We start from the raw sequence: 142,851 nt of genomic DNA, 5'->3' as shown, positions 1-142,851 counted from the left end.
GACCCCACCCAATCCTGTTTGTAGGATCCTACTTTGCTACTAGGTTGGCCCTGCCTTTATATTGGCAAGCACCAGAGTGTCATAAGCCTTGCACAGGGAGGGCAGTGTGGATGAGCTGCCTAGTCCTTGTGACGAGCACTCTGGTTCTTTTGTAGACTTTTGTGGTGGACTCTCCTCCATTGGAGGTTTTTAAGCAGAGGTTGGGTGGCCATGTCTCAGGGATGCTTCAGTTGAGATTCCTGCATTGCAGGGGCTTAAGACCTGATGACCCATGGGGTCCCTTCCAACTCTACAATTCTAGGAGTCTATGACCATGCAGGTGTCTAGCATGGCACTTCTACAGCTGGTGGTGGTGAAAGTGGCAGCTCTCCTTGGTCCCAGCTTGTGCCATGAGTTTTCCACTACTCTGGCACAGAGGTGAAGGGAGGATGCTAGAGGATTCATTCTAGCACAGTGTGGTGGCTTTCTCTAGGGCAGAACTAACTTACTTTGGGATATATGCTGCAAAAAAGAAAGAAAGAAAGAAAGAAAGAAATATAATTGGCACGCTTGATATTCCATAGTGCAACCTAAAGCTTGCTTCTGGCTCGTAACACCCACACCCTGCCTATAGATTTGATCCAGAAGTGAACGTGAGAAGCTTTCTGCACAGCTTCCCAAAACCAAACTTTGGAGAACACTGAGACGCCTCAAAACAGAACTGCTGAAGCGAAGGAGAGGCGGGGAAGGAGATCCCCTGCTACTCCTCAATGGGGGCTGATTTCTTGGCAGCATCTTTAACGAAGATGGACTGGGGGTCCCTGCAGCCATTGGGAGGCTGCTGCTGGTGTAGGATGGGGAAGAGGGGCTGGTCTCATTGGTTTCCAGAGTCAGGTAACATGGGTGCGTGTTTGGAGGCAGGAGCACAGGGGACATGGGCAGGATTAGGCAATGGCCCACAACATCTAAGCGCTTTAAGATGTTAGAATAGATCCCCTTCGTTCACAGCAAGAGTGAGGAATGTTTGCTCCTACAGATATTGTTGGACTACAACTCCCATCAGCTGCAGTCAGCATGGCCAAGAGCTAGGGATGATGGGAGTTGGGCTCTAGCAACTTCAAGAGGACTGCACAAGTTCCCCAAACCTGCAGCACACAGAACATTCTCGAAGGGTGAACTTGTGGGTTCTGCACCTGTGTCTCCCTTAACAATATGCACTCAGAATTAACAGAGTTTTGATTCTGCATAATTCCTTTTGCTTCCCCAAATGATTCAATAATTATTGGATTCAACAGGGTGCGGCACAAATGGGTGATGAGACATTCTCAAGCTTTCTCGTCAACAGGAGAACTGGAAACTTGGATATCTTAAAAAAGAGAGAGTTTGCTGAACAAGTATAGGATACCAGCAATTAACCTCAAAGGAAACAACATGGGAGCTAGACAGAAATTGCTTATCTTATGCTCAACTAGTACAGGGGTCTGCAACCTTTAAGACAAAAAGAGCCACTTGGACCCGTTTCCGAAGGGGGGAAAGACTGGGAGCCACAAAACCATTGCAACATTTAAAGCATGCGCGCCGCTGCCCTCCGATCTGACAGCGGGCGGGAAGGTGACGTCGGGACGGTGCGTGACTAACGCACGCACCGCCCCCATGCGACGTCACAGCCAGTACAGCGCCCGCCACAGTGGGGAGTGTCGGGGCGCACAATGCGCCTCCTCCTCTCGCTAGTATCCGCCCCGGAGCCGCGGCAAAGGTGTAAAAGAGCCACATGCGGCTCCGGAGCCGCGGGTTGCAGACCCCTGAACTAGTAGAAAGCCAGGTCTCGTGGGTTAGTTAGTAGAAGGCAAATCTGACACGAAAAACAAACATGTTTTTGGGGGACCCACAGTGCTTAGCCTCCTTTCTGAAGACTTTGATACTGGCAAGCTCATCCAAAAAGGCCTGCCCGGTCTTCCGCAAGTTCTCTGAGCTCCTTTTGCTCAAAAACCACCCATAATACAAGGGAAGGAAATCCTTTTCCAAACTGGGCTTCAGCTTCTTGAGCTCGTCCGCCGAGAGTTTCCACTGGTTCTTATCCTTCAGCTGCAAGCAATCCATTTTCCACGTCGTCTTGGGCTCCACGATGATGACCTGGTAGCGGAAGGTGTCGGCGATGTCAAAGATCTGATCCAGGCGCTCCCTCTCATGGTGGGTGTCGTCTACCACCAGCACGCTGATGTCGCGCTTGCAGTAGTCGCTTAGGTCCTCGTCGACCTTGCTGTAGTCGTCGGGAATGGCGCTCCGGACAGCAGGCTGGATTTTGTAGTTGTCAGCGGAGATGACCTTGCAAGCATCCTTGTACTTGTCGTGGATGGCCTGCGCCAAAGTGGACTTCCCGCTGCCGGGCAGGCCCCGCAGAATGAACAACGTCTTCGACTCCCGGATGGTGGCGATAGTGTCGTTGTCGTCCAGGAAAGGGAACTGCAAGCTCTCGGGGCGCTCCTTGGGCTGGGAAGACATTTTCCTAAATATCTTGGGCAGGAACGTGTGGCTCTTCCGGCCGAAGCCTTTGTTCTGGAAGGGAAGGGAAAGAAAAGGAATAGTTGTGCGCAGTTCAGCCGGAACATTCCAGAGAGAGATACCATCTTTGGGCCCTCAATAATAGGGCCACTGTTTTCATTCTGAACCAGAGAGGGGATTTTTGTTTTTGTTGCTGCTGCTGCTGCTGGGCTATTCAGATGGGCACAAATGGCCCAGTGATGGCTTTTAAATGATGCTATTATGTCAGCTAAGAACATGGTGCATTCCAGAAGCAGCAGCCCTGTTAATCTGCTGTAGGGAAAAGGGCGGGGAGGGGGAAAACCACACACCCTATGGCACCTTTCAAAGACTAATGTTTCTTGAGGCCTACAGAACCTCATGCCACAAATACCTCTAATTTATGTACTAATCTTCCTCTGGAGAGCACCTTGCATAGGAAATGCCACAGCTCTTTTTTGAAAAATCCAAGTTCTGATCAGCCCCATATCGTCTTGTGACCTAAGTGGCCTTTACCAGGGGGTGGGATGTGTGTCTGCCAAAATCTTCCCTAGTAACAAACCATGAAAATGGTGCGTTGCATGTTCAGTGTTTCCCTGCCTCCTGCCAGTAAGAGCCAATCAAGCAAGATGGAGAAATGAGCTGGTTTTGGACTACAATTCCCATCATCCCCGACCACTGGTCCTGCTAGCTAGGGATGATGGGAGTTGTAGTCCAACGACAGCTGGAGACCCAAGTTTGGGAAACCCTGAACTAGGCAATTGGTTCCCACAACAGGAAGTGATGGCTCAACAAGTTTGTGGAGGATATCAGTGGCAATCACCCACATTGGCTATGTTCTCCCCTCCAGTGTCAGAAGAGGTATGGTTCTGGATACCAGCTGATCGGGATCACAGGTAGGGAAAGCCCTGCTTCTGGGCTTCCCATGGGCATCTGGGTGGCCTGATCCAGTTTACGAGGTAACCCGCTTTCTCCCTCCCTCGATCAATACACGCATGCAAGTAAACACTTGCGCACAAGCAGTTCAGGCTCTGCCACCCAGAAGCATCAACTGTAGCAGAAACTGTTTCAAAGTTTCCTTATTCAAAAGCTTAAAACAAATGAAAAACGGCATGAAACTGAAGATGCAAAATACTCGCTGCCCCCACAGCTGCTGAGGAAGTGAAGATGTTCCCTGTGAGCCTATGACAGCAGCAGAGGAAGCGAGAGAAGAGCTGGCTCTCTCAAGTGTGACCATTAACACACAACCTCTCTCTTATTCTTCCCCAAAGAGATACTTTGGTGTGAAGGCAAGGACTTATGACTGGTAAGGTAAAGGGACCCCTGACCATTAGGTCCAGTCACGGACGACTCTGGGGTTGCAGCGCTCATCTCGCTTTATTGGCCGAGGGAGCCGGCGTACAGCTTCCGGGTCATGTGGCCAGCATGACTAAGCCACTTCTGGCGAACCAGAGCAGCGCATGGAAATGCCGTTTACCTTCCCGCCGGAGCGGTACCTATTTATCTACTTGCACTTTGACGTGCTTTCGAACTGCTAGGTTGGCAGGAGCAGGGACCGAGCAACGGGAGCTCACCCTGTCGCGGGGATTCAAACCGCCGACCTTCTGATTGTCAAGTCCTAGGCTCTGTGGTTTAGACCACAGCGCCACCCGCGTCCCTATCTTATGACTGGTGCTGTGTGACAAATGTATTGAGGTGGTGCAAAGGCTGGAAGAAGGGAGAGGAATCCCTGAGAAGATAGACCACAGTACCAGCAGAGTTGGGCAGATTCTGTGCAAACATTGGCCATTTTTTTAAAAACCGCAGTCTTCCATTTCTCACTGTGAAGCCTGATGAAATGGCCAAACTCAAAACGGGGCTGAATGGTAGTGAAAGTCCTACCCTACACACAGCCCTCTTTACCCTTTTCTGCAATAAGCAGAATAAGAACATTTCTCAGTGTCTGCAGTGTGTAACCTGCCAAGCTCAGTTTTTCTCGGCGCAGAATTTTGATACTTATCTCAGAACAAAACCCTCAGGGGTAAGCTAAATGAGCAGAGCAGGCAAAAATCCGAAGAGAGAGAGGGCAGAGGAGCAAAAGGTGTGGGCCTGACCAGAGAGAAAGATCATGGCTCAAAGAGGATTTGCAGAAGCAGCCGGCTTTAGCAAAAAACAACAACAGGTTTCCCCAGGTGTGCAGAGTCCTTGGCAGAGCCAGTCCCTACCATTAGACAGAGGGAGGCAGCTGCCTCAGGCAACACATTGTTGCTTAATTAGTTATTACTGTCTCGGAATTCCTAGGGAGAGGCACTTGTGGGATTTTTCTGGCTCAGGTACTAAAATAACTTGGCTAATAGGCTATGACTTGGCGGGGTGCAGAGATGGTTGATGTTCAGCCTCGGGCAGCAAAAATGCCACGGAGCCAGTTCTGCTATGGGCGACGGAAGCAGAAAACAAAGGTGGTGAGCCTCAAGTTGGGTGCAGAATTTGAGAGAAGATGCAGGATAAAGAGAGATGGAAAGGGGTTGAGTGAGTCTTAAGCTGTTAGAAGTTGGGTGCTGCTGTTCAAGTAGGGGTAGCCAACCTGGCACTCCCAGATGTCAGATATCCAGTCCCCACTGGTCCCAGCCAAGATGGCTGATGGCCAGGGATGATGGGAGTGATGCTGCAACAGCAACACCTGGAAGGCACTCCTGCTCTTCCGAATTTCAGAGACATTACACACAGTTGTTTCGCAACCACCAAAGCAAGCTTTTAGGAGCCTTTATCAGGGGGTTGAGACTGCAATTTAAGGATCATGGAGCCTTAGTAGACCACCAGCTTAACATGAGTAAACAGTGTGCTGCCGCAACAGCAGAAAAGCTAATGCTATTCTAGGCTGCATCAGTAGAAATATAGAGCCTCAATCAAGGGAATTAATAGTACCGCTCTATTCTGCCTCGGTCAGACCACACCTGGAATACTGTGACCAGTTCTGGGTGCCACAATTAAAGAAGGATATTGGCAAGCTGGAACGTGTGCAGAGGAGGGAGACCAAGATGTTCAAGCATCTGGAAAACAAGCCTAATGAGGAATGGTTGAGGGAGTTGGGTGTGTTTAGCCTGGAAAAGAGGAGACAGAGGAAATAGGATCGCCATCTTCAAGTGTCTAAAGGGATGTCACATGGAAGATGGAGCAAGCTTGTCTCCTCCTGCTCTGGAGGGCAGGACTCGAGCAAATGGATTCAAGTTATGAGAAAGGAGATTTCTACTAAACACCATGAAGAACTTTCTGACAGTAAGAGCTGTTTAACAGTGGAATGGAAGGTGGTGGACTCTCCTTCCTTGGAGGTTTTTAAGCAGAGGTTGTATGGCCATCTGTCATGGATGCATTAGTTGAGATTCCTGCAATGCAGGGGGTTGGACTAGATGACCCTTAGAGGTCCCTTCCAGCTCAGCAATTCTAGAACTACATGTCTCCCAGATCACTGAAGATAAACAAGGCATCTGTGACGCCTTAATGACTATCAAAGTAGTTATTACAGCCAAAGGGATAAACCATTCACTACTTTTGTTGACTCAGAAGGAGGCAAGACCGAGTGGCGCAAGTCGACTAAGACTTGTATTACTATGTGGAAAAAAAGAAAGAAAAGCCATCTCTGTTCCTGTGTCCAGTTTCAAGACACATTGAAGATGCTGCCTGTGTTTGGTCAAGACAAGGGCGTTTGAGTAGCTATTGCACTATTTTGACAAAAACAGCTGCCTGGGGAACGGCGGTTAACAATGGCTTAAAAAAACACACACAGAAGACAAAACAAAACAATAATTGTGGGTGGGAGGGCATACACTGTGAGCACCAATTGTTTTGCAAGTGAAACTGAAATAATAAATGCTTGTGTTAAAAATGAGGGGGAGGAGGCAAGGACAATGGTACCACACAAGCCAGTCTAAAGAGGAGAACTTGGATGGTTTTCCAGTGCGGAACAATTTGTCCCATTCTGCACAAAACAGGCCCCCTCCTCACTTTCCTTCCCTGTACCGCACCACACCAACAAGCAATAAGGGAGGGACCAAATAGCAAGGAGGGCACAGCTGCTTAGCTAGCTCCCCCCGCCCCCACAACCTTTACATTACAGACTGCAGATAATTGTCATAATTTGTTGGGAACCCAAGTTCCCAGTCCTGCAATGCAAAAAGAAGATTGCAATGCAATGCAATTGTCCTGCACTGTGTCACACAAGCCAAAGCCACTGCCTTCTAAGTCCCTGCATTACAAATCAGTATCGTTTTAACGGTATAAATTTTTAAAGCACCTTCTCTACGATCAAACCCAATGCTGTGTACATATAATAATATACAACGCCCTGGATCCATATCTAGCGATCCTTGTTGGAAAGCCCACTGAAGTCCGTGCAACTAAAATAAATGGGACACACGACTAATTTAAGTGTAGCTGATTTGAGTGAATAAAACTTACCAAAGAGACGTCCAAATTAATTAAAGCCTGTTCCTACAAACCCTCTAAGAAACAGCTGGATCATAAGTAACTACTAGAGATACTTCCTACATAACACATTTTCCACATTCCACTGAAGGGTCTACTGTAGAGACTGTTCAAGGTATTCGCAGTATTCAAGGTGAACAGAGATTAAAAAGCTGCAGCGAAATAAGGGAATGGGAGGCTGTTTATACACATATATACACACACACACACACACTTGGTATATTGTACAAAAATATTAATGTTTTATACTGGTTTTCTTTTTTATTGTGTAATGAATTTCTGTTTATATTTTTAAACGCAAGTCAATTGGAAACATTTTATGCAAGCGACTATGTAGTAATGCACTACTATGTAGTAACAACAACAAAAGGCACCAGGAGCTGAAATGGTCTAAGACACTTCTGTGTGAGAAACAGTGCACTGAGAAGAAGGCTTTGAGCTCTTCATTCTATGCCAAATGAAAACTACAAACATCAAATGGAAAGTTGGATGCTAGTTTCTTCTTGCAAGTTGTCACAAGATTGCTTTCCACTTTTGCCAATCGCTGAGTGATGTGTTTTTCATTGTTGGTTACTGGTTGACTGCTGTTGACGCTTTATCCACCAGCAAGCCTTTTTTAAATGTGATCGAACCTACCTCCCCTCTAATCCAGCACCCTTTTCTCAAGGATGAAAAGCTCCCCCAAAAGCAGAACACGAACACAACAGCTCTCTCCCTACTTCCGCATCCTGGCAACAGTCTCCAAGACTGGATGGAGGTAGTCCACAGTATTTCAAAGCTCAATAAAAATGTGCGGCGACTCCAAGATGAATCAGTGAGCACCAGTTCAGACCCCGTCAATGTACGGTATATGTGAAGTCAGGATTTATTGCCCCATTTATTGCCCTCTTTACACTTGCTCTGTGTTAAACCACAGAGGCTAGAGCTTGCTGATCAGAAGGTCGGCGGTTTGAATCCCCGCAGCGGAGTAAGCTCCCGTTGCTCGGTCCCAGCTCCTGCCAACCTAGCAGTTCGAAAGCACATCAAAGTGCAAGTAGATAAATAGGTGCCGCTCCGGCAGGAAGGTAAACGGCGTTTCCGTGCGCTGCTCTGGTTTCCCAGAAGCGGCTTAGTCATGCTGGCCAATAAAGCGAGATGAGCGCCGCAACCCCAGAGTCGGCCACGACTGGACCTAATGGTCAGGGGTCCCTTTACCTTTACCTTACACTTGCTTACGTTGAGTCACATCTGCCATTTTAACACTCATCCACCCAGTTTGGAGATACTCTTTTTAGGCTCATCAGAATCTTCTTTCTATTCTTACCACCCGGAACGATTTGGTGCCATCCGCAAGCTCGGCTATGTAATGTTTCACCCATCGGTCCAAATTGTTTATGAACAAGGTAAGAAGCACAGGTACCGATACCAGTGATTGGGGGACCCCACATCTTAGAGCCCTCCCTTGAGAGGACCATCCATGTACCCCTACTCTCTGCTTCCTAAACTTTAACCAGTTACTGATCTACAAAAGGATTTCTCCTCTTCTTCCATGACTGCTACACTGACTCTGGAGTCTTTGGTGAAGGCAGAGGTGTACATAGGGTCCCTTGCAGCGCTCCCAGAGAGGAAAAATCGCTTTACCACATGCCTTTATGCCACAGTGTGAGAAGGACAGGAAGCTTTTTCTGTGTTTGATCTCACCATAACAGCATACATCATACATTCCATAGTCTGATAGGTGATTTTTGTGCCCCCCAGGACTGGGCCCTTGGCCTCTAGGCGAAGAACTTTACTGAAAGCTTTCTGAACGTCAAAACGCACATTGTCTGCTAGATCACACCTATCCATATCCTTACTGGCATTCTCAAATTCATCTAAAAGATTAGATAGAAAGCCATGCTGGTTCTGCTTTAGTAAGGCTTGTTCTTCTATACACTTGGCAATTCTATCCTTAATCACGCTTTCTGCTAGCTCGCCTGTAATTTCCCAGGTGCCATTTTTAAGAAAATAGTCTTGCATTAGTTACTTTGCAGCCTTCAGCTATAGAGGCTGATTTTCAGGAGAGGTTGCACGTTTTTCTTAAAAGATCAGCAACGTCATATTTGTTTCTTGAAACCTCTTGGGTGGGTACTATCAGGACCCAGAGATCTGATGGTTCTTAATGTGTCAACAAGGCCTTCTCTGGGCACATTTCTCCACATTCGCCCTATATTTGTATATAGTCACATGTGGTCACCTGTGGCACCTAAGACCCAATCCCTAAGCCACAGGGCCAGCCTGGGGCATTTTGCCGCTTGAAGCACAATGCCCTATCGCCCCCTGCTACCGCTGCCATCTCACCACAGATCCATGCCCTTGCCCCTCCTGTACTCACACCACCACAGGCATGGCAAGCATGGCACACACCTCACCTTGGGTTCAGATCTGCCGCCTGTGGCGAGTCTCACCCTGCCAAGCAGGAGGTGAAGCCATTTATTTACAGCATGGGAAGGCAAACTAAGGCCCAGGGGCTGGATCCGGCCGAATCGCCTTCTAAATCTGGCCTGCAGACTGTCCGGGAATCAGTGTGTTTTACATGAGTAGAATGTGTCCTTTTATTTAAAATGCATCTCTGGGTTATTTGTGGGGCCTGCCTGGTGTTTTTACATGAGTAAAATGTGTGCTTTTATTTAAAATGCATCTCTAGGCTATTTGTGGGGCACAGGAATTCATTCTTTTTTTGCTTTTCAAAATATAATCCAGCCCCCCCACAAGGTCTGAGGGACAGTGGACCGGCCCCCTGCTGAAAAAGTTTGCTGACTCCTGAATTTTACAGGATTGGAGTAATCTGTGCCACCATTTTTATTCTTTAAAACAATGTAATGGCTGCCTCTAAGTTGGCAGTTCCACACAGGATCCTGTGTGTGCGTGTCTGGTGTGAGTTGCTACTCTGGCCTCGCCTCTGCAACAAGTGTGATTGGATCGGTCATTCCCAATGGAGTGATACAGTGGAACTGTCTGCCTTGAGCAGAAGCTGCCTGATGTGTCTCTGTATGAGTCACTGTTCTGGATTTGCCTCCTTCCAATCAGCCTCTACAGAGAGACAGACAATTCTGCCCCATCTCTGCATTGCAGACAATAGGAGCATTCAGTGCCTTAATACGGAGATGCACCAGAAGGACCCATCCTCACATGACTCATGCTCTGGGCTTCCTCCAATCAAGAGTTCTGTTCTCAGAACAGAACACGGAAACAACGCTGATCAGCTTCCCTGTGGGCAGGTAATTTAAAATCGTGTCACATTAAGAAGTAAATACTTAATTTAGGTTGTAGGGTTGTAAAACTGAAATTGCCCCGCATTTAAATTCAGTAAAAGTGCACCTGTCATCAGATTGGTCGATGTGCTTGGTTCAGGATAACCAATAGTCCAATCAAGAAGGAATGTGATAAAAAGTAGGCACTCTTTTTCTTTCACCAACATGGAAAACTAAATTGGAAGCTGGAGAGCTACAACCCATAACAGGCTGTTTCTTCTTCTTCTGGGACCAGTTTGGAATGAAGAATGTTTATCTGTCTTGCATTTGCTTAAAATACTATTGGCACGTTCAGTGACCACAAATATGCAAGCAGAATGAAGTGGGATCCAGTGAAGAGAGAAAAGTTTTGCAATAATATTCTAAACAAACAGATCTGAACATTTTTTTTTTTTTAATGAAAGCAGTAAGTGGCAGGTTTTCAGAGCAAACCCAGAGTTTCTAAGAACACTGATAGCCCCCATGACTTCTCAGGGTACTTGCAACCAAATTTGAAAAAACTCATGGAACAATAAACTGTTCTGAGCATGTGCCGAGAGAGAGAGACACAGAGAGAGAGATTTTCTATTCCAGCTGCCCTGTTGCCCAGCTGTTTGTGTGCTTTAGATAAAAACAGGAAAACAAAGCTTTGTCATAAGCCTAAATATAGATCAAATGCTCCCCCCCCCAATTTATTTAGCTGTAAATTGCTGTTTTATTGCTTTGAAACAATATAAAAATGCATTGGTTTTTCAACAAATAAGGAAGGGTAGAGGTTTTTTAAAACTAGGCTATGTCAGTGAAAGAGTTTGGTTCCAGCTGTACACCAAAAAAAAAAACACCTGAAAATAATTTTGGTTAACGAGTTGCTCGTTGGCGAGGGAAAGCACCCTAGTTTTGTTTCCAAGCAGGCTGCTTTTCTAAAAATATCTCAAATTTCTCCCTGTTCCCCCAGGGTTTTACAGGTGGAACGGAAGTATCACAGAACTCTCTTGCCTCCTGTGTGCCCAATATAAGCCAAGCAAGTGCATAGCGCTCTCCAAGGCTGCAAAAAAGTTAGCATTCCTCATGCAAAATGGCATTTGCTGTCGAATGGACAGCAACCCCATTTGTTAATGGGGTGTAGAAAGCTGGTGTAAGGGGTTGCACCAAAAACTTGGAGCAGGTGCTTGTAAATAGTGAAAGACAGCCTAGGCAGCCAAGAAGGGCATGTACCTTCCTCATAAACATTAGGTGCTGATGCAAAAAAAGAGAGAGAGGAAAAGTTTAAAATCTCATACTTTGCAGGGGATCTCAAACTTTGGTGTGAATAAGTACGCTCTCCTCACCCCTCCTCCCATTTTAGAGCATTTCAACCACTACTCACAGGGTATTTCCAACTTTACTTTATTTATTGAAAAAATAGTAAACTTCCCCCTAACAACCCTCCCAATAGCATCAGCTGTAGCTGTAGTGTAAAATTACACCTCACCTGTGAAGCAATATAATACAACTCCAACTAAATCAAGGAGGAACAACCCATGTAAACTGATGTTTTCTCTTGCAAACTGATGTTTTCTTTTCCTTAAGATGGGTTGGCATTCTCCGCCATGCTCGATGAAGAGTTTTGTGAAACCGAAGAGAGTTTAAGTGAACATATGTCCGTCGCCAGGAGAAACCAATCTCCATGTAGCTCGCATCTGAGGCTGACAAAGTCTCTTACAAAATCCGTTGTATATTCCGTATCCAGCTCTGTCATTCATAATGGTTGCAAACCTGACAAGGGCGCCCACCCTGGCCATAAATCTGTCTGAAAAGGGATGCCTAATCGTCCTCGCAAAATGCACCCTGCACAGGTGAATTTTAAAGCCACGCGACAAATGCAGAGCTCTCTTCCTATGCTCAGAGACCTGTCCCCCAGAAGTTAACTTCCACAAGGGTCTGTCATCCACTGCCCAGGCCCATCTCCCGCTACCTTCCTTTTCCCCTAAAATGAGGCTCATGCTGTAGCTTATGCCAGAACACAAAACAAAAGCACTTGGCAAATGCTCCCTGCCCCTGTAGAGTGTCGCCACAGATCAGCCACCGCCAGGAAAATTGTGGCATATTGAAAAACGTATTTCTGACAATACGCCTCCCGGACTCACCCCATCCCATACAGAAGTGGTCTGGGTGACCTGCATGCAGAAGGGTGACTGCCCCCCCATCAGATGCCTAGGAGATAAAGAACTACACATCTTTTAGAAGACATCCCAAGGCAGCCCCATTTCAGGATGTTTTCAATGTCTGACGTCTTATTGTGCTTTCAAATGTGCTGGAAGCCGCCCAGAGCGGCTGGGTCAACCCGTTCAGATGGGTGGGGTATAAATAAAACAACTACCTGACTTTTAGAAGACATCTGAAGGCAGCCCTCTTTAGGGAAGTTTTTAACGTACGATGTTTTATCGTGTTTTTGATATTCCGTTGGGAGCCGCCCATGCGGAAACCCAGCCAGATGGGGGGTACAAATAATAAAATTATTGTAATAATAAAACTATTGTTGTTATCATTTAAAGTCTAAAACTGGTCCTCACTTCACACGCATCTTACCATTTCCCCCCCTCACAGCTCTGGGGAACAACCTTGAGAATATTCCCCCCCAAAATAAAAATTTCTACAAGCCACCCACCCCCCAAGCCCAAGACTATGAAAGAGGAAGGCTATCCCTGTGGGGTATAAATAAATAATTATTATTGTTGTTGTTATTGTTATTATTATTACCTGTCTATATCCGCTTAGGACTGGTCCCTTATATCCCTGACAAGCACAAGGGCAGGCAGAAACCCAACAGGTAAGGAGGAGAAGCGCTTGACCTACTGAGCACCTGGCAGACTCAAAGCTTTTGTCAGGGGACAAAAAGTCTCATTTTTTCCTCCAGCTGCTCACTTACCTGCTGCTGCTGCTGCTGCAGACCCGGAGACGCGCGCGCGCCTCTCGCCCCTTTGCTCCGCCCGCTTCCCCACACTTTCGTTTCCCGCCTAGGAGCCCCTTCATCGCCGCCCCCCCTCCCGCCCCAGGACGACGAGCCCACTCACCATGGCAGCGCCACCGAGCGGAGGGTCCCGGACGCAGCGGAATCGACGCCTCGGGAAGGTGCAAGACCGCTTAATGGACTTCGCCTGCGTTTAGAGGGACGGAGCCCCCGCGCAGCTGCTTTTCATACACCCGGGGGGGCGGGGGGGCGAGGCGGGAGTGAGGGGAGGAGGGGCAAGCCACGCCCCCTCCCCCGAGTCCCTGCCTGGCACGACAGGCGCGGTTTCGCGGCGCAAGAGCGCGGAAGCGGAGCGCGGGTCGCGCTGCCCCCCAGAGGCCGCTTGGCTTCAGGTTCCTGCGGAAACCCCGCTTAAAAAATATACTTTCGGGAACCGAAAGGAAGAAGTAGAGGTTAGCTAAACAAGCTATAGCTTAGGGCCCCTCTCTCTTGGGCCCCCCCAAAACATTTAAAGGAAAAAGGAAGCTGGATCCACATCTCCAAAACATAAGATTAAAAGCAAATAAAATAAAACCTACATACAGCAACAGTGTTTTGTTTTGTGTAGGCTCCTGTGGTGTAAGTCATGGGCCTAGCCTGCTCCCTAAAATACAATATATACAATGGATGTTTGAGTTGCAAACGTGATCCGTGCAGGATCCACATTCACAACCTGCAGCATCCGCAGCACCGCATCTGCGCAAGCACGAGGTGCAATTAAGCGTGTCTGCGCATGCGCAAAGCGTGATTTAGCGCTTCTGTGCATGTGCGACCGCCGAAACCCGGAAGTAACCCGTTCCGGTACTTCCGGGTTTCGGCGGTCCGCAACCCAAAAAAACCCAACCTGAAGCATCTGTAACCCGAGGTATGACTGTATAGGGTGCCTACATTCTGCATGGACTGGTTGCATGGCAACATGTGCAATGGCTTGAGATACCTATTAGGTCCAGAAATTACCATGTAGCATCTATTCAACACAAAAAACAGCGACAATTTGTTGTTGACAAAGGACAGCTGGACATATACCCATTACCTTCAGTAGTTTAGGGCCTCATCAAACCTAAATCCGGCCCTGGGAGGGAGGGATATGTTTTCTTCGGCGCAGCAGGGGTCCTGAGAAGGAAAGAAAAGCAATCGCCCCAGGCAACTCTGGAGGAGGAGAGCCAGCCAGGATTGCAGCCAAAAGTGAAGAAATAGGAAGGGAGGCATCCTACGAAAATGTTGCGCCCTAAAGGGGGTGCTTCATCGCGCTGCCCCAAGAAAATAAAGCAGCCTAGTAAGGACCGAGCATGCTTTAGTAGACCGATAATTTCACTTTTTTTTAGTAGATCAGTAATGTAAGCGTGATGGTGGTGGTTGGGAAAGAAACATGGGGGTCTGAAAGGGATGCTCTGCTTTTTAATGAAGATACACTATAACAATTTTGTTGCAAACTTCACTGGTGATACCAATTGCCCTTTTCTCATATACGTTTTATGATCTTGCAACTCTTGAAACGGCCTGAGCGGCACTTTGATTCTTTAAAACGACAACCACCAGACTTTGGCTAATAATAATTTATTTATATCCCGCCCATCTGGCTGGGTTTCCCCAGCCACTCTGGGCGGCTCCCAACTGAATATTAAAAACACGAGAAAACAGCAAACATTAAAAACTTCCCTAAACTTCTTCTAAAAGTCAGACGGTTGTTTATTTCCTGGACATCTGAAGGGAGGGTGTTTCACAGGGCGGGCACCACCACCGAGAAGGCCCTCTGCTTGGTCCCCCGTAAACTCGCTTCTCGCAGTGAGGGAACCCCAGAAAGCCCCCGGAGCTGGACCTCAGTGTCTGGGCTAGACGATGGGGGTGGAGGCGCTCCTTCAGGTATACTGGGCCGAGGCCGTTTAGGGCTTAAAAGGCAGCACCTTTAATATACTAAGTATATTTTAATATATAAAGAAATTACCCGTTTCCTATCCCTGGATAGTTGGATACCGACAGGAGGGAAATGTTAGCGCGCCTTCACTTGCCACAGGCACCTGGAAGAAATTCACAGTTTTGCTGTGTGTGTGTGTGTGTGTGTGTGTGTGTGTGTGTGTGTGTGTTCTCCCCCTGTACATGTTACGGTATGGATTGCATAGTTTAATTTGCAAAAAGGTGGGTAGATGGTCTGAAGAGATGTCTCTCTAAGCAGATGGTTACTAGACCAGCTCCCCCCTCCCTCCGCACACATCTAGTGCCATCCAGATGTTTTGGACTACAATTCCCCTCAGCCCTAGCTAGCAATAGCTTTGGACATATTGATCTAATTAATGTGCTGCCTGTTTTCTACCAGTGTATATAGACAATGGCCCATTGTCTACACCATTGCAGAGCCTACACCGTTATCACTTGGGCAGGGTGCAAGCATTCTGGAGTTCTGAAAACTTTTTGTATTTGGGGAGCAAGATGAGGAAAAGCCACACAAATCTATGACCTGCATTCCCACCACCTCCATTTGCTACATTTGAATGCCCGCAAGAATTGCAACTGCCCTACTCACGCCAAAGAAGTAGCATGCCAAAAAGAAATACTTGTGGACCCAGGTGCCCACTATTGCCATGATTTACAGTAATAGCTCTTTTTGCAAACTTCAATGCATGTGTACATATGTATACTTCTCAATGATTCGCTAGGCCACGTGGAAGAAAGAGTGTGACTTCTGCACTTATGCTGGACAGAAAGGCATGTTTTGAAGTTTAGATTTCTAAATAGCTCTGGTGAACTGCATCGCTCCAGACCATGCAGAAATGGCTCCTTTGTTCAATGTAACATTTTAAAAAACCCCACTACCTACTGTATTTCCCTCAGTTGAATGCCTAAATGCATAACTCCCTGCATGCATTTATGGGTGAATCTCAGGCCCTAAACAGGTGAACTTCTTCCCAGCATCTTAAAAAAAGGTTTCTTGTTCCTTTGCTTACATTAGCACTATGGCATTAACTGATTGAAGGATTTCCCTAATCGGTTATCTAGCTTGCAATTAAGATTAATCTCAGTTGTTTAAGATGGTCAGTGAAAACAAAATATATCACTACAGGTAGCATTTGAAGGCTTTTTAATGGTTAGAACAGTTCCTTCTTCCTGAAGTTACTTAAATAGTAGCTTTTGGGGGTGTCTTACATAAAATGGCAACTTTCCCTACATTCTTAGAGCCCCCTTGAAACTACCTGAAAGCAAAATGGTTATTTTTGAATGCCCTGGAAGGCAACGGAAGTGACTTGGGGAGAAGACATCTGGAGCAAAACAGATGACACCATGGAAAAGACACTTCCAGAGTTATAAACCAAGAGTTCCCAAGGGCAAGCTTTCACAGGCCTCATCCTGGAATGTCCTCACCCGACTTTCCTGTGTCGTCCTCTTCTGTTTTCTGACTTCCTCCCCTGCTTTCTCCTTGTGACTTTTCTCCCTCCTCCTCTTGCTTCTTCTCCCCATCTTCAGGTGCAATTGTCTCTCCGCCCTCCGTGCCTGATACCTGTTTCTCTCCTTCAGTTTCAGTTTTCCCAGCCTTTTCCTCTTCTTGCTTTTTTGATGTACGTTCTCCTGTGTCTGCAGCCCCAGCATCTTCCTTCTTCTCCTCCTCCTCTTGTTGTTCTTCTTCTTCCTCCTCCTCCTCTTCCTCCTCCTCATCTTCTAACTCTGGGAAAGAAATGGAATCTCAGAGAAGATCCTCCCTAGGATTTCTTAGCTCGCTTCTACCCTCACGGTTTATGGTCTTATGGCATTCACCCCATTTTACAGACTGTGACAACAAGGCAGTTTGCCTGAGGCTGTAATCATGGCAATTATGTGACTGAGCCAATGGGGAGACTCGGTTAATGGGTTTCGCTTCCCATTTAGAACTTCTGCAAGAGCTTAGACAGATAGTGTGCCTTCTCCTCGGTGTCTTGATATAATGTGACTGCTCTTTGAACAGAGATGTGGAAGACTCCTGCGTTGGGAGAAGCGTGGTGTGTAAGGCAGACTCAAAAATTCTCTTTTTTATTATTCCAAAAAAGGGATGCAGGACGACACTCAGACTACTAATATCAGAGTACATCGCTAACAATAAAATTTAAGGCTAAACTCAAGTAACCTATAAAACCTATGATTAGCCAAGAACAAGAGAGTTTATCCATTTGCTGGATAAGAAGGAAACTGGAGAAATGCTACCACCTACAGGTTAGTCTTGATACAATACTTCAAAACATCTGGATGAATTTTATTCATATGGGTTATATGGGCCTAAGGACATTTACACATTAGCCCTTCCCTTGAAATTGCCATCCTTTAGTCACTTCTTTTTGCAGAGTGTCCAGACAAGATAGTTACCAAATTGCTGTATTATTGTTTAGTGTTCCATTCTCTTACTGTTTTTCAAGAGTTGATTTGTGGTTAATTTTTTCCAATTAAAATTAAAATCTAATTGCAGTGCCTGTTTCTTCAAGATGGGCTACTGAGGGGTTTTTTTTTAGGGCTTTTGTGCTTTTAATTAAAAGCTTCCTGTTCTCAGGTTTTCGCCATTTTATTGCTTCAACAAGGTGGAGGGGGATTTATCAGGGCAAGGGGCTTTAAGTACTAGTTTTCTTTATCTGCCTCCCTTTTCTTTATTTGACAGCATGACAATTATACGCCTGGGCAAATGGTATGGACTATTCTTCAAAATGTGCTAGGGAGGGTCTTGATGCATTCTGTGTTTTGACACTTTCTAGGTTTAAACTCTGGAATGAAGCACCTTTTCTTGTAGGTTTTTCTAAAAGCATGCTCCACATGCCGGGCCCACCATTGTACAAACACCCCAAATTACTTCAGACCCAGTTAATCTCATTAATCGGCTGGATAGCATGTCTGTGTGTATACACCCTGGAAATGAAGATACACAGCTTGGTATGTGAACCAACCTTTCAACTCACGCATCCTTTCAAGCCTCTGTTCTTCTTTCAATTCCTTGATGAATCCTTTGTTGGCTTCATCCAGTGCCTGCAAAAATAAGGTGGGGATCTTAAATGGGAAACTTGAGTCAGGCCTCAGTCTCTCTTCCCACTACCGCCATCAGCATATAGTGGCATTGCCATGAGATAGGACTATTGGGGGGGGGGGGGGAGGACAGGACTGAAATCCTGTTTTGCTTCTTCTTCAAGAGGTTCACACAGAGAAGAGAGACACCTGAAAGTGCAAACCTAGTTGCCTGAAACCCAGCAGATGGCAAAAGGGTAGCAGAGATGAGGTCAGATCAGGTGAATTTCAGGTGTCATGGCTATGAACTGTCAGGTAATTTATGGGGGGGGGGGAATAAATGAATCAGTAATATTGTTTGAATTATGTGGAGCCCCTTTGTAGACATAAGAACCAATGCATAGCTGTTATATCAGAGAAATATCTCTGCTGGGTCAAACCAAATATCCGTCCAGTCTAGCTTCCCAGTCTAGCCACATATTTCTGAAAAGTCAACAAGCAAAATATGAAGGCAATCTCCTCCTATAGTTTATCCCAGCATCTGGTATTCAGAGGTATATTACCACTTAACAAGAAGGTTCCATATAACTAACATATGTCCTGAAGTATATACAGTGGTACCTCGGGTTATGTACTTATTTCGTTCCGGCGGTCCATACTTAACCTGAAACTGTTCTTAACCTGAAGCACCATTTTAGCTAATGGGGCCTCCTGCTGCTGCTGCGCCGCCGGAGCACGATTTCTGTTCTCATCCTGAAGCAAAGTTCATAACCTGAGGTGATATTTCTGGGTTAACAGAGTCTGTAACCTGAAGCGTATGTAACCCGAGGTACCACTGTTGTGTAAAGGGTGAATTCCATACTAGGAATAATTTGGAAAGGGATTGAAAACAGAAGAAGAAGAAGAGTTTGGATTTGATATCCCGCCTTTCACTCCCCTTAAGGAGTCTCAAAGCGGCTAACATTCTTCTTTCCCTTCCTCCCCCACAACAAACACTCTGTGAGGTGAGTGGGGCTGAGAGACTTCAGAGAAGTGTGACTGGCCCAAGGTCACCCAGCAGCTGCATGTGGAGGAGCGGAGACGCGAACCCGGTTCCCCAGATTACGAGACTACCGCTCTTAACCACTACACCACACTGGCTCTCAGAACGGCCAGTATTGTAATGCAATATTGAATATCACAATACTCAATAAACAAACGCAGATATACAAATCTGTGCCTACAACCATAGTTGGAATACTATGTACAGTTATCTATACTTCAAAAGGAAGATTATAAAGCTGGAAGAGGTTCGGAAAAGGGCAAAAAAATGATCGAGTGGTTGGAGCAACTGCCCTGGAAGGAAAGGTTACAACATTTGGGACTTTTTAGTTTAGAGAAAAGACGAACAAGAGGGGACATGATAAGACATATATAACATTATGCACCGTGTGGCCCAGGAGAAGCTTTTTCTTTCCTTCCCATAATACTAGAACCCAGGAACATCCGATGAAGCTGAGCAATGAAAGATTCAGGACCAACAAAAGGAAGTACTTAATTTTTTTTAATTGCATAGCATGCAATTAAACTATTGAATTCACTCCCACAAAAATGTACTTTACCTAAGAACATGCACAAAATATCCTGCTCTCCCCACTGTGGTCCCTTTGGTCTCCCCCTGACCCCCCTTTTTTTGGCCATGTCATCTCTCCCCTCCCGCCCCCCCCCCGGTTATAGCCAACCACTTACAATAATGATTGCCTGCATAGCAGCAACGTTATGGATACGTTTCGCCTGCTCCAGAGCCTTCTCAAAGTAGGTGACTGCTGACTGGAAATCTTCCATTTTCACTGTGTGTCAATTTTTATTTTTTTAAAGAAGAAGAACAAGAAATAATCAACTTCAACACAAGATATAGACTTCAGAGAAACTTATACAAATAAACATGTGGTATGTTGTCAGTTGATTACTGGAACTCTCTAGGATAAGGAATGTAAGATGCAGTCCCCAAACCCCAGGATATTCCATCTGCTTTCATTTCATTTTATTGGGGCGGGAGATTGCCATTTAATACTGTTGACCTAAGGATGAAGCAATAAAGGCTCAAATAAAATAAATTTATATGTGTGCAGACTCTCACTGAAGTGTGGTTGGGAAACAGGATATTACATCTTGATGTTCCAGATATCTGAATGCAATATCTGCATAGGAACTAGGTGCGTAATGTCTACTGTACTGTGCACAAACCTAAACTGCAGATTCACGAACCTTCATACAATTTGGTAAAGGGCCACACAGTTTGAACCCACAAATTCTGGACTTTATACACCTCAGTTCAATGTAAACAATATATCCAGCATGTGGCTGTCCGGTGGCCTAGTACTGACTGCCAGGTGTGAAAGAAGGGAAAACATGCGAGCATCATTTCCCGTCCTGCGATACACACTGTAGTCTCTTCCCTGCTAAAAATATTCTAGATACCATCAAATACCATCTTTGGCACTGTAAACAAATTAAACTAAGTGAGTTGGTGGCAATATAAGCATACATACTTTTAAATATGCATAACTTAGTCCAACCATGAGTTTCCTTCAACAAAACAAAACCAGCATTTTAATCCCGGACTGTGAATATTCCATACCATAGGGTTGCCATACGTCCGGAATTTTCCAGACATACCCAGAATATTGCTGTCAGAAGCAGTGTCCAGGCAGAAATTGGCAAAACTAAAAAAAAAAAAACCACTAATTTTTTTAAAGGATTTTTCTTTTTAACTCGGGAGCAGGGGATGGACATTTGCATAATTCTCATTACAGCATTCAACACAATGTTTTTGATTTCTCTCATTCACCCTAGCAATTGCATGCCCTTGTCCAAAGCTCCATTTGGTTTGAGGCACAAGAACCAAAGCATTCAAAATTTTCCCCCCATCGGCATATCAAGGTCTGAGTGAGAAACCTAGTTCTATACTCTAGATCCGCCAAATTATTTGCTGCCCATGTCAAATGAAAACAATTTTGCACAACATATCCAAACACTGGTGTCCTGAGGAGTGTAAAAGAATTGACTAGAATATAATTTATTCATTTCTGTTTTTAATATGTTACTTACCCCCACCCCCGCCCACCACTTCCTCTTGAACAAGTGTCTATGCTCTAGGCAGCGAACAGAAATCCATAAGAGATTGTGTCCCTTTAAATGCAGGAGATTTAAAAAAGCAACAACCAGCTGACAAGATGCTAAGCTGTCTCTAGTAGTCATCTCCCAATGTGCTCTCTTTTTCAGGAAAACAGCCTCCCCACCTAGATCCTGGCACTCCAGGTAATTGCCTAGCCTGCACCTATGGGGGGGAAGTGGCCCTAGAGCCTTGTGGAGCTCACACAGACCCTGCTAGTGAAGAAAGCTACTTAGGTTTGTGCAAAGCAATTCACCTTGTGCTTGTGCCACCAATACACCGCCGTTGAGCTGCCACTCAATGTCTCCTTCTTCCTCTGCACACTGCAAGGACCTTTCGCCAAAGTCCCGAGCCTCCGCCGCTTTGTTGAGCTCCAGGTAGCACCTGCCCATTTCGTGGAACAGCCAAGTCTTCTCCAGGTTGCTCTTCACAAGTGGAATCTTTTCTTCCCAGCTTTTCAAAATAAAACAGAATTTTGCAACTAACCGCAGAAATAATTCAGGCCTGAAGAGTGGCTTTCCTGGCTCTTTCAAAACCAGGGCTTCTTCCCTGATTGGGCTACCCCAGCTATGCTGGGTGGCTTCCAACAAATTAAAACACAGTAAGACATCAAACATTAAAAACTTCCCTATACAAGGGATGTCTTCTAGAAGTCAAATAGTTGTTTACTTCCTTGACATCCGATGGGAGGGCGTTCCACAGGGTGGGCGCAACCACCGAGAAGGCCCTCTTTGTGGTTCCCTGTAACCTCACTTCTCACAATAAGGGAACTGCCGGAAGGCCCTCGGAGCTGGATCTCAGTGTCCGGACTGAACGATGAGGGTGGAGACGCTCTTTCAGGTATGCATTGCAAAAGCTGTTAAGAGTGCACTCAGCCCTCCACAGGATCTTGGCCCCAACTTTGCTTATGGATGCTACTTAGGGTTTTCAGGCCCCCTAAGGCTCAGGGATGATGGGAAGTTATTCACCAGCAACATCTGCAGAGCCACAGATTTCCCATCCCCAAGTTAAGAATTGGTACCCAGCAGGCCAGGGATGGAGACAAAAGGCACTTGGTGGGATGGGGCGGGGGGGGGGGGGAGAGAGAAGGCAACTAATGGCATCTCTATTTGTACCCTTCTATTCTTTGTACCTGTCTGGCCTTCACAGTTTTCAACGCCCCTCACCCCTTGGGAAATCCCTTCCCTAGTCAATGACATTCTGTAGAATCTAGATGATTCAACCCCCGAAACTCCCATCCCTTCATTCTCATGTAGCAGAAGTATGGGAGAAAATCATCCCTGTGTGTCAATGTGTCAAATATGCCATTGCTTCTTTCAAAAGATTTAGGAGCAGCACATTTGTGGGGCGGCTGGCCACCCGCTGTCGAAGGTCCTTCGCCCTCTCCAAACGCTACAACTCCAAGAATCCCTTGAAAGGAGACCATGAGAGTAAAAGCAGTTTCAGTTTACAGAATGAAGGTAAGGCAGAGGCATTAGGAGACCATCCTTAAATATGCAAGAGGCATGGAGGCCTGACTATTTGTCTTTGGGTTCCACCTACGTGTCAATGGCGTTCTGGAAGTTGCCCATGCGGGCATGCACTCTGCCAATATTGTCAAGGGCTCTGGAGATGGCATCAGTCAGGTTGCTGCAAGAAGAAGCAAAAATGAGTGATCTGAAAGCTGGGTTGCTACTTCAAAATCCCCCGAGAGGTCTCTGACCTACCCTCCTTCCTTCCCCAGCCCCTGTATGTTGTCCCAGCTGTATGTATTAATTTATAGTTCATTGTCGGTGCTTGCAGCAGTTTAAAGGATTTTAGGTCTATGGACCAGAAGTAAGCTGTGTGTTTGAGAGTTTAAAGAGGATAACGAAGAAGTTGGGCGATCCATGCCACAAGCCGCTTTCAATCTAAAATATAGGCACAGGGGGGTTTGCCCAAAAAACTGTGCTGCAGAGCCATCTTTAAAATGCTACGATGCTTTTTTGGTGTGTGATAAAGCCATTCCAATCATGAATCTGACTGGAGAAGTGGACAACAAAGGAACAAGGTATGAAATGGAGGGACATTAAGACACAGCAGGTATCTGCTGGATTCTACTCTAAAGTGCTGAACCAGGAAGAAATGAAAGAAAGCTACTAAGAAAGCAGAAAACAAGTGTATAAGGAGGAAAGGAAGAGGCCGATTTTAAAACGTTATTTATTCGCAGTAGGTCAGCGATTCTGGAACAGATCTGTACCTTGCTTGGAGCACCATCTTCCCTGGGGGAGGATATCCCTACGGATTTGGATACTCACATTCTGGGAGAGCAATATGGCAAGGAATAGTGATTTGACTTTGATTTAGTGGCTTGCCCTAAACATTTTAGCCGCTAGAGAGCACAATCATTCTATGAGTAGCTTTCATGGCTCACCCAGAGATAATGATGATTATTACAAACTGGAACCCTAGTGCTAGCAATTCTGGAAAGACTGGTACTCATGGGTCAGAAGAAGGCAAGTTAAGGCAACTTAATACTGACAGTATGGGTAGTCTGTATCCTAGCTTTCCTTCTAGACAGCATACATATAGTTCCCTATTGTTTCCAGAAGGTCTCCAACTAAAGACACACAGACCCGATTGACTTGAGACCATGCCCTGGGTGAACTAGAAATGCACTTGTTCCTGTGGCTAGTTTTCCTCCCCATCCCCACATACTCCCCTCTACCTGCCTCTTATTCCAAGCACCCAGTCTATGGGCTCAGTTACTAGGAAGCCCTGGCTGACATTGCAACTAACCCCTGCTTCATGGCCTTCTGATGTAAGCCCTGAGCTGGACAAATAACCTAGCATGCACATGAAAGTTTATACCAAGAACAAACTTAGTTGGTCTCTAAGGTGCTACTGGACAATTTTATTCTTTTTAATATTTCGACTGCGTCAGACCAACACGGCTACCTACCTGAATCTTGCAATACTAAACTAACATTCGAAATGCTGGTAAGCGTGTGTCCTTCTAAGAAAAACACAAACAAATCTGCCAGTCTCTGTTTATCCTGCTCCTGAAAACAAGGTTTTCAAAGACGCAGGCATTTGGAACAAGGAATAGGAGAGGGGAGAGAAGAGGATGGGGACAGCTTGTGGAACCGGTTGTCAGGCTAGATCAGGGGCCAGCAAACTTACCACGCCCCAGGCCGGTGTGTCCAGCACCGATCGTGCAGCGGGCTGGGGGAGCGCGTGCCCATACGCGTGCTCACATGCTATTTTTGGCGCACTTCTGGGTCGGAGGAGCACCAGAAATAGCTTGTGCGCATGTGCACAGGCCTCCTCCGACCCGGAAGTGCACCAGAAATAATGTTTGCACATGCGCAAATAGCGCTTGCGCATGTGCACAAGCTATTTCCTGTGCTCCTCCTACCTGGAAGTGGGCAGCCATGAAGCGCAGCGCCGGTAAGAGCGGGCGGCGGCAGCAGGGGTCACCGCAGGCAGGAGAAACAAGTCTCTCGGGCCTTATCCAACACGCAGGCCTTAGTTTGGGGACCCCTCGGCTAGATTCTCCAACTCTGTTGGATTGGGGAAGCTGTACAGAGTACCAGAGCTTCTTCCGCCAACAGGTAGGCCCAATTCTGTCATCTCCAGCTCAGAAGATATCACCAGGCACTGCCTGCATACATTTTTTACACAGCCATAAGGGCTAGAAACCCTAAGTTTCTACCCCTCTTTTTTCCAGCAAACTGAGATTTGAACAATTCAACTCATTCCGAACTCCTGTCCTGAATTAAAGAGTACACAGCTATGGCTAAATGATGGCAGCATGGAATGGGCACTCAAGCAGCCTCAAAAGGAATAGGCTGCCCTCCCTTACTTTTCTTTTGCAATGTCCAGATCCACCTGGTGGCTCTGCAAAGCTGCTGCCATGTTCCCCATCTCAATCTGAGCATTTCCAATGCAGCTGTAGAGGTTTCCAACCAGTTCGCTCCTGTTAGGGATCTCTTCGTCAGACCAGCCTTGGATCTTTTTCAGCACTTGTTCAGCTTTCTGGCAGCTTCTTTCAGGGCTGCCGCTAGTCAACACTTTACGGGGAAGGGGAGAAAAAGAAGAAGAAAGTGTGTGCTCATAAGAGGCATGTTAACTACCCCCAATTCATTAGGATATCCCAAATTTGGACACCCTCCCCCTCCAAAATGGCATCTCACATTACCTATTTTCACTATCCATCTTGTTTGCTAGCACTTACATCAGCTCCTACCATCTGCCAGGTCACTACTGAAAACAGAATGCCAAACAAGGAGGAGACCTTTAGCCTGATCCAGCAAGACAATTCTTTCTCGTGATTTGTCTACAGTTCAATGCAGTGGCGTAGCGTGGGGGGTGCAGGGGGGGCCAGCCGCACTGGGCGCAACATCGGGGGGGGGCGCTCGCACTCGCAGTGCTAAAATCCACGGGTTAGGGGGCGCAAATTACTTGCCTTGCCTCGGGTGATGACAACCCACGCTACGCCACTGGTTCAATGTAAGGAGCCAGATCATTGGTCTCTCTTATTGGTCAACTCTGAGTGGCAATAGTTCAGGTACAGGTCTTTCCCATTCTCGACACCTGAGTCCATTTTACGTGGAGATACAAAATGTTTAGGTAATCTACCGTTGATCATAGAGGGAAACAGTTGCTGCAAATGCAAGCAGAAACTCTGGTGACTTCTGAAATGGATCTGGGGGCTTGCTCCTTATAATCCCTTGAAGAAGTTCAGAAAGAAAAGGCAACTTTTCTTCCAAGCTATGAAAGTGACCTGACTACATAGACCAACCTGAGTCCATTTTGTTCTATTTCATTGGGTCCCTATAGAATAAGAGAGAGGCTACATCCAGAGAATCCACTAACAGGTACTGGCTCTTGTTTTGTTTTTTAGCAAGAATTCAAATACACAACACCCTTCTTTTTACAACTCCAGGGTCTAAGCTCAGTTAATACAGGAGTCAGGTGAAATTCTGAAGCCTATATATATTTGTGCAATGTGAGAGTTTAGAAAAGTACATTTTCATGCTCAGAACATCCTGTCTAGAGTGCTATAATTCAATTCTCATTTGATGGCGCAAACAAATGTCTCCATTAATATCTGTTATTTCAAGTCAGCATATTTTCTGCTATATATAGAGGGAATTGATTGAATCAATGGGACCCCTCACAGGTCTTAAAATGCTTTGGGGAAACAGATTTGGATTTTACCGTATTGGCCAGTAAATGGAATTGTAAAAATATTTCTGACTCCTGTGTATCAGGAACCTAAAGAATTCTGTACCAATGACCCTACAACTCTCACTCCTGAATCTATGGGACAAGCATTGTCAATAACTTCACTACAAAAAATTTACCATGTGGCTATTGGTGGCAGCCATTATTATCATTATTCATTAAATTTATATACTGCCCTTCATCCAAAGATCACAGGGCAGCTTTCAACATAAACTAGGGTAGAGGTTTTCAACCTTTTTGAGTCCACAGCTCCCTTGACCACCTGCATTCTTTCTGCGGCACCCCTGTGGGGCTCAGGAGCCCAGTAATGTCACCCCTTGCCTGCAGAGCTCTCACCCTTTTTCAAACACCCTCCCTTGTGGAGTGTTCCCTCAGCCTCCTCTCCTCTCCCTGCTCTTTGGGAGTCCTCCAAGGAGCCACTGAGTTGCCCCCATCCCAGGGAGAGGTGCCTCCTCACACTACCCCACAGGGGCCTAAGACTTGTCTGTCTATTCCCAACAAAACAACAACAAACAAACCTATGGTCACGTAAAGCATTATCAATAAACACACAAGACGTAACCGGCTGTGTTCTTAAATAAATAAGGTATACTATTCATTGTATCAAATTGTAAATTTCAACAGAAGTAACTCATAAAGTTCAACAAACAAACAAGACCCAGTGGATCAGTTCATTCTAAATATAAAATGTAAGAACGGTATAAAGAGGTGTGGGATTATAGCTATTCATGATAAATTAACATGTGCCATCAAGGTAAGATGGGGAATACACAGGAGAAATGATTTTGAGGAGATATGGAAGGTGTTCATAGAATTATGGAAAGGGGTCAAACCATCGCAAGAGGTGTTGAAATTTTGGGAGGTTGGATAGTTACAAAGGAATGTTCTTGGTGGTGGGGTGCACATTTTTATTCTTATTTGTTTATGATTATTGCTTTGTCTAAATAAATAAATAAATAAATAAATAAACGGGGGAAAGAAAGAAATGCAATAATAATAATAATAATAATAATATGGTTTTCTTGTTTATAGGTGCTCCCTCATGTTTTATAACCTTGTGGGTGTATTTAACAAAGAAACCATGCATGGGGCCTTTTATTTGCATCCCGCCCCCCTTCTTTTTGTTTCATTGTGCATAATTGTAACCAAATGTTTAAAACAAAAACAAAAAACAGCCAGCACATTTTCAACTGAGCCACCTACACATATCAATGTCCTCCATGCTCTTTAAGATGTATCTGGCCACCTCGGATGGCTTCCGCTTTTGATCTCTTGTCCATCTCTTAAGCATGAGCTTGCGGTCTCTGATCCGGGCGTAGATAGGTTTCTGCTGCTGCCAGAAATCTGTGCGGGTATCGAGGTAGGAAAGCCCTTCCTGGATCAGGCGTCCAACAGTCACCCCTTGCTTCGTGGTGCTTTTGGTCAAGTCTGCAGGGAGACCATAGGAAGAGACAGAGAGATTAAAAAACAAACAAAAAGGGAGAGTTTACGTTACAGTATTTACATATATATGACTGGCTTAGGGAAGATGCCTCTTTATAGACACATCCTCTCTTTGCTGGAACACACAGATGTTCCCCCACTTTGTGTGGACTTCATATTGTTATGAGATTGTGGGTACCAGATTTCTAATCCGTATAACCCAAGTTGGTTTTTTTAAGGGCATAGTTTGCTGTCATGTGACCTAGAGGGAAAAGATGCAGGTTGAAAAAGCAGAGAAAAAAGCCACGGCTGATTTCTGCTTGAATCCAGGGCTTTGGCTATGGGAGAAGCAAGACCCCTTTGGGGTGCTGATGCTGCGAACGCCTCCATAGAAGGCTCAGGTTGTATATATGGGTAAATAAACCATATATCCTAAAGACACCACAGTTTCCGCTGTGCCTCATTTCCAAAAGGAAACACAGATCCTGCGCAAATGCCTGGAACTCCTGGAATCTCGCACCGCTCAGAGGTTGGGAAGGCATGTAACCATATTTTCACTAATGAAGTAATGTTTGTGACTTGTAATTGGATGCTGCTATAGGGCTAGGTAAACAGCAAATAGTAGCACTGTTTTTATTTTGGTTTCGGAATTTGCCTGCCACTCTTCAGCCAGAAAGCTCTGAAAGCAGCAAACAGTACAGTCGTGCCTTGGATCTCAAACGCCTTGGCTCCTGAACAAATCGGCTCCCGAATAATTGAAACCCGGAAGTGAGTGTTCCAGTTTTTGAATGATTTTCGGAAGCCGAACATCCAGCACAGCTTCCACGGCTTCCGATTGGCTGCAGGAGCTTCCTGCAGCCAATCGGAAGCCATGCTTTGCTTTCCGAACATTTTGGAAGTTGAACGGACTTCCAGAATGGATTCCATTTGACTTCCAAGGTACGACTGTACTATAATAAAGAAATATCAAAATGACATAAAACAATAAAACACCATTCAGCACCAGTGACAATTAAAACCAATACAACCTGTGAGGCAGATGCTGCTCACATCCCTTAACATGGTGGTTTATCTTCAAGAATCTTCATTTATTAGGAAACTTTGTGCGTTGCTGAAGATTTGGGAACATGTTCTAGGGCAGGGGTAAGCAATGCGGTGCCCTCCCTCCAGGTGTGATTGGACTACAACACCCATCATCCCTGACCACTGGCCATGAAGGATGAGGCTGATGGGAGTTGGTGTCCAACAGCATCTAGAGGGCACCATGTTGGCTATCCCTGTTCAAGGGTATTCACACAGTTGACACAAGGCACTGGCTAAGCCTTGTGAACTCCACCAACATCCCTCATGAACCAAACAAGGTTTCATATTGCAGGGGAAGACCAATACAGTAAGCAAGCCATCTTTTGAGGAAGTTAGTTGGTCTTTTTTTTATCGAAGAGCCCAGAAACAAGAGTTTGAAAATCACTGTTTTAGGAAATCCCTTAGAAACCTTGCATTCCTGCAAATACCCAGTCAGTCTCACAGGGGGGTTGTAATTGCTAGACTGCCTGATGACACATGCAGTCCTGAAACTCCCAAGCCCGGCATTAGCCAAATGAAGTAAACGAAAACCTTCATCCTTGAGCAATTTCTCCAGAAAAGCCTTGTCAACGTAGAGCTCCCCCAGCAGCTGCCGTTCGGTTTTCTCATTCCTCACAGGCTCCTGTCTGCCTAGGTACTTTGCATCCTTCTTAGGAAATTTGACCTGAAGCTTCTGTTTTGCTCTTTTACTCTGCCACATACATAAAAAAGCGTAAGAAATAAAATTTGGAAGGGAAAAAGCTTATCATTTTCTCTACAGTACTTTTTGTGGGAAGAAAAGCAGCACGGCAGGTAGAAATCATGACCGGCAACCAAACTGCAACTGTGCGGGGAGACAAACTACAAGCCCAGATTCAGATACAACATTAAGCCAGATCATGGCTTAGCCCTGGGTAGTGTGGCAGGATCAAAAATAACACTGCAGTCAAGATTCTCCATCTGGGAACCTGCACTTATTCACGCTAAAGTTTAGCATTATGTGTGAACCATGTTATTGTGATGCAAGAGAAAGACCAAATAGCTGCAGACTCAAACATCCTCCCTGTGCCCACCCTGCAACAACCTGTGTCTATGCCTTGAACTCCTTACCATATCTTCTATTCCCTCCTAATGAAGGGATCAGAGACCCACTTTGGGAAAAGCTGGTGAGACCATACCTCTGCCTGGCGACTCAGAAAGAAGAGGTCTGCTCTGTTCTCCAGTTTCACAGAAGAAGGGCCTACAAACAGAGAAAGCACCAGCCAAGACAAGGGTCAGCAACATTTTTCAGCCGTGGGGCGGTCCACTGTCCCTCAGACCATGTGGTGGGCCAGACTATATTCTGAAGAAAAAAAATGAACGAATTCCTATGCCCCACAAATAACCCAGAGATGCATTTTAAATAAAAGGACACATTCTACTCATGTAAAAACACGCTGATTCCCGGACCATCCGTGGGCCGGATTGAGAAGGTGATTGGGCTGCATCCGGCCCACGGGCCTTAGGTTGCATACCCCTGAGCAAAGAAGTCAGCAAGGCCCTGAAAATCACCTGCCCAAAACATTAGCAAGCAATCCCTTGGGAAGCAGCATGCAAACCGTGCAAGAGAAGAGGATAGAACTCCTTGATCATTTTAGTTGCCCCTTTCTGTATCTTTTTCAGCGTTGACATTTTTCTGGAAACAGCCTGGACCAGAACTCCACAAAATATTCCAACTGCGGATGAACCACAGCTTTCTGTAAGAGCCTATGGTACTTCCTTTATTTTTATCTCTCCCCTAATAACAATGGTTTTGCTTTTTTCACTGCTGTAGCATACAAGCCTTTTAAAATAGAAATTGGAGGTTGAGACTTTTTCTGAAAGGAGTTTCACATGACCAGCTCCATCATCAAAAAGGCTCAGTAATATTGTGCATAGATAAGAAAATAGGGTGGCCAATGAAAAATAAAATCTCTACCTGGACTTTGAAGACTCAAAGGATTTTCTGTTGGATTGCTTATATGTGTAATCTAGAGTTTATTTTACTGTCTGCTTTATTGACAAAATTCAATTCAAATAAAATTAAAGGGATACAAATATGTCCTTGGTTTTGCAAAATACCTTCATACCTTCTCTAAGGTCCTTGCTCTGCTCTGCCTTGCACTCTGCTTAGCTAGTTTAGACAGCCTATTATCTTTGTTGTTAGTTTCTCTTTTATTCATGCATTCTCAGTCAAGTTGAAGCTCAGGTCTAGCAGTCAATTAGATTCCATCCCCTAGTAAAAAAATCACATGGCTTACTTCCAACGGAATTTTCAATTGCCTCCTGGGATTTTTGAATGCCCAGCCTGAATTGTGGCAACTCTGGGCGGATCTTGTGGCCTCGATGGTAATAAACCAAGGCAAATTCAAAATCCCCCATAGTGTACAATGCTTCTGCTTTCTGGTATAGGCCCTGAAACAAAGAGGGGAAATGTTGGGGGCGAGGGGGCGGGGACAGACAACAGATAAACAATAAGAGAGCTATGCATTGTAAACTTGTTCGTGTGAGTAAACAAAAAATACCATCCCCAAGAAATGCACCCAAGCAGCTTGCTTATCCCAGTCTGATAATTTCTGAGATGTGGACAATTTGAAGAAGGGTATTTCCCCCATCCTCATATTTCCATATTCTCACTTAGCTTGAAGTCCATTCAAGAGACTCCCTTCCAATCCAACTGTTCCTTTGAACCTCTGGTCTGGTTTGCTTGCAACAGAATTTTCTAACCTAGTTAATATGCCAAATGGTTTAGAAAGATAGTTGCAGAACAAAAAATGACATGAAGGTTGGGTTCTTTTATGGAAGTTGTTAGTTACCCTTCTTTCCTTCTGGGTTAAGAAAAGAGGGGAGACAGAACCATAACTCCCTTCCACCATCAAACCAGATACTCCACAATAAATTTTGAAAGGGAACCTTTTGAGTTGGTTCAGGCTTTTCCACCTTTTGGTTACTTACCTTGGTAAACCCTTTGTCAGCTGCCAGGGAGGCTTCTGCATCCTTCAAGGCATTTTCTGTATCTCCAAGTCTCAGGTAGCATTTTGAACGGGCAACAAGGCAGTTCCTGTCACCTGGCTGGAGTTGCAGGGCCTAGCAACACACAAAAACATGATGCCCAGTCTCAAAAGAATACTTACAGCTACTAACTGATCATTATATACCATCCAACATTTTGTATTTGAAAACTGGGGTGTGCTTTTATCCTGCCAAGGATCACTTGGTGAGCCACAGTTTCTTCACTATTCCCCATTTATTAGCGATGGATCCTGTATTATGGTGGTACCTCAGGTTAAGTACTTAATTCGTTCCGGAGGTCCGTTCTTAACCTGAAACTGTTCTTAACCTTTGACATTTTTCTGGAAACAGCCTGGACCAGAACTCCACAAAACTGCGGATGAACCACAGCTTTCTGTAAGAGCCTATGGTACTTCCTTTAATTTTAACTCTCCCCTAATAACAATGAATTTGCTTTTTTCACTACTGTAGCACACAAGCCTTTTAAAATACAAGTTGGAGGTTGAGACTTTTTCTGAAAGGAGTTTCACACGACCAGCTCCATCATCAAAAATGCTCAGTAATATTGTGCATAGATAAGAAAATAGGGTGGCAATGAAAAATAAAATCTCTACCTGGACTTTGAAGACTCAAAGGAGTTTCTGTTGGATTGCTTGTACAGTCATACCTCAGGTTGAAGTAGCTTTGGGGTGAATATTTTCGGGTTGCACTCCACGGCGACCCGGAAGTACTATTTCTGGGTTAGCGGAGTCTATAACCTGAAGCGTATGTAACCCGAGGTACCACTGTAATTTTCTCTACAAGTAGCAGAGGTTGGATGGCCACCTGTAGTGGATGCTTGAGCTGAGATTTCTGCATGGCAAGAGGTTGGGCTAGATGACCCTTGGGGGTCCCTCCCAACTCTACGATTCTACTAATGAATGAATGAATGAATGAACCGGCCTGATCCAGCAAGGCTCTTCTTATGTCCTTGTGTACATACTCAGCACACATCTGGCTTCTCAAAGGCCACATCTGGAGGATGTGGGGGGAGGCGCTTCTTCTCGCATTTGAGGGTCCCAGGTATGCCTGGCCATGTGATAAACGCACCATCAGCTCGACCCCAAGCGCCCAGCGGCAACCTCCCCTCCTCCCTTCATTCCTATTCATGAACCAGCTTCACCCCCTCCCTCCCTTCCTTCCTTCCTTCCTTCCTTCCCACCCCCATCCTGCCCCACGAGCACAGCAAATTCTCACGTAGGTGTAGCAAGTCAGAGCCTTGGCAAGCTCCCCGCGCCGGCTCAGCATCGTCCCTTCCGCCATGAGGCTGGGGAAGGTCCCCCGCAAAACCTCGCCCTCCGAGTCCCCCATGCCTTGGAGCCGGGCAAGGCCCAAGTGAGACGCGGACGCCGCTGCCTAGCAACCTGCAGCCTAGCAACCGCGGCACTTCCGGGAACTCTACGGAAGCTCGGAAGATTTAGAAGAGAAAAGCGTAGGACCGCCGGGGGAGGAGGAGCTCTAGTGTACCGCTTTCTGATTGGTTTGCTGATGCCCCGCCTCCTTTTCGTGCAGCTGCCACCAAAATTCCAATCTGTTCCTGTCTCGGGTCTTTGGCTAAGGCGGCCATTCGCTTGTTTCCTGGACGCACCGCAGTCTTTTCTTAGCATTTTTAAGCGTGTGATTTGCCTGGGTCCTCGTCATCTTCTCCAATAGAACACAGAGGCAGCCGCTGTGACATTCTTTTTTTATATACTGTATATATAAAATTTTATTAAATTTTCTCTTTTACAATTTAGAATACTCATTTAAACATCCTTGAAATATCAATGACTTCCCGTCTACTCTTTCCATAGTGCATTTTGCATATCATAAATCCCTGCATATTTTAGGTAAACTAAACCATTCAGTATTCCATTACAGTGGTACCTCGGGTTAAGTACTTAATTCATTCCGGAGGTCCGTTCTTAACCTGAAACTGTTCTTAACCTGAAGCACCACTTTAGCTAATGGGGCCTACTGCTGCCGCCGCGCCGCCGGAGCATGATTTCTGTTCTCATCCTGAAGCAAAGTTCTTAACCTGAAGCATTATTTCTGGGTTAGCGGAGTCTGTAACCTGAAGCGTATGTGACCTGAAGCGTATGTAACCCGAGGTACCACTGTATTACATCCATCAAAACTTATTTACACTGTTGAATTTATCTTAATGCTGCCAACGTTTTCAAGTGTACACAATTCCCCCCCCCCATATATTCAATAAACATTTTCCAATCTTCTCTAAATGTATGTTCTTCTTGTTCTCTTATTCTATAGGTTAAGTCCGCAAGCTGTGCATATTCCATCAACTTAAGTTGCCATTCTTCCTTAGTTGGGAACTTACTTGTTTTCCATTTTGGGGCTAACACAACACAGGCTGCAGTAGAAGAGAGAAGAGTTTGGATTTGATATCCCGCTTTATCACTACCCGAAGGAGTCTCAAAGCGGCTAACATTCCTTCCTTTCCCTTCCTCCCCCACAACAAACACTCTGTGATGTGAGTGGGGCTGAGAGACTTCAGAGAAGTGTGACTAGCCCAAGGTCACCCAGCAGCTGCATGTGGAGGAGCAGGGAATCAAACCTGGTTCACCAGATTACGAGTCACCGCTCTTAACCACTACACCACACCGGCTCTCAGTAGGAGCATACATAAATAACCTTTTTTGACACCTGGGAATTTCCCACTGAATTACCCCCAACAAAAAGGACTCTGGTTGTTGTTGTTTTTTAAGTACTTTTGAACATTTTTTTTTTCAATTCATCATGGATCATTTCCCAATATTCTTTTACCCTTTTACAAGTCCACAACATATGAAAGAAGGTTACAGCTGCAGTGACATTCAGCCTTGCCCAATGGCATGGGCATAGCCGGAGGGGGAGTTAAGTAAATAACTAGAAAATTCTTAACTAAAAGTAAATATAATCAGAATATTTGAAATGCAAATGCTTGTGAGATTGCTTGGATGATGTCGTGATGGCGCATTCTAGTGACGCAACCAGCAACCCGACAGAGTGATAGACTCCCACCCCGAAACTGAACTGTGGTACACCATATGGAAGGAGAAGAAACTCTGCAAACAGCAGTTAAAAGAGCTAAACATAGCAGACCTAGTAAAAGAGGTGGGTAATCTTTTACCCTACCACAAAAAAGGCTCTGCTCATCTCTCTTGCTCAGCCATACACAACTTGTACCAGAGAGCAGTCATTCAGCACCTTGGGGAGAGTGAAGAACTGGCTATGGTCAACAATGATAAGAGAACGTCTTTTTTTAAAAAACAAATAAATTATTTTTTATTTTCCAAAAACAACAAAAATAAAAACAATACAGAAATAAAACAAAACAAATTGACTTCCCTCTATTCCCTTCCTTGGTTCTATTACTTGTCAACATACTGCATGTCTATTGTTAAATTTTAACTTATTTAAATCCCTGTTATCCATTCATAACAAAATTACAAGTAATCTTAAAACCCTGCTAATGTATTAACCTCTGTACATTGCTTCTGTAAATATTCAATAAACATCTTCCACTCTTCCTTAAATTCATTGTCGTCTCTTCCTCTTAGTTTCATAGTCAATTTTGCCATTTCAGCATATTCAATTAATTTAACTTGCCAATCTTATTTAGATGGGACACCTTCTTATTTCCAGTGTTGTGCTAATAAGGTCCATGCGGCCATTGTTGCATACATAAGCAAGTTCTTTTGTGATTTTGATAGGTCCACTCCTATAATTCCTAATAAGAAAGCTTATGGGTTTTTTTTAACAAAGGTTGTTTTAAACATCTTCTTCATTTCATTATAAATCATTTCCCAATATTTCTTTATAATTTTACAATCCCACCACATATGGAAAAATGTCCCCTCTGTTATTTTACATTTCTAACACTTGCTTTCCTTAGTTTTATACGTTTTTGCTAATTTAGCTGGTTAGATACAATCTATACATCATTTTCATATAATTTTCTTTAATCATCACACATGCTATAAATTTTATATCATTCTTCCATCGTTTTCCCCATTCCACCATCTGAATATTATGTCCCACATCTTGTACCCATTTAATCATAACTGATTTGACCTCTTCATCTTTTGTTTCCACTAGATGTCAAAGAGAAAAGTAACTACCAAACTTTTAGAAGACATCTGAAGGCAGCCCTGTTTAGGAAACTTTTAATGTTTAATAGGTTATTGTATTTTAGTGTTTTATTGGAAGCCACCCAGAGTGGCTGGGGAAACCCAGCCAGATGGGCGGGGTATAAATAATAATAATAATAATAATAAATAATAACAACAACAACAACAAAACAACAACAACAACAATAATAAATAATAATAATAATAATAATAATTACAACAACAAATGTAACTGATTTGTAAGGAAGACTGTAGAACCTGAAAAAAGAGAGAAGGCATGTACTTTTGTAAACCAAGTAAATTTTTAATAAAAATATTTTTTGAAAAAAAGCACTGGAAAAAATGAGGAACTTGAGAAGGAAGTGCTGAAATGGTTTTCAGCAAATCTAAGAAAACTTTTTAGTTTTAGTTTAAATGTTTTGTTAAAAAGGTGTGTTCTTTGTAATTTTGCAAAACATGCTCATTAACCGCAATGAAAGGTACTCCCTTATGTTCATTTTTTAAATTTAACTTCCTAGTTTTCAAATGACTGAAGATTTTGACAGATTTTTCTGAGACTTTGGGGTCAAATGAAAGTAATTTAAAACAACTGTTGTTGAGACATTTCATCCCAAATGTCAATGTGCCCCTCTTCCCCCTACCACAACTTCTATGATGCCATTCTTAAACATGGCGGCCTCCCAATCTGTCATTTGCTCACAAAGCCCACAATAGCCTCTGTGGCCTACCTGTCTGAGGAGCTAGGAGACAGAAAGGAAAACAAAAACAGAGGAAGAGGTTACAGATGGGAAACAAGCAGAGCTGCTGTCTTAATGAAAGGAAACTTTGGCTGCTGCTTCTGCGCCAAAGATGGCCGAGATGGAGCCATGCCCGCAGGGAGAAGGGGCAGTGGAGAAGAGGCACAATGGATGGCAACCAGGAACGGCCTAGATGTCCTTTGGTCCTACATCCTGGGAGCTGGAGCTGGAGCCTGATCCCTGGGGGCGTGGCACTGTGGACAAAGCAGGGTATATTATGGGCTCTCATGTGAATGGGCTCTCACTGTCCACGGATTCCCCAATTATCGCATTGCCACACCATGCTGCTGGACAAACTCGCAGGGCATAAAATCACTGGTGGCTCCTGAGTTTTGTAATGCTTTAAGTTGTTCTCTGTGTCCATCAGGGAGCTGTAGCCACATGCAAGCTGAGACTGGGAATAGCCAGTGGTGGTAGAAATCCTGTGTTGTCACAGAGGTTACATATGGGAAAAGCCGGGGGACCCAGAAGATCCTGGCTTATGTCTTTCAGCAGGACTCTGGGACCAGCCCAGATACCAGCTCAGTTAGTTGGATTGGTTGGAGGAGTTCCAGATAAATATATAGATAATTATATGTATCTATTTTATTCTAGGGAGGGACGCTGGTGGTGCTGTGGTCTAAACGACAGAGCTTAGGGCTTGCCGATCAGAAGATCAGCAGTTCAAATCCCCACGACAGGGTGAGCTCCTGTTGCTTGGTCCCAGCTCCTGCCCACCTAGCAGTTTGAAAGCACATCAAAGTGCAAGTAGATAAATAGGTACCGCTCTGACGGGAAGGTAAACAGCGTTTCCATGCGCTGCTCTGGTTCGCCAGAAGCGGCTTAGTCATGCTGGCCGCATGACCCGGAAGCTGTACCAGACTTGTAGAAGACATCTGAAGGCAGCCCTGTTTAGGGAAGCTTTTAATGTTTGACGTACTGTCTTTTAATATTTTGTTGGAAGTCACCCAGAGTGGCTGGGGAAACCCAGCTAGATGGGCGGGGTATAAATAATAACAACAACAACAATGTATTATTATTATTATTATTATTATTATTATTATTATTATTATTATTATTACCCTTCCTCCCAAGGTGAGTCACAACTCAGTTCCCCCAAGGGTTTGAAAAGCTTTCTCTTAGCTGAAACATTTCTAACAGGTGTAGTAAGGTACGTACTTCAAGAGCAATATTTGGGCTTTTTTAGAAGAGCCTCAATGAAATGTAAGGTTCAACATGTGATTTATGATGGGCTACAAAGACATGGTTTTGAATCTCACTTCTGCTTCAGGGATACCTGGTGTAGAGAATAGTTTTGTTGGTCGATTCCACCCCTACCCCCCCTTGTGAATCGGCAGTCAGGGATAGAATGTGCTAAAAATAGAAAACAAACAAAAACTTAACCGGAGTTAAGAATCTACAGTAGAATAATTGCATTTGTGTAGCTTAGCTCAATGTGCCTTACGAGTTTCAAAACTCCTGGAAAAACCAGTTGGGGGACAGCAGTAGACTCTGACAGCATTTTGCTTCTGCAGAACAGATCAAACTGGTTTCCTAGCTTAATCAACCAAAGAAGCTTGGAATGATGCAAGGTGCAATAAACATCATGTCACGAAGAGGCCTTCAGCCAAGTGCATTCAGAGGCGTGGAAGGATGTTTCGGCCATTGTGTCTTCACAGTCACTGCACACATGACATTTTATCTACATGGGGCATCATGGGTGCAGGAGGGAAGCTATACACTTGCCACATGTTAAGAAGTAGGTGTCTGCTTGCATGATTCTTAAACACACACAAATCACTTTATTTCTCTATGTTTGATTGCTGCATATATATGTGAACTGATTGCACTGAAAATTTATGAGTCGAGGTGATGTGAAAAACTGTTTGTGGCGCTGTATTTGTGATGCCTGAATAACACACGCAAGTTATTAATTCATGTTACTATCTTCAGCAAACGAACATGCATGAATTAGCCCTCCTCTACCGCTGGTTTACGCTTAGGAAAGCTGTAATTGGTGTTGTTCTAAAATGAGGCTTTGCCAGCAATGCTTCATTTATATTGACAGCTTTGCGCCTACGCTAGTGTTTCCCAAACTTCTGAAAGTTGCCACACACTTTTAAAATGTAAATTGGTAATGAAAGAAAATTACCCAGGCAGAGAGGCAACAGGAGGCCACCTCAGGGCAGGCAATTCTCCGGTGCCTACGTACGTACTGTGGGGTGATGAAATGCTCCAATCACACCTGATGTAAAAACAGGACATAATGAACCATCTTGACTGGAGACTGCAAGCAGGCAAACCCAGAGCAGTTAATAATACAGACACAGCTGGCACCCGCCTCTACAGATGGGTGTTTTGGGCTCCCAGAATGTATTTTAATTATTTTATTGAATATCTCACAGCGCCCTAACAGTTCCCTCATGACACACACGTTTTCCCAAGCACACATATGGGAATCATTATCCTGCACTGTTTCTGAACTTACGTTGACCATTGGCGAGTTTGCTGGAATGATTAATGTCTGCCTGTGATGCTTCTCCCAGATGACTGATTCAGGGTGTGGTGGTCTTACAGTGTATTTGGAAAATGTCATTTGGCCAATGTTGATGTTTTTGTGGAGGGAAAGTGCAGCTCCTTCCACCCAGCACTATGACACATACTTTTAATTAGGCTTTCTTTCTTTCTTTCTTTCTTTCTTTCTTTCTTTCTTTCTTTCTTTCTTGTTTCAAATGTTTTGAAGTGTGTATTAGCTATTAAGGGGCATAACACACGTCACAAGTTCACCTTCATTTATTTTATATACTGTATAAAGAACAACAAAATAAATACTTCTCTATAGCAGAAACCCCCTTCATGGATCACTGCCTTGCCGTGGCGAAGGGGCTTGAAGAACTCAGAGAAGCTATGAACTATGCCGAGCAGGGCACCCAAGATGAACAGGTCATAGTGGAGAGTTTTGACCAAACGTGATCCACCTGGAGGAGGAACCGGCAAGCCACTCCAGTATCCCTGCCAAGAAAACTCCATGGACAAAGACAACAGGCATATAAAAGTTATGACGCTGGAAGATGAGCCCCTCAGGTCGGAAGGCGTCCAACATGCTACTGGGGAAGAGCGGAGGACAAGTACAAGTAGATCCAGAGCTGATGAAGCGGCTGGGCTAAAGCCGAAAGGACGTTCAGTTGCGGATATGCCTGGAATCGAAAGGAAAGTCCAATGCTGTAAAGAGAAATATTGCATAGGAACCTGGAATGTAAGAACCATGAAGCTGGGTAAGTTGGATGTGGTCAAAAATGAGATGGCAAGAATAAATATTGACATCCTGGGCATCAGTGAACTAAAATGGACGGGAATGGGTGAATTCAGTTCGGATGACGGTGGAAGTGAGGAACAGGTTTAAGGATTTAGATTTGCTAGACAGAGTGCCTGAAGAACTATGGCTGGAGGCTCGCAACATTATACAGGAGGCAGCAACGAAAACCATCCCAATGAAAAGGAAATGCAAGAAAGCAAAGTGGCTGTCCAATGAGGCCTTACAAATAGCAGGGGAGAGAAGGCAAGCAAAATGCGAGGGAGATAGAGAAAGATACAGGAAATTGAATGCAGATTTCCAAAAAATAGCAAGGAGAGATAAGAAGGCCTTCTTAAACGAGCAATGCAAAGAAATAGAAGAAAACAATAGAATGGGAAGAACCAGAGATCTGTTCAAGAAAATTGGAGATATGAAAGGAACATTTCGTTCAGAGATTGCCATAATAAAGGACAAAAGTGGTAAGGACCTAACAGAAGCAGAAGACATCAAGAAGAGGTGGCAAGAATACACAGAGGAATTATACCAGAAAGATATGGATGTCTCGTACACTCCAGGTAGTGGGGTTGCTGACCTTGAGCCAGACATCCTGGAGAGTGAAGTCAAATGGGCCTTAGAAAGCACTGCAAATAACAAGGCCAGTGGAAGTGATGGTATTCCAGCTGAACTGTTTAACATTTTAAAAGATGATGCTGTTAAGGTGCTACACTCAATATGCCAGCAAGTTTGGAAAACTCAGCAGTGGCCAAAGGATTGGAGAAGATCAGTCTACATCCCAATCCCAAAGAAGGGCAGTGCTAAAGAATGCTCCAACTACCGCACAATTGCACTCATTTCACACGCTAGCAAGGTTATGCTTAAAATTCTACAAGGGAGGCTCAAGCAGTATGTGGACCGAGAACTCCCAGAAGTGCAAGCTGGATTTAGAAGAGGCAGAGGAACCAGAGACCAAATTGCAAACATGCGCTGGATTATGGAGAAAGCTAGAGAGTTCCAGAAAGACATCTACTTCTGCTTCATTGACTATGCAAAAGCCTTTGACTGTGTTGACTACAGCAAACTATGGCAAGTTCTTAAAGAAATGGGAGTGCCTGATCACCTCACCTGTCTCCTGAGAAATCTCTATGTGGGACAAGAAGCTACAGTTAGAACTGGATATGGAACAACTGATTGGTTCAAAATCAGGAAAGGAGTACGACAAGGCTGTATATTGTCTCCCTGGTTATTTAACTTATATGCAGAATTCATCATGCGAAAGGCTGGGCTGGATGAATCCCTAGCTGGAATTAAGATTGCCGGAAGAAATATCAACAACCTCAGATATGCAGATGACACAACCTTGATGGCAGAAAGTGAGGAGGAATTAAAGAACCTTTTATTGAGGGTGAAAGAGGAGAGCGCAAAATATGGTCTGAAGCTCAACATAAAAAAAACGAAGATCATGGCCACTGGTCCCATCACCTCCTGGCAAATAGAAGGAGAAGAAATGGAGGCAGTGAGAGATTTTACTTTCTTGGGCTCCTATGTTTGTGCTTGGTTGGTACATTTATGAACATTTATTATATATCTAAGACCTTAAAATTCTTATAACACAGACACACTGCCCAAGGATCCCTTTGGTGCTGCTAACACAGTGGTTTGACTTCACTCTTGGAGGCGTACTCCTTTGTCTCTTCAGAAAGACTGATGCCGACAACAATACCAATTTAAATAGTCATGGCTTCCCCCAAAGATTCCTGTTTTCAAACCTCGCAACAATCAACTAAACGTACACAATCAAAATTTCATGAATAGTGTGTAGCTAGTGTTATGTACTGAAGTTCTCACCCTGGGCTAGCAGGGGGATACTGTAGATAGTTATGCAAATAAGGGATCGAAAGTGACGTTCAGTGATTGGATAGTTTTTAGAAAGTTGTTACAATTATGTGTACTGGAGCTCTATATAAGCAGGCTGACTGAACCCTTCAGCTCAGTTCTGTTCTGGCCTCTGAATAAACAAGAGCTGTTTGAAGAATCGCTGTGTCGTCTGATATGTTCACCCACAGCTTAACAGCTAGATTCACTTGTTTTGGGATAGCTGACTTTCTGTTCTTTATATGAACCGTGCTGCTGATCTATTGAGGAAACATTCCTGGCATAAAATAGCATTCTCCCTTTCATCTGTCAGAACAGTTGCTTCCAGTTATTTGTGCCTTAAGATGGGGTGGTTGGTAACATTTTGAGAGATCAAACTAGACATTATTTTTAAAAGCCAAATGACCCATGTGCCTGTCCTTAATAAGCAGATCTCACTGCGAAAAACACCCTGGTTGTGTTTAAAATAGCCAAAAATACGCCGTGCTGAAATGTGAGCAGCCTGTGCCATGGATACGGGGCTTCCCCAAATAAAAAGAGAGGTTATTTCATTCTAGTTGACCAAAATTTCTGAAAGGCGAAGCTTTCGCTCTTCTTTCTATGTCAGCATTCATGTCTGGTGACAGTAGGACAACATAGCTATCAACCTTTCCTTTTTTTTTTAAGGGAAATTCCCTTATTCCGAATAGGATTCCTCACAAGAAAAGGGAAAAGTTGACAGCTATGTAGGACAATCCATACCCTTCTTTTGTATTCTACACCAAAGTGGCCTTCACGTACTCTTCATGTACTCATGCAATGTATCTTATCTGCCATGGACCTTTGAAGAAGATGCCATCTAGAACTAAAAGCTCTTCTTTGGATGTAGTGCAGGCATAGGCAAACTCGGCCCTCCAGATGTTTTGGGACAACAACTCCCATCATCCCTAGCTAACAGGGCCAGTGGTCAGGGATGATGGGAGTTGTAGTCCCAAAGCATCTGGATGCCTGATGTAGTGTATGGGCTTGCCACATGATAATTTTAGGCAACTCATCTCAGTTGCTCTAATTACATTTTGCCTGGTTCCATCCTGGTTTGTGGGCTGGGCAAACATTTACTGTTATCAGAATTTTGATCAGGTTTGTGCACATGGAATTGGTACCTCTGCTCTGTCAAAAGGTCTGGATCACATTTTGGAGGAGAGCTGTGGAGGCCAGTCACAAAATGGCATCCCTAACACAAAATGGTTGCCATGTGGGGCATGGCACAACTCATGCGTGTGTCATGAGTCCCAAAAAGACATTCTGGAGAAGCTGGTCAGATCAGGATCAGGAGGTGTTTTGCCCTGTGTATCACTAATGATGTCAAGATGCCTGTGTCTGACTGTGTCTTACCTGTGGTTGCTTTTTCCCCACCCCTAGTTACTGAGCCAGCTCTGTTGCTATGAAGGGAAAACCTATCCTTCCATGCTGTTTATCATTTCTACTTCCTTTGGTTTTTTGGTCATGCAACCAAAAGGAGCGATTTCCTATTCTATGCAATTAATAATCCCAAACACGATTTCTGGAAGGTGTGGATTTCAAGGGTTGGAAAACAGGCATTTTTGTGTGTATTTACAATTTCAACCCTATATTCCCACTTTCTGCATACAAAATGCTTGTTAATAAATATTCTATCAATAATAAAAGATTTTGCCGGGAAATAACTTGGGGAAGACCCAGATTAGTCCTGAAGTTCCACGTTGTGTGGGAAACTGCAAAAAAAAACCCTGGCTGGCTGCCTAAATTCAAAAAAGCACGGGGCTTGGCCCACTCTCTAGTCAAAAAAGCCCCCAGCAGAGTTTGAAACAGAAATGTATGCAGTCTTTGCAAAGCACCAAAATATATACTGTATTTTTCTGTGTATAGCACGCCCCCATGTATAAGACACCCCCTTTTGGGGGGACTCAAATTTAAGAAAATGGGGGGAATTTCCCAGAGTTGTTGAGCTTGTGTGTGTGGGGGGGGGGGGAGGATTGCAAGTAAAAAACTACCCAACACGAGCGTGATTGCCAAAGCTACCAATCTTCTGCCCACTCGCCACCAGCAGCCGGCGACCGCCCACACAATAGCCTCCGCAGCAGCAGCCAATCAGCAGCAGCCCTTGCCGCAGCCAATAATCAACCGCCTTTTCACCGCTGGCAAGCTCCTGCTCCTGGCAGCAACCAATCCCGCGTCCCGCCAATGCACTACCCATGTATAAGATGAGCCCAAATTTTTTACATGATTTTCTCAGGAGAAAACCTAGTCTTATACACAGAAAACTATTGTTATGTACTGAAGTTCTCACCCTGGGCCAGCAGGGGGATACTGTAGATAGTTCAGGTCCACATATGCAAATAAGGGATCGAAAGTGACGTTCAGTGATTGGATAGTTACAGAAAGTTGTTACAATTACGTTGTTCTGGGGCTCTATAAAAGCAGGCTGGCTGAACACTTCAGTTCAGTTCTGTTCTGGCCTGTGAATAAACAAGAGCTGTTTGAAGAATCGCTGTGTCGTCTGATATGTTCACCCACAACTTAACAACTATGGTAGGTTTTTAGACCTTTAAATGTCCCAGGATGAATGCCCAATAAACAGGTAGAGAGGAGCCCTTGAACGGATACAGGCTGAGAATCAGAGAGCTTAGTTGGAGCTCTGGAAGATACTGAGGGCGTCTGCTGGCGTGTTAAGCTGTGAGTCTCCACCTATGCTCAGCCTATATATTTCCAAATAAACACAAAGATTGCAAATCACCAATAAGCTTCCACTTAAGTCATTCAAAGGAAACCAATCGAGGTAGGCATTGCACCGCTGCATGCTGAAGTTTTGATCTTGATCAGTGCCCTCTTGATCAGTGCCCTCCTCTGCACTGATGTCAATTCAAGCAACACATTTAATGTCATATGTAGCTTGGCCCTTATCCAGATGATTAATCGAGCCCAAATAGGAAACCTCTGGTAGCTACCACAGCCGGGAGGGGACCCCAAATTGTTATGTACTGAAGTTCTCACCCTGGGCCAGCAGGGGGATACTGTAGATAGTTCAGGTCCACATATGCAAATAAGGGATCGAAAGTGACGTTCAGTGATTGCATAGTTACAGAAAATGGTTACTGTTGAGCTCTATTTAAGCCAGCTGGCTGAACCCTTCAGTTCAGTTCTGTTCTGGCCTGTGAATAAACAAGAGCTGTTTGAAGAATTGCTGTGTTGTCTGATATGTTCACCCACAACTTAACACAAATGTTTGGAGATAAAGCGATCCATCTTAATGGATTGCTTTATCTCCAATGTAATGTAGCCATATTAATGGTCCATATTTACCATCAGGATTAATTTGGGTGTATATTTTTGGTCTGGTTTTAAGAACTAGGTGTTTAGGTAACATATGGGGTTTATTATTACTATTATTGTGGCACCTAAATTATGATCAGATAGGGTGTTGTTTTATTCTCGTGCCCCTTATCAAATATTTTGCTTCTGAACATTTTGTGATGGTGACCAGAGGTGCCATCTTGAATAAAATATTGTGGGGACCAGTAAGCCTCGCCCTGCACGATCAATCACATGACGTAGTGCACACACACCATTTCAATGGGAATGCCCATCAATGTTATGGGGGCCCGGCCCCCTCAAATCTTTTATCGTGGGGGTCTGGCTCCTATGATGGTGACCTGTGTAATAGTCAAAACAATTGTTACAAGTAGCCCTTGATAGACCTCTCCTGGGTTAATATTTCTAATCCTTTTCTAGCATTTATTTAAAAACACCACCACATCTTGTATTAGTCAATTCCATATACAGTGGTACCTCAGGTTACATACGCTTCAGGTTACATACGCTTCAGGTTACATATGCTTCAGGTTACACACTCCGCTAACCTAGAAATAGTGCTTCAGGTTAAGAACTTTGCTTCAGGATAAGAACAGAAATCGGGCTCCGGCGGCGCGGTGGCAGCAGGAGGCCCCATTAGCTAAAGTGGCGCTTCAGATTAAGAACAGTTTCAGGTTAAGAACAGACCTCCGGAACGAATCAAGTACTTAACCCGAGGTACCACTGTATTAATTGTGTGCTGTGTGAATAACTTAATATCTTTCTCCAGGTATTTTCCTGCCCCCCTCCCTGAACTTCTCAGTGGCTTCCGGCTGGCCACGGTTTAAAAGAGAATGTTGGACTAGGATTTGGCAAGATTTGGCAATGCAACACTTTTTTTAAATTGTAAGTTAAAGCTGCAGTCTGAAAAACACTAGAGATTAAGCCTCATCGGATGCAGCAGGACTTACTTCTGAGTAGGAATGCTGGAGAATTCAGATGAAAACAGAAATGGGAGCGGAAGTGGCCAGTGCTTGTTTATTCATTCCATGTCTTGAACGGAAATCAATCTGTTTTCGTTGCTATCAGCCAGCAAACAATCTATAACTGATTGTGTTCCCCTCCCCCTTTTGCCTTGTGTTTCCTCTGAACGGAAATGAATGGAGTGGTGGAATGTAATGATAGTGCAATTTATACAACACATAGAATTAACTGTGTAAATTATATAAGCGATGTAATTTTGCCACAGCAGAGACAAATAATGTAGTTTTTGGTGGAAGATGAACTGCAGTGGAAGAGAAACGGGGCTGCATGCAATGAATGCATGGCAGAATGGCAAACGATCCCTACTTCTGAGTAAATATGCCTAGTGTTAGGTTGTGGGTGAACATATCAGACGACACAGCGATTCTTCAAACAGCTCTTGTTTATTCACAGGCCAGAACAGAACTGAACTGAAGGGTTCAGTCAGACTGCTTATATAGAGCTCCAGTACAACGTAACTGTAACAATTTTCTGTAACTATCCAATCACTGAACGTCACTTTCGATCCCTTATTTGCATAACTATCTACAGTATCCCCCTGCTGGCCCAGGGTGAGAACTTCAGTACATAACACCTAGGTTTGTGCTGCAAAGCTGTAACCATGGAGGTTATAAATATTGCTTGCTAATGCCAGCTCCTTGAGCTTCTATTAAAGGTTTTAAAGGAGCAGGTGCTGGTTGGAAAAATTGGCAAACCTACCTAAGGTGATGTGTTTGTGTAATACTTAAACTGAGAATTGAATAATGTGGAATAAAAGCATGTGGTATTGGGTGGTAGCCTACTAAGTTTTACAGAGTAGAGCCATTAAAATTAATGAACGTGACTAAGCTAGGTTAATTAATTTCACCAGGTCTGCTCTGAGGAAAACCCAGTTGAATACCACCCACTGTGTGTTTCCCGTTACTTGAAGTGGTTTTCTGACACATCCATGCTTCTGTCCCCAAGTTCCTATCATTTCCAACCTCACCTTTTCCTTTAATAAGCAGCATTCGCATTTCAGGTTGTGTTCGTTTGCATAGCTGATGTAATGAGAGCAAGCAGGCTTGGGTCAATGAAAGGAGGAGTGAGGAAATGCCTCTTGTTTTGCCAAATGACGCCTCCCCAATCCTCCTCCTCCAGAGTTTTGCAATCCTCCTCTGGCCCGTTTTGGAAGGACACCAGGATCTGGCCATGCATGCTGCAGGCATTCAACATACACGCTTGTAGCATCTGCACACCCTTCAGGATCTTGCCCAAAGACTGAGCAATCATTTACACACAGTCCAGTCAACATCAGGCCACTGCTTGAGATTTTAACTTCAGAGCAGTTTTGTCATGCTGACACCTTCTGACTGTTACACACCCTTTCCTCAGGCTTAGAGCAAATTCAGTCTCCCCAACTCCTCCTCTCCTGACTTATTTCTCTTTTGCAATCTTCCTCTTGCTTAAGATAGCCAGATCCAAGTTTAAGAAATAAGAGGCAGGCGAGTGGGTAGCTAACCAGATATTAGTGCTAAGCCAAAGATGTGTGTGTGTTTTGTTGTTTAGTCGTGTCCGACTCTTCGTGACCCCATGGACCAGAGCACGCCTGGCACTCCTGTCTTCCACTGCCTCCCGCAGTTTGGTCAGACTCATGTTTGTAGCTTCGAGAACACTGTCCAACCACCTCGTCCTCTGTCGTCCCCTTCTCCTTGTGCCCTCAATCTTTCCCAACATCAGGGTCTTTTCCAGGGAGTCTTCTCTTCTCATGAGGTGGCCAAGGTATTGGAGCCTCAGCTTCAGGATCTGTCCTTCCAGTGAGCGCTCAGGGCTGATTTCCTTAAGAATGGATACGTTTGATCTTCTTGCAATGTGTGTGTTTAGGTTGATGTTTTGTCCTTCTGTCCCTTGAAGTAAGCTCCCATCCTTTGTGGCTGTGTTGTTTTTTTTATTTGCACCCCTTTGCAAAAGGGTTGGGTATCTCCAGTGCTTTTTTTTTCCTTTAAAAAAATGTTTAAGGGGTACTCTCATTTTCCTACTCATATTGAAATACTGCCCTTCAATGAGGCCAAACTTAGTTTCACAAAATGCTTAGGGATATGCGTACCCCTGCGTCTCCCCAGAAAAAAAGCACTGGGTATCTCAAAGGGAATGTGCCCTTGTTATGAAGGCAATTGGACCATCATCTCCTCCCTTCAATGCAGTTGCTCATATTTGGCTAATGGTAGGATTAGAGAGGTGGGACGCGGGTGGCGCTGTGGGTAAAACCTCAGCGCCTAGGACTTGCCGATCCTATGGTCAGAGGTTCGAATCCCCGCGGCGGGGTGAGCTCCCATCGTTTGGTCCCAGCTCCTGCCCACCTAGCAGTTTGAAAGCACCCTTAAGTGCAAGTAGATAAATAGGTGCCGCTTTATAGCGGGAAGGTAAACGGCGTTTCCGTGTGCTGCGCTGGTGCCGGCTCGCCAGAGCAGCTTCGTCACGCTGGCCACGTGACCTGGAAGTGCCCCCGGACAGCGCTGGCCCCCGGCCTCTTAAGCGAGATGGGCGCGCAACCCTAGAGTCGGACACGACTGGCCCGTACCGGCAGGGGTACCTTTACCTTTACCTAGGATTAGAGAGGGCAAGACTGATGCACTGCTTTAGGTTGTTGCACAATCTCCCTGTTTGGATACAAATCCCTATCTGTATCATCATTTATTTACTTATTTATTATTAAAAACATGTCCATACTGCTTCCCCCATCAAGTCTCAGGGCAGCATGCAACAATATTAAGATATACAGTGGTACCTCGGGTTACGTACTTAATTCGTTCCGGAGGTCCGTACTTAACCTGAAACTGTTCTTAACCTGAGGTACCACTTTAGCTAATGGGGTCTCCTGCTACTGCTGCGCCATGCACGATTTCTGTTCTCATCCTGAAGCAAAGTTCTTAACCCGAGGTAATATTTCTGGGTTAGCGGAGTCTGTAACCTGAAGCGTATGTAACCCGAGGTACCACTGTATTTTATTCTCCTTCTCCTTCTTCTTTGGTGATCACTCGTAGCCGAGTAAGATTGCCTTCTATGAATACACTTAAAAGTGTATCCGTAGGTGACTGTGGAGGCCAATTCTGGCTCCGCACATCCTTCCACAGTGGGGGACGTAGGTTTCCTGGCGGGAGTTGATCACGGTGAGGATTTGCGAAACTTGCCTTCCTCTTCGCTCGTCACAGGAAGAGAATGCAACTGAAGAACTAGGACAGAGTAAAACAAAATCTAATGTACTGAGATCAAGCACCAGCAAAGGCCTGGGAGCTCAAAGGAGTTTTTAAGAGACACCTGGATGTCATTACTGTGGATGCTTGCCTAAGCTCAGAGGCAACAAGTCATGCGTTATGTACCACTAGAGCTAAATCAAGACAAAGCCTAATTATGCTGCACTGATGGGTAATAAAACTGCTAGTGCAACACCACAAGTCAGGGCATATTGGCTGGGTTGCCTTGGCAATGGGGACACACTCTCCTCTCCAGAACACAGGCAGTGTGAGCATAATATGAGGGCTTGGCTTGCACTCAGTCACACAGCCAAATCTTATTAGCTATTTGTGGAGATACTCTGGGATACCTAATTGACTAGAATCGCATGGTGAAGGCCTTTCAAGTTAAAAAAATACACAGAGAAGATGGTAAGGTAGCAGCAGACCAGCAGTTCAATTGCAACAGAAAGGTGTCTGAAATCTATTGAGACGATTGGGCATCAATACCGGCCAGTTCATTTACACGAATTAACATCATGGAGACTTCCCTACAAAACTGAAACAGGATTATCTCACCTGCACCAAAATGTGTAGGGTTAATTTGTGGTTAGTAGTGAATGAAAGGCATTCTGCAGAATGTGTACAAAATGGGAATCATATATTATACCAGGACTGGAGATATACCACTACAGTGGTACCTCGGGTTAAGAACTTAATTCATTCTGGAGGTCCGTTCTTAACCTGAAACTGTTCTTAACCTGAGGTACCACTTTAGCTAATGGGGTCTCCCGCTGCCGCTGTGCCGCCGCCGTGCGATTTCTGTTCTCATCCTGAAGCAAAGTTCTTAACCCGAGGTACTCTTTCTGGGTTAGCGGAGTCTGTAACCTGAAGCGTCTGTAACCTGAAGTGTCTGTAACCCGAGGTAGCACTGTACTGCACTGGCAAAACAGCTGCCATATCCAATGTGTGCTCAGGCCGGGGGGAAATACAGAACTGGAAAACACAAAAACAGCTTCGAAAGCAAATAACACACACACACTAGCATCTTTGGAAACATGTCACAGCACACCAGCCAGGGATCTCACTGCCACCCATGCGCCATGCAGGAATAGAGGGAGCCCATCTGGTCAAGCCAGTACTCACATTGCCACACACCCTAATATGCAAGAAATATAGACAACTAGCCACAGGCTGTTAAAGCAGCAACGGTCAGGAAATTGCTGGTTTGAACCACACCCAAGGGTAAGAAAGGTTACTCCCCCCCCCCCGCCCCAATACTATACAAGGAAGACATAAAAATCAGGTAGCAGGAATAGCAGCAGCAAGGGAAAGGAACACTGTTTGTTCTCAGGGTGTTGCTGGATCAAATCCATACAGAAGGATTCCTTCCAATTTCCTTGTAGGCACCATTTATTGAAAAAATGGGATGGCTAATGCACACAAACAAATGCACACATGCTCCCAGGGGCAAGGGAATGGGAGGGAAGCCAGCGGGAGAGAAGTTTCCTGCACTTTTTAAATATATTGTATCTTTGTGAACCATTTAGAAACAATTGTAGTTCAGCGGTATATGAATTGTTTAAATAAATAAAAGTCAATACCGTTAAACCGCTCAGGACCGCAATACTTCATGGACCGCCGCTTTCCATATGAAACCTACCCGGACCCTGAGATCGTCTTCTGAGGCCCTCCTTTGTGTACCTCGTCATTGAGAGGTCCAGAGGGTGGCAACACGAGAACGGGGCCTTCTCTGCAGTGGCTCCCTGTCTGTGGAATGCTCTCCCCAGGGAAGTTCGCCTGGCGCCTTCATTACACACCTTTGGGCGCCAGGCAAAAACGTTCCTTTTTAACCAGGCCTTTAGTTTACCTGATCCGACATCCCATGCCCTTTTAAAATGCAGCTCTTTTGGGGGGGGGCGTGTTATAGGGTTATTGTTTTTATTTTGATTTTATATGTTGTGATTTTTTCTGTGAACTGCCCTGAGACCTCCGGGTATAAGGCGGTATATAAATTCAATAAATAAACACCTGGTCTCAAATAAAGATGTGCCACTGAAGTGTCAGGACTCTGAATTGAAGGGGTACAGGATACGGTGCATGTGTGATCTTCCCCAGTGCAGTTCATGCCCTGCCAGTGACTCTGCACCTTTTAACCTGTTTCACCAGCATGCATATCTTGAGTTGTTCTGCCAGCACCTCTGCCTGGGCAGTGGCGTATCTGACATTCTGGTTTGGTGTACTGGGGCTTCCACCGAATCTTATTGTGCTGGAGGGTCTCCAGTGGTGCTCATAGCCTCCAAAATTTGTTTTAGATACCTGTTTTCTAAGGGCTCGTTCACACTTCCACTTGCCTGCTCCTTAAACCCCCTCTTTAGTGTTCAGTTGGAAATCCAGATTGCCAATTGTTCCGATTGAGCACTAAAGAGTGGCTTTTCACTAAAGAGAACAGCAGGATAAGAGGCAGTGTGGATGAGTCTTAAATTGGAAGTTTGGGCTGAGATGAATAAAGTTTTCACCAAGGAACAGGTGGGTGTTAGGCCTGGGCATCCTATAGTCAATAACTGTGTGGTTGCCCAATACACTTTGCTGCCTGAGGCGAAAGGACAAGATGGCACCTCCTGTACTGATGGTGGGCTAGAATTTCCGCTGCACCTGAGAGCTGCCTCACTCTTCCTAATGGTGGGACTGGCCCTGTGCCCGCCATCTGACGAATAAAATACATAGATAAAACAAATATATGAATAATAATCAGAAATTGTATGCTGCACAATTGCAGCCTAAATTATAAACTGATAAGGGGAAATGTTCTCAGAAGTACTGGGACTTGCCACATGTTCCAAGGAACTCTAGCTTCTGCATGAGCCTATAGTGACCCATTTTATAAACATAATTATACATTTGAATCATAAAATTGCAGAGCGGCACCAGAGTGGTAGGGTGGTGTGGGTGGTTCCGCTGCACAGGGCACGGAGCTAAGGGGGTACAAAATAACAACAGCAATTAAAAAACCTATATTTAAAGGGGTAAATATATAAGTAAAATAATAATAATAATTTTAAAACCTATATTTATATGGATAAATATACAAGTAAACTTAGGGGGGAACTGTACCAAAAGGAATTGTTGTAAAAATAAGAAATATCTGGGGGAGAGGGCAGCCAAATTTTGTCCTTGCTCAGGGTGCTCTATTACCAAGTCCACCCTTGTTGTAGAGTTGGAAGGGACCCTGAGGGTCATCTAGTCCAACCCCCAGTATTCAGTTTCCACTTTTTTTTAAAAAATTATAATTTCACTTTAACAAAAAAAATTAAAAGTAACCCACATGGGTGTAACCTCAGGGGAGGCAGGAGGGCAGGCTGCCCTCCCCCAATCAAATAAATAAATAAAAATACTTAAATAAAAGTAGAAATTGTGGGAAGATTTTGATAGATTTTTCTGAGCGCTTGGGGTCAAAAGGCAGTAATTTAGAACTGTTCTTGAGACATTTCATTCCAGTTCTGCTCGACAGACCTGGATGGAGGATGTTGACAGGTGTCTTGCCCCCACAACATAATCCTGCCTATGCCAATGGTAACCCATTTACAATATTTTAAATAAAATTTACATGTGGTTGCTTAGCCTCCCTTCACGTGTCCCTGTTTTCCAGGGACATTTCTGATTTAGAGAAGCCGGTTTCTGATTTGATCCTGGAATGTCCCACTTTTCCTTAGGACGTCACTATTTTTCATTGGAGAAATGTTGGAGGGTTATTGCCGTCTGAAGGCAATCCTGTGTAAGGAAGTTTTTACAAAAATGTTTCATGTTTTATTATGTTTTTATATATGTTGGAAGCTGCCCAGAGTGGCTGGAGCAACCCAGTTAGATGTGTGGGGTATAAATAGTACAGTAAAATTATCATTCTGGAATGGGGCGTCCCTATTTTCATCGGGGGAAAGTTGGAGGGTATGAAACACCCGTCTTGTTAAGTTACAGTAAGGAAAGTGGGAGCCGGCAGATAGAGAAAACTACAGCTCCCAGAAGCCTTTGCAACACCTCCTCGCCACGCATCCCCGTCCCCCAAGCATCCCGTGTTCAGCTCGCGGGCGGTGAGCCAATGGGCGAAGTCAGGCATCGCTCAGGCAAGCAGCACGTGGGGGCCATGCTGCCCAATGGCAGGGCCGGGAGTGCATCTAGCCATATGAGAAGAGGCAGAGAAGGAGGAGTGAGCCAAAAAGAGGGGAAGGCGACGGGAAGCGAGGGGAGAGAGAAAGACTCCGACAAGAAAGCAGGCAGCGGGGAGCAGCAGCTTCCGAAGTTGGGAAAGGCCCGGGGGAGGGAAGAAGGACAAGGCACTTTGCAGCAAAGGTAAGAGGAGGGAGACATTGATGATGATGATGATAATAATAATAATAATAATAATAATGCAAACTCAAATGAATAAATGCATCTGTTTATTTCCATCGCCTCGTTCTCCGCATGGATGCAATGGGGGTAAATATATATCTATATAAGTGCATCTCCTGGGCTGTCAAGGGGAGCGGGGAAGAAATGATTTTAGAGGAGCATTGTTCGAGAACGACCAGGGACCCATCACTTTTCCCCCACCCCAGCATCCCTGCAAGAGGTGCTAGAGAAAAGCAGGGCCCCTTCACCCCAGTGAGTTTACCTATTGCTAGCTTTAGATTGTAAAGTCATCGGGGCGAATGCCTGCTCGGTTTTCTCATTAAAATTGAGTGTAAATCTTGGTTGTTAAACTTTTTTTTCTTTTAAGCACAATGCACTTGGCCCAATTTTAATAACTAGTCTTTCATTCCATGTGCATAGCACCAGAAGTGCATCGCTGTTTTTATTTCCCGAGAATACATCTATGCGCCAGGATAGAAGTGAATTGTCTGCTCCCCCACACCCAGAGGGGTTGCAGCCAAATTATTTGGGCGAAATATTGCCAAGAACATTGGAGGTCTCGTTTGTTCCATCAGCCCTTGATAGGATTAAGATGACAAAGGGGCAAGACTTGGGTGGAGAAAGGAAGGTCTGAAGTTTTGAACGATGGGCATGTTGAGGGAGAAAGGGATACCTGCTTAGGTGTGTTTTGGAAGAATGGAAAGTTGAATCAAGAGAGAGACTTTCCTCCTTTTCATAAGTGCTAGCATGTAGGCATGACCTAGTGAAACTGACTGCCACAGGTTCAGGTCAGAGACAAGGAAGTACTTGCACATGGCATAATGAAATTACGGAATGCCTGGTCACAACATGTGGTCATGGTTGATAACTTTAGATGGCTTTTAAAAGGCTTAACAAATCTTGTGGAAGTTGAACCTGGCACTGGATATCAGTCTTAAGAGCCAAAACAGAGTCCATATTCTCAGGCAGTGTTGCATCAGAGATGTTTGGGAGCAGAACAAAGGAGGGCTTAATGTGCCCTTGTTGTGGGCTTCCAAAAAGCTACCATTGTGGGAAATAAGATGCTGAACTACAAAGATCTTATACCTTGATATAGAAATGCCATTCTTGCTAAATTCACCTTACCATCCTAAATGTAACCGGGAAATCAGTATGGTGTGATCAAATCCTTCCTATGGTTATTACTTGTAAGGAAAGGTGTTGTAAGTCCTTTGGCTCATCGGGTAACAGGAGATTAGCAAGTTTAAGAAACCATCATCACCATCTCCTCCCCTGGCCTTGCCACACTTTTGTCAAGTCTTTTGCCTCAGCTGTTGACTTCATTTTGTCTCTGGGCAGATCATATTCTCTCTTGATAGTTTTCTGTAGGTCCTACAATGTTATGTTGGCATGAGCTAAATGTTAAAAAAAGAATAAGACAGCAACATGATGGAGAGCATAAGACACAGGAACCTTTAACTCAAACAAACACATATTTCACTACCCACTGAGAGAGCTCATGTTATTTTTGCTGTTAAGGATATATGAAGCTGCCTCATGGTGACTCAAAACAATGGCTTAGTATTGTCTCTTCTGGCTGGTAACTGGTCCACCAATGTTTTGGGCCAAGATACCTTTTACAGCTCTGCGATGGCAGATCATTTTTAATTGGAGACATTGGGAATTAAACCCGGAATCTTCCACATGTGGTCTTTTCCCCTTAATTGTGACCCCCATCTCAGAGGACCCGAGAGACTGTTTTCTTTTTACTGGAAGAGTTTATGTGTAGTAAAAAGGCAAGAACATTGGTCAGTGATCCAGTCTGAGAAAGTTGGAAGGCTTACTGTATTTCTCGCTCTATAAGACGCACCAGACCATAAGATGCACCTAGTTTTTGGAGGAGGAAAACAAGAAAAAATATATTCTGAAGCTCAGAAGCCAGAACAACAAGAGGGATCGCTGCACAGCGAAAGCAGCAATCCCTCTTGCTGTTCTGGCTTCTGGGATAGCTGCGCAGCCTGCATTCGCTCCATAAGACGCACACACATTTCCCCTTACTTTTTAGGAGGGAAAAAGTGAGTCTTATAAAGCAAAAAATACGGTATTTAAAGGGCAGGTTATTGGTAACAAAATATTCCAGAGCCCCTATGATGAATATCTTGCCTCCATCGAAGCAATGCCACCCTCTGCTGTTGGAGTTCACGTGGGCTAAACAAGCAGGTACCAAACAGAGAATTCAGGGTAAATATTATTGAGATTTTACTTAGCTGACCTCTGGTATATCATGTCGGAGACATCAAAGTTATATTGACATGTAAACCTGGGAAATCAAGAAAAACAGCTGATAACTCTGCTGGTCAAAACATAGAAGTCTGGGTTCTCTTTTGGTATATATCAGTATTTCACATCTCTAAGTGAATTGTTTTCTTTTACTGTAGAAAGAGGACCGGAGTGTATAATTAATGATATTAGGAGTTCTTTGAAGGATGTTCTGGACTAAAGTGTGTGGGTAGGTTTTGTAGTTGTAGAAACAAAGGGGCACTAGGATTTCTGCTAAGTGCTTAAGCCCAGGCTGCTGACACACATTTGCAAGTGCTAATTTATTTGTACAGGACCTTCTGGACAAGTTGGTAGCTGGCTGGGGTGGGGGCGGGGGAGTCTTACCAGCATGCTGCTTTGGAGGATGCCCAACTGCCTTATAAGCAAGATTAAAATATTTTCAAAATGGGGGGTGGGGTGGGTAGGTCAGGAGACATGTAAAACATGCAGGGTTTGGGCCCCCTGAGACCCACCACTTTTATCTGATCTTCCCATTTGCCAAAGCAACCCAGGGATGGGGCCGGAGGAAACCATGAGGTTATGAAGTCCGACACTGCAACCCAGGCTTTCTTGTAAGTGTGCAGTTTTGACCTTCTTTTAAGCAGCGAATTGGGAGCTTTCAGAGATGCTCTGTTTCATTCAAATCAGAGGCTGGGAACCTGGTGCCCTGATGTTGTTGGACTACAACTCCCATCATCCATGACCATTGGCCATGTTAGCTGGGGCTGATGGAAGCAATATCTGGAGAACTGCAGGTTCCCAGCCTCTGATTTAAATGCTCCAGTTTTCAGACCATAGAGATGTTTGGAGGGACTATTCCGGTGTTAAAAGCTTTGAGACTTTATATAAACGATTCCTTCCCATCACCATTTTTTAAAAGCACAAAACGTGCTCTGAGACATTCTGCCTGATACTGGTTCCAGCCAGAGCCCACAAACCCAAAGTGCTGCTTATTTTCTTAGCTGGAGTTGTAAGCAAGATGAAAGATGCACTTTTAACTCACAGGTTTGTGGGATCTGTGCGGATATGAGGGATTTTAACTCTGCAACTGAGCAGCTCTTTACACATGTGTGTTATTTTAAAATGGGGAAAAAAATAAGAATGTAGGCAGGCTCCATTGAAATCCATCGTTTGTTGGTTTCCCTCTCCCTCGCCCCATGTCATCTTTCACTGACTCCAATCAAAGACGGATTGCACCCATAGATTTCAGGTATGACCTGTGTTACGAAAGCACAAAAATGACAGACTCAGCCTGCTTGAAGCCATGCGTTGGCTTCTTTAATAAATCAGAGTGAATAATGGGGAAAGCTGATCTTGATCATGTTTTTGTGCCTTGGCTGGCACCTTCCCACCCACTATCCTCCGCTAATCCAGAACGAGACCTGTCTGTTAAGTACCCATTGAACTTTCTTTACAAAGCAAAGAGGGCAGATTACTTGGGTTGGCTGGGCTGCATAGCCCTGTCTGCGGTTTGCCTGCCTTCTGTAGGTGGCACACGCTTGTAGAAATTACAGTTTTAAAAAACCTGGATACTTCTGCAGTCCGATGGTGTAGCAGTGGTGATCTGTTGTGCTTCTTAAGCAGCTTGGTCAGTGTCATTTCAGTGCTTTCGCCCCAATTGTCCAACGGGAGAATTAAGGTCAAGGGATTAGGTGGTAGAGAAGAGGAAGGACTTCGACACTTCTTTCCCTGCAAGTTCTGTTAGGAACCAGTGTGGATAGCTAATCGGTGCTAGGGCATTGAGCCCTGTGCATCGGTTCATATCTGATCCCTTGCAATGGCTATGGACTGTCTCGTCTGAAGACCGGTTGCTGGGGAAAGTGCTTTAGTCCTCATGCCCTCATTACGGGCTTTCCATAGGCCGTGAGAACAGGATTGTAGAACCATAGAGTCCAACCCCCTGCAATGCAGGAATATGCAGCTGTCTCTTATGGGGATTGAACCTGCAACCTTGATATTATCAGCTTGATGCTTGAGCTTTTGGTCTGATGCAACAAGTCCCTTTTTATGGGTGCAGTGCTCTTACATTACAGACACAAAGTCTTCCTGAATACCAAGTCTGATGCTTTCTTTGTCTTGGGCAACAATGGACACTTAATCTCTTGCTTTGCCCTCCTTATCTGTATACAGGAGACAGTGGATAGGAATTGAGGTTAGCTGTGTTGTCCTTCTTCCTCAGTGTTGGCTAAACTGTTACTGCAGACTCAAGCTTGTTGAATACAACTGGTTAGTTTCTTATGGGGTGTTTCCGTTTTGGTCGGCTGGGTGGTGGCCATTATGGTCTATATGCTGGGGGAACTGTGAGTGAAGGCAGTAGAGGATGGAGCAGTTCTTAACATTTGCATTATTTTCTGTGCTTTAACCAGAATTCTTAAGACACTCCTTCTTTTTGTGTGTTAAATTTACTATTCTCTGTCCAGGACTTTGGGATGAAGCAGGTGCCTACCTGCCTTTTATTATCAGTCCGCACTACAAGATGCATCAGTAAGTCTAGAAACAATGTAGTATTTGTCATGACTTTTATTATTTATTGGTCCAAACAATAATTTTAAAGACCTTGCAAGATTTTTAGTGTGATGGAACTCTTACATCTATCAGGTAGAATGGGCACTGATCTAGAGTAGTGGTTTTCAAGCTATATTCCCAGGCGCTTAGTGGTTCCTTGCCAGGCAATCCTGTACATGTTTACCTAGAAGTAAGTCCTGTTGACTTCAATGGGACTTACTCCCAGGTATGTGTGTATAGAATTACAGCTTTAGGAGCTTATTGGAGGTTCTGCGAACTGCTAGGTTGGCAGGAGCAGGGACTGAGCAACGGGAGCTCACCCTGTTGCGGGGATTCGAACCGCCGACCTTCTGATCGGCAAGCCCTAGTCTCTGTGGTTTAGACCACAGCGCCACCCGTGTCCCTTGTTCAAAATTAGCCGGGTACCTTTTGCACCTGGCTATTGGCCCCTTGCAACTAAGTGAATATGCATGGGCTCCAGGATAGTGCCTGACATCTCCACTATCTGGAGGTGCATGCCTGGGAATCATTGGTTCTTGACTGTTTTCACACACACATCCTGTAGAATTCTATCAGTTACGTTTTATCTGCACAGTCAGAATGAATTTCAGGAACAAAAATGCTTTTTTTCTGTGCAGCCTGAGCAGGGAACAATGTTATAGTTAATCGTTGTTGTTTGTCTTCATTTACCCTACCCCACTGCCCTACATTATGAATGGCCTGTATCACCATTAAGAAAAATAGGTTGGAATGGGATCAAGTGACTTGTCTTCTTTAAGTTCTCCAAGCTCTTAACTTAGCTCAAGGTTGTCTTCTGAACCAGCCATTATCAGTGTTGAACTGAGTATCAATCACAACCAGTTCATAGTTTGAAAATCCAAGACTTGAGAGCCACCTGGCCCAAGATGGCAACCAGACATTCCATTTGGGCGACTGTAACCATGGTTTAAGGAGCCATTTGGCACCTAGCTTATACAGTATATCTTGAGTTCCTAACACTGTTTCTAAACCTGGCTTATACCTACTGATTGGCTCTACCTGTAGGGCCTAGGAAAGGTTATTGTAAGGCTTGCCTTGTTTGTTAGGGAGAAAATGTTCAATTGCATCGGGGAAAGGAATGTTTCGGCAATTAGGTATTGGGCAATATTTAATATTCCAATCCTTTTGCAAGCCAAGATCCTGTTCCCAGTATTTGCAGAGGGGCAAAAGTGACGGAGGAAGCTCAGCTGCTGACGTAGCCACGCTTTGGCTGAGCTGGCCTCCTGTCTGTTAGCACAAGGCAACTTGCCAGCTGGTACACCTTTTTGTGGAGTCGAAACCCCCGTTGAGAATGGCAGCTGTTCTGCCTGAGATCAGGCAAGCAGAACAAGGATATGTAGTCCTTCCTGTGCATTTGACAGCTACTTGAGGAAGGCTTTGAATATTTATGGTTGATGTGGCATTTTGTCTTCTTGCTTTAATTTGTTTTTTTTATTTCTTTTAAAAATAAAACCTTATTGTATGCTGAGCACCAATGGGGAGATTGCCCCAGAGTGACGATGCATGTTAATTTATGAGAGCAGGAGGACAATAGCAATTCCTCCAGTCCATTTCCCATTTAATCCATAGAAGTGCATGGTCATTTCTGGACCCACTTTCAGGGAACCTAAACCGAACATCTCTCCCCTGTATGACTTAGCTCACGTAAGTGTTTTGCTAGCGGTGCCTCCATTTTATTTATCTGCTCTTAGAACGTTTTCTGTTTGCGCTTCTCTACAAACCCCCTCCCCTCCCCCCCCCAAAGAAAAAAGTTCTCCTTTTTGATGGATGCCAGTGGGGAAGCGATGCTGTGGAGCGATGGCGCATATTAATGTTACAAATTTGGTCAGAGGCAGACAGAAAAGCAAATGGCAGATGCAAGGCCAACAGCAATGCTTTGTTTACTCAGCAAACGCAGACACTGAGACGGCTGTTTTGCATGAAGACTTTTGTGAAAGCAACTGAAATGTGGCAACCTGTAAAAGGGTGCTGGGAAATAATTCATAATGAATTGGGAAAAAAAAAATGTTTAAAAGTACTTTTCCAAAACAATCCAGAGTCCTTTTTGTTGGGGATAATTTAGACTGAAATTCCCAGGTGTTAAAAAAGGTTATTTATGTATGCTACTACTGCGGCCCAGGTTTTGTTAGCCCAAAGATGGAAAATGAGCGAGGTCCCAACCAAAGAAGAATGGCAACGTAAGCTGATGGAATATGTGCAGCTTGCAGACCTAACATACAGAATAAGTCACAGGCTTCCTCAACCTCGGGCCTCCAGATGTTTTGAGACTACAATTCCCAGCATCCCTGACCACTGGTCCTGCTAGCTAGGATCATGGGAGTTGTAGGCCAAAAACATCTGGAGGGCCGAGGTTGAGGAAGCCTGGAATAAGGGAACAAGAAGAACAAACATTTGAAGAAGATTGGAAAATGTTTATTGAATATATGGGGGGGTGGGATTGTGTACACTTGAAAACGTTGGCAGCATTAAGATAAATTCAACAGTGTACACAAGTTTTGATGAATGTAATAATGGAATACTGAATGTTTTGGTTTATGTAAAATATGCAGGGATTTATGATAGGCGAAATGAACCATGGAAAGAGAAGAAGGGAAGTCATTGACGTTTTAAGGTTGCTTAAACAAATATTCTAAATTGTAAAACAGAACATTTCATAAAAATTATAAACATTAAAAAAATACTTTTGTGAAAGCTTCTTATGCAGATTTTAAGATCCTGTGCTGGTAACCAAAGAGTGTAGGGCAGGGGTCATCAAACTTTTTCAGCAGGGGGCCGGTACACTGTCCCTCAGACCTTGTGGGGGGCCGGACTGTCTTTTTGTGGGGGGGGGGAATGAACGAATTCCTATGCCCCACAAATAACCCAGAGATGCATTTTAAATAAAAGGACACATTCTACTCATGTAAAAATACTGATTCCTGGACCGTCCATGGGCCAGATTTAGAAGGCGATTGGGCCTGATCCGGGCCTTAGTTTGCCTACCCATGATGTAGGGACATGGAAAATCTCAGAAGCCAAAGCTGAGGGCAGGCATGTTGTGCCACTAAGGCAACTCGAGTGATGGCAAGGGATCCAGAAGTGTCCCCAGGCTAGGTACCTGCTCCTTCAGAGGGAGTGTAACCCCCATCACGAGCAAGCAACCGCCCATCCATCTGGTCTAGGGAACTGTCCACTGGCAGTGTCTCAATATTATTTGGGCTGGGCTTCAGTTTGTTCGCTCTCATCCAGTCCATTACCGAGGCAAGACAACTGCCCAGCACACCCTCAGACACACCTGAAGATGTAAAGGAGAAGCAGAGCTGTGTGGCACGCTGACGACATATTCCAAAACTCTGGATGACCTCGCTCAGTGGTTTCATGTAGATGTTGAACAGCACAGGGGATAACGTTGAACCCTGAGGATCCCTACCTTGACATCTCCACAGGACTGAAAAGCACTGCCCAAACATCACCCTCTGGAAACGACCGTCCAAATTGGACCAGAATTACTGCAGGGCAGTGCCAGCCCTAAATTGGACAGCCGTTTCAGAAGGATACTACAACTGATGGTCTCAGAAGCCACTGAGAAGTTGAGGAGAGTTAACAGGGACACATTTTTCCTGTCTCTGTCCTGACATGAAAATCATATAGGGTGACCAAAGCAGTTTCTGATATTTGGGAACCTTGCCCGAGAAGGGTAATCTTTGGTTAGGGCCCCTTGGTTGGGGGTCTGTGTGGCCCCATTCAGCGTAGGAGTTAGAGGGGAAAGTGGTCAGTCCTTGGAGTTCTTTGTATGGAATTGCTTGCCTTGTCACGCTCTTTGGAACTGCTCCGATCTCCCTTCTTCCTGTCATGCTCCCCTGCCCTTTTCTGTCAGATTCGGAGCGCTATTTGACAACAGCGTCTGGAAGATTGATGTGACCTCCGTTCACAGAAGACCTTTGAGAAGCAGGTCTCTTGCAACATTCCTGGGGGGAAACGAATCCTTTGCAAGTTTTTCATGCCTACTCCTGAAAACGAAATGGAGACTTGTGTCTCTTTTAGCGCCATGAGAAGTAGCAAGTGTTTGTGGTGGGTGGAGGTCTTCCAGAATAGGGAACTGGGTGCAATTCATTCTCTCCCTACCCTGGCAAAAGGGCAGTTCCCATCATCCCTGACCACTGGTCCTGTTAGCAAGGGATGATGGGAGTTGTAGTCCCAAAACAGCTGGAGGGCCAAGTTTGGCCATCACTGGGTGTGGGGAACCTTTAGCTGCCAGAAAAAGATGGCAGCCCTTGGCTGGGGGGCAGGCAGTATCTTGGAACTCTTTTAGAAATCTTAAGGACTCTCTAGCCCTGTTCAGGTGTTCAAAGAATGTGTGAGGACACAATGTGTAGGACCCGTGTGCATACCAGCCTCCCACTTCTAATGTCTCCATCTCTTCTGCCCCCAAACTCATGATCTTTAAATCCCCTAATGGGGCTTCTGTAAATGCATGCTTATTGTGGGTTTATTCTGGGCTCCTTTGGGAATAACAATACAACACCAGCCTTTATCTTAAATGCTCAGTTAAGGGTGGATTTGCTTCATGTGCTTGGGTCTGTTTTCATCCTGGCATCTTGATGGGGTTTCTTTTAGTTATGGCTCCAAAATGCATCCATGCAAAAGCTGGCCCTGGGCCTGTTGGAGAAACAAGTGCTTTGATTGTCCTCCCTGCCACATTTGGGTGCTGTTGAGAGAGTGCAACTGTGGCTTTCAGCAGAGAGCTCAGTGTGACTAGGGATGCTGGATGTGTCCATGTGTGGATGTCCCATTTAAGAAAGGGAAGGATAGCAGGACCGTTCGTGGCTGTGTTGACTTTTCAGCTAGCTTGGTGGCCCAGGTGCTGTGGAAGTGACTCTGCACCAGCACATTTCACAGCAAAGGAAAGATGTAGCTTGAGTATAGGAATATTTGCCTCTACACATTTGCTTCTGCACATGATTGTGGCATGATGGGAAGCCTCGCTGCCAAGCTTTGTTTCTGCACATGATGCTACACACACCGTTCCAATACTGAGACACTCCAATACTGAGACATTCCCTCATCATCCCAGAATGTTCAGTCCACATTTTTGACCTGTTCTTAATGCTTAGTTGACCACATCTATTGGAAGGTAATTGCTTAAGTCTTAATATATTAATCATTGGTTATACTTTAATTAGGAGGTTTTCATGCCTGTCTAGTTCTGTGCTCCCTTTCCCAGCCTTTAATCTATTAGTGATTAATGCCTATATGTAACCTTTACTTTGTACTTGTATTAACCAATCAGCAACAAGTTACTTTGTACTTGTGTTAACCAATCAGCAACAAGCGCACCTGTGGCAATGCATGTAATATTCAATAAAAGAGAGTCCTCGAGATTTGCTCGAGAGGTGCCTCCCACATGACGCTCGCTACTCGCCTGTCGTTATTCCAACCCAACACTTGAGGATGTCTGATTGACTCGTGATCTCTCTCGTTTTAACTGCATTAGTGCATTAGTGGCAGGGCGTCTGTAGCTGATCTCAAAGGCAGGGGAAGAAGAGTTGGTCTGATTTCTGCCTTTTTGCTGCGCTGTGTGAATTAAAATACTGTGTGTCCTTGTCTGTCTGCCTCCTTCAAGTCATATTGCATGCTGTTCAGCATAACAATCGTCCGTCAACTAAGCAAGGGGTGAGCAGGATCCTATTTTCTCATGTTCTCACTGTCGAGAGGAGTCGATCATTTCTTTATTCTCCCCATGTACAACTCTGTGCTCTGAGATCCAAAGCTGTCTTTGTGTGTGTACACACCGTCTTCCCTTGGAGCAAAGATAATTGATTATCTGTTGCCGGTTACATGCATAAGCAATTGACAGCCTTCATTGGGTTTGTCTGGGCATGTTAAATTGCGAGATTTCTCGGATTTATTATCCAAGAAAACCACTCTACCAAGAAAGCTCTACCAGGTGATTCCCAACTTCTGGTGGGCAGGGGACACTTCGCTTTCATGCACTGCAAAAGCTTTCTCCTGCAGTGTGAAAAACTTAATAATTTCCTTGCCTTTCCAATGGAGCCTTCTTGCTGTTATTCTACTTGTATTGCTCCTCTGAGCTTGCTCCCTTTTTAGAGGAGAATTACGATGCAAGCAAGCCTTTCTCTGCAGAGATCCAACAGGATGGGGGTTTGGAATTATAGGCATCTTGAATTATTTAATTTCTCACAGCGCAGCTAGGAATTCTCTTGTGGACCAAGCTTTGGGGATTGTTTTTCTTCCTGAAATGTGGCTGGAAAGGAGGGAAAAAGCAAAGCGAAACAACACTTTCACAAAAGCGCCCTGCCGGTCTCTTCAGTTTCTATTTTTCCTCCCCAGCATCCTCCAAATTTCTCTGTTGATAAAGGCTCTTCAATCAGCACCCTCATCAGCCTGATTGCTTGTGTGTAATTGTGTCCGTAATGCTCTCCTGCAGTGCTGAGATTGTGATGTCTTCAGGCTTGAAAATGGAAAGGAGAGAACTTTGGGTGGATGCCTTTGTCTCTTAAAATTTGCTTCTAGTTAGTTCAGTGGTACCTCAGGTTACAGACGCTTCAGGTTACAGACTCTGCTAACCCAGAAATAGTACCTCGGGTTAAGAACTTTGCTTCTGGATGAGAACAGAAATCGTGCTCCGGTGGCGCAACAGCAGCGGGAGGCCCCATTAGCTAAAGTGGTGCTTCAGGTTAAGAACAGTTTCAGGTTAAGAACGGACCTCCAGAACAAATTAAGTTCTTAACCCGAGGTAAAAAGGTAAAGGTACCCCTGCCCATACGGGCCAGTCTTGACAGACTCTGGGGTTGTGCGCCCATCTCACTTAAGAGGCCAGGGGCCAGCGCTGTCCGGAGACACTTCCGGGTCACGTGGCCAGCGTGACAAAGCTGCATCTGGCGAGCCAGCACCAGCGCAGCACACGGAAACGCCGTTTACCTTCCCGCCAGTAAGCGTTCCCTATTTATCTACTTGCACCTGGGGGTGCTTTCGAACTGCTAGGTTGGCAGGCGCTGGGACCGAGCAACGGGAGCGCACCCCGCCGCGGGGATTCGAACCGCCGACCTTTCGATCGGCAAGCCCTAGGCGCTGAGGCTTTTACCCACAGCGCCACCCGCGTCCCCTAACCCGAGGTAGCTACCACTGTAGAATTATACATGGCCTCGGATGTTTGGGATGACGGGTGATACAGAAACGTGAAGGCCAGGGGTCAGCAAACTTTTTCAGCAGGGGGCTGGTCCACTGTCCCTCAGACCTTGTGGGGGACCGGACTATATTTGGGGGGGAAAATATGAATGAATTCCTATGCCCCACAAATAACCCAGAGATGCATTTAAAATAAAAGGACACATTCTACTCATGTAATAACATGCTGATTCCCGGACTGTCTGTGGGCTGGATTTAGAAGGCGATTGGGCCGGATCCGGCCCCTGGGCCTTAGTTTGCCTACCCATGGTGAAGGCTGTAGCTGCCTTTAAATGTGAAGGAGGAGTATCTGCAGAATTCATTCCTTTCGCCAGATTTATTTTGCAAGGTATCTTGTCCCCCTGCCCCCCACCAGTCCATCCACATTCTCAAGGAAGGTACTAATTTGCAAAACATGTTTCATGGAGCAATGGGAAAGATCTTAAGGGGGGGGGGGGATCACCCTTTTCCCTAAAGCCTACCATTTACAAAAATGTTTGCCTGAAAGGAGAGTATTTTCTAGCTCTTGTAAAACAAGTAAACCTGGATGTTAGAGATAAGATTGGTAACAGCATCTGATTTGCTATGAAGGAATAGCCTAAAGTACAGAATTGTCTAAATGAGGTCTCCTTCTCCGTATTTTGAGTGGGAGTGGCAGTGGATTAGAGCATGGGTAGGCAAACTAAGGCCCAGGGGCTGGATCTGGCCCAATCGCCTTATAAATCTGGCCTGCGGATGGTCCGGGAATCAGTGTGTTTTTACATGAGTAGAAAGTGTCCTTTTATTTAAAATGCATCTCTGGGTTATTTGTGGGGCATAGGAATTTGTTCACCCCCCCCCCCCAAAAAATATAGTCCAGCCCCCCACAAAATCTCAGGGACAGTGGACCGGCCCCCTGCTGAAAAAGTTTGCTGACCCATGGATTAGGGGTTTGTTTCAGCATCCATTAAAAAACTCTTTAAGTTTTGCTCTTTGTCACAAAGTGCAGCACACTGGACTCCCAGGCAACTTAAATACAATTCCGCCAATGGGCTTCCTTTCTGTTTCCAAAGGCTGTGGGTTTGAGTACCACACAATTGCTTGGGAATCCAGTCTTGTGCTGAAGACCCGCTGGCTGAGGTGTTTCAGGATTCGGCTTTGATTGCGCAACAATGGGATCTGGCCGTGACAGCATAACTTTTAGCAAACCATATTGCAAAGAAGCGTTGCCAGTTAAAACCCATTGTCTGAAGTAGGAACCAAATCAAAGAAAGGGAAAGAAGTACCCAGCCTCCTCACACCTTTACTTTTTGCTTTTTTTAAGTTCTTCGCTTCCCTGCTATCTCCCAACATTTCTTAGAGACTTCAAAGGTTGTAGATCAAAAGTGATTATTAAGCTCTTTCCTTTATTCCCTCAACCCTGCTTTAATCTGGCTTCTCTGCTTGCTCCAGTTAGCATAGGGACAATCACTTGAACAGAAGTAACTGCCTTGACTTCCTCTATCTCCTTTTGAATTCGGGCTAATAATAATAATAGGCAATAGTAAAACATAAAGCCCCACTATTACCTAATTCGTCTGCTGGAGCAGGGGCGACCCTGTCACCATAGTAACCCTGGTGAGTGGTTTTGTTAATGCCTTTTTAAAAATAAATTCCTTCCCCGGAAGACAAGTTCAAAATATTATACATTTTTGTACGTTTCTGGGACTAATGGGTTGAGAGCACGGTCAAATGCTTTTGAACTTCCATATTCTTTTTGAAAAGCTTTATTTGGTCTCGACTTGGTTATTGACACAGAGTCGGCTCACCAAAAGCCAAAAAACCACAGTGGGACTGAAAATTCAGACTGGGTAACATTTGCACTATACATTTAAATTACATGGCTTCCCCCCAAAGAATCCTGGGAATTGTAGTTTATTAAGAGCGCTGGGAAGTAAGACTCAGTAAGGGATAAACTGCAGTACCCAGGATTCTTTGGGGAAGCCCATGTGCTTTAAGTTGTGGGTGTGACCTTGAATTTGGAAAAAAGGCAGTCATTTCTGCCTTGGAGGACAGAAGCTCTTATTTAACACAGCACTAATCTCTCAGTACCTCCAGATCAAAGGCTGTATTAATTTACATTCTAGGATTTACATTCTTCATCAGAACCTTTAAAAATCACTGACCTAGTGTGATCTAGTGGGTCAGTGATTTTAAAAGGTTCTGATGAAAAATGTAAATCCTAGAATGTAATTTAGAGATCACACTAGACAAGAGTTTCAAAAAGCATGGGGAAAATGCAGAGAATACTCCACAAAACAGTGCCCTAAAATACATCCCTGGACTTGTTTTGATTAATGTCTGCAGGAGACTTTGTGGATATTTAAGTTATAATTAGAAAAATCTTAATAATTATTCATAAAGGAAACAGTTTATAAGAAGCAAATAAGGAGGCCAGATACAGGATAAAGGAAGTCTTTTATTTGGTTGTTTGTATTGTTGTATGTTATGTTCACATTTAACGAGGGTGGATTTGTGTATTGGGGGTTTATATTATGTTGTAAATAAAATTCCAATAAAAATTTAAAAAATAAAAATAAAATAAAATCACTGACCTAGGTGTATCCCTTTTTTTTTTAAACGTTTGCATTAGGTAGCCATGTCCGCCAAAGCAATTTCGGAGCAGACGGGGAAGGAATTCTTGTACAAATACATCTGCACGTCCTCAGCCATCCAGAACCGCTTCAGATATGCCAGAGTGACTCCTGATACCGACTGGGATCGGCTAATCCAAGATCACCCCTGGCTCTTGACTGAGGTGAGCAGAACCGGCTGTAGTTGTTGTTCCCCACCAACCCACAAAGCAAAAAAGAAGTTATACATGCCCAAAACAAAATGCTTTTAAGCCTCCTTGTTGTGCAGACAATGGAATGTATACAGCTGAAAGTTCATGGGCATTGGGAACGCTTACATAAAGGACTCCAGCCACTCTAACATGTTTGAGGAAGAGGAGCTCTCCAAAACAGGCTAAACCTTTTGCCCATGGGCAAGAAGCGTTTGGTCCCCGTATGTGCTGGCATTCGTCATGCTTGCCTTCGTGCTGAAATAGACCCTTGGTTTCTTAGGCTCTCGGTTATAAAAGATTATGATGATAATAATAATAATAACAACAATAACAACAATAATAATAATTTATTATTTACACCCCACCCCTCTGGCTGGGTTTCCCCATCCACTCTGGGCGGCTTCCAACTGAATATTAAAAACAATACAGCATCAGACGTTAAAAACTTCCCTAAACAGTTGTCTTTTAAAAGTAAAATAGTTGTTTATTGCCTTGACATCTGCTGGAAGGGCGTTTCACAGGGCAGGCTCCACTACCGAGAAGGCCCTCTGCCTGGTTCCCTGTAGCCTCACTTCTTGAAGTGAGGGAACCGCTAGAAGACCCTTGGCGCTGGACCTCAGTGTCCGGGCTGAATGATGTGAGAGGAGATGCTCCTTCAGGTATACAGGACCAAGGCCGTTTAGGGCTTTTAAGGTCAGCACCAACACTTTGAATTGTGCTCGTAAACGTACTGGGAGCCAATGAAGATCTTTCAGGACCGGTGTTATATGGTCTCGGCGGCCACTCCCAGTCACCAGTCTAGCTGCCACATTCTGGATTAAATGCAGTTTCCGAGTCACCTTCAAAGGTGTCCCCACGTAGAGCGCATTGCAGTAGTCCAAGCGGGAAATAACCAGAGCATGCGCCACTCTGGCAAGACAGTCTGTGGGCAGGTAGGGTCTCAGCTGCATACCAGATGGAGCTGTAAACAGCTGCCCTGGACACAGAATTAACCTGCGCCTCCATGGACAGCTGTGAGTCCAAAATGTCTCCCAGGCTGCACACCTGGTCCTTCAGGGGCACAGTTACCCCATTCAGGATCAGGGAGTCCTCCACACCAGCCCGCCCCCTGCCCCCCAAGAACAGTACTTCTGTCTTGTCAGGATTCAATCTCAATCCGTTAGCTGCCATCCATCCTCCAACCGCCTCCAGACATTGACATAATAGTTTTTTTTTTTATTTATACCCCGCCCTCCCCGGCCAGAACCGGGCTCAGGGCGGCTAACACCAATAAAATTACAATAACACATAATAGGAAAGAAAAAAACCCCAGTTAATTAAAATACGGGTTAAAATATAATTTAAAATGCAGATGGTCCGGGAAGAGATGGATAATAATAATAAATAATAATAAATTTTTATTTATATCCCGCCCTTCCCAGCCGAAGCTGGGCTCAGGGCGGCTAACAACAATCAAAATAATCCAACATTCTAAAAACATTCATTATAAAATTAATTAAAATCAAATTAATGGCAACCATTAAGCAACATTCTGTGCAGATTGCCAGAGGAGGGGGTCAGGCTGTGCCCTGATCAAAGGCCTGGTGGAACAGCTCTGTCTTGCTGGCCCTGCGGAAAGATGTCAGGTCCTGCAGGGCCCTGGTCTCTTGTGACAGAGCGTTCCACCAGATTGGAGCCGCAGCCGAGAAAGCCCTGGCTCTAGTTGAGGCCAGCCTAGCCTCTCTGTGGCCTGGGATCTTCAAGATGTTTTTATTTGCAGACCGTAAATTTCTCTGTGGGACATACCAGGAGAGGCGGTCCCGTAGGTACGAGGGTCCTAGGCCGTATAGATAGAACTCCAGCGGTCAAGTTCAGACTTCCCATGACTCTCGGTCAACACAGTCCACCTTTTGCTAAAGAATTAATGCACGTCCCACCTTTCCTTTTAATGCAGGGATTGGGAATGTTTTTTTCAGTCTGAGGGTGACATCTCCTTCTGAGGATCCTTCCAGGGCCACATAACGGTGGCTGGCAGGGCCAAAGCCAAAAGTGCATGAACCAGCACATGGAAACGTTTGCTTTCGTACAGGAGGTTGGTTTCTATATACACAGACCTCCCCCACCACCACCCGTCCTCATTACAGACAAGCAAGAGGCATTGTAAGGATTCAAGGGGACATTGCAGTCAGGCAAAAACATCTGGAATGTGATACAGGACCAGAGAAAGGTGTGTTCATCCAGGGGAAGAGTCTTGAGGGCCAAACAAAAAGGCCCGCAGGGCCACATGTGAAGATTCTCCAGCCCCATTTTAAATCACACCAATTTGCTTTCGGTCATAAGAAGCTAGTGATGAAGGAGGAGGAAAAGGGCTGAACTGAGCTTTCATCAGCCACGAGTCGAAGGTGCTATGCCCTGCACACTTCACCACGACTTAGGAAAAGTAATGTAAATTCTCAGGGAGACATTTATCTTGAATTGTTGTTGTTTAGTCGTGTCCGACTCTTCGTGACCCCATGACCAGAGCACGCCAGGCACTCCTTTCTCCCGCAGTTTGGTCAAACTCATGCTGGTAGCTTCAAGAACACTGTCCAACCATCTCGTCCTCTGTCGCCCCCTTCTCCTTGTGCCCTCAATCTTTCCCAACATCAGGGTCTTTTCCAGGGAGTCTTCTCTTCTCATGAGGTGGCCAGAGTATTGGAGCCTCAGCTTCAGGATCTATCCTTCCAGTGAGCACTCAGGGCTGATTTCCTTCAGAATGGAGAGGTTTGATCTCCTTGCAGTCCATGGGACTCTCAAGAGTCTCCTCCAGCACCATAATTCAAAAGCATCAGTTCTTCGGCAATCAGCCTTCTTTGTGGTCCATCTCTCACTTCCGTACATTACTACAGTGGTACCTCGGGTTAAGTACTTAATTCGTTCCGGAGGTCCGTTCTTAATCTGAAACTGCTCTTAACCTGAAGCACCACTTTAGCTAATGGGGCCTCCTGCTGTGGTCGCACCACCGGAGCACGATTTCTGTTCTCATCCTGAAGCAAACTTCTTAACCCGAGGTACTATTTCTGGGTTAGCAGAGTCTGTAACCCGAGGTACCACTGTACTGGAAAACTATAGCTTTAACTATCTTAAATTGCCTCCCCTCAAATGCATTGGTGCTTGTTCCACTTCCCTGTCTGGTCAGCTGTAAGTAATTCCACTCACCACAGAGGAGCGAGTGCCCTAACATAACCGCAAGCCGAAACACTCATGCCAGCCTGTAAGGATCCAAAAATATTTCTTCCAGCTCCTGCTTTGAGGATCCTATTAATCCTTGAATTAATTCAGAAAGCCACCCGGAGCCCTTGCTGCCTTCCGGCAAAGCTCACGGAAAACTATATTCTCCTTGCTGAGGCATGCCAGCCACTGACTCACATAACTAAGTGCAGGGTATTTAATTAGCCAGCAGTACAGCTGCCTTCCATCAGAGAGAAAAATGGGACTGTGTGGCAGATCTGTGTTTGGCTAAATGTGATTAAACTGGATGGCAGCCAGGAGATCAAGCTATAGAAAGGAACCGGGGACAGGATGTCTCCTTGCACAGTTAAAAACTGGGGCGAGGCCCTAAAACTTCCCAAGCAGGTGACACAGAGGACCTAAGATTCTGTGCCAGTTAATGTTTGCACCCCAAACATGCAACTGGCCACACTTGTCAGCTGGCTGGTCAAATACTGTGAATCATAGAATTGTAGAGTTAGAAGGAAGCCGGAAGATCATCTAGTCCAAACCCCTCCCCCCCCCCCCGTAATGCAGGAATATGCAGCTGCCCCATAATAAGGGGATCAAACCTGCAACCATGGCGTTTTCAGCACCACGCTCTAACCCAGGCACCCCCAAACTCAGCCCTCCAGATGTTTTGGGACTACAACTCCTATCATCCCTAGATAACAGGACCAGTGGTCAAGGATGATGGGAATTGTAGTCCCAAAAACATCTGGAGGGCCGACTTTGGGGATGCCTGCTCTAACCAACTGAGCTATCCAGGCTTGTTAACGTGTTAATATTAACAGCTAACTTGATTTGTTTCTGTAACTAGGGTAAGGAATCGAAGCTGCCGATGATCACAATAGTTTTGTCCTCTTTCTAATTTTAAAAAGAAGGAATGATTTTTGAATATTTTGTCAGCCAACTGTCCTAGCCCTATGCGGCCCAGGACCCTCGTACCTACGGGACCGCCTCTCCTGGTATGCCCCGCGGAGGACCTCAAGGTCCACTAGTGACAACACTTTGGAGGTCCCAGGTCGCAAGGTGGTTAGATTGGTCTCAACGAGGGCCAGGGCCTTTTCAGTACTGGCCCCGACTTGGCGGAAAGCTCTGTCACAAGAGACCAGGGCCCTGCGGGACTTGACATCTTTCCGCAGGGCCTGCAAGACAGAGCTGTTCCGCCTGGCTTTTGGTTTGGACTCAGTCTGACCCTTATGTTTCCCTCCCCTTACGGTTTTGATTTATGGGCTACTATTAAAATGAGGCTGCATTTTAAATTGTATTTTAATCCGTATTTTAAATTGGTTCCCCCCCCCCCCATTATATTTTTATTGTAATTTTACTGGTGTTAGCCGTCCTAAGCCCGGTTCTGGCTGGGGAGGGTGGGGTATAAATAAAAGTATTATTATTATTATTATTATTATTATTATTATTATTATTATTATTAAGCCGTGAGGAGAGAGCAATGCCTCACAGTTGTGTCTGCTTTCTTGTGCTAAAAATGTGCACAGATTGCTTCCAGGAAGCAACATTTATCTATGATCTTAGCTGTGCCGGTTTCTTTGCTATTTCTGCTATGTGACCTCTTTGCATGGAGAGCGTACAAGCACCTAAACTAGGCCTCGCCCTTCTCGGAAACTGGCAAGTTGTTTGCAAGTTTTTCATTTATCACCCGTAAGGCTAGTTTTCCACTTTTGGTTTTCCTTTTTTCCAAATCCCAGCGTCTCGTGGTGAAGCCTGATCAGCTGATAAAACGGCGTGGCAAACTTGGCTTGGTGGGGGTGAATCTTGACCTGGAACAGGTGAAGGCCTGGCTGAAGCCTCGTCTCGGACATGAAACCACAGTGAGTGTTGCCATTATATCTCTGCCCCACCTGCTTAACCGAGTTGTTGTCAAGATGAAATGCTGCCATAAGCTTCCTTTTGAGGACGGGCAGGATATTAATGAAGCAAATAAAAAGCGACAAGATTAATTTATGACCTTAAAAGAAGGCATTTTCCGTGGCAGCCCACTAAGTTGTGGAACTGAGGCACCTTTATTAATATAGCTTCTGGCGAATGCTGAAGACACACCTCTTTACCCTGGCCTTTGAGGTGCATCTTTTTAAGACCCCCTTATGGCGCTGTGGGTAAAAGCCTCAGCGCCTAGGGCTTGCCGATCGAAAGGTCGGCGGTTCGAATCCCCGCGGCGGGGTGCGCTCCCGTTGCTCGGTCCCAGCGCCTGCCAGCCTAGCAGTTCGAAAGCACCTTCGAGTGCAAGTAGATAAATAGGGACCGCTTTCTAGCAGGAAGGTAAACGGCGTTTCCGTGTGCGGCTCTGGCTCGCCAGAGCAGCGATGTCACGCTGGCCACGTGACCCGGAAGTGTCTCCGGACAGCGCTGGCCCCTGGCCTCTAGAGTGAGATGGGCGCACAACCCTAGAGTCTGTCAAGACTGGCCCGTACGGGCAGGGGTACCTTTACCTTTTTATTTATGTAATTTAAAGTTATTTTAAACTGTTTTTAGTATTGTGCCTAAATGTGGTAGCCCACCCTGGGAACTTAGGGTGAGGGGCAGGGAAATAATAATAATTTTGTGAGAATGTAGCACTTCATAATGCAGGGGTGAATAATACCTTTTGTTTTTGATATTTGGATGGGGCTTCTCATCCAGAGTATGTTTGTTTCTCATTTTCCACAGATTGCTAAAGCTAAGGGCATCCTAAAGAACTTCTTGATAGAGCCTTTCGTTCCACACAAACAGGTTAGTTTTATTTGTACGCGCAAGCGGAGATTTGCACGGATAACAGTTATTGCGGGAGCACAGCTTTAGTCTTGCATCATAAAGGTTGCAGCTCCTTTCCTCCAGGACCCTTTTCCCCACGGAGTGGCTTTTATTAATCAAACCAAAGAATTTTGAAAACCTTGGCAGAGAAATTGAATAAGCTCGTCTTGAGGTAATGAACACTGTTGCAGGGAGGGGTATTGGAAGCTCTCAGCCTGCCCATGTTCTCCTTCATATACTTCTGTTGGTTCCGAAAATGCAAAAAGCTCTGCCGCTCTTTGGTCTGGTAAAACCTTTACCATCCCTGTGTCTCAAATCCACAGGCGGAGGAATTCTACGTGTGCATTTACGCAGCCCGCGAGGGAGACTACGTGCTGTTCTACCACGAGGGCGGTGTGGATGTGGGGGATGTTGACACTAAGGCTCAGAAGCTGCTGGTGCGCGTGGACGAGAAGTTGGACGAGCCCAGCGTCAAGAAGCATCTACTGGCACATGCCCCGCCGAACAAGAGAGAGTAATTCTGAAATCTTGCTCTTTTTATACATATATTAAAATGTTAATTGTGGGTTATGGACAGACGTGTTTTACATGACCGTGCAGGCTAGGTACCCCAGCTCCCCACCCCACCCCCGAGTAGAGCTGGGCGATATATTGATAAGTTGTCCGAAACTTGTATGGTGTTCAGATCGCACCAGCTCTAGTTGCCTGCGGATGAAAAAGGCTCAGGCAGGCAGATCCTGAGGTTTCGGTGAGCACCTTCTTGGACTCCATCTGCCTGTGCCCTTGAGGAAGCCCCTTGCCACTCGTGAGCAGTATAGGGGCTTTCTCAGCTGGGGGTGGTGGTGGAAGGCTTCCCATCCCCCATCTGAGCAGTTTAACGAAGGACCGACACTCCTCGTTTGCGCAAGACCCGGGGAGGCATCTGGCCTCGCTCACTAGGGCTGGGCGATGCATCCCTGCTGCTGTTTCTACCTCCCCTAACTTGGGGGAACAAGAAGCAGACGAGATACATTCCAGACGTTGTGGTATATCAGCACATCATGGTATTTAGCTGCTCATATAGCACAGTGTAGGGACGCGGGTGGCGCTGTGGGTAAAAGCCTCAGCGCCTAGGGCTTGCTGATCGAAAGGTCGGCGGTTCGAATCCCCGCGGCGGGGTGCGCTCCCGTTGTTCGGTCCCAGCGCCTGCCAACCTAGCAGTTCGAAAGCACGTCAAAGTGCAAGTAGATAAATAGGGACCGCTTACTAGCGGGAAGGTAAACGGCGTTTCTGTGTGCTGCGCTGGCTCGCCAGATGCAGTTTTGTCACGCTGGCCACGTGACCCGGAAGTGTCTCCGGACAGCGCTGGCCCCCGGCCTCTTGAGTGAGATGGGCGCACAACCCCAGAGTCTGTCAAGACTGGCCCGTACGGGCAGGGGTACCTTTACCTTTACCTTATAGCACAGTGTTGAGAACCAGCCCTACTCCTGAGAAGAGCTTTGTTTCGAAGTCATCCAAAAGGTGCCTTCTGTTTTGCTTTTACAGTGGTACCCTGGTTTATGACCATAATCCGTTCCGGAGGTCCGGTTGTAAACCAAAACAGGTTGTAACCCAAGCCGCACTTTCACCAATGCGGCCTCCCAAAAAAGGGGGAGGGGCTTTAATAAAAAAAGGGTTGTAATTCAAAAAAAGGGACATGCACTTCCGGGTTTGACGTGGTTGTAATCCAAAACGGTTGCAAACCAGGGTACCATTGTACATGGTAGGCAGAGGTTCCTGGGAAGGGTTTGGAAAATGCTTCTGGGCCAGCTTTAGTTTAAAGGGACAGGAAAGAACTGCTTTTCAGTACAGTGGTACCTCTGGATGAGAACGGGATCCATTCCGGAGCCCCATTCGCATCCTGAAGCGAACACAACCTGCATCTGCGCGGGTTGTGATTCGCTGCTTCTGCGCATGCGTGTTATGTCACGCGTTCCATTACTTCCGGGTCGCCGCGGAGCGCAACCCGAAAATGCTCAACCTGAAGCAACTTCAACCCGAGGTATGACTGTATCAGATTTCAGTTATTTTCCTCCTTTAGCATCTGAAGCTGTCGGGGAGGACTTCCACGCTCAAGTCCCGGGTATACCTGTGGCTGGAGCAGGCCAGCCCTATAGTGGTTGGCTGGGCTTGAACCAAAGCTTGTAGTCGCCACTTGCTTCGCCCCTTCTGCCCCTCTCTGGACAAGATCCCCTCCAACCAGCCATTCCCATGGGAGACACCAGTGGATAGGGGAACATACGCTTCTGGACAGCATTGCCCTGAACAACTTTGGGTAGCACTGCCCAAAGTTCCTTGCTGTAGCAAGAAAAGTCAGCCCAGGGAGGGTTTCCTGTTGGGTCCTGCATGGCAGAGGCTCTTTAGGCATCTTGGCCAAACAACCCCCAAGCCTTCATCTCAGCGTAGGAGCTGGTGCAGTAGCAGGGACTGCAGTGCAACCCACGGGACAACCCTTCACCTGCCTCTGCGGCTTCGAAGTCTAGAGGAAGGCCAGCAGCTCTCTAGAGGGAAGTGCTGCTCGCTATGGCGAGCATAATTGTCTGAAGTCCACCTGTGGTCTTTAAGAAAAGCAGCCTTAGTACTCACAAAGGATGGTAGAGAAAACATCCTCTGTTTTTCTCCTGTCCTTTTTTTGTTTCTGTGGTGGTGAACAGCTGGGTTCTTTTTTCCCCTTTTTCTTTTCTTTTTACACTAAAAAATCCTTTTCTCGACATGGAGGTGCCCTGCTGACATTTTGAAGGAGCCGGCTTTCCTTTTAATGTCGTCTTCAGGCGGATAATAAATGGCCTTTAGGGAGGGATCGTGATGGCGGGTGACGCAGTCCCAATGTCTGACTCATTCAAGCCTGGGCATCTGAAACCTCAGCTGGACTGACGGCAGACAGACTGAAGGAACTAACGATAGGGCTGCGTAACAGGCCCAATGTGGAGTGTCTTTGGTGTACCCCCATTTGGTTTTGATGAATTTGTCTGTGTGTGCATCTGTTTTCCCATTTTGTGTGTGTTTCTGCCTTCTTTATATAGTGTCTTGGCGAGCTTCATCTCTGGCCTCTTCAATCTTTACGAAGACTTATATTTTACGTACCTGGAAATCAATCCGCTAGGTAACTCCTCTCTGTTGTTTTCAGTGAAATGTCCACATCGCATTCATTTTGTATTCTGCAGTTCTCAATTATACGGTGAAGTGTGGTAGAATAGAAAATGAAGATGGAGCACGGGCCGCTCGCTGCAGACAGGCAATGCGTTTCCATGAACTTGTTCCTGTCAGAGTAATTTAAATTAGGCCTCCTCCACAAACATGGAGCGTAGAAAGTGTCCGTCAGTCTTTGAGAGCGCTGATGCAAGCGAATCTTTTCAGAGATTAATTTTGACGTCGAGTTCTCGCAAGCCTCCAGAAACCGAAGTCTTCGCCAACAGTGTAGAAGAACAAATCTTCAACCTCTGTAAATCAAACGAGGGTCAAACTAGATGCAATATAAAATGCACTGTCGTCATTCTCCCTCCCTTGTGAGTTTAAAATAACAACCATGTCCCCTCTCAGCTTTAAAAATAAATAAATTAAAATAAACAAGAAAAGTGGGTGAATGATGAAGAACAATGATGTTTAGCATCACATCTAGTCTGGTCCTGAGAAATCCACTTTGATCATGTAGCATCCTTTATTTCCGAGGATCACTTAATATTTTTATTTATCTAGGAATTTTATTTGACATATTGTGCAAATTCACTGCATCCTTGCCTGCAGGCATGGTTGGTGTATTACATGATGTGTGACTTTCCCTTCCCCCAGCTCTATAATTCCCAGGGGCCCCTTTTGGCCCATGCAGGAAGCAGAGGTGGGGGTGGGGATGACAAATTTGCCTGCCACTTCTTCTTGTTGTTAAAGATACATACTGCTTATATGCCAATATGGCTTCCAAGTGGCTTGCAACTATAAAATCAACCCACAATTAAAATACACATAACATTAAAACATCCTTAATTGAAATATACAATCAAACGAATAACAAAAAAAAAACCCCACTAAGAGACCCACCTCTCAGATTAAAAGAACTAAATACTTAATAACCAGACCCAGGTGTCTTCATGAAAAAGGAGGGGGGACGACCCACAGATCATCATTAAACTATTATACACTTAATGCATTCAGAAGATTGTTGTAAGAGGGGTATTTGTAAGAGAGCACATTTCTATCCAGTGAAAGTTGGCTTATTCACGTGTTACGTAATGTTCCTGGCCTTTCACCCAGTAAAGATAAAAGGGAAAAGTCTAGCTCCTCTTTCAGGCCCTGAGGGAGACACATTTTTTAAAAAAACTCCAGGATCCACTGTGTTTCTTTTCTAAGTAAAGGTTTTCTTCTGAGTCTTTGAATGCCCTTTTTTTGTTTTGTTTTCTGGGGTACTCCTGCGATGTGAAGCAGCCCGCAGCCATATTCATAATGGTCAGAAGTACTTCGCTGCAGACTAAAAGGCACTTTGGCACATAAATATCACAGAAAGTGACCATGTATGGAGTTGACCTTGTTCAGCGTGGACTGGCTGTGGGTCTTGGGTAGATGTTGGCCACCCCTGTCTTTTCTGCTTCCAGCCATTGGAAGGTGGTGGTTGTGCTATGATGGTGGATCTGGTTCAGCACTCAACAGGGAAAGACCCCATGAAATTGAGAACCATTTCCTACCTAGGCAACACCTTGAAACTAGATGTTTTCCCATTGGTTTTTCCTTGTTATCAGGTTTATGCTGACCTCCTCCTCCTTCTTCTGTCTCCCCCTCTCCCTTCACCAACAAAGTTGTAACCGCAGATGGCGTTTATGTTCTTGACCTCGCTGCGAAGATCGACGCAACGGCTGACTATATCTGCAAAGTGAAATGGGGCGATGTGGATTTTCCCCCTCCCTTTGGAAGAGAGGCTTATCCAGAGGTAAACGAAAAGGGCTGCTCTTGGGGTGGTGTTAGGGAATTAAGGTGGCCTAAGTGCGTTCGGTTGAGCGTGAGGCTCCTTGACTCCAGCTAACGTGCAAAAAAGCCTCCGTCTCGAAATCCAAATTCCCATCAGAACAGTTTGATCCCACTTTGGTCTCCCAAAATCCCCTGTGTCTTGTTGCTTGGCAGAATGTCTCCAGCGGTTATCTGATGCTCTGGCATTTCTTAATTTAGTAATTACAGCAATTGCACAAAATACAAACCAAGGTGGAAGGTTGTTTTGTTTTTTTAAAAAAGAATTGTTGTCTAGCCAAGAAATCCATTTAGATACCTCTTTTCTTCCCTGCCCGCCAATCCCCATTAGTGTGTTATGGCTCAAGTGCTGACACTTAACTCAATTTGGCCAGGTTTCTAATGGATGAGTTATTTTTTTAAAAAAAACAAACGGCCTCATTGAATCATCCCCCTTGCCAGGCACTAATGAAGACTCTTAGACTCTACACTTGTTAAGAATGTTAATGAACTTGGGTCTGGCCTCTGCAAGAACAGAAAAAAATGTTCTCAAAATGTACACGGTAGGAGCAGCTCCCATAGGAAGGCTCAATCTCTGTTATTAACTGAGGTTTGGGCCCCTACCTGATCACTTTTCTTGAACATCATTTCCCTCGTCCGTCCGTCCAGTGGTAGCTGTGGTAGTTTGGCTAACCTTGGAGATGAACAGAAAGCACCTCTCCTGTTTTCCACTGGTTTTTCTCCCTCTCATTTTGGGGGGTGCTTCTACAGCATTATTTGGGACCTGGGGTAGTCCAACTTCCTTCCTCTTCAGATCTAATATTTGCACCAGAGATTTACATTGGCCTGGAATCGTTTAACTATAATTTATCAGATTCCCATAGCACCTCACAGTATAAAATTGCCAGGATGACAAGTCTGGTATCCATACTTGACAGGGTGGGGCAAGCACAGGGGTCCATTATCCCTGGAGGACCAAACACAACTGATACCTAGCTGCCTTTTTTTTAGAAATAATAATAATAAAGGTTGGGGTTTTTCAGTGGCTTTATATTTTGAAGAGAAACCCCATTCCAGGCAGTGGCTGACTCCCTCCAACATTGTTATCCTCAGTACCTCTGCCCCCATCAAACACCACTGGGCAATGCTGCTGAAGTACTACTGAGCAGATAGAGTTTTGCTGCTTTCAACACTGCCACCCATCCCTTCTGTCTCGTTAGTTTTTTGGGTGAAAGAGTGGGAAAGCTTATTATGCCTGTGGCCTCCTCCTCAGACCTGGCCTTGGCCTTACAGGCTTGTTTACATTATTATTATTATTATTATTATTATTATTATTATTATTATTATTTATTATTATTATTATTATATTCAGCTTAACAGGAGACGGGTTGAGAGATCAAGGGAATGCCTGTGTAAACAGGTGTGCCAAATGTTGTGACCTCCCTCAAGGAATCATGGAATCGTATTGATGTAGGGGGAGAGGAGCCATGATCGATGACACACCTTGTAAATTCCTGAGGGTGGGACTAGATTTTATCTTTGGAAACATTGGTTTCAATATACGTGTTTGAAAACACAGAAATGAGTGCGAAGATGTGCACCTTGCCCCATTCTGACTCCAGAAAAGACATTTATCTGGCTTCATAACTCAATGGGTGAGCGAGTGTCATTTAAATTGATCTACGGGCATTTGTGGAGGGGAAATGGAAAGATGGGGAAAGAATTACTCCCTCCTCCTTTATTTCCCCTCACAAATGCCCCTGGCTTTGTGTTATGAGAGAAGCGTGGCGTTTACTGTTTTGTCCTTAGAAGTTTTGATTCTAATAATATGAGGGCTCTTGTCTGCAGGAAGCCTATATCGCTGACCTAGATGCCAAGAGTGGAGCCAGCCTAAAGTTGACCATCTTGAATCCCAAAGGCAGAATATGGACCATGGTGGCTGGAGGCGGTGCCTCCGTAGTGTACAGGTACCAAGCACATATCTTGTGGGAGTGGCAGCTAAATAATGCATGGTTCATCCTAAACTCCAATTTCCATCTTTTGATTAGTCATTGTTTGCTCTTCCTTGCCCAATCATCCCACACGGGTTAATCATTGTTGGAATGGAATGATGAGACTTTTCAGAGGTGCCTGGAACTGTCTCTGCGGTACATTGCCCTCAATACTTAGGAGATTTTGCTTTCCCTGAAATGGAGCCTACGCTTAGGCCTTAGACAGCATATTCCATATAAATACACGGACTGATAACCTGATACATGATTTGCCACCCTGGGAATCTCTGCTATTTTTGCTTTGCTTTCAAAATGCAGTCGTAGCAAAAATGTATAGTGAGAATTCTCAGGTGTTTAGGCTTGTGGAACGCAACTTCACATATCAGTGCTTGGGAGGCATTATGGTCCTGCCAAATTTTTCTCCCAGTTGCCATGGCGGCTGGAAGAAACTGTGCTTAGGCTCAGTTATGAACCCTGCTGGGTAAATTCTTATCAACGCTTAACTTTGGGAAGCCGAGCATATTTTATGCAAGATAATTTGATACGCATGCTCACGCTTCAATTCTGCTAAGCGGCTTCTAATCCTTGCTAACTAAACTGGCCTCTCTGTTTCTGCAAAGTTCAAAAGCAACCCCACCACCACCTCCCGCTGTTGGCTGAGCTGCCGTGTTGTCACATGGACACTTTATTTAACTACTGTGGTGGAATTTTCTGACTCTGAAGAGCAGTTCAGCCAGGCTAGCTGATGCTCTTGCCTCAGTTCCTCGTCGTGAACTAGGAACGCAGCCTCGTTCTTGCTCCGCTTTCCACCAGGCCTTATGGGCATCCTTAGTTTCGCTGACTAAACCTTCTTAATATCACTTGTGTGCCTTCCACTTAGTGACACCATCTGTGACCTTGGTGGAGTGAACGAACTCGCCAACTATGGCGAATATTCTGGAGCTCCCAGTGAACAGCAGACCTACGACTATGCCAAGACTATCCTCTCCCTCATGACACGGGAAAAGCACCCAGAAGGTAAAAGAGAAAGTGTGTGGGGGGGCACCTCAAGCCTAGGGACTGTTAGAATTCCTGCTCCATGATTGCAGTCACGGGATTGTTGTCTTTCACACAACAGTATATGTTTTGACTCCACAGAGTGGGAAGTGACGGAGACAGGATGTTTGTGTTACTCTGTTCCATGAAGTGGGACCTATTGTCCCTCGTTCTTTTTCTCTTTGCTGTCTGATGCTAGAGAGAGAGGGAGCCATGTTGCAGTGCTCCATGTGTGTTTATATGTAAATAAAGTAGATTAGCCAAAATGCTGAGTTGCTGAGGTCTGTTACGCATGATGCGCAAACTCTACGGATCCCTAAGTGTGCCGGTGTCTGTTGGCATCGGTCGCTGTGACGTTCAGGCTGAAGAAAGCTTTTGAAGCTCCCGAACGATCGACCAGGAGGGAGAGAACATGCCAGTCGGGCATGTGTCTCTGCCAGGGTCCTAATCGAGTGTAGGCCGAGCTCCTGACAGGGACCGTTCTGATTGGCCCAGGAGGCCATGCCCACTCCCCAACCAACTCCCCCGCTGACCAGTCATGCTCCACATCTTTCTTGAGCGTTTTTGGCCTTCCTGGAATGTGCCGCTGAACTGTGATAATGCCTGGATGTGGACTGGAGAAAGGTGTGTTTTGTGTGTGGATGTAGAAATCTTGGGTGCGCCTTTTGTGTGTCAGGAGTGTGGTTTACTGTGGAAAGCTGTTTCATAGAAATACTTGTTGCTCTTTGACGCAACACCTTGGTGGTTGGACGTTGGAACCACCGTTATCTTGAACCCATCCTAGTGCCTAGAAATGACCCAGTTAATGGTCCAGGCAGGGCTAGCCAGGAAAAAGAATGTGACGACAAGCAAGGGAGAAGCAGATAAAGAGAAGAGAGGGAGCTGGCAGGTAGAGAAACTCAGATGGGAAAAGAGGAGAAGGTCAATGAGAGGTGAGAGGAGGAGGGACAAGAGGAAGTAGCAGGAAGGACCCGGTTTCTGACCTGGAAATGCTCCTACCTGGCTCGGTGAAAGCTGAGGGGAAGCTTAATGGCCTCCTGGCCCCACAACCAGCTAGATCCTTTGGGGACTGAGACTCCCTGCCCCAGTGGTCCTCTAGGAAGGTCTAGCCTCAACCAGACCCTACAGGACTTCTACCCTGGTGCATTTTCACCAACACCTTCCAAAGAAGCTGGTAAGCATTTAAGTCCCGTAACTGCTTGCTGCTGAATGTGGTGATAATGAGCAACTGAAAGACAGCTTTTCTCCCACCCCCAGAGACATCTAGGTGCATTCAGAATTGCTTTAGGGAACCAATGTGTGCATGTTATTTTAAAATGACCCACGGCTATATTGGAGCATCCTCCTGGCCAGTGCTGGATTTACGTATAAGCTAAACAAGCTATAGCTTAGGGCCCCACTCTCTTGGGGGCCCCCCAAAAATTAAAGGAAAACTGGATGTACATATTACTAGAAATATCATCTTTTACACTCACTAAGTGTAACAGGGTACAAAGGTCTGCTGTCCCAATGAACAGTGTGGACTACTATGGTGATATTGACATTATATTAAAAATGCATTGTATTAACTACAATTACATTGTACAGGTTATAACCTTAATTTCATATTAATGTAGCTATTTGTAATTATTAGTAGTTTGCATCATATATTTACACCTATTATTATTTCATGTTATAGTGAGTTTCCAGAGACTAGATTATGAGTCTTTGTAAATTGTGTTTCTAAAGGAACTCTTGTTATTGCCGAATGCCAACGTGTTTGCATTAAGTTTGTTGTGAATAAAAAATCATTGTAAGTTAGAGCTTAATAATTATTTCACTGTTGATATACTACTACTTCATTGTATTTCACTGTTAATATACTTCTTCTTAATTGTATTTCAGTTCAACAATTACTTTGATAAAATACATATTTTGTTAGGTGCAAATGGCTTTAGATACCTATCAGGTCCATCAATTACCATATAGCATATATTCAACACAAAAAACAGCGAAAATTTGTTGTTGACAAAGGACAGCTGGACATATAAAGGGCCTCGTTACCTTCAGTAGCTTAGGGCCTCATCAAACCTAAATCCGGCCCTGCTTCTGCCTATCAGCTGCTTCTAAAGCACTCCAGGCCTAGGATTATGTTCTGGTATTTCTTAACAAATCAACTCCTTTCTCTTCCCTCTTGTTCCTTCCTCTACCTTGCACAGGCAAAATCCTGATCATCGGAGGGAGCATTGCTAACTTTACCAACGTGGCTGCCACCTTTAAGGTAAAGTTGATCCCGAAAAGGTGCCTGGCACTGGTCATTCATATTAGCATCCTCTCTGAGTACACTGGTAAAGAAACATTTACGTTTTGCCGAGTTTCCAGGGTGGATTCGAACTGAATTGAATGGGCTGTTGACTCAGCACTGTCTGTGTGAGTGCCGAGGGAACTTAGGTTTTGTCTGGGGCAAGTTGCAGCGCTGTGATAAGGTTCAGTACTCTTGCGAGGATCAAAAAATAGGTACTGCCTCTAGTTTTTCATCCTAGTTGCAGTGCACTGACCAAGGTAGTCTGTCCTTTCGCTTCTGTGGGGAGAGGAGGCAAGATCAGGCGAGGCAGAGAGATGTGGTGTGAGCATCGTTAATGTGGATTTTGTTGGCTTGATAGCTAGAGCTAGCCATGAGTGTCTGTGCATGATTCTCTGTTTTTAATATTTCCTTCTGCAGGGCATTGTGAGGGCTATTAAAGATTATCAGGGCCCTCTGAAAGAGCATGAGGTCAGGATCTTCGTGAGGAGAGGAGGCCCAAACTACCAGGAGGGCTTACGAGTCATGGGGGAAGTAGGTGAGCAAAGCCCTGAGGATTATTTAAGCTTCAAATACGTCCTGCTTCCTCATTTGCTTTCATTTGTTTTTGCTCTCAGCCTGGGTCCTTAGCTTCATTTAAAGAGCGTTGATAGCTGGCAACAAAGGTTTCTCAATATGGCCCCTGGGTTCCCCATCTGACTTCCAGCATGGCTGATAAAAAGAACCTTCATGCCCCTCGGCCAATCTCTTGAACTTGAGCCCAGAAGCAGAAGAAGGAAAGCCAGCAGACTTTCCAGTGCTTGCTCCGTTCAAAACACGGTTCTCTGTTTAAAAACCAGTGGCTGGCCCCAGGGCATTAAAGACTTGGTAACTCCAACTTTTGACATTTGGGCTACATTTTTTTTTATGCTGCTAGATTAAGACTTCTCTCTTATACCTTCTCCCAGTAGTCCTAAACTTAACCGGTGATGGTCATTGCTGTGCACCCATGATAAAGCAAGGCCTCTCTTTAACTTCACCGTACAGTGGACGCTTGGATTGCGAACGTGATCTGTGCGGAATGCACGTTCGCAACCCGCAGTGGCGCGTCTGCCCACGCACAGGTTGCGATTTGGCACTTCTGTGCATGCGCAGAGTGTGATTTAGCACTTCTGCGCATGCACGACCGCCGAAACCCGAAAGTAACCGTTCTGGTGCTTCCGGGTTTTGGCGGTCCGTAACCCGAAAAAATGCAACCCGAAGCGCCTGTAACCCGAGGTATGACTGTATTTCTAGAGTGAGTCTTTGCAGGGAGGCTGCAGCCTGTTCTGATTCTGCTCTTTTTCTTTTGCATTCAGGGAAAACTACTGGCATTCCTATCCACGTCTTTGGTACGGAGACCCACATGACTGCCATTGTCGGCATGGCACTGGGACACCGGCCCATCCCAAACCAGCCTCCCACGGCAGCCCACACGGCAAACTTCCTCCTCAACGCCAGTGGCAGCTCCTCGGTAAGGCTGGTGCTGCAAACCTGAGAGCCAGAGTGATTAAAAGTGTCAGACTAGGACATGGGAGTAAAGGTAAAGGGACCCCTGACCATTAGGTCCAGTTGTGACCGACTCTGGGGTTGCAGCGCTCATTCGCTTTATTGGCCGAGGGAGCCGGCGTACAGCTTCTGGGTCATGTGGCCAGCATGACTAAGCTGCTTCTGGTGAACCAGAGCAGCGCACGGAAACGCCGTTTACCTCCCCGCCGGAGTGGTACCTATTTATCTACTTGCACTTTGAGGTGCTTTCGAACTGCTAGGTGGGCAGGAGCAGGGACTGAGCAATGGGAGCTCACCCTGTTGTGGGGATTCGAACCGCCGACCTTCTGATCAGCAAGTCCTAGGCTCTGTGGTTTAACCCACAGCGCCACCTGTGTCCCACCAGGGTTCAAATCTCCAGATGGCCTTGAAGCTCGCTAGGTGACCCACTGCCTCTCAGTCTAACCTACCTCACAGGGTTGTTGCAGAGGGATTAAAGGAGGGAGGAGAGAACCTTGTAAGGCCGCCTTGAGCTACTTGCAGGAAAAGGTGGGACCTGGCAGTAAGAAATAATAATAATCCTATAGCACAAGGGTGGCTTATTTCCTGGCCCGAGGACCCACACTGATCCAGCCACCCCTTCAAGGGTCATATGCCAGCTCACACAGATCACACGCAGGCACACTCCGTACGCATGCATGCTCACCACAGGAACAAATGCACACACACTTAGGTAGACCACCCTCCCTACTCCAGCACTGGCATGGAGCTGGGAATGTTGCCTTTTACACTTACAAAGTAAGGATTTACCGTATTTTTTGCTCTATAAGACTCACTTTTTTCCTCCTAAAAAGTAAGGGGAAATGTGTGTGCATCTTATCGAGCGAATGCAGTCTGCGCAGCTATCCCAGAAGCCAGAACAGCAAGAGGGATTGCTGCTTTCACTGTGCAGCGATCCCTCTTGCTGTTCTGGCTTCTGAGATTCAGAATATTTTTTTCCTTGTTTTCCTACTCCAAAAACTAGCTGCGTCTTGTGGTCTGGTGTGTCTTATAGAGCGAAAAATACAGTATCTCCTGTCTTGGCGCTGTGGCGTTCAGCACTAAGATGAGAGGTGGAAGTTTCCTCTTCCTTCCCTTTAGGGGAGATTTCTAAAGAGTAGGCAGAGGGATTTCATCTCCTTCCACTGTGGTTTGGTGGGCTGGATTGGGGCTGTGTGTGTGAGCGAGCCACTAACCCCCTTTTTTCTGGCTTCTCTGTTCCCCTTCAGACCCCAGCAACAAGCAGAACGGCATCTTTTTCTGAGTGCAGACCCGACGATCTGGCTCCGGCAAAGAAGGCAAAGCAGACAACGCTTTCTGGTAAGCTCCCGGTTTCTCTCCCGTTTCTTCGGATTCCCTCGCGATGCTGCTTTCCCATTCCTGCGTGCTCTCCCCTTGCACTGGCTGCTGGAGCGTGGAAATCGGAAACGTAATATTTTCAGGGAATCCTTTCCATGTCCGTCCTTCCCCCTCTGCCCCCGCCCTGCCAAGGAACATTCACCGTGGAATCCCTGCATTTTGCAGATAATTTTGGTAGCACGCGTTTGCATGTTGCGTTGACCAGGTCTGTTGTGCCTTGTTTCTTGCCTTGAGAAAAAAAAAAACCATAGGCATAATTTCTTTCTTTCTTTAAATTCAGGGATGGGGTGGGTGGGTTGGAGATCTTCTGAGCATCGCCTTCCACTGGAAACCTCCCCTTCAGCACATGAGCATGTAACGTCTTTGCACATAGCATCACCCACTTCCTGATTTGTGCAAGGCGAGGTTTTTAGCTTCCGTTGCTGGTAGCTGCAATGCGAAACCAGTGCTGTTTGCAGGAATGTGGCTCTGGGTCTGCCTCTTGTGGAATCCTCTCCCTTCCCTGGAACTTTTATCTCCCACACCAGCTCCCCCTGCACATCCCTGGGGTTGATGCCCCAAAGTTTGAGATCCACCGATTCTGGGCCAGTTGCCCGCCACGATAGTTTTCGCCCGCCCCGCCATTGATTGACACCTTTCCCGCTTTCCCTACTAGCCTGGTAAGATTCGAAAGAGCTCCTGGGTTCCTAGACACCCGGTTTGAAAACCACTGTACTTAAGATTGCAGTCGCTTAAGCCCCGACCCCGACACCCCCCCCCCCGGCAGCATAATGTGAGACGAAAGCCAAGACAGGCAGCCTTGTCGGATTTCTTGCAATGGTGATTCTCTCTTTAACAGATGCGTCCCCACCTCCGAGACCTGTTCAAGGTAGGACCCTGCCACTAGCTCAGCTCAGTGTCCAGCCTTGCTACCAGCTGCTTGTGCAGTTAATTTTCAACGGGTGTCCTGTGTGGTTTTTGGTTTGGGTTGGACAGTGTTATTCCTGCTCTTTACCCTTGCAGTTTTGTTGCCTGGTTTGTCCCTGTCCCCTCTTGTCCCTGGTAATGTGGCTTTTTAAAAACACCTCTCTCTATCTCTCTTCTTTTCCCTCTTGCCTCTTATTTATTTTAACCCCCCCCCAAAAAAAAACACAATTGTGGGAAAAGAAGGGCCTATGATTACCAACTACCATGTTAGTCTGCATATAAGTCGCCCTCGAATGCAGGCCACACTCCTAAAATGAGATCTCTTTGAAAGCGGGGAGGAAAAATACCGTAAATCGCTGGCAGCATCCAGTGTCTTTCACGGTTTCTAGATTCCGCTCACAATGAACAATTCTCTGGGCAGCCTGTGCCACCTGTTGAGAAGGACGGGCAATGGTTATACAAAAGGTCCCACCTTAAATCACAGCTTTTCTACCTGTTAAGACAGTGATTATAGACCTGTCTCAGGTTTTATGCAAGCCAGAATTGGGGAAAGAGTGCAGACTGTATTCAGACTGATGTGGTATTATTGTCAAGTCTTTTTAAACCTCTCCCTTGCTCTCAGAGTGGTACAGTTCCAATGCAATCTTTATTGGCCCTCCTGCTATTGAATTGTGAGCTGGTTTGCCACTGACATTGCAGATGTCAGGCATATAGTGTTTTCGCCCCCCATAGCCAGTGGTTTTTAGTGCAGTGCTGCAAATTCAGACCATGTGTCTCTTTATCTTTTCCTGTCTCTATTCCTGCTCTTTGATTCCTGCACCATCTTAACCTTTAGTCACTGGAGTTTAGAGTAAGCTATTCTCACTGAGGGATTTTCTGTTGGGAATCTTCATCTGCATGATTTTAACAGGCTCACAGGAATGCAGCGCTATAGTACAGGAGATGCTATTCCAACAACGACAACAGCGTCCTTCCATCAAAATATTCCCAGGAAGGATCACACCAATAAAACCATTTCAAAACAAGTTTTTTCCTGTGGCTTACAGTTTGTAGTTTGCCTGGGGAAGCTGAACCACCAGCTGGGTTTGGACAACACGCTGATCCCAAATAATGGCTTGGCTTAGCTTAGCACAGCAAAGAAACAGCTGGGAACCTCCTCTCTGGGAGCCCGCATGTTGGTTCGATTGCTCACATTAAGCCATAGCACAGGGGTAGGCAACCTAAGGCCCATGGGCCACAAGTGGCCCAGGGGGGTCGTTTAACCAGCCCACAAGCCACCCCTGAACTGAGCTGCCCACTCGACGAATCCCCATGCGCTGCACTAAACTGGTGCAGCACAGCACTGGGAGCTGCTTCCGCGGCGCCAGAAATTGCATCTGCGCAGATGCCGAAAATCACGTCTGTGCAGACGCCAAAAATCGCATACGCAATCTGACCCCTGCATAGCATTACCTTAGTGTTGCATGTGGACAAGGGCGCTAAAATAACTTCTTGCATATTGCCTGATGGAGGAGCAGCAATAAGCGAATCAAATCCTGGACTTCTCCTTCCAGACAGGAGATGGGATACTTGTTTTCTTGGCCCTTCTTCCTTGTTTTCATCCTGCCTCTGTTTCCTGCTCCCTCCTCCAATCCTTTAGGCACTTTAAGGTTTGGTCTATCATAAATATAAACCCAAATACCCTTTGTTTACCCTATCCCACTTTAGCATTTGTGGTAGATTGTGGTGGTTTTTAGAAGTCTGGTTGGTGTGTTTAAGCTGCTTTTGTGTGCTGCCACTCAGCGGAATGAAACATTGGGTGGGTAGGTGGGATCTCTGGTTGGGGACTTCCATGGGAGTGTGTTTGCGTGTTGGTGATAGAGTGGTTGCCATTGTAATGAAAACCACTAGGGCAACCTTCCATAGCCCAATGCTCTCCAGATGTTGACTCCATCCTCCTTGACCATTGTCCAGGCTGGCTTGAAGGTCTGATGGAAGTTGGAACCCAACAATACCTGGAGGGCCACCCCTGTTTCAGAATCATCATTACAGCTCCTAGTTCCAAATTAGCTTTCAGTACCTACAACAAGAAAAGCATATTGCAATGGAGAGATTGCCCACCTTCGTAATTAAATACTGGGCAATCATGCTGGTTGCTCCTCTGTCCCCACAGGTGTCAGGTGTTTGGGATTACAATTGAGGAGCTCTCAAACTTTGCTATAAGTGAACTTTCAAGTCTCAAATCACTGCTTCCCAAGTTTCTGCAGATGTACCACAAAACAAAGCCAGATACCCATATACTCTCCTTTACCGGTACTGTGGTTGGCTGGTTTTCAGTCTTGTGGTTTCCATATTGAGCAGGTTCCGTTTTATGTAAGTGGCCTTTGGGATCTCTCTGAGATAGGAGGGAGGTGTAGAAAGCTGTGGGACACCTGTTGTTCCCCCTGCCCCTTCAGCACTTCCAGGTATGCTCCGAAACATGTAGCTGGGCATTTCGGCATTATTTCAAAACTCCTGATAGCTGAATTAAAATGGGAGGCATGTCACTCTTATACTTGAAAATACTTGTGGTTTTTTTTGTTTGTTTTGTTTTTCGAGGATAAGATCTGCCCTGAGAGAAGTCGCCCTTGCTTCTGCACAAGTTGCTGTTTAGAGCCAGAGGCGTAGCAAGTTCAGGTGGTACCCAGTGTGGAAATCCTTTTGTCGCCCCCCACATTGCAATTTTTGGGAACGTTGCCCAAAGTTATTGAGCTTTTTTCGCGATCAGTGGTCGGATTTTCGCGATCGGTGGGCGGCGCTTGCACTACCAACGGCTGCCGATCGCAAAAATCCAACCACTGATTGCAAAAATACGCCCGCCGGGGATTCGAGCGCTGCCCGCCAGGGAGTGCCAGGCTGATCGCTGGCCGTATTTGTGTGATCAGCGGGTGGATTTTCACGACAACGTTCACACCAGTCGCAAAAATCTGCCCACCAGGGGTGCGAACTCCACTATGCCTATCAACCTGGGGGGATTTTGTAACCACCCCCCCAGGCATGACACCAGGGGCGGCCCTCACCCCCACCTTCCAATGCCCCTGTTTAGAGCATGTCCTTGATTTGGAGAAAAGCAGAGACTCATGCAGAGATGCAATGGACAGCTTCCTCTAAAGCTGGATAGTTTTGCTATGGCTCTGCACCAGGGGTCACTGAATGATCCAATGTAGAGGCACACCAAAATTGTTCAGTTCAGAGTGTTTCACTCTCCGGGGGGGGGGGGGGGGCTTAGGGATCACAGAAGCTTTCCAATATGAGTCTTTATTTATTACAGCTTCGTAGTTTCTCTCTCTCTCTCTCTCTCTCTCTCTCTGTGTGTGTGTGTGTGTGTGTGTGTGTGGCAATATTTTGTGTCCACCATCCTGTAGTTTCTCTCATTCTTTCTGGAGAGCACCAGCCTTTGGGAGTGAGAAGCGCAGCTGCTTTTCATTGTACTGATTTAGGGGAGCAGTTGGGTCAGTCAAGATCTCCATTTAAGAGGGAATTTTCAGAAACGCCCCAAGATTGTCTGAGCCCCCTTTGGAAGAAGCTTACAGCTTTGTTTTCATAACTTTGTAAGAATAGCCAGTGTGCACCTTGAAGGGTGGTGGACAGGAAACCTTCCCAGTAAGAAGCTGGCGACTTTGGCTGCTTTCTGTCTCTCATGCTTTGCTTCCTACGAATGGCTGGTATGCGCCTCCTTCCTGTAATGCAGAGAGAGATGCTTGGCCAGGGATGGCTTTTGCGGTCGCGTGCCTGGCCATGCGCTGCCGCTTGGAGCCTTTCTGTATGGATGTTAAATGTCTGGCCCTGGGTGGGCGGGGTCCTCTTCTCTTTCCCCCTCATGCAGGTAAAGCCACGACCTTGTTCAGCCGCCACACCAAGGCGATCGTCTGGGGGATGCAGACACGAGCTGTGCAAGGCATGCTGGACTTCGACTACGTCTGCTCCAGAGACGAGCCTTCAGTGGCTGCCATGGTTTATCCATTCACGTATGTTCGCCGCGCCTCCGTCCCATGTGAGGGGGTGGGGGCTGCTCCCATTGCTCTTCCTGCATCTCAGTTCCTTTCTGCCATTTTTCTGTGGCTGTGGAACTTTGTGGCTAGGCTGGGACAAGCGCTGTCCTGTTAAATATTATATTTTTCCTCTTCCCCCCCTCTTTTATTGCGAACTTGGACATTTCTCTTGTGCTTTGCCCTCCTCAGTCTGATTCCCTTTCATCTCTTGTCTCAGATTGAGGCAACAGTGCAGTGCTGGATTTACATATAAGCTAAACAAGCTACAGCTTAGGGCCCCACTCTCTTGGGCCCCCCCAAAAACAATTCAAAGGAAAAGAACTGGATGTACATTTCCAAAATATAAGATAAAAAGTGAATAAAATGAAACCTACATACAGCAACACAGTGTTTTGTGTTGTGTAGGCTCCTCTGATGTAAGTCATGGGCCCCGCCTGCTAGCCTGCTCCCTAAAATATCACTGGTTTGCTCCTTTCTATATATAGGGGGGACGCGGGTGGCGCTGTGGGTAAAAGCCTCAGCGCCTAGGGCTTGCCGACTGAATGGTCGGCGGTTCGAATCCCCGCGGCGGGGTACGCTCCCGGCGTTCGGTCCCAGCGCCTGCCAACCTAGCAGTTTGAAAGCACCCCCGGGTGCAAGTAGATAAATAGGGACCGCTTACCAGCGGGAAGGTAAATGGCGTTCCGTGTGCTGCGCTGGCTCGCCAGATGCAGCTTTGTCACGCTGGCCACGTGACCCGGAAGTGTCTGCGGACAGCGCTGGCTCCCGGCCTCTAGAGTGGGATGAGCGCACAACCCTAGAGTCTGGCAAGACTGGCCCGTACGGGCAGGGGTACCTTTACCTTTTTATATATAGGGTGCCTACATTCTGCATGGACTGGTTGCCTCGCAACATGTGCAAATGGCTTTAGATACCTATTAGGTCCAGAAATTACCATATAGTATATATTCAACACAAAAAACAGCAACAATTTGTTGTTGACAAAGGACAGCTGGACATAGAAAGGACCCCATTACCTTCAGTAGGTTAGGGCCTCATCAAACCTAAATCCGGCCCTGTCCCAGTACATCCCATACCCTCCTGCATCATCTAAGGCACACCTACCGTGCATTGCAACCTGCGCCATGGCCCTTGGCATCATTTGACATTACATGATCCTGGGGTTTACATAGTACTGGTACAATCCCTGCCATTGATGCACTTGTTACTACTTCCCACAAACTAGCAAGCTGGTTGCCCTCTGGTAGAATTTCATTATTGCATAGCTGCCCCTTTCCTGTCCTGTTTCCTTCCTTTGCTTTTCCGTGCTCTCATTAGGGCTGGGCGATACATTGTTTTCAACATTGCGCTATATCACCAGCTAGACATCGCAATACATCACAATATCTGAAATAAGGATGGAGCTATGTAGAGGCATTGGCTGGCTTCATGGTTTTCCCCGCATCGTGATTTTTGCATAGATCACACACACACATATCATGATTTGCAACACATTGCCAGGTCAAGAATTATGTAACCGATATCACAATACGGACCTCAAACCAGTTTTGGACGATATATCGCCTAGCTCTAACACACGTCATGATTCGTGATTTATTGCCAGGCCAAAAATTATGAAACCAATATCACGGCAATAGACTTCAAACCGGTTTTGGACGATAGATCAATATCTTGCCCAGCCCTAGGAAACACAGCCACAGGTAAATTAGCTTCATCTGGCTGTACATAGAAAACTAGCCTGCCCCAAAGGAGACCAAGCTGGAGCCCTCCTGCTTGTGAGCTCCCTTCCTGAGGGATTGTTGTTTCTGTGGTATAGATGAGCAGTCAGGCATGTTTGCCCCTACCCTGAAGTCTGGCATACCAGATGGAGATTGACCACCTCAGGGAGAACTAAGGCTTAGATGGGACCGGGAAAAGAAGTTCCCTTTTACCTACAGCAACAGAAGCTCCACAAGTGTTGCCCAAAGCAGTAATGCACATTCGCCACACCGGGAAACGTGCCACTGTTTTCGCACGCATGCGCACCTTCACCTCTCTCTCCGTTGCAGCAGATAATTAATGTTGGGGCGTGTGATGCGTTTCCTTGCAGTGGGGACCACAAACAGAAGTTCTACTGGGGCCACAAAGAGATACTCATCCCCGTCTTCAAGAACATGGCAGACGCCATGAAGAAGCACCCGGAAGTGGATGTGCTGATCAACTTTGCGTCCCTCCGCTCGGCCTACGACAGCACCGTGGAGACCATGAACCACCCGCAGGTGTGTGGAGTGGAGTTGGCGGGACCCAAGTCCTGAGGGGGAACAGAAGCGAACAAAAAATAATACAGTGGTACCTCGGGTTACATAAGCTTCAGGTTACATACGCTTCAGGTTATAGACTCCGCTAACCCAGAAATAGTACCTCGGGTTAAGAACTTTGCTTCAGGATGAGAACAGAAATTGCGTGGCGGCAGCAGCGGGAGTCCCCATTAGCTAAAGTGGTGCTTCAGGTTAAGAACAGTTTCAGGTTAAGAACTGACCTCCGGAACGAATTAAGTATGTAACCCGAGGTACCACTGTAATTCCATTCATGTGCAAGTAGTTACACCACAGCTTCCAATCACACATAGACTGAATGTGCAAAGGGCAGAGGGGGATTGTGCCTGCTGGGTCCCCCTGTGCAGGCTTCCTGATCTTGTGGTATGACCCCTGTGCACATAGGGCTAGGGGGATGTGGGTGGCACTGTGGTCTAAACCACTGAGCCTCTTGGACTTGCCAATCAGAAGGTCGGCGGTTCGAATCCCCGCGACGGGGTGAGCTCCCGTTGCTCTGTCCCAGCTCCTGCCAACCTAGCAGTTCGAAAGCACGCTAGTGCAAGTAGATAAATAGGTACCGCTGCGGCGGGAAGTTAAACGGCGTTTCCGTGCGCGCTGGTTTCCATCATGGTGTCCTGTTGTGCTAGAAGCGGTTTAGTCCTGCTGGCCACATGACCCGGAAAACTGACTGCGGACAAATGCTGGCTCCCTCGGCCTGAAAGCGAGATGAGCGCCACCCCCATCGTTGCCTTTGACTGGACTTAACCGTCCAGGGGTCCTTTACCTTTTTAGCTTTACCTTTACACAAGGCTATATAAACATATAGCTAATTGTGTCTAAGGGCCACATTCACAACTTCCATGAAATTCACAAATGTCAGGAGGCAGAGCCATTGGGCACAGTCTTCTTCTCACCCGCCCCACCCCTGGCCAAATTGATATGTATACACAAGATCTGAAAAGCTGTAGCATTTGGACAGTTCTGGATGAATGAGATATTTTCAAAGATTGGAGGGATAGAGCTGCTTTGCTTTTTCTGCCCCCCCCCCCCAACTAGCAATGCTATGCAGAATAATGTAAATGTAACTTGCCTAATTTATACAGGTTGCAAAATCCAGCTTTTCTTGTGGCAGATGTTGAATTGTCTGATGATACCCACAGTCCCGGTTTTAGGATTTCTAAGGAAACTTCTTCATTGTTAAATCCTGCACCCAAGAGCTTTAGAAAGCCTTGATAGTTGCCAATGCTTTTCTGATCTTCCTTATCGCTGAGGAGGGAGAGACTCCAGGAAGTCATTGCCGGTGTTGATTCTCTCTTGGGCTGCAGATCCGCACTGTGGCCATCATTGCAGAAGGCATCCCAGAGGCGCTGACTCGCCGGTTGATCAAGATGGCAGACGAGAAAGGCGTCACCATTATCGGGCCTGCGACGGTGAGAGAAGAAGGAACCATGGCTTTCTGTGGCTTATTCTGCTTTGTTGATTTGTTTTTAACTTGCGTTGATGTGGAAATCTATAAATTCTTTCCTGCACAGTGGTAAAGTATAATAATAATAATAATAATAATAATAATAATAATAATAATAAAAAATACTTATACCCCACCCATCTGGCCAGACCTCCCCAGCTACTCTGGCCGGCTCCCAACAGAATATTAAAAACGCAATAAAACGTCAAACATTAAAAACTTCCCTAAACAGGGTTGCCTTCAGATGTCTTCCCCGCCCCCTTTTTGTTCCCACCACAAAAATTGTGGGATCTTGTGAGGCCATAAATAAATACATGGGGGCTGAATCAGATCCCCAAATTGTGGGTCACACCTTCTACTCTCACAGATGGAATCTGTTACTGCTATGTTGATGAAAGACCTTTTTTTTAAAAAAAAGGAAAATGGAGGGTAAATCAGTCAGGAGCAAATATGCTCTGTGATTAGCTCTGGGCCTGATTTGCATATCCAAAAATCCCTTGTCACATGTACAAAAATTCTGGATTTGTATTTCCCGTCTTATGAAAGAGAGAATTTTTGAAACTGTTGAGCTGTTATTACACAAACTACAACCGCTCCGATATTTCATCTCCTTCCTCCTTTTGTTTGTAGGTAGGTGGAATCAAGCCCGGCTGCTTCAAGATCGGAAACACAGGTGGAATGCTAGATAACATCTTGGCATCTAAGCTGTACCGCCCCGGAAGTGTAGCTTATGTCTCCCGCTCAGGAGGGATGTCCAATGAACTTAACAACATCATCTCCAGGACCACAGACGGCGTCTTTGAAGGGGTGGCCATTGGTGGGGATAGGTGAGAGTGGCGGCCAAAGTGATATCCTTGTTCAATCCATCCATCTCCTTTATTGGCACACACAGGATACAAAAGTAGACAAGTCAAAGCGTAAAATTGACATTTGTTCGTAAAAGGAGATACTTTTAAGATGGATCTATTACAGTGGTACCTTGGGCTACGAACTTAATTTGTTCTGGTGGTCCATTCTTAATCTGAGACTGTTCTTAACCTGAGGCGCGCTTTCGCTAATGGCGCCTCCCACTGTTGCCATGCCGCCGGCACGTGATTTCCGTTCTCATCCTGGGGCAAAGTTCCTAACCCGAGGTACTACTTCCGGGTTAGAGGAGTTTGTAACCCGAAGCATCTGTAACCCAAGGTGTTTGTAAGCCGAGGTACCACTGTACAGTGGTACCTTGGGTTACATACGCTTCAGGTTACAGACTCCGCTAACCCAAAAATAGTACCTCGGGTTAAGAACTTTGCTTCAGGATGAGAACAGAAATCGTGTTCCGGTAGTGCGGCGGCAGCGGGAGGCCCAATTAGCTAAAGTGGTGCTTCAGGTTAACAGTTTCAGGTTAAGAACAGACCTCCAGTACTTAACCCGAGGTACCACTGTACAGACCTAATAAGGCTAAAAAGTGCCTCTCAGGTCTTATGGTGACGTAGTTTTAATTCCACATTCTCCCTAATGCCATGCCTACAACTGTTCCGTTGAAAGGAAACCCCAAAGAAGTCAGAGCAATCTTAACTTTTCTTTCAGCATAGGGTTTAAATATTTACCACAGATTTTTGCATGATATGGGCAGTAAAATAGAACATTCGCCATGGTTTTGACCTGTTTTACACCTCAAGGAAATCCTTGTTGTGTGAATTGTGCTTCTGGTTTTAAAATGCACCCACCCACACCAGTTGTGCAGCCCAGTGTTATGTGTAATGGAAGAAATTCTTCTATCCCTCTCTGTTGTGGACAGAGAGCCGTAGATAAAAATTGTTGAGCCTTCGAGACTGGAGTTGAAATCTGGGCTGTTTGTGTTGTACAATATTCTTTAAGCAGCAGAATCTTCTTAACATAAACACCTGATTAAAAAAATGTTCCCTTGTGCCTAGATACCCTGGATCCACTTTCATGGACCACGTTTTACGCTACCAAGACACGCCTGGGGTGAAGATGATAGTGGTGTTAGGAGAAGTAAGTACCTTCAAGTTTGTTTTTCTGTCTCCAGCATCACTTGGCAATGGTATCTTTGTGGCTTCTTCTCTGCATAGGAACATACGGAGCTGCCTTATAAGTCGCTCCATCTAGCTCTGTATTGTCTACATTGACTGATAGTGGCTCTGAGAGTTTCATCTAGAAGTAGATGATGATTTGTGTGGTCAGTATGCCTAAAGCTCCACTGTACACTACAGACGTAGGAATGTTTGGCCTCAGAGGAGGCTGGCTGAGTCCTCACATGACCTTCATGTAGGATTCCTTTGCATTTGCTGAGCACTGTCTTCTCAGCTGTGCCACCACTGTTGCGAAAGCCCCTCCTTCCAGAAGGAAGCTTGACCAACAGCACTTCTGTATTCCAATTATTATTATTATTATTATTATTATTATTATTATTATTATTAATTATTATTTATACCCCGCCCATCTGGCTGGGTTTCCCCAGCCACTCTGGGCGGCTTCCAACAAAACACTAAAATACAATAACCTATTAAACATTAAAAGCTTCCCTAAACAGGGCTGCCTTCAGATGTCTTCTAAAAGTTTGGTAGTTGTTTTTCTCTTTGACATCTGGTGGGAGGGCATTCCACAGGGCGTGTGCCACTACCGAGAAGGCCCTCTGCCTGGTTCCCTGTAACTTGGCTTCTTGCAGCGAGGGAACCGCCAGAAGGCCCTCGGCGCTGGACCTCTTGCACTCTTCTTTTGCCTGGCATTTGGCATATGGACTTTGGGAAAACATTTTATTTTGCAGCTGCTTTTTCTCTGAAGATATGGGACTGCTATGGGATCTTTTAAATACAGTGGTACCTTGGTTTTTGAACGCCCTATACCTGGAAGTAAATGCTTCAGTTTTCAATCACACCTCAGAAGTCAAACGTGCCATGCACTTTCTGTACTGAGCTTTCCGTATTGAGTTTTCCATATTGAGGCTTCTGTATTGAGTTTTAGGATTTCAAACATTTTGGAACTCAAACGGTCTTCCAGAATGGATTACGTTCGAAAACTGAGGTACGACTGTGTGTGTGTGTGTGTGTGTGTGTGTGTGCGCACGCGTGTACACACACAAGCACACACACACACAGTTGTACCTTGGATTTTGAATGGAATCTGTTCCGGAAGTCCGTTCGACTTCCAAAACGTTCGAAAACCACAGCGCGGCTTCTGATTGGCTGTGGGAAGGTCCTGCAGCCAATCAGAAGCTGTCGGACATTCAGCTTCCAAAAATAGTTTGCAAACCGGAACGGTCACTTTCGGGATTGTGACATTTGGGAGCCAAAACATTTGGGAACTAAACTGTTCAACTTCCAAGGTACGAGAGAGAGAGAGAGAGAGTTGTAGGTAGCCTTTAAAAAAAGCAACCTCACTGGCCTTTCATTTTATGGGGTTTACTTTAAACTGCATTGAATGGAACAACAGCATACAAATATTTAAATTAAAACAAAATCTGCACATCTTCATCCTTCGATACAGGATTTCCCAAACTTGGGTCTTTGGCAGTTTTTGGACTACAGTTCCCACCATCCCTGACTACTGGTCCTGCTGGTTAGGGATGGTGGGAGTTGTAGTCTTTACGTAGCTCTCTTTATAGTCCTGTAGCCCTTGTGGTCCAATTTCACCTGCAAAAGTGGGGACTGATTTGGCAAAATATCGGGTACTTTTTTCTATTTTAAAGAGTGCTGTGCCCACATGGGTTCAGTTGCTGCCCTTGACTTTTTCTTTTCTTTTCTTTTCTTTTTTTTAGATTGGAGGAACGGAGGAATACAAGATCTGTAGGGGTGTTAAAGAAGGCCGGATCACTAAGCCCGTTGTCTGCTGGTGCATTGGGACCTGTGCCACGATGTTCTCTTCAGAGGTAAGGGAGGAATACATGGAATGGGGGGTAGAAAAGCTATTTATTATAGTTGGGAGTGCTGGATCTCTGATTATATTAAACAGTTGTCGAAATCACGGATTCTAAAACTGGGAATGCATATGGGGTCTGGTACGTTTCCACGGCAGCAGAATTCCTGGACCTGTAGCAGAGTGACTCAGCAAGTGCTGCTTGTGTGCATGAGCTTGCAGAAGAGAGAGTCCATATGCTGTTGTTTCACTAAACTAGACAGCTTTATTTACAGCAAGATAAACAATCCATCAGGGACACGGGTGGCGCTGTGGGTTAAACCACAAAGCCTAGGACTTGCTGATCAGAAGGTCAGCAGTTCGAATCCCCGCGACGGGGTGAGCTACCGTTGCTCGGTCCCTGCTCCTGCCAACCTAGCAGTTCGAAAGCACATCAAAGTGCAAGTAGATAAATAGGTACCGCTCCGGCGGGAAGGTAAACAGCGTTTCTGTGCGCTGCTCTGGTTCGCCAGAAGCGGCTTAGTCATGCTGGCCACATGACCCGGAAGCTGTATGCCGGCTCCCTTGGCCAATAAAGGGAGATGAGCACCGCAACCCCAGAGTCGGTCACGACTGGACCTAATGGTCAGGGGTCCCTTTACCTTTACTTAAACAATCCATTGGAAGATGCAGACATTGCGTCTTCCTTGTCACGGCAGAAAAACGAAAGTAACTCACAGACCAAGAAAACAGCCTCCCCACCCCCATGTGGAGAAAGCCCCTCTCCAGATGCAGGACACACTGAGCTGTTAACCCTGTAAGCTCTAAACCTCACAATGCAAGCCTGGCAGTGAACCAAAAGGGCTCCTAGGTGCAAGTTACATTGTGATGAAGCTTTTGGCACTGAGAGAGGAGACCGCTGGATTCTCGGTGGGAAAATGAGGTCGAGGTACATCCAAATACGAACAGAAGAAAAGCCCTTTTGGATCAGGCCCATATTCCAGCATCCTGTTCCTGCAGTGGCTATGGGAAACTGTCAAGCAGGGCTCGAAAATGAAAGTACCCCTCCCCCAAAATAAACCACCTGTGGTTTCCAGTAGCTGGCATTAAGGAGCATTTGTTTGCTATGATGTTAATTTAATGAATCGAACACTTGTCTTGCTAAAGACCAGGGCCGCATTTAGGTTTGATGAGGCCCTAAGCTACTGAAGGTAATGGGACCCTTTATATGTCCAGCTGTCCTTTGTCAACAACAAATTGTTGCTGTTTTTTTGTGTTGAATATATGTGCTATATCATGGGTAGGCAAACTAAGGCCCGGGGGCCGGATCCGGCCCAATCTCCTTCTAAATCCGGCCCGTGGACAGCCCGGGAATCAGTGTGTTTTTACATGAGTAGAATGTGTCCTTTTATTTAAACTGCATCTCTGGGTTATTTGTGGGGCCTGCCTGGTGTTTTTACATGAGTAGAATGTGTGCTTTTATTTAAAATGCATCTCTGGGTTATTTGTGGGGCACAGGAATTTGTTCATCCCCGCCCCCCAAAAAATAGTGCGCCCCCCCCAAGGTCTGAGGGACAGTGGACCGGCCCCCTGCTGAAAAAGTTTTCTGACCCCTGTGCTATATGGTAATTTATGGACCTAATGGGTATCTAAAGCCATTGGCACATGTTGCCATGCAACCAGTCCATGCAGAATGTAGGCACCCTATATATAGAAATGAGCAAACCAATGATATTTTAGGGAGCAGCCTAGCAGGCGGGGCCCATGACTTACATCAGAGGAGCCTACACAACACAAAACACTGTTGCTGTATGTAGGTTTTATTTTATTTGTTTTTTATCTTATATTTTGGAAATGTACATCCAGTTTTCCCCCCTTTAATTTTTTGGGGGGCCCCCAAGAGAGTGGGGCCCTAAGCTATAGCTTGTTTAGCTTATACGTAAATCCAGCCCTGCTAAAGACCCACCTATCCTTGTTATAACAGGTGCAGTTTGGCCATGCCGGAGCTTGCGCCAATCAGGCATCTGAAACCGCAGTGGCCAAGAACCAAGCTCTGAAGGAAGTGGGCGTCTTTGTACCACATAGTTTTGACGAGCTGGGCGATGTGATTCAGTAAGTAATATTTTTTTCAAACAAGCAAACATCAAGCTGTATTGTTGTTTCATTGCTATGGCCATTGGCTGATGCAAATAAAGATTCATTCATTCATTCATTCATTCTTCCATGTCTTGCTCTCAGGTCAGTGTACGAAGATCTGGTTTCCAAGGGAGTGATTGAACCAGCCCAGGAAGTGCCTCCCCCTACTGTGCCAATGGATTACTCGTGGGCAAGGGTAAGTCTGCTGTTTTCCAAGCGGTTACTGAAAGAGCTAGGAGGATGCCTGGCTTCTTGGAATAACACAATCAAAGTGTTATGCTAAGAGAAATTGGTGGAATCAAAAGGACAATTGCATAATCCACAACCAGAGTGGATTTGATTTGAATCAAATCGATTTAAATCCCAATTTAAATTACTAGTCAGTAAGACTTGATTTTAATCACTAGTCCATAAGTCTTGATTTAAAACTTTTTTTTTTTTTACAGAAAGACTCATTCTTGCTGGTATAATCTTAATATTCACAACCAGATGAAGGTTTCATTTTGAGAATAATAAATTTTCAGAGTAGTTTTTACAGTTATGCCAAAAATTGTTGATGTGGTTATACTATTAGAAATACACAGATAATTATGAAATTATTGTGAGGTTTAATAAGTTAACAGTTTATATTTGGACAGCTTTTCTGCTGTACTTTATTGGAAGGAGAAAAAATAATCATTTCCTTAATAAGAATTTAAACAATTTACTTAACTCAGCAATAACATTATAGCATATGTATCCATGTTTGTTAACTGATGTGGTTAAACAATTTTTTTAAAATAAAAAACCCCTTAGACTGAGTTTTAGCACACATGAAAAACTTAAAACAAATCCTTATTTCCTGATATATAGCCTTTGGACTATAATGTAACTTAAATCAAAAACTATCTTTAGAAAGATATCCCCTCCAAAAGCATTTTATTTTAAAAATCTGATTTAAACCACAAAAATCTGATTTAAATTTTAAAATTCTGATTTTTTAAAAATTGTTTTTTTAAAAAAATCTCTGATTTTTATCCACCCTGTCCACAGCATGCCTTCTGCAAACCTTTCTGAACTGAATAGATAAAAGCATTTCCTTAATAAAGAAAACAGTTCTAGAAGAGTTCTAGCCTTGTTTCTACACGGATGGGATTCTCTGTTTGGAAGAGTGTTTGTTCGTCCCCACCAGCAGTTTGATAGGAAATTGCTCAAGGTCAGGTCTGCAACCTCCACAAGGTCTAGATGATGATGATGATGATGATAATAATAATAATAATAATAATAATAATAATAATTTATTTGTACCCCGCCCATCTGGCTGGGTTTCCCCAGCCACTCTGGGCGGCTTCCATAGAAACCAAAAAACACTAAAATATCACACATTAAAAACTTCCCTGAATGTCAGGTAGTTGTTTATCACTTTGACATCTGATGGGAGGGCGTTCCACAGGGCGGGCGCCACTACCGAGAAGGCCCTCTGCCTGGTTCCCTGTAGCTTTGCTTCTCGCAATGAGGGAGCCGCCAGAAGGCCCTCGGCACTGGACCTCAGTATCCGGGCAGAACGATGGGGATGGAGACGCTCCTTCAGGTATACTGGGCCGAGGCCGTTTAGGGCTTTAAAGGTCAACACCAGCACTTTGAATTGTGCTCGGAAACGTACTGGGAGCCAGTGTAGGTCTTTCAAGACCGGTGTTATGTGGTCTCGGCGGCCGCCCCCAGTCACCAGGTTCTCTCTTGTTGTTTTTACAACTTCTTTGTTTGTTTGTGCACTCAACTTTCAGGAGCTTGGTTTGATTCGGAAGCCAGCTTCTTTCATGACTAGCATCTGTGATGAACGGGGCCAGGAACTGATCTACGCCGGCATGCCCATCACTGAGGTCTTCAAGGAAGAAATGGGAATTGGGGGTGTTCTGGGACTCTTGTGGTTCCAGAGAAGGTGGGTGTAGTTACTGTGCTGCTTTTTATTATTTATCTAGTATTAGTGTACAGTGGTACCTCAGTTTAAGAACACTCCAGTTTAAGAACGATTTGGTTTACAAACTCCACAAAACCAGAAATACAGCGGTACCTCGGGTTACATACGCTTCAGGTTACAGACTCCACTAACCCAGAAATATTACCTCAGGTTAAGAACTTTGCTTCAGGATGAGAACAGAAATCGTGCAGCGGCAGCGGGAGGCCCCATTAGCTAAAGTTTTGCTTGAGACTAAGAACAATTTCAGGTTAAGAACAGACCTCCAGGACGAATTAAGTTCTTAACCTGAGCTACCACTGTAGTGTCTTGGTTTGAGAACTTTACCACCTTGGTCTAAGAATTGAAACCAAACGGTGGAAGGACACTGGCAGCAGAAGGCTTCATTAGGGAAAACGCGCCTTGGTTTAAGAACGGTTTTGGTTTAAGAACAGACTTCCGGAACGGATTAAGTTCATAAACCAAGGTACCACTGTATTTATAATCCTCTTCAGTGAAGAACATTGCACATAATAAAACTGTAGATAAAACACAACTGAAACCCACATGTGAAATAATTATAATTGAAAGTTGTATGGATAGCACAGTTGTTGTTCGCCCGCCAGCCTTGGAGACATAATCAATTACAACCATCCAATAATAGACTCATTGTAACGATGCCAAATTATAATACAATTAATAATACCTATCATTGAGATACCAAATTATACAATTTAGGTGGCCCCTAGAATTGATGGTTTGATGATTTATCAATTATCCTGTCTGTAATGTTTTTTCCTGTCCTTGTAATATATTGTGCCTATCAGTTGTTACCATTATGCCTTGGGCAGAGTGATGCCTTGGGCAGAGTGAGTGTCCCATTGTCGTTTCATAAGTTCTCCATTGCTCTGCCCCAGCTTCATTGTTTTGCAGCTTCAGAAGCAGCTGCAAAAATCACACTGTCCTGATAAATATCCCGTCCTCGCCATTTTTCTCTCAGCCTGGGAAGGAGATTGAGCTGTCGAACTTCAAATACAGTGGTACCTTGGTTCTCAAACTTAATCTTTTCCAGAAGTCTGTTCCGAAACCAAAGTGTTCCAAAACCAAGGCGCGCTTTCCCATAGAAAATAATGCAAAGCGGATTAATCCGTTGCAGACTTTTAAAAACAACCCCTAAAACAACAATTTAACATGAATTTTACAACCTAACAAGACGATTGGTCCATAAAATGAAAGCAATAAACAATGTACTGCAGTCACACAATCAATCAATCAATCAATCAGTCAGTCAATCAATCAATCAATCAATCAGTCAGTCAGTCAGTCAGTAGCTGAACTGGGTTCCACACAGTCACATAAACAAACCAAAAAAGAGCCACAAAACCACAAAATAAATGGCAAAAACAGCGGAAATGTGGCACTCAAATCAGAAGCGTAACACTCAAAACGGAGCATGTTCGGCTTCCGAAAAAAGTTCGCAAACCGGAACACTTACTTCCGGGTTTGCAGTGTTTGGGTTCCAAGTTGTTTGAGTACCAAGGTGTTTGAGAACCGAGGTACCACTGTAACTCAGTAATGAACCTTATCAACCCCTTGGCAAACTCGCAAATTTCTCTCATCCCTCCGTTCAAGCTGGATGCTTTTTGTGACACACTTGAAAACAGTTGCAGAATGAAATTTCTAAAGGCAAAAGTACATAACAATCGCATCTCTGGCCCCCCAGGTTGCCCAAATACGCCTGCCACTTCATAGAGATGTGCTTGATGGTGACGGCAGATCACGGCCCAGCGGTGTCAGGAGCTCATAACACTATTGTCTGTGCAAGAGCTGGGAAGGACCTCGTATCCAGCCTCACCTCGGGCCTGCTCACAATCGTAAGCATTGAACAACAGCCGGGCGAAAGTCGCCAATGATGCCTTTGTTGGAATGTAGCCGAAGTTCTGTGCAGGACGAGTTTCAGGTCCCATAATTACAATGTAAAGATGGCCTTGCAATAAGGCGTCCTTTAATCTGTGTGGCAAATTATTCTAGAGTGTCTGCATGACGCTTCTGCTCCCTGTTTGCACTTTTTTGTATTATTTTTATTTTAGGATGATGATGATGATGATGATAATTTATTATGTATAGTCAGATGGGCTGGGCTTCCGCAGCCACTCTGGGTGGCTTCCAACAAAATATTAAAATACAGTAATGCATCAAACTTTAAAAGCTTCCCTAAACAGGGCTGCCTTCAAATGTCTTCTAAAAGTCTGGTAGTTGTTGTTCTCTTTGACATCTGATGGGAGGGCGTTCTACAGGGCGGGTGCCACTACTGAGAAGGCCCTCTGCCTGGTTCCCTGTAACTTGGCTTCTCGCAGTGAGGGAACTGCCAGAAGGCCCTCGGCGCTGGACATCAGGATTTCCCCCTCCCACTGTCAGGCTTTGGGGACCCTTGGCCGTAGATAAGCAGGACAAAGCGAAAAGAGACGCTTACCATTTAAAGAGTCTTTAATGACCACAGTGAAAGAACAAAGCAGCCATTCTCGGAATGACGGTGTTCCCAATTAAGGTTTCCACCTTGCAATCTGATCTCGCAACCACTGTGCTTTTTGTGTAGCCCACCTTATCTGCTCTACGTGACCTTGGACTGATAGGCAGGACACTGTCCGGCGAGAGAGAGTCTGTTAGCTCTCTCTCTCTCTTCCAGTTCTTCTTCACTTTGCTGTTCACCCCCCCGTTCACCCCAACTTTTGTCTTCAGAACTGTGCCCCTCTGCAAACCATTGTTCCAAATCTCTACTGCTCCTGAGCAGCTTCAGGATCCTGGGCAGGGGGAGGGGGAGGCTCCCACCATTCCTCATCAGAGCTGTACTCCTCAGCCTGGTCTCTTGACACCCACCCATCCCCAGTAGTTTTGGTTTTAGTGTGAGTTTCTTTCTTGTTTGCTGCTATCCAGGGAGATAGGTTTGGCGGTGCTCTGGATGCAGCGGCAAAGATGTTCAGCAAAGCATTTGACAGCGGCATCATCCCTATGGAGTTCGTGAACAAGATGAAGAAAGAAGGGAAGCTGATCATGGGCATTGGGCACCGGGTCAAATCGGTAGGTGCTGAGAACAGAGTCTGGTAGGGTGAAGTGGGAAAGGAGCACACAGCTGCCTGTTCGAAGTTGAGTTCCAAGGGAGGGGTTATTAACTGAGATTACTTTTTCCAAAGTGTGCCATTTCTTTCATTTCTCTTTTCCAAATTCGTAGATCAATAACCCAGATATGAGAGTTCAGATCCTCAAGGATTACGTGAAGCAACATTTCCCTGCGACGCCTCTGCTAGACTATGCACTGGAAGTGGAAAAAATTACGACTTCCAAGGTATCAGCCTTCTCTTTTTCTTTTTCTCCCCCCCTTTTTTTTTGGGTGACAACTTTTTAAACCTTGGTCTTTTTGTCCTACCCCATCACTCTGGGAGGTACATGTTTATTTGTTTGCTTATTATTATATTTATATCCCACCTCTCTTCCCAAGGAGCTCACAGTGGTGTAGATGTTTCCCCTCCCTCTCCATTTTATCCTCAGAAGAACCCTGTGAGGTAGGTTAGGCTGAGAGGTGGTGACTGGCCCAAGATCACCCTGTAAACGTCACGGCTGAGTGGGGATTTGAACCCGAGTCACCCAGGTCCTAGTCCAGTACTCTTTAACTACTGCACCACACTAGTTTTAAGTGTACATAAATATTGTAAGTCCATAAAATAAGAGTTACTGGGCTGTTGTTTTATTTTACTAGCCCATCTGCCCCAGTATTCTTACTCCTCATCACTAGTGGTACATACAGAGTCTGGGGAAAAGGATGTGTCTGGTTAGGATGGATGGTTGGGAAAGAACTGTGCTGACAACAACAACAACTATTATTATTATTATTATTATTATTATTATTATTATTATATGCTGCCCATCTGACTGGGTTGCCCCAGCCACTGTGGGTGGCTCCCAACAAAAAACAGTAAAAGCACAATACAACATCGCACACTAAAAACGTCTCCAAACAGGACTCCTTGCAAGCAATTCTTACTTGCCATAGGCGACCAGGCAAATGGTTATTGTGCTACATAATGGAAGCCTGGACACGAATAACACCTAGATGTAAGGAACTGCCAGTGGTCCAGCTAAGCCAGTCAGTTGTCACAGGGGAATTTTACTGGAGAAGTGATATACGAAGCATGCAAATAAAATTAGGAATATGATACAGTCTAAATCGGGCCTGCAGTTGACTCTCCAGGATCTCAGGCAAAGTGCTGCTCCCTTCGGAATAATAATAATAAAATACATACATACATACCCTGCCCATCTGGCTGGGTTCTCCCAGCCACTCTGGCCAGCTCCCAACAGAATAATAATAATAATAATAATAATAATAATAATAATAATAATGTGATAAAAGATCAAACATTAAAAACTTTCCTATCTAAACTTTCCTAAATGGGGCTGCCTTCAGATGTCTTCTAAAAGTTAGATAGTTGTTTATTCCTTGACATCTGGTGGGAGGGTGTTCCCAGAGGGCCGGTGCCACCACCGAGAAGGCCCTCTGCCTGGTTCCCTGTAACCTCACTTCTCGCAGGGAGGGAACCGCCAGAAGGTCCTCAGAGCTGGAGCTCAGTGTCCGGGCAGTGGAGGTGGAGACTCCCCTGCAGGTATACTGGGCCGAGGCTGTTTAGGGCTTTAAAGGTCAGCACCAACACTTTGAATTGTGCCCGGAAACATACTGGGAGCCAACGCAGGTCTTTCAGGACCGGTGTTATGTGGTCTCGGCGGCCACTTCCAGTCACCAGTCTAGCTGCTGCATTCTGGATTAATTGTAGTTTCCGGGTCACCTTCAAAGGTAGCCCCACGTAGAGCGCATTGCAGTATTTTCACTTGTAGGTGCAAGGGACTGGAGCGGAGAAACGCAGGTTCTTCCCATGGCCCAGCCCTTGTTTTCATATTCTGTAGGCAATGTTTTCTGTACAGCTTAGAACCTGAAAGCTGTGGTACCTCTTGCTGTGGAGAATCTCAGGAATAGGAGCTCTATGGCAGTGCCAGGGATCCCTTTAAAGGCTGTGTTCCCTCACTCCTCCACACGTGACTAAACTTAGGTTTTTTAATTTCAGCGGGTCCACTCTAAGTAGATTTGTATGTCCCCAGCCAGAGAGATCAGTTGATAAACGCCTCACAATTTATCACTGAAATACTTCCAGCTGAATTCAAGTCCCTGCATGTTGCTACAATCTCTTGAAGGAAGAAGCTTAACTTTTCCATTCCTCCCCCTCCCCTTTTCTTCCACCCCAGAAACCCAACCTCATCCTCAATGTCGATGGGTTCATTGGTGTGGCCTTTGTTGATGTGCTCAGGAACTGTGGCTCCTTCACACGGTGAGCAGTCTATTATTCTCCAGCTGCGTCTGTATTGTGGTTCAGAAGTTTGGTTGTGGTGAATTGCCCTGATCAAATGAGACAACTGCTCCCAAGCATCTTGGGTGCAAGTGAGTTGAAGTAAACCCAATAGGTAGAAGCTGTAGTTTAGAGTCAGAGCATATGCAAGACTTCATTCAATCTGATTAATTATTTTACTAGCCACAGGCAGGCTTAAATAGCATCTTTTGACGCCCCAGTTGCCACCTCAGATGCAAAAGGGGTATGTGGAGACAGTGGAAAAGAAGAGCCTGCTGAATCAGGCCAGGGGCCCATGTAGTCTAGCATCCGTTCTCACAGTTGCCCAACAGATTCCTCTGGAAAAACCCACAAGCAAGGACCCAAGCACAGGAACGCTCTCCCCTCCTGCAGTTTCTAGCCACTGGTATTCAGGATGTGGGTGGCGCTGTGGTCTAAACCACTGAGCCTCTTGGGCCTGCTGATCAAAAGGTTGGCGGTTCGAATCCCCACGACAGAGTGAGCTCATGTTGCTCTGTCCCAGCCTAGCAGTTCAAAAGTACACCAGTGCGAGTAGATAAATAAGTACCACTGTGGCAGGAAGGTAAACGGCGTTTCCGTGCACTCTGGCTTCCGTCATGGTGTCCCGCCAGAAGCGGTTTAGTCATGCTGGCCACATGACCCAGAAAGCTGTCTGTGGACACACGCCGTCTCCCTTGGCCTGAAAATGAGATGAGCTCTGCAACCCCATAATCGCCTTTGACTGCACTTAACCGTCCAGGGGTCCTTTACCTTTTACCTTATTCAGAACCACTGCTGTGCTGCGACCGTGGATGCAGAGCATAGAGACCATTGCTTGTAGCCTTGAGTTTGTCCAACCCTCTTTTAAAGCCACACAAACAGGAGTGTGTATGTGTGTTGGAGGGAAGGTATGCTGCTGCTGTTAAATAGTGGGTAGGCATAGCAGACGATGCAGCGATTTCTCCAAAGCAGCTCTTTATTTGTAAGCTGGAACAGAACTGAACAGCAAACAGCTCAGCCGGCCTGCTTTTATAGGCAGCCGGCTGTCAGCATTGTAGCAACAACAACCCAGGGTTTCCCGCCTAAAGTAACTGACGTGGACCTGAGTGAAAACTATCTACAGTATCCCCCTGCTGGCCCAGGGTGAGAACTTCAATACATAACAGCTGCCATGTGAGGTATGAAATGGCCTTTGCGTTTGTAAGAACTGTTCGCATGTTCCCAAATACAAAGTAAGACGGAAACGACTGAAGCATCTTTCCCTAACCTGGTGCCTTCCAGATGATGTTGGACTCCCAAGTCTCCTCAGCCCCAGCCAGCATGGTTAATGGTCTGGGATGGTGGGAATTGTAGTTCAGCAACTTCTAGAGGGCTCCACAGATCTCAGAACCCTCCAAGATCTCAGACAGAGGCCTTTCCTGTTCCTGCTTCCTGTGTTCCTTGTGAACCCTCCCCAATACCATGTGGTTTCCCAGTCACTGAGCTATAACCTCTTGACTAAAGTATATTAGAAGCTTCCATCATTTAAAAATAAAAAATCCATTGTCAATAGCTGAGATGCAGCGGAGCCTAAGGGATAGTAGGTTTGCACAACCAAACAATTTCAACGTAGAAGTATGGTCACTCATGTTACCTTGACTGGGTTGTGATGGGAAAGCTCGTTTAAATGTCAGGAAAAAGAGCGTCTCATCTCTGAACTGCTCTTGCCTCCATCTTATTTTTATTTTTTAGAACCAGGATTGTGCGGTATGTGTCAGATGGGAGCAGGGGTGGCTTCTATGTGGCTTTTAGATGTTAACCAGCCTCTGAAAATATGCAATGCAATAGGATTAATGTTTTAAGCAAGAACTGCTTGGTTTGTATTGCAGGGAAGAAGCTGACGAATATATTGACATTGGTGCCCTCAATGGCATTTTTGTGCTTGGTAGAAGTATGGGGTTCATAGGTAAGTCCTAAAGCACAAGTTTTCTTCCATAAGGCAGCGGGGCTGGGCTGGACGGATTTTTATACTGGGGTGGAGAACTTCAGGCCTGCGTGCGAACTCAGGCCCACCAAACCTCCCTATGGCCCGTGAGGATAGTTTGGCCAAGCTACACACACCCCCTTACCTATTGCCTGACTAGTTGTACAGTAGTACCTCGGGTTACAGACGCTTCAGGTTACAGACGCTTCAGCTTACGGACTCCGCTAACCCAGAAATATTACCTCAGGTTAAGAACTTTGCTTCAGGATGAGAACAGAAATTGCGCCGCGGCAGTGCATCGGCAGCAGGAGGCCCCATTAGCTAAAGTGGTACCTCAGGTTAAGAACAGTTTCAGCTTAAGAACGGACCTCCAGAATGAATTACGTTCTTAACCCGAGGTACCACTGTATATGATGTCTGGTGAAAGGCAAGGTTTGGACAAAAGAGGTTTTGGGAGCCCTCATTGTCAGGGCTAGGGAAATATTGCTTATAGGGCTTCCTCAGTGGCGAGAAACTGCCGATCATCAGTGCTTGGGGAGCAGCACACAAAACGTTTTTTGCCCTCAGTAGTTTGATTCCTAACTGTACGGACCAGAAACAGGTCGTCTTGACACCACTGTGTCAGACTTTGCTTGACCCACCTGTCAACCTGGGCCTGTCAGGAGTTCAGCCTACACTTGAGTAGAACTCTGGCAGACACACGTGCCCAACTGGCATGTTCCATCCCTCCTGGTCAATCGTTCGGGAGCTTCAAAAGCTTTCTTCAGCCTGAACATCACAGCAACTGATGCCAACTGACACCGGCACACTTAGGGATCCGCGGAGTTTGTGCACCATGCGCGTGACAGACCTCAGTAACTCAGCTGTCTCCTCTTCCATCCAAGTTGCCCATCCCAAGCTGCAGAGCAGCGACAGCCTTCCACCTGCTTCTAGGCCCCTCTCCTACATAGGGCTGGCAAAAACCTGTGTCGTCCCCACAGTTCCTTTGAGACAAAAAACACCTTTGCACAAAAGGGGTGGCAGGAAGCTGTTGCAGTCCTGTCCAACAGATGCTGTTGTTAAGAGTGGTAGAGTTGTGTTTTGGGTCTTCACCTCTTGCTCAGCAGCAACTGGGACCGTGCCATGGAGTGGGAAGAATTTTAATTTCTCCCGTTTTAGTTATTTTTGTATTTTATTTTAAGAAAACATTGTTTCAATTGAATCTGAAAGATTGTACACAGTAAGAACCCTCTGTGTTAATTTCAGGGCATTACCTGGACCAGAAGAGGTTGAAGCAGGGTTTGTACCGTCACCCTTGGGACGACATCTCCTATGTTTTGCCGGAACATATGACCATGTGACAACAACAGGGGCCGAAATGAGTTGCCTTTATGGAAGGCCAGTATGGGCATGATTGTACTATATGCCCCGGCTGCCGATGTATAGGAAAACGAGGACTGGCTGGGCTGAAATTCTATACAAGGCAGATTTTTATAGCCCTAGAAGTGGATTCTATTAAAAAAAAAAAAGATAAACCAAAACCCTTCGCTATTTCCTGCTGTATTTAATATATATAAGCAGTTGCACTGTCTTGTTTGTTCTGTGTTTTTATTTTTCTCCCCTCTGCTTTTCCGCAGTGTTTTCTGACCAAGTTTTAATGTTTTTATTTTGATCCATGACCTCATTAGACTTGAAGAACCAGGGAGTCATGACTCCTGAAGTACCAAACCCTTGAAGAACGTTGTCCTCACAAGCTGTATAATTTCGTGGTACATTTGTCCTTTTTTGTCTTCTGTGTGTTCATCTGCACAGTCTGATTGTATTTCTAGTCGGGGGGACTACTGCTGATTTAAGAAGCCATTCCAAGTCGGGTGTAGTCATTTTAAAATGTAAACTGGTGATATAAGCTGTTCTTCAAAACTGTGAAATCTGCGAGTATTCCAGTTTCTGTATTTATGCAGCTAATGTTTTTACTTATCATAAAATAAAACCTAGATCTACGATTCTTGCAAAGACTGACCTGTCAGTCAACTTACAAGATAACCATCTCTTGGCCCTTAACTTATATTCGCAACAGTATTCAGTGCTCTGTCTCTGTATCATATAACCTGTCTCAAATAAATAGTACAATAATAAGTTGTCTTGGTTTGATTTTGTAAAGGGGAGGCGCAGAGCCCCTTAAACCCAAATTTGAGCTACCTATGAAGAAAATATTTTTACGTGACAAAGCTATATGCCTTCCCCAAAGTGGTAAAATTTGGCTCACATTCAAGCATATACAGTTATTTTAATTATCAGCAATAGATTTTTTTACTGTGCTACCCCAGCCCAGCCCCAAACATGCTTTGTTTACTTTTTATCAGGCACAGTCACATATTTCCCTGTTCCTACTTCTACACTCATTTTCCACCCTCCACTTTCTTCAGTTAAATATTCCATCCTCTGTTGAGTGTGTGTGTGTGTGTGTGTGTGTGTGTGTGTGTGTGTGTGTGATATTGAGAAACCCCCAGCCAGTACTTCATGCTTGGAGTGGGGTAATTGTTCACAGAAGACAGCAATTTACCACCCACCTCATCCCTTCTTCCTTTATAAACAATGGATGCTTATCATATAAGCTGCCATGTCCCTTCCTACTAATAACTACTTCTACCTGTTGCCTTGTGATGCTCTGCTTTCCCCTGTGAAGCTGGCATGAAACAATGTGTCCCCTGTGATGTTGTCGTTGATATGCTTTTTAAATTTTTTTATTTTAAATTTTTATTGGAATTTTATTTACAACATAACACAACCCCCCCAATACACATTAAACGTGAACATAACATACAACAATACAAACAACCAAATAAAAGACTTCCTTTATCCTGTATCTGGCCTCCTTATTTACTTCTTATAAACTCTGTCCTTTATGAATAATTATTAAGATTTTTCTAATTGCAACTTAAATATCCACAAAGTCTCCTCCAGACATTAATCGAAACAAGTCCAGGTATGTATTTTAGGGCACTGTTTTGTGAAGTATTCTCTGCATTTCCCTGATGCCTTTTGAAACTCTTGCCTGGTGTGATCTCTAATTGCCTCTGTTAATCTAGCCAGTTCAATATACTCTTAACAGTTTATCTTGCCATTCCTTTTTTGTTGGCACAGTTTCTTTTTTCCAGTTTTTAGCAATTAGGATACTTGCCGCTTCTGTGGCATAGAGGAATATTTTCTGATCTTCTCTTGCTATGCCTGTTTCCATTATCCCTAGCAGTGAAGGGCCTCAGAAATAGAAATTCCAGCATGCAATTATCATGCTACTGTTACAAGGTGAGCAAGGCCATAGCAGGCAGACAAACAAAGAAGCCTTCAAAAGGAGAAACATGGAATGTTAGAGCCTGATTGGATAAGAATGTAGAATTTCACTCTCTGTTTATTTGTATCATCTATAAAACGTGGGCACACCCTGATTGGGGTGTGCAGATTGCGAACATATTGCACCGCACCATTTGCTAACACCCCAGAGGACAGGATCACACTTCAAAACAACCTTGACAGATTAGAGAACTGGGCCAAAACAAACAAGATGAACTTTAACAGGGAGAAAGGTAAAGTATTGCACTTGGGCAAAAAAAATGAGAGGCACAAATACAAGATGGGTGACACCTGGCTTGAGAGCAGTACATGTGAAAAGGATCTAGGAGTCTTTGTTGACCACAAACTTGACATGAGCCAACAGTGTGACGCGGCAGCTAAAAAAGCCAATGCAATTCTGGGCTGCATCAATAGGAGTATAGCATCTAGATCAAGGGAAGTAATAGTGCCACTGTATTCTGCTCTGGTCAGACCTCACCTGGAGTACTGTGTCCAGTTCTGGGCACCACAGTTCAAGAAGGACACTGACAAACTGGAACGTGTCCAGAGGAGGGCAACCAAAATGGTCAAAGGCCTGGAAACGATGCCTTATGAGGAACGGCTAAGGGAGCTGGGCATGTTTAGCCTGGAGAAGAGGAGGTTAAGGGGTGATATGATAGCCATGTTCAAATATATAAAAGGATGTCATATAGAGGAGGGAGAAAGGTTGTTTTCTGCTGCTCCAGAGAAGCGGACACGAAGCAATGGATCCAAATTACAAGAAAGAAGATTCCACCTAAACATTAGGAAGAACTTCCTGACAGTAAGAGCTGTTCGACAGTGGAATTTGCTGCCAAGGAGTGTGTTGGAGTCTCCTTCTTTGGAGGTCTTTAAGCAGAGGCTTGACAACCATATGTCAGGAGTGCTCTGATGGTGTTTCCTGCTTGGCAGGGGGTTGGACTCGATGGCCCTTGTGGTCTATTCCAACTCTATGATTCTATGATTCTATTCTCTGCTATGCATATGCAAATCAAATAAACCTACTTGAAACCTGAATTGGCGTTTGCCTCCCTGTGTCCAGTCCGTGCTCCAGAATATCCGAGTCACATGCGGTCCAACAGTAGAAACGCGTTGTATTTTTCATAAAGTTATACTTAAACATTTTTTTAAACTCGTCATACACTGTGTTCCAGAAGCTTTTGATTTTTTCACAGGTCCACCAGACGGTGGACATGTTTGGTACATCGTTGATATGCTTTTAAATTGTTTTATTGTGTCCCACCCAACGTCATGATGGACGTTGGGATAGCGCAGTGGGTAGAGCATGGGACTCTTAAATCTCTAGTTGTGGGTTCGAGCCCCACGTTGGGCAAAAGATTTCTGCAATGCAAGGGGTTGGACTAGATGCCCCTCATGCTCCCTTCCAACTCTACAAGCCTATGGTTCTATGATAAAGCGCAGGCAGGGCCTATTTTAATTAAATGATAGGAGAGTTCATTTGGTGAGCTGTGGAGTCCCTATAACTGCCTTGTTCAGTACAGTGGTACCTCAGGTTACATACGCTTCAGGTTACAGACTCCGCTAACCTAGAAATAGTGCTTCAGGTTAAGAACTTTGCTTCAGGATAAGAACAGAAATCGTGTTTCGGCTGCACGGCAGCAGCAGGAGGCCCCATTAGCTAAAGTGGTGCTTCAGGTTAAGAACAGTTTCAGGTTAAGAACAGACTTCCAGAATGAATTAAGTACTTAACCCGAGGTACCACTGTAATTATTCCTATTAAGACTGGAATGAGGTGCTGGCTCACAGAAACTCAATGCCTGCTTGCACCTAAGCTGCTTTTCTGATCCCCTGTACATCAACTTATTCTCTGAGAAACCAGCACTAAAAAGCAGTGGGGGAAGATGATGAGAGGTGAACCAGTTGTGGACAGGGGGCAGATCTCTGATTTGTAATGTTGATCTGTGATGTTGTCTTTCACCAATAAACATCAAAGAGGACACAACAGTTCTTTCCTACTAATGCCTGGTGCTAGTGTAGGGGTTTGTGTCAGTATCATGTGGGTACTAGGTCATTTGTTACCTTTTTTATTGATATTGCCCCTCTTCCCCCCTCCCTCTATTCCCCCCCCCAACCGAAATATGTCCGTGGCAAAAGTGTCTTACTAAACATTAAAAAACTGTGATGAAGACCCCTGGACTCTGGTTGGTTACTTTTGCATTTGCCGTGCAACAGCAATGTTTTAATATTTGTTAAGTATACTCAGAGTCCTGTAGTGATTTCATGCTCTTTATTGCAGCTTGTAAAACAGTGATGGAATTGTCCCCCAAACCTCAGGCTTTTATATACATTATTTACACAATGAGTCCCATCTGATTGGCTGATTAACTTACTCCTGGAGCCTGACTGGTCTTTTCCTGCAGGCCAATCAGTTGTTGCATTCTAGGATACTACTTGCCTATTGTTCTAGGATCCAAGCTTGTTGTTGTTTAGTCGTTTAGTCATGTCCGACTCTTTGTGACCCCATGGACCAGAGCACACCAGGCACTCCTGTCTTCCACTGCCTCCCGCAGTTTGGTCAAACTCATGCTGGTAGCTTCAAGAACACTATCCAACCATCTCATCCTCTGTCGTCCCCTTCTCCTTGTGCCCTCCATCTTTCCCAACATCAGGGTCTTTTCCAGGGAGTCTTCTCTTCTCATGAGGTGGCCAAAGTATTGGAGCCTCAGCTTCAGGATCTGTCCTTCCAGTGAGCACTCAGGGCTGATTTTCTTAAGAATGGAGAGGTTTGATCTTCTTGCAGATCCAAGCTTAGTACATAACAATTTGGAAACTAAAAAACAACAGCCGCCCCCTTATGTGTTGCATGGAGAAAATCCATACAGAAATTTTTTATCTCCCGCTTTCCTAACACTGGGCCTAGTAGGCATCTAGTGATGATCATTGGATTCAGGCCATATAAAAGAAAATGCTTCTTCAAGCAGTTCCTAGTCAAACTGTGCCGGTCACTCCCACAAGAGGCAGCCATTGCCACTAACCTGGATGGCTTTGAAATGGTAGACAAATTCAAGGAGGAGAAGGCTACTAGTCACAAGGGCTATGCTCTGTCTGCACAGCTGGAGGCATCAGTGCTTCCAAAGAAACAGTTGCTGGAAACCTCTGGAAGGGAGAGTTGCAATGCTCTTGTGCTCCAGTTTGCTTGAGGGTTTTTTTCCCCATAGGGGCAACTGGTTAGCCACTGTGAGATCAGGATGCTAGACTAGACGGGATATTGGCCTGATTCAGCAGGACAACGCTTATGTTCTTGTGTTCAAATCGGAGTTGCCTCCCAGAGATTACAGATTGGCAGATACTCATGTTAGAATATCTACAATTAGCACAACTGATGGGATCAGTTAGAGGAATATCGAAACAAAAAACAACTAGAGAATAGACAATATTTAAGAATTATGTAGAACTTTATTGTACAAAGAACTCCATATTAGCAGAATTTGAGTGATATTTGTAAAGAAAAAGATCAAAGGAATGTATACAAAGCAGAAAGAAATATTATACAATGTAAACCTGTGTAAAAAAGAATGTTATATCAAACAGTATAATGAGAAGGATGGGAAGGACTGTGCGGATGAGTACTTTTACTATGTAAATCGCTTTCTCTCTCTCTCTCTCTCTCTCTCTCTCTCTCTTTAAATTTGATTTCCTTGTTTCTTATCTTTGTTACTTCTTTATTTCTTTTTTCTTTATAAGTTTTCTATTTTATATATATATATATTACCTGTTAAGAGATAGTACATAATGTTTGTATAGACATGCAAATCTTTAAATCAATAAAGAACTGATAGTAAAAAAACAACAACACATCGGAGTTGCAATAATCATGGGACACCCAAAGGTTATCCAGTCCAACCCGCTGCAATGCAAGGGATTTGAGTACCGGGACCTTTTTTCCTAGGAGGGGGAAAAGCACTGATTACAACCATTTGCCACGGTGGGAGCTGGAAGCCAGCAACACCTGGAGGACCACTGGTTAGCCACCCTCTGCCCTTTCCTACGAGCAGCTTTCCACCGCGTGGGAAAAGACGGCGGCAGGGCAGGACACAGAGAAACCCCGCCGTCACGCGATGAGCTTATCCGTCTAACCCCGTTCGTAAGTCTATGTCTGGGAAACGACGCAGGGCGCGCGCGGAGGCCGTCAGCGGCCGACCGGAAGCCCGCTCCTTGTTTCTTCCGCCGTTCTGCCCTGCGTCTCTATGGTCACGCGGGCGACGCCGCCGCCTCACAAGAGGAAGAGAACCAGCTAGAGCCGGGCTGAGGGAGAGGAGAGAGCGCTCAAGATGGCGGCGGCTGGAGGCGGAGGGGACTTGGACGGCGGCGGCGGAGGCCACGGCGGCGTCCCAGAGAGCGGCGCCCTCTCCCAGGAAGCGGAGGGCGGCCCGGACGCGGAGAGCGACTCGGAGGTCTTTTCGTGCGTGGCTCACTGCTCCGAGCTGGCCTGGCGGCAGAACGAGCAGCGGCAGTTGGGCCTCTTCTGTGACGTCACGTTGGCTTTCACCGGCGGCAGTAACGGCGGCGCGGAGCAGGAGGCGGCGGCGGAGGGGCGGAGGGAGAAGGGCGCCGGCCTCGGAGCCGCCTTCCCCAGCGCCGAGCCGCCCGCTCGGGAGTTCCGCGCCCACCGCTCGGTCCTCGCGGCCGCCACCGAATACTTCGCCCCTCTCCTCTCGGGGGACTTCGCCGAGTCCCGGTCGGGCCGCGTGGAGCTGCGCAGATGGAGCTCCGAGGCCGGGCCGGACCCGGAGACGGTGGAGGCCGTCATCGGCTTCATGTACACGGGCCGCGTCCGCGTCAGCCCCGGCAACGTCCACGAGGTCCTGGAGCTGGCCGACAGGTGAGGCGGGTGGCCGGGGTTGGGGGGTCATGGGTTCAAGAGGAGCGCGGCTGCTTGGCGGGTTGGTAGCAGTGATCAGAAACTGAGCGGAACCTTCGTTTAACGTGGAATGATACACTTCTTTAAATATTGTTATTATTATTATTCTACTATTTTTTGGGGTGGGGGTGGGGAAAACAGTGCATTCAGTGCACTGTTTCTTTTTTAAAAGAAAAGTTTGCGATTGCTGGCACGTCAAGATGTATTGGGAGTATGCTGTGTCGCACATTAAGCACAATAACTGTATATTTATCAGAGTTGTTTGTTTTTTTGTCATCTTAATTGCCCCACCCATAATAAAAGGGACATACTGACGTATATGGTTGACATGCCCATACTTTGAAAAGCTTTGGACCATAGTGGAATGGCGAAATAATAAAAATTCCAACAGCATAGATAGACGTCAGGCAAATGCATTCCTCTTCTCCCAGACCGTTGGCCTTTAGTTATCCTTGGCCTTTTAGAAGTGGGTGGGATGTATTTCTTTTTCCTCTTGGTTTTAATGTATTAATTGAGAGGTTGTCTGTTTGGTTGTAAGTTGCTTCGGGTTGCCCTGGTCAAGATAATGCAACTCAACAAATTCGATGGCATCATAGTAATATATTCCAGAGTTGTTTATTTTATCAATATTTATAGCATCTAATAAGAAGATAAGTTATAAGGATTTGATAGCACATTTTTGGTGGCACCTACTAGAAGAACAATAGTACAATGTTGGGAGAAATCTGGATAATGTGTCTTGGTATGGAAACATATGGTATATAGCAGAAAGCATATGGTATATAGCAGTATCAGAAAAAGTTTGTCCGCATACTCAAAAAAAGGAAAAGCACAGCCCCAGGAAGATTTAATGCAAGGTTTAGATAAGATATGTGTGAGGGATACTATATCATTTGAATCGCCTCCATGATAGTTTGTGGTTATAGATATATTTTGTATTTCATTTGTTGATGTTGAGGACCCCCCCCCCCCCCCGCCTCCATGTACTGTCATTTCTGTCCTCATGCATGAAAACTCTCCCTTACCATGTTCTTTGGTAGGTAGAAAAATATTAACGCAGAGAGTGCTGAGCCAGTTGTACATACAGCTGAAGTAAAGACAACCCACCCTAGGTCAGTGGGGTAAACTGCCAACCCCAACCTTCATATAAATACATGAAATTCTGTGATGTATGATGACTGACTGACATATTTTCCCAGTCATTTCCTTCCTACCTACCTACCTACCTACAAAGACAATCAGTCTTTCTGATTGCCAGTGTGGTGTAGTGGTTAAGAGCGGTAGATTCGTAATCTGGGGAGCTTGTTCACATCTCCACTCCTCCACATGCAGCTGCTGGGTGACCTTGGGCTAGTCACACTTCTCTGAAGTCTCTCAGCCTCACTCACCTCACAGAGTGTTTGTTGTGGGGGAAGAAGGGAAAGGAGAATGTTAGCTGCTTTGAGACTCCTTAGGGTAGAGATAAAGCGGGATATCAAATCCAATCTCCTCTTCATAAATTTATAACAGGGCCATGAATTTATTTTTAAGATATATGTTTGCATTAAATTTGGATTTTATTTTAAAATGGGTTACTTTTTATAGGTGAATGTTTTTGAAATTCACAAGATTTAAGGAGAAGATCTGTAAGAAGGATGGGTTTCTGAAGGGGGAGAAGCTGCCCAAATGATAATGCTGTCCGGTTAGTTGTGACTTTCCATATCATGGAAGTTAGTTCTCGAAAAGGGCCAACAGTTCAGTAGTGGAGCATATGATTGCAATACATATAAGGTCTGAGGTTTAGTCCCTAGTGCATCTTTACAAAGCATATTGGAAAGCGGGACTGGAGGAAAAAAATCCGTACTTGAGTCCTTGGGAACCATTTCTAGTTGGAAAAGAGTGGACAATTCTGGACTAGGTGGACCATTGGGCTGACTGGGTATAATGGTAATATACTTGTATATAGACTGAGTGGAACAATGAAGTTTGCACAAGATTGGAGATGGGCGAGATAAAACCATGCAGGTGAATGTTGAGTTCTTATTAAATGTTTCTGCCCCACCTGTATAAATCATGTCCCATCTGAGTCATGGCTTTATGTGACTTTCTATTTTGTGGAGCTGAACAGTTAAAGCATCTTTAATGTAGCTACATGAAGGTGTAGAAAGGGTAATGTCACCTGTCCCTATTAGGTGTTTGTAAAGTGAAAAGCAGAGTACAAGTTGTTAGTTATATAGTATGATGTTTCTTCACTCCTCTCTGTGAGCCATTTAATATATATATATATATATTTGTTTTGCAGGTTTTTATTATTGCGTTTAAAGGAGTTCTGTGGGGAATTCCTGAAAAAGAAACTGAACCTCTCCAACTCTGTAGCCATCCATAGCTTGGCTCATATGTATTCGCTGAATCAACTGGCTCTGAAAGCTGCTGACATGATCAGGAGGAACTTCTACAAAGTCATCCAAGATGAGGAGTTTTTCACTTTGCCATTTCACCTCATCAGAGACTGGCTTTCAGATTCAGAAATCACAGTGGACTCAGAAGAAGTTCTCTTTGAGATGGTTTTAAAGTGGGTACAAAGAAACCCTGATGAAAGAGAAAAGTACTTTGGGGAACTCTTTAAACTTCTCCGTCTTTCTCAGATGAAACCCACTTACTTGACCCGACACGTCAAATCTGAAAGGCTTGTATCCAGAGATGAAGCTTGCCTCAATCTTGTGTCAGAAGCAGTAGAAAGCCATGCTCTCAGGGCTGAGAATTTGCAGTTAGGCACCCTCCAACAAGTCACTTCTGCAACATGCCTGCCTCGCTTTGGGCAAAACATGGATGTTATCATGGTTATTGGTGGTGTGTCCGAGGGAGGCGACTACTTGAGTGAGTGTGTGGGGTATTTTATTGACGAAGATAGATGGGTGAATTTACCTCACATACACAATCATCTCGATGGACATGCTGTTGTAGTGACAGAATCCTATGTTTATGTAGCAGGATCCATGGAGCCTGGCTTTGCCAAAACTGTAGAAAGATACAACCCAAATCGAAATGTCTGGGAGCAGGTTTCCAATCTGATAACCAGGAAGCATTCTTTTGGCCTTGCCGAGGTAAAAGGGAGCCTGTACAGCATTGGTGGGCATGGGAATTTTATCCCTGGTTTCAAAGATGTAGCTGTCTACCACCCTGATCAAGACAAGTGGCAAAATTTGGAGTCTGCACCAAAGATACTTCGGGATGTCAAAGTAGTCACTGTAGATGACAGGTTTGTGTATATGGCTGCCCGAACCCCGGTTGACGGGGATAATGAGGAAGGCTTAAGAGCTGTCATCATCCGATATGATGTAGATGCAAGACAGTGGCAGGATTCTGAGTCTCTGCCACTCCTGGACAACTATTGTTGTTTTCAGATGGCTGTGGCCAACACAAACTTTTACCACACAGCCTCATGTTGTCCTAGGAGCTACCCACAGGATCATGAGGAAGTCAAGAGAAAGATCTCTAGCCAGGTGTCCGATGACATTCTGGAAAGTTTACCACCAGAGGTTCTTAGTATTGAAGGGGCAGCCGTCTGCTATTACAAAGATGATGTGTTCATCATAGGTGGATGGAAGAACAGTGATGACACAGACAAACAATACAGGAAAGAGGCTTACCGCTACTGTGCTGAGAGGAAGCGCTGGCTGTTGCTCCCTCCCATGCCCCAGCCTCGCTGTCGTGCAACAGCCTGTCATGTAAGAATCCCCTTCCGGTCCTTGCATGGTACCCAGCGATATCCAATGCCGCAAAACCTAATGTGGCAGAAGGACCGAATCCGGCAGATGCAGGAGATACACCGTCATTCCTTAAGCTTGCGGAGGATGCCACGGTCACAGATAGAGTGCTAACTTGAATAAATGGAGTTTGAAAAATGCCTTTCTGTCTTGCCATGCTCAGCATGGTCCTCTAACTGTAACCTAAGCAGTTATGTTTAGGCACTGAGGATTATTGAAGGGGATCTAGTTTTCTGGGCTTTAAATAGGTTGGCAGGATTGTGAGCATCACATGTGAACTTGGATGTATTTTAGCCATAATATGGAGGTAGGCATAGTTTTCAAGCTCTTCAATCCTTTCGTTTCCCCCCCAGATGGGATGCAGATATAGAACCCAGCAAAATAATTGTTCTGGAAATCTGTAGATGTGTTCACAGATGTCCAGTGCCACAGCACAGCCCCTCCCTTCCCTTTCCTTGGAGTTTATTCCATTTAGGTGTGGGTGAAGGAGAATTTCCCAGTGTATTGGGGCCTCTCACTCCTCTTAAAGCATTTATACAGGCTGTGTGAAGTATTTTTTTACTTACTTTAAAATACTGATAAATCTCATACCATTTCAAAATTTGCATTTTAACCTGTTAGTTTTATTTGCTTTCGCAAAATTATTTCTTTTTTTAAAAAAAATCTGCAATTGCTATGAATGCGCTTGCTTTTCTTAAACTTGGAGCCATGTGCAATAGTTTAATAACAAACCAACCCCTATATATTATAAGTAAAGCACAATCTTTCACAGAACTTCAAAACGTTCCTATGCTTATAAATATTTTATAGTTATATTTATCTAGAAGCATTTGCGTTTACAAAGAGATTGTGGTGAAAACCGGATATTCTAATAGTTGAATTATTTTCAGTCCTATATTAAAAGATTTCAGAGTCCTTACTTTTGAGGGTTTCACTGTAATTTTTGGTGATGCCCTTTTCTACTTTGGAGTAGCCCCATTGATTTCAATAAAATTAATATGTATATGGTTCAGGATTGTGGCCTTAAAGGAATGAGTGAAAAGACCAAAAAGATAAGCACTACAAGTCCAAATTCATAATCTGAAGGAATTGGGGGTTCATTAATGCAGGGAGAAAGCTCAATGAACTCTGTGTGTTCAGGTAAGTCTGATTAGGAAAAAAACACTCAATCTGCCTTTGACAATCAAATATATTTGCCTTTATGATGCTCCATTCCTTGTTCTGACTGTGTTGAGTACTTGAGACTGGTTGGAGTGGAACAGTTGCCTCAGTTATAATTTTGATAGTAAGGGTCCAAGTCTCACCAATGTCTTAATGGTGTTTTGGCAGAAAATAAAATAGAGAAAAATTATTTGAGTCTGGTGGAAGTTCTGTGCTGCTTTCGTCCCTCAAAAAAGCAAGGTGTTTGCTTTCTCTAGAATTTTGTTAATTTTATTGGAGATGTAACTTCTTGGTCCAACTTATTGGGCACACTTTAAGACCATTACAGAATTATTTCTCAGGCAGGCAAACTGCACAGTAAATAATTAATGAAACTCTGTAATATCATAAGTTGGTCCAACAAAATATTTTCATTTTACCTTTGTGAATTTTGTCCTTTTGGGATCGATGTGCACCACTTTCTACTGACACCTTACCAAGTTATCCAAGGCAGGTTTCTCATTGATTTCCTCTGGCCTCCTCACTTCCCTCCCCCTCCCCTCCCCTGACACCCAAACATACAGTGGCAGTATTTATCCTGCCCCTACTATTATCTTCAGTAAATTACTTCGGGTATCATTGTTGACATAAGGCAGTTGTGCCCCCTCCACTCCACTGTCAATGTGTACAGAAGCTTAAGGTGTGATGGTAAAGTTAAAGGGAAGTCCTCAGGTGAGATCAAGACCTGAGTCATGCAGTCATTGGGCTCTTGTGTAAGTGGAATACTTGGAATAAAATTGGTCACTATTTCCAAGTTTCTACAAAGGAACTCAAATGTTATTTCCCCTGGTCTCTGCCCTTCCAAGGCCTTTGGTGGTTTCCCCTCTGTTAACTTGTCCAGGTTTATATGATGCTTAATTCAGGATAATTGAGATGGGACAAGGAGAAATCAGTATGTGAGAAATCTGCATTGATCAAGATTGTTATGAAAGTTAATTACAGTATTGTTAAACAGCAGGGACTTAAATACTGTCAATTCTTGTTTTCCAATTTAGCAAGAAGCATAACTCATGTCTGATACAGTGGGGTAAGTCTTTAAACTGCATGGGTGTGCACAGGTTTTCTTGACTTGCATTTGACCCTTAATAATTGCCTTTTACAATATATATTTTGGATTAGAAATCTGTGTTCATTAAATAACTGTCTTGTTATCAAGTTCAGACTAACGCAGCCTTGTCAGACAAAGGAAGTCACAAACATTTAAGAGTTCAGTAATGCCCACTTGCTTGCTTTAAGATATATTGTATGCACCAGCCAATTATTTATGGAGAAGATAGATACTTCAAAAAGCTTGTTGAAAATTCAGGGCTCAAACAGCCCTGCTCAGTCCATTGCTAGAGGTACTGATTAAGAGAAATACACAGAATTCATTGCCTAGCATCAAATTTTGGATGCATCTATATGGAAAACAAACTTTAAAAATGGGAATTGTATTTTTACAAGGTCTGAATGTTGTATGTTAGAAATTTTTCACAGCACCAGGATTGAATAGGAAAAGCAATGAGACTTTAAGCAGTTTAAGCTTGTAGTGGACACGGCCCTATGTGTGTCTGTTAAATGAAACACTAGCTGAAATGCAACACAAGTTTTGAGATTTCATGACAGATTATCTGGCCTGCGGTGCAGAATGGTTGGTAGTCACCACAAAAGAGTATAATCATATTGACTGTGTACTGTATCTGTGCAGTTGTTCAGTCTGGCTGGTAAGCTTTGCTTTTTAAATTAAATCCTATGTCACTTTGGATGTTGCTTGTGAATGCCAGTCACTTAGTATACAAGTGTCTACATGTCTTGCTTTGAGATTTCTGTTTGCATGGAGAGTTAAGAGCACACTAGAGAACAGTCCCATTGTTCCACATGTAGTGTTAAATGTTGGGACTTCTTAATGTATACTCTGGATGTTAGGCTACTAACTTGCTCCGTTGTTCTGAGTGCCTCTTAGCCCCCCTGAATAGCACAGCTCATGTGCTGCATGCAAAAGTCCTATCTACTTAGTCATGTCATTCCTTGATGAAACACAGCAGTTGATAATTATTGTTGCCTGGCAAAGGGAAATCCTGTTGGACCACCCAGATTACTCCCAGTTGGTGAAGATTGACAGCTGTAGGCTACATTACTAAACATCACTGAGAGTCCCAAATCATTGGACGTGTACTTCGCTGGCTACGATAGGGCTACTCACCATAGATGGGTCCTTTTGTTCTCAGCAACTTAAAAGACCTCAAGAAAATTGCAGTTGAGTTACAGAACAGGCAAGCATGCCAGCTGTCAGACTTGGGGAAACAATCTCCCTTAAGCTGTACTGATTCTCTGCTATGGCTGAATGCATGTTTCACACACTGCCTTCCTCTTGTGATGCTAGTGGACACAGATAGATCTTTCTCTGATGCCTGAGCTGACATTATTACTGAAGTAATACTGTCTGTAGGTTACATAGTCTTTCCACTAGTAGATTTAAACATCTGTCTTGTGTCTGTGTATTTCCGTGAGGCTTACCCTTGCACAGTGAGAGTTAACAGTCATGTCAACGCAATGTTATTTCTGTAATCTCTGCAACATTGCCACGAATGACTCCTCTGTGCTTGCTGCAGCCTCTAACCACAGGAGGGCAGAATTCATATATAAAAATTAAGATACCAGCATTTGCAGTGTGACCAGTGGTCCATTTTTAGGAGGCCACATAGAAGTGCTACTAGTATGAGCGCCTATCATTTAATAATAATAATAATAATAGTAGTATTCCAGGGAAACATCTGCTCACAGAAGCCAAGCTGAACTGGTGGTAGGCACATCAGTCTGTTCCGCCTCCCTATTTCTGGGACACTTGCCACAAAGCTATCCTAGTTGGAAGCCATTTTTCTCCTTGCTTCCCCTGAGCCCAGTTAAGGTGGCGTTGAATGTAAGTCTAAAAGTTAGTTGGTAGTCCCAATAATCTCTCATGGATCAGTGAACCTCGAAAACAACACATGGTTTTTTTCTTCCTTCCTCATTCCAGCCCCAATTTGCCTTGTGTCTGCTGCTTAATAAACTGGGTAACATAAGCTTCATATAATGAAATGCAGACATCCATCCCTTTGGTTAGAGTCCTTTGGAAGCTATGTCCCTAAAGTCTATTTTTTAAACCTGCAAATCAATATATGTTGTACTACGGTTCTGTAACACTAAACTTGATCTCAATAAACATTTTATTTCTCTATTTTTGTTCTGACTGCTTCATGTTATTGCTCATAATTGTTTATGGATGTGTTCCAGAACAGTATTCCCCAACAGTCTGGGGAATTTAGATCCCATTTGTCTCCTGCTTTCAAATTCAGCTTGTGGTTGGGGCATTCTTCAACCATGAAGGAAAGTCTTCAGTCCCCAGTTTTTATCCCAGTTTTGGTCACTTGGACAAGAAGAATGAAATAAAATGGACTGCATCAAAGATAGTGACTGGGAATGTTCGGTATTCATCATTTTGTCAGTCTTGTAGCTGTAGAAAATTGACAAAAGCTTAGCCTACCTGTCAAAGCTGTCTTATGTTAGCAAATTACTGTGGGTTGGACTGCAATTAAATTAGTTGCACTTTGGTTTCATTGAAATCAATGTGAAGTTAGTCATAATGAACTTAAGTTTTCATGTAGCCTGGATAACTCAGTTGGTTAGCAGATTTGGTGTACGTACTCCAACAAACATGTTTATATTGACACCTGGGTTTGAGGGACGCAGGTGGCGCTGTGGGTTAAACCACAGAGCCTAGGACTTGTCAATCAGAAGGTCGGCGGTTCAAATCCCCGTGACAGAGTGAGTTCCCATTGCTTGTTCCCCGCTCCTGCCAACCTAGCGGTTCGAAAGCACGTCAAAGTGCAAGTAGATAAATAGGTACCACTCCGGTGGGAAGGTAAACGGCGTTTCTGTGCGCTGCTCTGGTTCGCCAGAAGCAGCTTAGTCATGCTGGCCACGTGACCCGGAAGCTGTACACTGGCTCCCTCGGCCAATAAAGCGAGATGAGCGCTGCAACCCCAGAGTCGGTCACGACTGGACCTAATGATCAGGGGTCCCTTTACCTTACTCCAAACAAACATGTTTATATTGACAGCTGGGTTCCACTCTGGGTGGCTTCCAACAAAATATTAAAATACAATAGTGTGTTAAACATTAAAAGCTCCCCTAAACAGGGCTACCTTCAGATTTCTTGGCCTAGAATTCCTTGGTTTTCATAATGAAAGGCAGTGAATTGAGTCAAATTCCCTGGGCCATCTTGCTCAGTGACCTGCTTGAGACATCCTCCGAGAGACTCAGGCAGGAGTCTGAGATTCCACCGAGCTATGGCCCTTTCACCTTCCCCCATAGACGTCCATGTGGAGAATCTGGAGCAGGACCTGCACTTGGAACAAGCAAAGGTGGTATGTAGAGGGAGGAAGTGTCACGTGGCGGGGCCAGCTTGCCTGCTCTTCTGCGACACCTACAGCCTCCAGGGCGAACTACACACTGTTTTGGACTACCGGTAAGTACACTTCGAACACCTTCCAGCCTTCGGAAGAAATAAACAGAGCAGAGGCAGGTCTTGGGTTGCGCCGCTGTTCAGCCTGGACATCTTTCTTCGGCCCTTAGAAACACAGTGCAAAACAGTGATCCCAGCGCAGATGGCATTTCCTCTTTTCCTACTTCCTGGCCTTAAGGATTTTGGGAAGGATTTCCACGTGAGAGGGAGGAGGCACTTATTTAATCATCCGCTTGGTTGTTTCCTAACGGAACGATGCAGCCCTTAAAATAAAAAAATCCCTTTGCAAATGCTATTTTATATGCTTTATGGGAGGGGGGGGACAACTACAAAACCACAAGTGCACAGAGTAAGGTAAGAAGAAAAAACAAGAAATACAACCCATGTAGAAAACAAAGAAAAGATACTGTGTACGGTCCCAATAAAAGAAAAATTGTCATTGTAGTTAACCAGATCTCTGCAAATCACAATAGAAGAGACAAATGAATGCCTATATATATATATATATAGGCATTCATTTGTCTCTCTTCTATATATTCATTTCTCTCTCTCTCATATATATATATATATAGTTCCTGAAATCCAGGAATTAGCAAACTTTTTCAGCAGGGGGCCGGTCGACTGTCCCTCAGACCGTGTGGGGGGCCGGACTATATTTTCAAAATAAAAACAAAAATGAACGAATTTCTATGCCCAACAAATAACCCAGAGATGCATTTTAAATAAAAGCACATATTCTACTCATGCAAAAACACGCTGATTCCCGGACCGTCCGCGGGCCGGAATTAGAAGGCGTTTGGGCTGGATCCGGCCCCCGGGCCTTAGTTTGCCTACCCATGCTTAAATCTGACTTTTTGGGTCTGGCAATGCCACTAATAGGAACCTCGCACGCACTGGCTCACATTAAGCTGCCGCGTAGCTGCGCGCCAGAGCGAGAAGGTCCGGTTATCGGCATCTTGCAGGCGGCAACTCCGCCCGGGGTGGAACTAAAGGCAGGGTGACCCCAGATGCCTCACCCGCATCCCGGGGGGCGGAGTGGGGTTTGGGGGCGGGAAATGCAGCGAGCAACGCGGCCGCGATCGAAGCAGCTTGGAGGAAACCTCTCCCCGGATCTCAGCCAACAGCAGCAGCCAAGAACTCGGCCCAGACCCCGAGGGGCGGAGACGCAGGAAGGAGGCGCCTGCGGAGCCCAGCCCAGCTCAGGGAAGGACACCTCCCTCTTCTCCTTCCTTCTCCGGCTTTCTCCATTCTCGATCCCAGTTACAAAACTCCTCGTCGTCCGTGGACGGCTTGCTGGGCGAAGATCATGGTTAGATCCTGGGGAAGGCGGGCGGGAAAAGGAGGTGGTTTTGCTAAAATGCGCTTTTTTTTGCAAGCCGTCGGAGAATACGCGTTCCAAAAACACGAGGTGCTTTAATTCAAGATCTGGGGGGGGGGGGGGGGTTGGCTGCAAAGCAAATTGCACAGCGCTTCCAAGCCATCTCCCCTACCATCGGCTATGAATATGCTCGTTTTGTAGGGTGAGGTTTGGGAAGGCGGAAGTGTGTTGGGTTGTGGGGCAGTTTTTTGGGGGTGGGGGGAGATGTTGGGCACCCACTTTATGAGCCACAACTGGGATGCGGCTTTTGGAGGCGGCCTTGCGCTTGTCCAGAGTATGGGGTGTGTTTATATGGCAGAATTAGGGGCTGAGCTTTTCATAAGGCGGGTGTTTAGTATGAAGGAGGGGGTGGGGGTCCAGGAAAGCAGCTGTTTGGGGGGCGTGAGTTCCCCTTCTTTATTAGGAGGTCGCCAAACGCTGGAGGGAGCTGAGCGGATTCTGTGCCAGGGAGACAGCTGTCAAGAGCAGCTTTTGCTTTGCTTATGATATTATGGTTATGTAATCCTTACAACAACCCTGTAAGGTAGGCCAGTGTTATTTCCCCAACCCCCCCCCCCCCTTGCAGACAGGAGGGGTGGAGGCTAAAGCCGAGAGAGAGAGAGAGGGAGTGGCTTGTGCAAATTCAAGCTGGCAGTGACCCGATCTTGTAGCTTAGGCTCTGCTAAGCCAGCTGCCATGATGCAAGGTGACCTGGGGGGGGGGTCAGGTTTGTGGGGTCAAGTTCACGTGGTTTGAGGAGAGAGAGGGTCTCTGGGGTGGAATCGTGGGGGGTCCGTGACTGGGGATGAGGAGGGGGGAAATTAGATCGTTATAGGTCTTTCCCCTTGGTGAACGTGGTGGGAGATTTAAAGCAGAACATGGACTGCAAGAAGATCAAACCTCTCCATTCTGAAGGAAATCAGCCCTGAGTGCTCACTGGAAGGACAAATCCTGAAGCTGAGGCTCCAGTACTTTGGCCACCTCATGAGAAGAGAAGACTCCCTGGAAAAGACCCTGATGTTGGGAAAGATCCAAGGAGAAGGGGACGCCAGAGGGCAAGATGGTTGGACAGTGTTCTTGAAGCTACTAACATGAGTTTGACCAAACTGCGGGAGGCAGTGGAAGACAGGAGTGCCTGGTGTGCTCTGGTCCATGGGGTCACGAAGAGTTGGACACGACTAAACAACAACAACAAAATACTAAGGATGAATATGCTAGGTCAGCGGCTCTCAACCTGTGGGTCCCCGTATGTTGTTGGACTACAACTCCCATCATCCCTGAGCTCTGGCCTTGCTAGCTAGGGGTGATGGGAGTTGTAGTCCAACAACATCTGGGGACCCACAAGTTGAGAAAGGCTGCTCTAGGTGCTTGTTTGTTGGTGCAACTGAGGAATGGAGGAAAAACAAGGACCCTTTGGAAGTAGAGGTTGGGAATCTACCGCCCTCCAGATGTTGATGGACTCCAGTTCCTATCAGCCTGCCAATTAAATAGGGATAGTAGAAGTTGTAGTCCCAGGGGTCTTTCAGGGAAGGCTGAAGGTCTTGGAAGGAAGTGCAGGGAGGTCCTTGGGAAGTGGAGGGTGCAGGTTGGAGAAGAGAAATGGTGTCCTTTTGCAAGACGGACAAGAGGGGGCCAGGAATATTCTGGGTTGGGCTATGGGAGAGTAAAGCCCGCAGGTGAGGATTTGACTTGCTCTCTTCCCATTGGCTCCCAATGCCAATTTGTCCAAGTCCCTCAAACCCTTTGAGGCTTTGGCCTTCTCTGCAACTTGGCACTGACTCCTCAGAGTAGCAGCAAGTTGGGCAGAAAGGTACCCACAAACACACCTGTGTACTTCATGCTTGCATTTGGGGATGCTGTGGGTGTGCTTGGGCTTTGGGTCTTTCTTCCCAAGGAGGTCAAGTTAGCCCTCTCTCTGTTAAACTTTACATCAAAAAGTGAAGACTTTCTTATTGGCCCACTGAGATAATTCTTATTCAGCTGCTTTTTGCTTTTTTTTTAAAAAAAGACTCTGCTGTTTTGTTTTTTAAAATTCATTTTTATTGGGTTTTTCATTTTTACAATATCTGTAATCATTACATTACGTTCAAGTTTCAATTTCCCCCTTCCCTGCTGACTTCCCTCAACTTCCATCCCTCGTTTATTACATCTCATATTACATCCTGCTGTTTATATATACTTCTGTATTGTCGTACTATTAAGTTTCTTTCTTTTTTTTATAAATAAAATTGCCAATGTTTATTTAAATCCTGCCAATGACTCTATTTCTCCCCCCCCCCCGCAAATATGATGTAAAAGGTTCCCATTCTTTTTCAAAGTCACTATTGTCTTTTTCATGTAGTTAATTTGTTAACTTTGCCAACTCTGCATAGGTCATTAACTTCTCTTGCCATTGTTCCTTTGATGGTATTTCTCCAGTCTTCCAGTTCTGTGCTATCAGAATTCTTGCCACTGTCGTCACATAATGTCTGTTTTTCTTTTGGCAGTTGTCCTAAAATTCCAATCAAAAGGGCTTCTGTTTTTTTTAGTAAATGTTATTTTAAAAGGCTCTGCTGTTTTTAATTATTTATTTTTAACTGTAGTTTTATATTTATGCTGACCTTTATATAGCATGAATGCTGCATATCACTTATACGCTCTGCTTTTAACAATGTGTATTATTTGCATGTCATTTATATGTGCTGCTTTTCTGTGCTAGGGGCTCAATATCTGTATTGCTATTGGGGGCCCTAGTACAGAAATGTAGCACTACAGAAATGTAGTAAAGGGGCCCCTGACCATTAGGTCCAGTTGTGATTGACTCTGGGGTTGCGGCGCTCATCTCGCTTTATTGGCTGAGGGAGCCGGCATACAGCTTCCGGGTCATGTGGCCAGCATGACTAAGCCGCTTCTGGCGAACCAGAGCAGCGCACGGGAACGCCGTTTACCTTCCCACCAGAGCGGTACCTATTTATCTACTTGCACTTTGACGTGCTTTCGAACTGCTAGCTTGGCAGGAGCAGGGACCGAGCAATGGGAGCTCACCCCGTCGCGGGGATTCAAACTGCCGACCTTCTGATCGGCAAGTCCTAGGCTCTGTGGTTTAACCCACAGTGCCACCACTGTAAATAAAAAAATAACAGAACACGCATTGTTGAAAACGTCATGTGCTGTGTCTTTCCCTAGGTGCCTGAGCTGGAGAAAGCGACTGTCCGAATGAAGGATCCTGAACGCGTAAAAAATGTAATTTCAGCCCTCAGAAAAGGTGGGGTAGGAAAATTCCAGGTGCGTGCTCCTGTATTCATCTGTTTGTTTGTCTGCTGTTTGTTGTACCCTTAATTTACCCCTCCCACCCATCTTCTTCCCAGATGTATTGCACAAGCAGCTGCATGAACCTCAGAACAAATTTTTACCTCAGGTGCTGCCTGGTTTTTGTCTTTGTCTATTTACTAGTGAAATTCCTGTCAGATGATGAGAACAGCATGGGATTAATGAAGTGCTCAGAATGTTTAAGCAAATAGGTAACTGTGAAGGCCTTAACATTCTGCACGGAGAAAGCCTTCTCCTTAAAGTTGTTTCTTGGGAAATATGGCAATTTGGGGATCATCTGGATTTCATGTGAAAAGTCAGGTCCCCCAAACAAGTTCTGTTAACTTAATGCTTTCTGCTGGTATCTCTCCAGCCTGCATCAGAGAAGTGATTTAAGAGCAGTTGGCAGACTAACACTCACTAACATCCAAAACTTTATTACACATAGATATAGGAGCTATAGAAATGCTAAAATGAAACCGTGGCAAAAATTGAATGGACTCATTTGTCATGTGTCACCAAAGCACAACAATTGTAGTAAATGGTAACACAGACTTTTATTTCTTTCTTAAAATTGCACTTATTTGAAGGTAATTCGCTTTAGCTCGGGTTAGGATGTATTGAATTTACCGGTCACTGCCTGACTAGTTTATGCTAGATATTGCTTTCTTCAAAGCAAGAAGAAACAAGGTTATATTGGCATATTATTATCTGTCTTAAGCAGAGTTTCCCTCTGTAAACGAAACCTGGCATCCTGTGACGTTGCTGCAAAAACCAAATGTTTTGACGGTTTGACAGGACAACTTGGAATGACTCCAGCCCACTGTAACTTTAGAATTTATTTGGTTCCTTCTTGGTCTCAGTTTTGAGCCTGTTTAGTGTGAAGCACCAATCACTGGATGGAATCACTTGATGTGCAGAGATTCCATCGTGCCTTCCCACCTCCCCAGTTGATAGGCACTGGGAATCGTCCCTTAGCCCACCAAACAACAAATGGGCAGGCTGAAGAGAGTGTAGTTGTGCAAATGGGGAGATCACCTTCCTCCACATTTAAATCACATTCCATGCAGGCAGCTCCATCAGCTGAATGATGAGCTAAGTGAGTGACACTTGACAAATTCAGCAGTGGTGATGGTAGCAGTGGCAGGCTGCATTGAAGGCCTGAAGGCTGCCCACCTGAGATTACTTGGTAACTCTTGAGAGTTACCAATTTCTTGGTTCCCTGAATGTGTAGAGTAGTTTCTTGGGCTAGGCAATGAATCCCTTGTAATCTCTCTCAATCTCTCTCTCTCTCTCTCTCTCTCTCTCTCTCTCTCTCTCTCATTTTCCCTCCTTGTTCTCTTCAGGTCATTTCTGATTTTGACATGACTCTGACTCGGTTCGGGTTTAACGGTCGGCGCTGCCCCACTTCCTACAGTGAGTCCAGTTTTGGCCCTTTGCTATTTCATCTTTCTCTTGTAAAACACCACTGACTTTTATCTCTCCCTCTTGGTCCCTCCAAGCCTTTGGGACAGTCCACATATATATTGGCCTATTCCTATCTCTTCTTTTAAAAAATGGTGACATGGACCATTCATAACATAAGAATATTATTCACCACCATGAAAAGGGCAGTGGGAGTGGGGGTAAAGGTAAAGGTACCCCTGCCCATACGGGCCAGTCTTGACAGACTCTGGGGTTGTGCGCCCATCTCACTCAAGAGGCCGGGGGCCAGCGCTGTCCGGAGACACTTCCGGGTCACATGGCCAGCGTGACAAGCTGCATCTGGCGAGCCACCGCAACACACGGAAACGCTGTTTACCTTCCCGCCAGTAAGTGGTCCCTATTTATCTACTTGCACCCGGGGGTGCTTTCGAACTGCTAGGTAAGTTAGAACAATTAACTATAACGTTGTTCACTGCTCTTGCTCAGGCTGCACAGAAAAAGCATTTTGGTTCCTGAAATTCATTCCGATTGCGCATATAAAATATAAATGATAGAATTCTACCGGATGTGGTATTAGTGTGTGAAAGCAGTCTAGATGCCATGATGCTCCAGATGGTGGAGACGTCAGGCACCATTCTGGTGCCGAGGCACCTGCACTTGGTCACAAGTGGTCAATAGCCAGGTGCAAAATGCGCCTGGCTTCTGGCTATTTTTTTTAAAAAATAAATATTTTATTAAGGATTTTCTTGTTTTACAGAGGTAAGTGTAATGCCTTGTATTTTTTCCCCCATGTAACATTTTTACAAATCCGTTTCATTTGTTGAGGCATTAGGGGGAGAAGAAAAAAAAAGAAAAAAAAAGAAGGGGGGTGGAGGGAGGGGAGATGGATGGGGGTGGGGTCGGGTGGCGGTGTTTCTATTATGCTTAATGTATGTAGAGTTTGGTGTCAGCGTGCTTGTGTTGTTCACTTGTGTTCCTTTGGTGGTGAGAGAGGTTGGGGTTGGCCTAGGGTGTGATTGTTTGCTTGTGATTGGCTGTGGTGATCTTTGTTTTCGTGTGTGAGTGAGGTGGGTGGGTGTTTTGGATCAGGTTAGCCATATTGATTTGTATGCTGTTGGTGGATTATTGTCATTGTCCTGTTGGGCTGTGTGTGTGATAAAGGGGAGCCATACCGGGGTGAAGGTGTCTTCTTCTGTTTGTCCCCGTGTCAGTTTCAGTTTATTAGTTAATTTTGGCTTCTGGCTAATTTCGAACACTGACCCCAAATGAGAGTAAACTGATTCAGAGTTGTTTGCAGATGGTACCTGAGTAAATACTTTCACAAGTGGTGGTCCTGGGAGAAGCTGCAAGAATTCTAGAAAACAATATTTTACAAAATTGGGCTTATCACGGGTCAGATACTAGATTTAGACCTCGGGATGGTGTTATTTTCCATATTTGATGTGGGGAACCAAAATGTTACTAAAAATGGTATACATGACAAAAATAATACTTGTTATAGTAGTTAACCAGACCTTAATACAGCATTTATAAAAATGCATTCGATATTTGGAATTTGGCATATACTTTTGTGTGTATCTCTTCAGATATCATAGATAACAGCCGGGTCATCAGCGAAGAAGGCAAGAAAAAGGTATGAGCTTTCATATCTTGGCATGCTGATATTTTAAAGTCTAAACTGACTTCCTAGTTCCATTCCCTCCTGCTGTTAGGAGCTCAAGGAGCCTTGAGTTCTATGAGGGGACTAAGGTTTTGAAACAGAGAATTCTCCATTCCTTCTATTGAGAGGTTAAGACCTCATGAATGACTTTTTGGGTTCCCTCTATTCTACAGTCTCCGTGTAGGTTTGACTTCCCTGCAACTAGTCCCCCAAGCAAGAAACCAAGTAACAGATAACATGAAGATGCTTTTCCTGTTTCTGTCGCCCACCCCTTTGGGGGACTGTACCCGGAAAGTACTGGCTAACGATCAATACCCATCCCATCCTCCTAATATGATGGGGAGCAGGCTATGCAGTTGGTTGTCCCAGTCCTAGCCAGAACCTCCATCTTGGAAAACCTCCACCTTGAAATGTGCGTGTTTTATCTTCTGACTAGCTAAATATCCTCCCTTCCTTTTCTTGATACTGGGGACTGTTCCAGCTAAAAGATCTGCTCCAACATTACTACCCTATTGAAATTGATCCTTACCGGACCATGGAGGATAAGTTGCCCCTCATGATAGAATGGTGAGTATTTGTGTCAGAGGAGGTGATGTTTTCCTTAACGGGGAGGAAGGGTGCTTTCTTTCATTACAGAACACACACACCCCAACTCCATTAATGAGAGTCCCCCCCCCCCCAATTTTTTTTATTAATTTTCCAATTTTATAACAAACATAAAAGAAAAACATTACAATATAAAAAAAACCCGAACAAACATACCGTATTTTTCGCTCTATAAGACGCACCAGACCACAAGACGCACCTAGTTTTTGGAGGAGGAAAACGAGAAAAAAAATATTCTGAATCTCAGAAGCCAGAACAGCAAGAGGGATCGCTGTGCAGTGAAAGCAGCAATCCCTCTTGCTGTTCTGGTTTCTGGGGTAGCTGTGCAGCCTGCATTTGCTCCATAAGACGCACACACATTTCCCCTTACTTTTTAGGAGGGAAAAAGTGAATCTTATAGAGCAAAAAATACGTTCTATCCTAGCTGTTAAAATCCTAATTTAAATATCATTTTTAGATGACTTCCTCGAATCCGCCCTAGCTGAGTTTCCATAGAACTCATTGTAGCAGTTTTCCAATATCCACTTTCAAATAAAATTAACTTATTCAATTAACATCTTTCGTTCTTTTCATAATATTTTCAATCCAAAATGTTGTACAATTCAGCATATTTTACTCCTAGGCCAATTTGGGACTTACAAGTAATTCTACTTACGTTATCTTAGAATATCTAACTAAATAGTCCTTGATATTCTTCCATTCTTCTTGATGCTCCTCCTCTTTCTGTTCGCGGATTCTTCCAGTCAGGTCGGCCAGCTCCAAAAAGTCCATCATCTTCATCTGCCATTCCTCCACTGTTGGTATTTCTTGTAATTTCCAGTTTTTGGCTAACAAAATTCTTGCTGCAGTTGTGGCATACAAAAACAGTCTAAAATCTTTCTTGGGCAATTCCAAACCTATTCCAAGTAGAAAGGCTTCTGGCTTTTTAATAAATGTATATTTCAACATTTTTTTCCAACTCATTATAAATCTTTCCCCAGAGGTCTTTCACCTTGGGACATGTCCACCACATATGATAAAAGGTACCTTCCTTTTCTTTACATTTCCACCATTAATGAGAGTTTTGAGGATCTTAAAAGGGATCGGGGGCACAGGCACATCACCTGAGACCGGTCTGATTTGTGGTGGTCAAGCAGACACGAGAATCGCTCATGTGTCTGGAGAAACAAACTAACTAGAGGTTCTGTAAGCTCAATAGATACACCCACAGAGGACTCCTGGTCCCTGATAGGACAGGTGTGTGTGTTACAGGTGGACTAAGGCCCACGACCTCCTGGCCCAACAGAAGATAAAGAAAAGCGATATTGCCCAGGTTGTGAAAGAGTCGGATGTCATGCTCAGGTACAAAATTTGCATGTTGTGTGCAAGAAGAGGGGAGCAGGTGGGATGGGGGAACAACTTTATTTTTGTGGTCTGTGTCCTTCTCTGCCTCAACCCTTCCTGAATTTGCTGTCAGGGCAAGGTAGAATTTTGACATTTGAAATTGAAGTGTGCCATTGTGTTCCGGAGTTTGAGGGCTTGCTGATTTTTCACACGCCTACTTGACACACAGAATGCAGATATTTTAAACTTGCGAGAAGCCAAGTTACAGGGAACAAGGCAGAGGGCCTTCTCGGTAGTGGCACCCACCAGGTGGAACACCCTCCCACCAGATGTCAAAGGGAAAAACAACTACCAGACTTTTAGAAGACATCTGAAGGCAGCCCTGTTTAGGGAAGCTTTTAATGTTTAATAGATTATTGCATTTTAGTGTTTTGCTGGAAGCCGCCCAGAGTGGCTGGGGAAACCCAGCCAGATGGGTGGGGTATAAATAAATTATTATTATTATTATTATTATTATTATTATTATTATGCAGTCGTAGGCCAGCTATGGCAAGGGAAAACATGACTGTGGATGGGGAGATTTGAGAGAGAAGCAGGACTGGAAGCCATAAACAAGGGAGAAGCAGCCAGAGCCTGAAAGGCAGTTGTACTGTCACAAATGATAGCATTTATATATCATGTTCGATGTATTCAAAGCATTTCACATTTATTAATATTTAGGGTAGTAGGGTAGGCCAGCTTTATTATCCTTGTGGAAGGGGTTGAGGAGACAGAGGCTTATCCAAGGATCTCTCCACAGATTCTTTTTTTTTTTTTTTAGTTAACTGCACAATTAAGATGTAAATCGTGATTACAAGAAGTGTGTCTCATGCATGTACACTAGTTGGTGATCTAGGATTGATGGCGGCTTCCTACCAGTTGAAAGTGGGTTTGTCCCATGTAACGTGTGCCATGTCCCTATAGCAGGGTGCATTCAAGGCAACTAAAATAATAAGCAAAAACTTTGTGTTAAAATAATTGCCAAGCCAAACGTTGTGTTAAAATGATTTCCAAGCAAAACGTTGTGTTAAAATAATTGCTTTAAATCGAGTTTCCCATTGTTATATTGTATATTTCCTTTTTTTAAAAACCATGTATACATACGAATTGGTTAATTTAATCACTGCAATATTTTGACTGTGTTCGGACATGGCAGTAAGCCGTGGTTTAGTGAGCCATGAATGGAAATAGCTTTGTGTGTTTCACCATTTCAGTTGAACATTACGCTTCCTCTCTTTCTTGCATTCAGAGATGGCTTCAACATCTTATTTGACCAGCTTCACCAGAACAAAGTACCCCTCTTCATCTTCTCGGCAGGTGTGGGTGATGTGCTAGAGGAGATAATTCGCCAGGCTGGGGCGTTCTATCCCAATGTCAACGTGGTCTCCAACTACATGGATTTTGACGACAGCGTGAGTTGAGCCCACTTCACTTCCCCCAACTCCTATCTGCCCTGGCATGGAAGCGGTGTGCCAGTCTGAACACTGTGTGTGGGGGGCTTAGAAAGTTTTGGAATGGTATTAATAGGACGGGATAAATGGAAGGCAGGTGTGTGCCTTCTGGGGTCAGTCAGAAACTCCCAGGCTCTACCGGGATGAGCAGAATTGTGGTTGTAGTGATAGGTAAAGCTAAAGGGACCCCTGAACATTAGGTCCAGTCGTGACCGACTCTGGGGTTGTGGCGCTCATCTCGCTTTATTGGCCGAGGGAGCCGGCGTACAGCTTGACTAAGCCGCTTCTGGCGAACCAGAGCAGCGCACGGAAACGCTGTTTACCTTCCCACCAGAGTGGTACCTGTTTATCTACCTGCACTTTGATGTGCTTTCGAACTGCTAGGTGGGCAGGAGCAGGGACCGAGCAACGGGAGCTCACCCCGTCGCGGGGATTCGAACCGCCGACCTTCTGATCGGCAAGTTCTAGGCTCTGTGGTTTAACCCACAGCGCCACCCATGTTCCACGGTTGTAGTGATAAAAATTATTTATAAGAGACTTGGTCCCAGCTCTCATTGAGCCATCAACACAACCACACCTCTCTGGTGCTGTTCAGCGAAGAGCATGAGCAAAGAAATAAGCTGGATGAGAGCTTTAAGTGCATATGGCGGATAATTTGTCACAAAGATGACTGAACAGGCGCTATAGGATGTATTCATGTTTACTACATCCAAGTGAGGAATCATTTTGCTGTATAGGGGAGTTTTTAATGTTTAATGTTTTATTATTTTTTTGTATATGCTGGAAATCACCGAGTGACTGGGGCAACCCAGTCAGATGGGTAGAGTACAAAGAATAAAATTATTATTGTTGTATCATCAAGTAGTTGTCCACCAGTGTTGTTTGGAGAATTTTGGAGTTTATTCACACTTTCCTGGTGATGAGGGTACTTGAACCCTTGGAGGTGTGCTGTGACATGTTTGCTAAGCACTTTGAAGGTAAAATCACTTATCTCTGTGATGACTTGGATTCCATATTTGTGACAAATTTGGGTGAAGCGTCCAATGCAATGTCTAGGCCAGTTTTGTGGGATCAGTTTAAGTCGTTGAGGCCTGAGGATGTAGATAAGGTGCTTCGAAGAAGCACCAAGGCTGTTGTCCATTCAGCATCTGTGCAAGACTTTCCTTTTCCTTTTCTTTTTTCTATAATTTTTATTAAATTTTCTGTTTTACATTTTAGAATATTCAATTAACCAACCTTAAAATTTCAGTGACTTCCCTTCTTCTCTTTCCATGGTTCATTTTACAAAACATAAATCCCTGCATATTTTATATAAACTAAACCATTCAGTATTCCATTATTACATCCATTAAAACTTTTTTCTTAAAAAATGTTTAGGGCTACTCTCATTTTCCTACTCATATTGAAATGTTGTTGTTGTTGTTTAGTCGTTTAGTCGTGTCTGACTCTTCGTGACCCCATGGACCAGAGCACGCCAGGCACTCCTGTCTTCCACTGCCTCCCGCAGTTTGGTCAGGCTCATGTTTGTAGCTTCGAGAACACTATCCAACCATCTCATCCTCTGTCGTCCCCTTCTCCTTGTGCCCTCCATCTTTCCCAACATCAGGGTCTTTTCCAGGGAGACTTCTCTTCTCATGAGGTGGCCAAAGTATTGGAGCCTCAACTTCACGATCTGTCCTTCCAGTGAGCACTCAGGTCTGATTTCCTTAAGAATGGATGTGTTTGATCTTCTTGCAGTCCATGGGACTCTCAAGAGTCTCCTCCAGCACCATAATTCAAAAGCATCAATTCTTCGGCGATCAGCCTTCTTTATGGTCCAGCTCTCACTTCCATACATCACTACTGGGAAAACCATGGCTTTAACTATACGGACCTTTGTTGGTAAGGTGATGTCTCTACTTTTTAAGATGTTGTCTAGATTTGCCATCGCCTTTCTCCCAAGGAGCAGGCGTCTTTTAATTTCGTGGCTGCTGTCACCATCTGCAGTGATCATGGAGCCCAAGAAAATAAAATCTCTCACTGCCTCCATTTCTTCCCCTTCTATTTGCCAGGAGGTGATGGGACCAGTGGCCATGATCTTCGTTTTTTTGATGTTGAGCTTCAG

General features: G+C 45.1%; 5 protein-coding genes across 6 annotated transcripts in view; 3 read left to right on the top strand and 2 right to left on the bottom strand.

The window, feature by feature from the left end:
- The window catches only part of CNP (2',3'-cyclic nucleotide 3' phosphodiesterase), an 18,212-nt gene extending 4,791 nt beyond the window's left edge, over nt 1–13,421 (bottom strand). Inside the window, exons 1-2 of the mRNA XM_077917434.1 lie at nt 13,265–13,421; nt 1,869–2,535 (exon numbers count right to left, since the gene is read on the bottom strand). Of these exons, the coding sequence (XP_077773560.1) occupies nt 1,869–2,535; nt 13,265–13,267 (670 nt within the window). The 5' untranslated portion in view covers nt 13,268–13,421. The remainder of the gene's footprint in view (nt 1–1,868; nt 2,536–13,264) is intronic.
- A 2,838-nt stretch (nt 13,422–16,259) lies between these two features.
- Nucleotides 16,260–33,457, bottom strand: ODAD4 (outer dynein arm docking complex subunit 4). Its single transcript, XM_028703094.2, has 12 exons — nt 33,266–33,457; nt 31,973–32,104; nt 31,279–31,432; nt 30,178–30,239; nt 29,552–29,711; nt 27,719–27,943; nt 25,131–25,338; nt 22,850–22,936; nt 21,564–21,760; nt 19,882–19,982; nt 18,099–18,177; nt 16,260–16,857 (listed from the first exon to the last, which is right to left on the bottom strand). Exons 1-12 carry the CDS (start codon nt 33,377–33,379, stop codon nt 16,538–16,540), a joined length of 1,839 nt encoding a protein of 612 aa, XP_028558927.2. The 5' UTR covers nt 33,380–33,457; the 3' UTR covers nt 16,260–16,537.
- A 20,399-nt stretch (nt 33,458–53,856) lies between these two features.
- Nucleotides 53,857–114,054, top strand: ACLY (ATP citrate lyase). 2 transcript variants are annotated; one of them, XM_028701702.2, is made up of 29 exons: nt 53,857–54,011; nt 68,671–68,835; nt 73,800–73,922; nt 74,758–74,820; nt 75,165–75,355; nt 77,883–77,962; nt 79,647–79,777; nt 81,640–81,758; nt 82,663–82,799; nt 85,016–85,077; nt 85,519–85,636; nt 86,436–86,590; nt 87,873–87,963; nt 88,841–88,870; nt 92,753–92,894; nt 95,008–95,176; nt 96,538–96,642; nt 97,308–97,504; nt 98,594–98,675; nt 100,438–100,548; nt 102,499–102,626; nt 102,753–102,846; nt 104,414–104,568; nt 106,307–106,457; nt 107,518–107,661; nt 107,813–107,926; nt 109,876–109,958; nt 111,845–111,921; nt 113,185–114,054. In XM_028701702.2, the coding sequence occupies exons 2-29, from the start codon at nt 68,677–68,679 to the stop codon at nt 113,277–113,279; spliced, it is 3,306 nt and encodes a 1,101-aa protein (XP_028557535.1). In that variant the 5' UTR covers nt 53,857–54,011; nt 68,671–68,676; the 3' UTR covers nt 113,280–114,054. The 2 variants fall into 2 exon arrangements, with proteins under 2 accessions (XP_028557535.1, XP_028557536.1); XM_028701703.2 differs by lacking the exon at nt 88,841–88,870.
- Nucleotides 114,055–119,495: 5,441 nt separating this feature from the next.
- On the top strand, nt 119,496–128,311 carry KLHL11 (kelch like family member 11). Its single transcript, XM_028704110.2, has 2 exons — nt 119,496–120,130; nt 122,451–128,311. The coding sequence occupies exons 1-2, from the start codon at nt 119,580–119,582 to the stop codon at nt 124,027–124,029; spliced, it is 2,130 nt and encodes a 709-aa protein (XP_028559943.1). The 5' UTR covers nt 119,496–119,579; the 3' UTR covers nt 124,030–128,311.
- Nucleotides 128,312–130,590: 2,279 nt separating this feature from the next.
- NT5C3B (5'-nucleotidase, cytosolic IIIB) overlaps nt 130,591–142,851 on the top strand; it is a 20,072-nt gene continuing 7,811 nt past the window's right edge. Inside the window, 10 exon segments of the mRNA XM_028704112.2 lie at nt 130,591–130,627; nt 130,630–130,769; nt 130,772–130,831; nt 130,833–130,907; nt 134,121–134,219; nt 135,590–135,659; nt 137,255–137,301; nt 137,810–137,895; nt 139,186–139,275; nt 140,546–140,708. Of these exon segments, the coding sequence (XP_028559945.2) occupies nt 130,606–130,627; nt 130,630–130,769; nt 130,772–130,831; nt 130,833–130,907; nt 134,121–134,219; nt 135,590–135,659; nt 137,255–137,301; nt 137,810–137,895; nt 139,186–139,275; nt 140,546–140,708 (852 nt within the window). The 5' untranslated portion in view covers nt 130,591–130,605.

The sequence above is a fragment of the Podarcis muralis genome, chromosome 13 (assembly GCF_964188315.1).
Source record: "Podarcis muralis chromosome 13, rPodMur119.hap1.1, whole genome shotgun sequence".
In the NCBI taxonomy this organism is placed as follows: Eukaryota; Metazoa; Chordata; class Lepidosauria; order Squamata; family Lacertidae; genus Podarcis; species Podarcis muralis.
This window is presented reverse-complemented; position numbering and strand designations above follow the sequence as displayed.

Coding starts and splice junctions, on each gene's coding strand:
- ODAD4 (XM_028703094.2), bottom strand. CDS start 33,379: ATGGGGGACTCGGAGGGCGAGGTTTTGCGGGGGACCTTCCCCAGCCTC. Junction 30,240..31,278: donor AATTGAAAATTCCGTTGGAA/GTAAGCCATGTG, acceptor CTCTGTTTGTAG/GCCCTTCTTCTGTGAAACTG. Junction 19,983..21,563: donor ATTGGTGGCACAAGCACAAG/GTGAATTGCTTT, acceptor ATTGACACACAG/TGAAAATGGAAGATTTCCAG.
- ACLY (XM_028701702.2), top strand. CDS start 68,677: ATGTCCGCCAAAGCAATTTCGGAGCAGACGGGGAAGGAATTCTTGTAC. Junction 102,627..102,752: donor GAGCTGGGCGATGTGATTCA/GTAAGTAATATT, acceptor TCTTGCTCTCAG/GTCAGTGTACGAAGATCTGG. Junction 107,927..109,875: donor AAAAAATTACGACTTCCAAG/GTATCAGCCTTC, acceptor CTTCCACCCCAG/AAACCCAACCTCATCCTCAA.
- KLHL11 (XM_028704110.2), top strand. CDS start 119,580: ATGGCGGCGGCTGGAGGCGGAGGGGACTTGGACGGCGGCGGCGGAGGC. Junction 120,131..122,450: donor GTCCTGGAGCTGGCCGACAG/GTGAGGCGGGTG, acceptor TTTGTTTTGCAG/GTTTTTATTATTGCGTTTAA.